General features: G+C 33.9%; 7 protein-coding genes across 8 annotated transcripts; 3 read left to right on the top strand and 4 right to left on the bottom strand.

Moving 5' to 3' along the window:
* Positions 1-20,475: 20,475 nt before the first annotated feature.
* LOC126778241 (zinc finger protein 148) lies at positions 20,476-21,441 on the top strand. The gene has a single exon (XM_050501728.1). The coding sequence runs from the start codon at positions 20,476-20,478 to the stop codon at positions 21,439-21,441; it is 966 nt and encodes a 321-aa protein (XP_050357685.1).
* An 11,103-nt stretch (positions 21,442-32,544) lies between these two features.
* Positions 32,545-34,231, bottom strand: LOC126778061 (uncharacterized). The gene is made up of 2 exons (XM_050501409.1): positions 34,222-34,231; positions 32,545-33,554 (listed from the first exon to the last, which is right to left on the bottom strand). Exons 1-2 carry the CDS (start codon positions 34,229-34,231, stop codon positions 32,545-32,547), a joined length of 1,020 nt encoding a protein of 339 aa, XP_050357366.1.
* Positions 34,232-34,327: 96 nt separating this feature from the next.
* Positions 34,328-37,506, top strand: LOC126778312 (uncharacterized). The gene is made up of 4 exons (XM_050501815.1): positions 34,328-34,425; positions 35,289-35,432; positions 36,157-36,310; positions 36,882-37,506. Exons 1-4 carry the CDS (start codon positions 34,330-34,332, stop codon positions 36,947-36,949), a joined length of 462 nt encoding a protein of 153 aa, XP_050357772.1. The 5' UTR covers positions 34,328-34,329; the 3' UTR covers positions 36,950-37,506.
* Positions 37,507-40,026: 2,520 nt separating this feature from the next.
* LOC126778136 (negative elongation factor A) lies at positions 40,027-49,307 on the bottom strand. The gene is made up of 11 exons (XM_050501544.1): positions 49,098-49,307; positions 47,798-48,052; positions 45,167-45,344; positions 44,722-44,874; positions 44,467-44,577; positions 43,992-44,146; positions 43,514-43,678; positions 43,097-43,156; positions 42,227-42,319; positions 42,006-42,105; positions 40,027-41,517 (listed from the first exon to the last, which is right to left on the bottom strand). The coding sequence occupies exons 1-11, from the start codon at positions 49,305-49,307 to the stop codon at positions 41,252-41,254; spliced, it is 1,746 nt and encodes a 581-aa protein (XP_050357501.1). The 3' UTR covers positions 40,027-41,251.
* Positions 49,308-50,046: 739 nt separating this feature from the next.
* LOC126778332 (uncharacterized) lies at positions 50,047-54,409 on the top strand. Its single transcript, XM_050501841.1, has 4 exons — positions 50,047-50,175; positions 50,266-50,984; positions 53,151-53,499; positions 54,261-54,409. The coding sequence occupies exons 1-4, from the start codon at positions 50,047-50,049 to the stop codon at positions 54,333-54,335; spliced, it is 1,272 nt and encodes a 423-aa protein (XP_050357798.1). The 3' UTR covers positions 54,336-54,409.
* Positions 54,410-56,683: 2,274 nt separating this feature from the next.
* On the bottom strand, positions 56,684-73,734 carry LOC126778089 (protein O-GlcNAcase). 2 transcript variants are annotated; one of them, XM_050501459.1, is made up of 22 exons: positions 73,476-73,734; positions 73,319-73,370; positions 72,792-73,020; positions 71,825-71,929; positions 71,563-71,725; positions 71,261-71,389; positions 70,836-70,979; positions 70,465-70,579; positions 69,998-70,083; positions 69,651-69,844; positions 69,196-69,580; positions 68,445-68,548; positions 68,038-68,126; positions 67,430-67,604; positions 67,028-67,214; positions 66,751-66,804; positions 66,493-66,683; positions 66,149-66,237; positions 61,091-61,224; positions 60,343-60,491; positions 59,678-59,843; positions 56,684-59,417 (listed from the first exon to the last, which is right to left on the bottom strand). In XM_050501459.1, the coding sequence occupies exons 1-22, from the start codon at positions 73,540-73,542 to the stop codon at positions 59,293-59,295; spliced, it is 3,132 nt and encodes a 1,043-aa protein (XP_050357416.1). In that variant the 5' UTR covers positions 73,543-73,734; the 3' UTR covers positions 56,684-59,292. The 2 variants fall into 2 exon arrangements, with proteins under 2 accessions (XP_050357416.1, XP_050357417.1); XM_050501460.1 differs by having other exon boundaries at positions 66,493-66,671.
* A 12,945-nt stretch (positions 73,735-86,679) lies between these two features.
* LOC126778183 (protein glass) lies at positions 86,680-105,601 on the bottom strand. Its single transcript, XM_050501637.1, has 10 exons — positions 105,445-105,601; positions 100,076-100,247; positions 98,670-98,869; positions 95,507-95,624; positions 93,656-93,790; positions 88,771-89,175; positions 88,386-88,603; positions 87,895-87,978; positions 87,377-87,481; positions 86,680-86,963 (listed from the first exon to the last, which is right to left on the bottom strand). The coding sequence occupies exons 2-10, from the start codon at positions 100,193-100,195 to the stop codon at positions 86,891-86,893; spliced, it is 1,458 nt and encodes a 485-aa protein (XP_050357594.1). The 5' UTR covers positions 100,196-100,247; positions 105,445-105,601; the 3' UTR covers positions 86,680-86,890.
* Between the last annotated feature and the right edge of the window lie 13,294 nt (positions 105,602-118,895).

The raw sequence follows: 118,895 nt of genomic DNA, 5'->3' as shown, positions 1-118,895 counted from the left end.
GACACGCATTGGAGCTGCATGGTTGTATAAACTCTAAATCTTGAAAGGAGGAAAGAAAGCTTGAACCTAGTAGTGGGACATCACCAAGCTATTATTTTTACTTACTTTTATTTCATGATCTATTTATATGTTTCTTACATGTACATAAAATTCATACATATTTTACCGGCAAGCAGGAATACTTAGTAGTTATTGTGTTCCGGTGTGAAGGCTGAGTGAGCCAGTGTAAATACAGGCACGAATGACATCTTAGATCTCAAGGTAACATATTGTCATTCACAATATTCCTTAAAGTGCCCAATGTCTATGGTGGTGACCACTTACCATCAGGTGGCCCATATGCAAGTATGCCTTCCTACGTCAAAAAAAAATATATAATATAACTATTTAGTAGAAAAAATACTTATTAATTCAGAAAATTTAAATACTTCTTACTTTACTTTTCTATTCTGATTGGAACATCACAAAATCAACCAATGCCATCTAGTGAGTAGTAGACCAAACTATAACATCGGAAGGAATCTAATTATAACTCAAAACTTGACAGACAGATGGCGCTGATCATTCTGCTTCCTACAATATTCAAATACACAGTAAAAATAAAACTGTATAGCAAATAGTATTTATGGGGATTCTTTTATTAAGACTTATATTTTAGGCCAGTAAAGTGCTTTCTATAGGGCTCTAGGTACTCCCCGTTGTCTCGTCTGTGTAGTATGTATAAATAAGCATATCTCTTCATCATGTCCATTCGTGGACTCGTCAATTACGATTTCCGAATGTTAAATTTTTTTTATTTTTTATTTTTAACGTCTTAATGTATTTAACATTATCATATATGTATATATATGTATGTATATATATATATATATATATACATATATGTATATATATGTATGTATATATATATATATATGTCTATCTTTTTAAACTTTTGTTATAAATATTAAATATTCAATCAATGCCAAGCTCCTTACCGTTTCTCCTCAAAAGGACATTTACAGCCTGTTACATACTTTACTTTATTAAATAATTTCAGTATTTGTTGCCAGAACGATTCAAGTTAATGCATTTAATTTGAAAAAAAACATCATTATTTTCTGAAGATTTAAGTATTATTATTATTACATAGGAGAATCTTAAATAAGTTAGTTAAAAATAAATTACATTTGTATTCAAATCTTTATTTTCTTCAATATTTTTCATTATATTAATTCTTCAAATTTGTATTTCACACAACAATATTTATTTCAATTTATTATAAAAGTCATACTGTGCTTTCAAAGTTGTAGTAGTAACAAGTTTTATCAAAGGTAAATAAAACCAGAATATTATTTTCAACTGCGCCCTAATTGGCTATTACGATATTCCGAAACACATCCTTTATTCTTTATAAAAGAATACTATTATGTTAAAATAAAAAAAACCTGAATATGGAGAATTTTTATTTCTGTTTTCCTTTGAAAATGCGTTCGTTCAGAATAAATAATAAGTAACAAGACTGTGCGATGGAACGCCTTCGCTTTTTTGAAATGAGCTACAATTAAAATTGTTTAGATATTATATTATGAAATACTGTTTATATATAATTATTGTCTATATTTATTTTATTTTCTACTACGAGTAGAGAAAATAAAAGAAACGATGAAATTAGTAAGCAATTTTAGTTGTTATATAAAAAAATGGAATGAAGATTAGATTTTTAATAATACTTTTCTTTTATAAAAAAAAACAATATAAAAAGTTTGTATTGGAAAATAAAAAAAAATAAAAGTACGTAATCATATAGTATCGAGGAGTACAATACATTCAGCCATATTTAGTATGGGGTGTTTATGGGTGTCAACTGAAAATCTACGTAATTCGATGGGTGTTCCGTAACAGATGCGGTTATGTTCGATTATTATTACTGTGTTTATTTTATTAGGGTTCTTTTTATTGTACTTTACCTTGGGTCGTATATTGATAGATAATATTACTTTATTTATCTAAGATAATTAATATCTTTATACAATACAAATCTTTAATCTACACTTACTTAAAAAAGTTTTCATCATTATAGTGTGACCCAATAATGTTTTAAAATCTAAACAATTCAAAAATCAATAATAATTAAGTATATCGACAAACATTACAATTGTACTCATGAGTACTGTTAGGATCATCGGAAATTTTATAAAAACTTCACACTTCGTTCCTGTCTGTTAAACACTCCTCAAACCAAACAAAACAATAACAAACATTAAGTAATCGGATTACGAACAAAAACCGTAAACATTCTAAATTCAAACCAAGTGTCAAACACTTAAAGACATAATGCTTCGAAATCCTAACCCAATTTAGCGACGCAACGCGAAAAAAATTACCCTTACAATTTCATTGTGTTCACACCATTTAATAGTATGCATTCTTTTGTTCCTTAATATATTGTATTAAGGTTAAATTTCCCTTGTAGTTCGATTGGGGTGAGAGTCTTTTGAAAACCGTTGACTTATGTCAATGAATATCTCTCATTGTTAAGGAAGCCACAATAGCTAATGCACTCATGATCTTTTCAACAATGTCATCTATACTAAGTACGCGATCGAACATTATATTCTGATTGAAAACAATATGTAGTACTTATTGAATATTGGAATAAGGATCATTTTTGTTTGCATATAAATTAGTGGTAGTAAATAGAGATTGTTTGTGTTGGAAGTAATTGAATATTTGACTTTTCTAAATCGTGTGACGGGGCGAGGCGGTGTGACGAATCTTTGGACATTTAATTTCGCACAGCTTGATGTTGAGAAAGCGGAGATATTTTTGCAATTGAATGATTTGCGAATTGAAACATTTACTTTTACGTACCAAAAGAATAAAATATTCTTTACTCAAGTAGGCTCTTAAAGACATTTTACTTGTCTCCCGTGTCAATTAAACTAAGAATCGATCGATAAATTTTAAGAAAGTCAAGAGTTTCTTATTTTTAATATTAATGTATTCTGTATAAAATAACTAATTTGATCTAGGAATTTGTTATTTATTACGCATAATTATTTAAAATATTGCATGTTTTTAAAATATTAAAGTAATAAGAAAATGTAAAGTACATAAAAACACATTAAAATAAAAATTTACATGACATACATAGCCTCACTTACAAGATTTTTTTTAAATAAAATTAAAAAAGCAAAAGTACAACATCGAAAGAGCTACAGATTTTCTAATATCCTAAAATACATTTATTTACAACTAACTGAGCAACATATATTTAATCTTTTTTTTTTTTTATTTTAACTTTAAATCTTTTTAACAAACAACGGTAAATTATTCTGTAACTCAACTTCCTCAAACCTTAAGCTTAAGGTATTTTATATTTAATCCTAGGTGCCGGTAGATTTATCTTATAATATCTGCTAGTGCCTACCGTTCACTGTACGTGCTGACATCGTATATAACCCCTAACCTGAATAAGGTGCTTTAAATATGGTTCCACAAGGAAATTACATATCAATTTGCGAACAGAAAAAAAAATGCAGTTTGATATTTTTTAACGAGATGAATCATAAGAGGTCTTACATTGCCAATATAAGGAAAACATCTATAAGGTTTTGTTGGTATAAAAGTTATTATATAAGTTATAAATTTTAACTTTTATTGATAAGAAAAATTAGCTATTAAATTAGTTTTTTTTTTTTTTTTTTATATCGCCGGGAGGGCAAATGACTCTACTCCACCTGATGGTAAGTGGTAGTAGAGTCCAAACGCGACGACGGCCAGTACAGACGGGAAAAACGTTCTGCACTAGCCGCCTTCGCCTTGCCGGCCCGCAAGATGCCTCTTCACGCCTCGTTTGAAGGAACCCGGGTTGTAAGAGGAGGGGAATACGTGAGCTGGTAAGGAATTCCATTTTTTGGAAGTGCGACAAAGAAAGGAGTTGCCAAATTTCTTTGTTCGCGATGGAATTGATGTCACAGTTAGGCGGTGACATCGAGAACCAGCCCGCGTGGACTTAAGAAGGAAGGGGGAAGCAGGAATTAGAGAGAATAATTCCTCAGAGCACTCGCCGTGATACAGTCGATAGAAAGCGCTCAGTGCTGCTATCTCACGACGCAATTGTAAAGGTTCAAGGGTGTTTGTGACCTTTACGTCGCCAATAATGCGTACGGCACGTCGCTGCAACCGGTCCAAGGCCTCAAGTAGGTACTTAGCGGAGCCATCCCAAAGGTGCGAGCAATATTCCACGCAAGACCGTACCTGTGTTTTGTACAGCAGGCACAGTTGTTGTGGCGTGAAAAAGCGCCGCACCTTGTTCAGAACTCCGAGTTTCCGTGAAGCTGTTTTTATAACAGCCTCGATGTAATCCCTTGGACTAAGGTCGCAGCGAACGTCAATCCCCAGCATGGCGATTTTGCTTTGCATCACCAGCGGAGTACCACAGAGGGAGGGAAGAGGGGAAAATGTTGACTTTTTCGCCGTGAGAGCGCATACCTGTGTTTTCTTGGCATTAAACTCAACAAGATTATCAGAGCCCCATTTGGCGATGAGATCTAACGTCCTATCGAGTTCAATGACAAGATTCTCCCGCCTCTCCTCAGTTTCCGCCCGCCCAGCCACTGCGCGTCCGTGGTATCCACCATGCACTGTACTATCATCTGCATAGCAATGTATGTTCCCAAGGGAGAGCATATCATTGATATGCAAAAGAAAGAGTGTGGGAGATAGCACAGATCCCTGGGGGACCCCAGCATTCACTACATAGAATTGTGAAGCGCAACCATCTACTAAAACACGAAGGCTACGCTTGTGTAGGAAGCTGGCAATCCAGGTGCATAGCTGAGCAGGCAGACCATATGCCGGTAGCTTGGAGAGAAGACTTCTGTGCCAGACCCTGTCGAAAGCCTTGGAGATATCGAGGCTGACAGCCAACGATTCTCCATGCTTGTCGATAGCTTCACCCCAGAGGTGTGTTACGTACGCTAGAAGATCACCTGTGGACCGTTTTGGTCGAAAACCGTACTGACGATCATTAATTAGACAGTGATCTTCTAGGTAATGGATCAGTTGGTTGTTTAAAATCCGTTCCATCACCTTACAAAGTACTGAGGTGATAGCTATTGGCCGATAATTTGCCGGGTCAGACCGATCCCCTTTTTTGGGAACCGCTTGCACATTAGCTCTTCTCCAAGCCTCCGGCACACTTCCCGAAGAGAGAGAAAGTTGGAACAGGCGCGTTAACACAGGAGACAGCTCCGCTGCGCACTTCTTCAGCACTATGGCTGGTATTCCATCGGGACCGCTAGCTTTCCGTACATCAAGTGATTGCAGCTCCGCACGCACATCACGTTGCCTGATTTTAATGTCAGGCATCGTATGGCCACATGCAGGTATTGTAGGTGGCAGTGCACTACAATCATCGATGACGGAATTGTCGGCAAAGAGTTTAGCCAGGAGATCAGCTTGCTCTTGCGGACTGTGAGCTAGCGATCCGTCCGGATTTCTGAGCGGTGGCAGCGAAGGTTGGCAGAAATTGTTTTGCACAGACTTGGTCAGACGCCAGAAGCTACGGGAGCCCCTAGGATGCGAAACAAGGTCATGACCAATCTGTACAATGCGCTGTGCATCCGCTCTCGTGTATGCCTTTCTACAGGACTTGGAATTTTTATTATAGTTTGCTTTCAGTGAGTCAATGTTAGATGCCCCGCTAATGCAGCCGTTGATCCACTTGCGATATGCCGCCTGCTTAGCTGATACAGCATCGGCACATTCACGAGTGAACCAACGGTTACGCGTACTCCTACTGACGAGATCTGAGCTAGGAATGTAGTATTCCATTCCCAGCATGATCTCGCCAGCAACAGCAGCGGCACTAGCTGTCGGGTCATTCCCACTGAAGCAACGTTCCTTCCAAGGGACCGACGCATAGTAATCGCGCATACCGTCCCAATCCGCCGACTTATAGTGCCAAACGCGACGTTTGCATACCGCTAGTGGCGGCAGCTTGGCCTGTGGCACTCTGGTAGAAATAAGGCTGTGATCCGAAGAGCCAAGAGGAGCCTGAACCACAACCTGATATTCCACCGGGTGAGAAGTCAGCAGAAGGTCCAGTAGAGAAGGTGCTTGCCCATCAATGTCTGGGATCCTGGTGGGCTGATCAACCAGTTGGGTCAAGTCATGTGTGAGAGCAAAAGCATGAGCAGTCCTTCCAGCATGGTCAGTTTTGAGGGATTTCAACCAGGATTCGTGGTGAGCATTAAAGTCCCCCAAAAACACCAATTCCGCGTTAGGAAATTGCTCTTGCGCAGCATCTGCCACCCGACTAAGATGGTCAAATAGTCGGCTTGTCTCCAAGTCACCATTGTGGGATCTGTAGAGGCACACGTAGACTCGGCTCTGACGAACCAGGTCCACACGTACCACCAACATGGAGAAGGAGGGGTCCTCCAAGCAGCGCAGTCGGTGACAGCAAACATCCGTCCTGACGAACAAGCATACTCCGGCTTTCGCTTTGAAGGATTCTTCAAGCGTGTAGCCGGGATAATTAAGGTAGCTGGTATCGGCAGGACGGAGTATTTGTGTCTCCGTGAGAAACAACATTGCTGGCCGTGCTGTCTCGAGATGGTGGTGGACAGCGTTGAGGTTAGTGTGGAGTCCTCGGATGTTAGAGAACTCGACCTCAAACAGCGAGGGTATGGTGGGGGTGAGCACCGCTGTACGACCGTTATTTCTTTTTTGTTGCGCCATTTGGGAGAAATTAAATGGAAAAGAGACGTGAAGCGAGCGATGTATTGCCACGATAGGGATGGGCAAAGTGTGGAGGCGTGTTTCCCCAAGTGGTTGCCAAAAGGAAAAATACACTGACCCGCCGGACGGAAGGGCCCCCGAACCCCCCCGGAAGTGGCCGCCGGGACCCCACCTACCGGTCACCAACCGGCACGACGGTCCACCCCGAGATTATGCGTGGCCTGGTGGGGCAGCCTCACGAGCTGGTTAGGCACGCTCGGGCCCCTGTACTATGCCACGGGCGGCCAGCGGAACAGCCGTTTCTTCGGGTCTCCCTGGCCGGCAGGTCAATACAGTTTCCCCCGGCATTGGTTCAACAGCCGTCTCCAACCGGACCAACACCCATCGCGGCAATACTCGCTCGGGCTCTGGCTGTACGCTGGCTGACCTCGAAACGCGGCTGCAAGCCACTTCACGAGTTTTTCACCATGCGTACGGTGGTAACAAGCCAGGCGGATGTTAGCATCCTACCACCAGGTGAGCAGATGGTCGCTCAGATATCCCTTAGTCGCCTCTTACGACACCCATGGGAAAGAGAGGGGCAGTGAAATGTATTCTTTCTCCGTCACTGCACGGATAAAATGAATAAGAAGTAAATGAATAAGAAAATACATTACAAATAAATAAATAAATACGAAAACTGTTAACTAAATGCAATTTCAACAATAATTGTATATTTAAATATTTTCGCTGAAAATAAAAATATTCGTTTTGCTGTAAAACTAAGATTAGTAAATATGAAGTGATTATATTTCGTAACTATTTTGTGAAATTTATTTTATATCTATGCAAGAATTGAAATTTATTTTGATACAAAAACCCCGATGTTTTGGCCCGTGTTTGAGTTTTTCATTGGTATATTGTGTGAAGCAGATGCGCAGAAATCACCTTTGTTTGTAACCACATGTGACAGCCGCCGAAGTATTATATGTAATTTATATATAAATCTTAGAAGAACCATATTGTTCTCGAAAAGGGTACATTTTTGGTATTTACTATACGTTTTTATTTATTTAAAAAGTTATGTATCCGTTACGAAATGCATTAAGATTAACCACCAGTAGTGCTATTTCTAGTTCTTATTTTTAAAAATTCACCGCGAACCACGTAGATTTTTTCACGTGACAATTCTATAGCGTTTAAAATATCGTTATGTCGATACTAACGAGTAATACAATATGTTAAGTTCCGCTGTATTATAAATTGTATTTGTCTACAATCAAGAAATAATTAACTTACTGATTTTGCATACATAAATGCTACATAATTTACAGTACACTGTATTCTGTGAGTATAAACTTAAAACTCAAGACGGAACATGATCGTGAAATGTCAGAAAGTGATGCTACGTTAATTATAATAATAACATTTAAAGGTTACACGCATGACAAAAGTATATCAACGTAAGCCGTTTTTAAACATTTTACGAATGAGATTCAAAGTTAGTTCTTACAGAATAACAATATTGCATTGGTCTGTATTAATTTGTATTGGAATATAACGCATCGTACCCGTACTGTCCTACAGTTACCGTGCTCGTATATATTATTGATGATATAATATAACAGAAAATAGAATGTAACAAATGATAGCCAACAATGGGGTGAAGTGGCGCGGAAAGTCAGTGAGGTTGACCGACGCCGACGCACGTGTTTCGCGGGGGATTGTGGATTTATTGCAGCCTGCGTTGATTCTAACATAAAAAAAAAATCAAACTTGATATAAACTGTAATAAAATTAATTTATTTGTAAAAAAAAAACTCTTAGGAGTTTATAAAAATGAAACATAATAGTCTTATATTGTCGTTGTACGGTAAGCATTTATAACGCCACGAGACATTTTCACTTTACATAATTACGCCCTATTCACTTTACATAATTAACTGTAAAAATTAAGTGTATTACATTAGTTACTTTATATTGTAAAAGTATGACAGCCTCGTTGGTCTAGTGGCTTGATGTCAGGTCGCAGACACGGAGGTCCTAGGTTATATAGGATATGGGTAGTTGGCTAATCTCTCTTGAGATTGGCCGCCGTGGCCGAAATCGGTCTGGAGGACATTATTATTGTTATTGTAAAATTAATTAGGATTGAATTCCATGCTTTTTTCGGTAGAATCTACATTCCGAATCGATAGTAGCTTTGAATTTAATATAATCTTGTAAAATAACCATTCAAAGGTCTTCTTGAATAATGTATATATTTATTTCGTTTGAAATAAAATAATGTTAAAGTTACAAATGGTTGACACAACTTACTACACTTGGTTCCATATATGAAATATATCTACTTGTGTAAGGTCGTAAGTAACAATTATGCTAATTACTCACACTTTTAGGCTCTCAATAGCCTAAAACTGCTATTTCTCTTTTAAAAATAATTAAAAAAAAAAAAAATAATTATAAATAAATGTATCAATCAAATTCTGCTATCCAGTACATTAGCTTGTCTTCAAGCCATTGTTCAAGTCAATCCATTGAAAATAAAGATTTCTAGCTCGAAAAAGAAAAAAGTCTTGTTATAAAGGTGTACGTGTAAATTACATTGCATTTTACATTCGAATTAATGTCTTGGCTTAGTGGATGGGCTCGGCTATTGGCCTGGTGTAAATGTAACATTAAGGTTTAACGCAAGTGAAACCGAATGGAACAACTTTTTTATGAGCCTACTTACCTTACTTCGCATTGATTGAATAAGGGTCTACATATATTGTTTATATCGTAACACATATAACTTTGTTGGTTTACGTAGCGCACGCTATTAAAGCCCAGACGCCATGTTTTTTCCGACATCTTCAACAATCATCGTCACCTTTTAGCCAATTTACATAAAACCTTAATATATTATAACCTTCCTTATAAGCCATGTCATTCTTTGCAAAAAAAACTGCATAGAAATCCGTTCAGTAGTTTTTGAGTTTATCGCATTCAGACAGACAATGAGACGCGGCGAGAGGACTTTGTTTAATAATATGTAGTGATTTTTATATTATATTTATATACATTTTATTACATATTTAATTATTTATTAAGCAGTTACACTATCAACTTGTCATAGTTTAGTTTAGTTATTAAGTAACATTGAAAAGTAAAACAAAGTCATACGTCTTTTAACGTGTAAACAACGTTGTAACTTTTGTACACAAAAGATCGATTACGTTTTTTAACTTTACTACTGGCTTGTGAAATATATCTATATTTTTATTTTCATCTTATAAAGGGTTGAAGCGATTTATCTCAATATGTCGCCCAAGCTTTTAAAGAGAGGAGCTTGCCACCAAACACACTATGATCGATCGGCTCTTTTTGCTAACTTTTTACTATGACTGACGTGATATAGGTACCTATTTAAATTAGTCTCATTATACTTCTAAACGTCAAAAGTATTATTGCAAAACATTTTATTTAAGCCCATTCGAAACAAAAAAATATAACTCGTGTTTCTTAATCCAATATCGGTGGTTTAAATACTTTCAAGAATCACTGAGATTTCTTAAGAGATCCTTAATTTGTTTATAATTTATCATGCTAAAAGTTTATCCGCCATATTGGTGTGGCATAGTGACATTGCTCCAAAATGGCGGAGTCCGAGACCTTTATTTTACCGCTGTTTTTATACTACTTAGATACCTAAAATATAGTTTCGCTTATTTAAATTTATCTTTTGTAGAACAACCAATTAATTAAGATTATTTCTATTAGAATCCACATTCCGAACCAGTGGTAGCGCTTGACGATTTAAAAGTACTTGTAAAAGTCTATTTGTACACATTATGTATTTTGACATACATTTTAATTACGATAATATGAAATAAGATTCTATTTTTTACATAGTATTGGTTATATGTTCTGTTATGTAAACATAACAATTATGTCTTGCCTAATTATTATATACATTTATTATATTTTCCTAGAGGAGAACAAATAAACTAACAGCGTTTAAAAAACTTACCAATACTGTATATTCAAAATAAAATTGATCAAACGCGGGCTTCCTTTATAGTTAATATATACCTCTATATAAAGCGAAATACCACTCATCTAGATCTCCTAAACTATGCGCCCGATTGACTTGAAATTTGTCACATGTACGCCTTCTGCGACGTAGACGCTCACTGAGAACGGATTTTACGTAAATCCTATCCAAAATACATTTATCTACTTGTGCAAAGCCGGGAATTAGCTAGTTACATTATAATACAAACTTATTTCATTTAAAGCAGATAGTTATAGATAGATATGGCAAGCACAAAAAAAAAACTGGAGTTCTGAATACATACGACACTTATACTTTTTATTTGTCGAATGTATTGAAAATAAAGTAATAACTGCATCAAGTAAGTGAACTGTAACAGAACTCTCAGCCCAACACATGTCATGACCACAATATATCTCAACCCTTGTCTCCCACTCACGCTTTGACTATTCCGCAATGAGTTGACATCTGTAAAGTTGCAAATCTAAAAGCAAACAAACACACAAAGATACCGCGCCCCGCCTACTCGGCGAGTTGAAAGTGTATAGAGTTACACAGTACTTAAAGTATCTTGATGCTTTGTATTTTATGAATTTATCTAATTTTTAAATCAAGAGCGAATCATGTTAAATTCGTTCTTGACTTCAAAATTCAAAGTTCGTTCCGTTTTCGTATTTATATCTAGTATTTCCAAATGTCTTATATGATGTATATTGTTGGTCTATGTTTAATATAAGAAAGAAATTATATTAAAAATAAATAATAAAATAAAAATAAATTGAAAAACACGAATTTTATAAGAAACACGGCATAAATTACATATAACTGTTTTATAAAATATAATAGAACTCGTTTTTACTTTGATCATAAGAGCTATTCCGTGAGAATGAACTCGAAAATCACTGCAGAATATGATCGTAAAATGACAATAAATTATATTGCATTGATTAATCATAGCACCTAGTAATATATGTATGTCCTAAGTGTATCCTACACGCATCAAAATAGCTTATAATTTTAAGTTAGTTGTCATAATTTCATGAGTGAGATTCGAAATGAGTTCTTAAAGAAAAACACTGCTGTTCTTTTTATGCATCTTAATAAGTTTTTTAAATATCTGAATATTTCTTATACCATTTTTAAATGTATTCGTCAAATTAGGTGTGTATAAAATGATTACGTATATTTTAACAATACACAGATAAAACAAATAAAATTTCGGTATTCTTTATTCAAAATAGCAGCATATCACTTACTTATTGTATTGTCAAAAGTATCAAGAAATATTTCACACTTGAGGTAAATCGGCTCCTAGTTACACGGCTTAATAAACACTTAACAATACAAAGTAAAAACTAAAAACGTTTTACGAAAATAAGCTTGTTAATGTACAAGGTTTTAATTTATGTGTTATTTACTACATTCCTTCTTAGTCTTAATAGTTTTAAATTATGCTCAGTTGATGCTTGCGTCACATAAATAAAATAAGTTTTTATTTTTATCTCTTATCGAATCATGAAGTAATTAAACTTAAAATTACTAAGAAACCGATCTTGGGTTCAGTTTTTTCCTTTAGAGCATACGTGGTCTATTTTTAAACGTTATCAATCATAAAATTTGGATTACAATATTTCAAAACAAATCGGTTTCTTGAGGACTAGAAAGCTATTCTTGTAGTACCTTTTTAAAGGTATTTTTTTAATAAATTTAAGAAATATCTCACCTTTAAGGAATGCAAGTATTCTTAATACATGTCTATAAATTGTGATATATTTTTGAAATATTTTCAAATACAATATGTTTACCAACTCGAAATAATAATAAACATTTTTATAAAGCCATAAACTTACGAGTTGTCGTCACCATCAATAAACTGATTCCATTCATATAACGTGCAAGCAAAATACATGAAACGTAAGACGGTTTTGAAGTGACCGCCTTTACGGTAGGCCGACAAAGGTGTCATAGAAAAGTGTAAATTAGATTGTCGGCCAGCGATTGATGTGGCGAATCTCTGTTGGACCGACAATGTTGTATTGTAGGCTTTACAGGTATGGTCATTTGAGATGAATGTGTCGCAAGAATTCTTTCATCTCTTGTTAGCAAGTCGATGTTAAGTTATTGTTTATTGCTTTAAAAAGTACTTAATAATACGATATACGTCAATCGTACGAGTTAATTTATTATGTTCAGTTTGTAGTGTTAGGGCCTATTGGGGTTGACAGCGGTACTAGGATTTATCTTTGATAATTAACAAACTATTTAAGGCTTATTACCGAATACAAGATTATATCACTACATATTATAAAACAAGGTCTGTCTGTCTGTCTGAGCACGATAAACTCAAAAACTCCCAAGCGGATTTTTATATTATTTTATAGTATTAATACGGATTTATAGTATTAGTACGGAGTAATTCGTGAGGAAGGTTAAGGTGAATAATTAATTAAAGTTTCGAGTCAATTGTCTGAAATTTGACGTTTATTGTTGCATTTGTCGGAAAAAAATATGCAAACTCAGAGATTTCCTGGCGCGTGCCGCGGAAACAATAGGGTCATGTGTATTACAATAAGTAATATATGTATACCCTTTATTCTAACGGAAACGCGAAACCAGTACGGATAGCTGGTAGACGATAGAAATAAGAAGTTAGTATTTGTTAATTTTCATACTTAATATATAAAGAAATATAGCGAAGTAACTATTGTTGAGTGTTCAAACGTATATAATTTTATACGTTCATAACATAAATATTATTTAAAAAAAAAAAATTTACTAAATTTCTCCTTCAAAATATCCCCGGTGGAGTTTCGGACTTCAATCTTGTAACATCTAGATTCAAAAGTATATGTTTGAGCTTAATAGGTTATATCTATATTTTCCGTACACAAAAAAATAACGCAATTTTTCACGTTTAACAGACATTTCTATACAGCCTAATAAAGAACCAGCCGGTTAATGTCCTACTACAAGGTGCAGTATCTCTCTTTGAGGAGAACGTTTGAACTTAATCCACTACGCTGCTCCAATGCGGGTTGGTTTCACATGTTGATGAATTTCAGTAAAATTAGAAACATGCAGGTTTTCCTTGATAAACACAAATTATAGGCACATGAAAATTCCGTGATGCTTGCCTGTGTTTGAATCAGCGATCTGCCGGTTTGAATGTGTTAAGATTCGCGAGTTCTAACCACTCGGTCATCTCGACTTCTTAATATATATACCTATTAATATTGTATTAATACGTCATTATAATACTGATAAATCTAGCTGTTACATTTTAAAGATATTGTATAATATATAATATTATATTTTTTTTTTAATTTATCATGTGTTATACGATCGTTATAAATATGTAAAATCAGTAAAAAGTAGTAAATTGTCTATGGTTTCATCTCATATTGGTTCATTCATGCATTCATTCATTTTGGTATTTGTTTAGTCAATATTGAACTTCACAAGCCTACGTTTGAATACGACTGGATATGTCTAGTGAAATATTAGATAAACAACATTAAAGACGTATAATTATAATTTAAAAAAATATGCAATCCTAAATTTCAGACTTAAATAAAACACCTTACCGAATATTTAAAAAAAAACTTGTCGTTTATGTTTTGAAATCGGCCAGTGGACTATATACAAGAGTCGACGTGAACCAGTGGCTATAAAATGCGAAACCTAACCAAAGGTAGCGTTTTAATCCAGGTAAAGATCGGTAAGGTTTCACTTCGTATTCGTAATTAATGTGTGTTCATAAATTATCTCGTGGTCGACAGTGAAGGAAACGAACATTTGCCTTATAAACTAAAAAAAAAAATGTTATCATTGTTAATGCTTTGGTACGTCGATTCGTATGTTTATGAGAACGAAAGCATTCTCAAACCTGTACATATAATAAATCTTTAACTAATCGTTGTTTGTACATGGAAGATATATGAGTAAAACTATTACCTTATACTACCTTTATCAACGAAATACCTACCTAACCTAAACCTACCTAACCTAATAACCTTTAACTTACAAAGTTATTTACAAACTGAAAATAAATACGCATGTATGTATGATAATTTTGAAACAACCTGCTTAACTACCCGTTGTATTAATATGTACAAAACCATAAAAAATACTAATTCAAGTATGTCGGAATAGATTTATGAGAATGATGTTTATCTCATGTATGATTCCAATTGTATGTTGCCCTATCTAGACCCGGGTGCGGCGAAAACCGAATAAATACTAGTATACCACGAAAATAAAACTAAAAATATTGTATATACTAAAATATTATAAATCTGCTTTTAGTAATTTTTTATGTTATATGCGAGTGAAACCGCTGGCACAGCTATTATTATAATAATATTATAGCAAAAATACCTACATGTTTAAATTATTTATGTAAATTCATTGTCGAAAGAGAGTTGTTGTTTCTTTCGGTAGATTTCCGAACGGGTGGTGGCTTTAAATTTAATTTGATCTTGTGAAATGACAATTCAAAAGATTTCAATAAACAGTCTACTTTATAAAAGTATTTGAACATTCTACCGCAATGTCTAAGCATCCCGCATTGAAGCTTGGAACAATACGCTTCAAGCCTCCTCAAGAGACTTTCCCCAGCAGTGGGCTATTTAAAGCCTGCTACTTCACTTTTATTTCATTATACAATACTTTACATTGACGGCTAATCGACAACACAAAAATAAAGCAAGTATAATATATTTAGTGTAACCACAGTTATATTCTGTAGGAACTCACTTCGTATTTCACTTGTGAAACCAATTTACGATGTTATGGTGATACGTTATCTTCGATACTGATCTTATTAAGAAATGTGTAAAAGGTGATGTCCTCTTGTTTTTACACTTAGTAGGCAAGCATTTGACCGTTGACGGCCAATCTCAAGAGAGATTAGCAAACTGTGCAGGCCATATTTCACAAGTGTGTTCACAAATTCTGATGCACTCACTATTCCTCACTCTAACAATCCGATGGGACGGCGATTCGACACGATTCTTGTAGTCTATGTATAAGAAACAACTGCATTTGTTTTTTTTTAAATCGGCCGCGAGTATGGATCCAGGTTATTTTATAACAAACTTAAACGTCGACTTGCTTTAAAAATTTCGTATTAATCATATATGTATTCTTTATGTTATTGTTGTTTATAATTTATTACGGAATTTACATCAAGTTTCATTTCAAATATAGAAATAATAATAATAGAATAGATTATCTGATGGATAGGTTATTTGAAACTCGAATCTGATATTATAATGTCATAAATAATAATATATAGGTTAAAATACTATTTTTACCGATGTCAAGTCGATTCTAGTCATATAGGACCGTCAAAAATTAAAAAAAAAAATCGACCAATTTATTTGATGAAATAAGAAAACTTCACATTAACTTTTCTAGTAATCGATAAATGTTAAAAATAATAATATTCGTAACCCCAATCTCGCATTCTCCCTATGAGGGGACAACGCCCCTCCCCATTGACCCCAAGTTAGTCCCCTAACCGAGGACGTGTTGCGGTGACATTAGTTTTTAAATCAATTAGGTTGCATGAGGTTCGTCGGAAAAGTATTTGTTTGAATTATAATAATTATATATAAAACATAAAAATATTATAACAACCATTTTTTATTGTATCATTAGCTTATCATTGAATTAATATTATATGAAAGAATAAAAACATTTATTAAACAGAGATGGCTATAATATGGATACTATTCACAAAATAATAATAAAGATAACTACATATAATAAAGACAAGTACTGCAATATATTATTTTTAATTTTTGTCTTCAAAAATTTCTACTTTAGCCTTATAAACTAAAAAAAATGTTATCATTGTTAATGTCATGGTAGGTCGTTTCGTAGCTTTACGAAAACGAAAGCTATTTCATTCACAAATACCATAATAATATCATACTTACTTTTACAAAGAGAATTACGTCAATGAATAAACTAAAATTCGTAAACAAGTTACTTAAAATGAGCTGTAAAAACGGCATGGCGTCAGTTTGTCTGACTTCGCATCAATGGACGGGCGATGGTACGCATACAATAAGTTGTCAGCCATTTTAAATTTATAGCGCATTTTGTTCTTAGCTCTACCACGATTGTGGTCAAATAAGGACCACACATAATATCGCGAATTATTGTATATAGGTTGTTTAAAAATACTGTGTTTATTTAGACATATATAAACAATCTTCAGCGTTCATTTAATTTTAAATTTCATTACAGAATTACAGATTATTATTGTCTTTCGTTTTTAACGTTTAGTAATAAATTCATATTTAGTTAATATTTCTCATTCGCTAGCAATATTATTGGTACTATTATTATAACTTTATATTTCATAAATGCTAGAGCTAATTTTAAAAAGAGTTTTGCATTAGGAACGTTTTAAGTTTGAATTTTTATTTTACTACCATTAACGCCTAAAGAGGATTCACTGAAATCTCCTACATCCTATATAAATACTATAGCGTTGAATCCCATTGATAAAAGTAAAACCATTCTGGGACAACCGTAGTAATTGAAAATACAATATGAATCGAAAAAGTGAACAAAACGACATCTTATAAAGTTGTCACGCTTTTAATAAATTCTACTAAATGATATTTTGAATTATACGCAGAGCATTATTGTTGAGATTTATATGATTTTTATATAGAAAACGGATAGAGAATTGTATTTCTATTATTAAATAGCATTAAAAGAAGGCTAAAGAATTTTGTATGAACTATGAGATTTTGTGGTTCGAACTTGGATGTACTTTTGATGTATTGATTAATTATTATAAGAAGGAAGGAAGATCTTTTCTACTAGATATTTACACTTAATTAAAAACTTGTTTTATCAAAGATCAGCTGATTTTATATTTCTTGTGCCCGTCAACGAGCTCAGTCTGTTAAAAAATAATCTTCTTTTGAACGAATTTTAATCACCGCGACCAAACTCGGAGACCATTTGCGCACGAGATTTTGTAGTGAACGAGTGTGTGCATAAACACAGATGCATTCTCAGAGGTTAATCTCTTGTTCTCATAGTCCGGCAATCTGACGCGACCGGACAAAAATCATGCACGGAATCAACATATTCGCGCGATTTTTATTCCCTGCTTTACTGGTGTGCGCCACCATTATCTACCGGTATCCAGCTTCGATCGGGTAAAATAAGGATTATATTAAACAACAAAAAAATGCTTAGGTTTATATAATATATACCTAGAATACATACCTTAAAGAGCGTTGGTTTCAATAAAGCTCGCAGCCGCTATGATTTTTTCAGATCATAATCATCATCGTATCATATTTCAGACCATTTTTCACATAAAATTATTAAATCATGTACCTACACTTTTTTCATAAAATTGAATACCTTATGAAATTTCGTTCGGTAGTTTTTTTTTTATAATATGCAGTGATTATTAATATATATTACTTTTTAAATCTTGGAATCGATAGCTCTACAAGTATATACTCGTACATATCGTATTTCCTGAGCGAAAACCAAATAAAATATTTTTTCAAGTCATTAATATTAAAAGTATTTTATGTGAAGTAATTATTCGTAATTATATGTCACTATTATTATCAACGATATATTTATCTATCCTTGTCATTATATTATATATGATTATTTATCCTTATCAACGAACTCTTACAGGCGAAGGACATGATGAGCAAACTAATTATGTTTTAATTTCTAATAAGTTAGTTTAGTTTTAGTTCTTTCTGTAAAGTGATATTATGGAATATAATTACTATTAAAGTATTTTTTTAATAAACAAAAATAGCTAAGCCTAATTGGAAGGATGAATATATATGTTAAACATTTACGGCTTAAAGAGGCAGCAGTGGAATAATAGCTAAAGATGTCAGGATTGGATCTGCGACTTTCACATAACTCGCCCGTAAGTCATTAAACTATTGACGCTTATTGAACCTTACTGTAGTATATTTAAGCGAATACTTCTCCGTCTTTTTTATTTACAAATAAGTTTAGAAATCTTTCTTTTTTGACGTATTAGTAGAAAACTGTGATCGTAAAATTACACAAACCGAAAAGAAAATGTGTAGTGTAGCAGTGTAAATTTAAGGTATGGCCTCTTTTAAAAAGATACAAAACAAGTAAAATATTATTTCTATTTTTTGTACAGACATGTTAGAAATTGTAGGATAACGGCATATCGATCACTCAAATCAAACAGCCTTGTGATATCAAGGCGTGTGCGAAATCTCCAAATAAAGCAACATCTTCAAAGAATGATTTTTAATAACGTCGGGTTCTAGGCGATGGGATTCAATATTCAGTAATCAATCAAATTTTTTATCGATAAGACTACTAATATTGTTTTTAGACGAAACTTGAAAATTTTCTTGATCCACACTTTTTAGATTTTTATTCCGATAAACTTAGACCAAGAATAGTTTTAAAACGTCAATGACGGTTTGCATTTGTAACATATCAAAGGTATTTAAATAAGGCTAATTTTAAGTAAGGCTTTGAAATAATTAAAAAAAAAACGATTGACTAAACCTTTACTTTTTTTTAATGCATTCCATTTTAGGTCTATTTTTAGTATATTAAATACCTCTTGTATTTAATATATATTACCAAAAATCGTGATAAATATTAAATTATAATAAATAAAAATTAAGGATTTTTTATACAAAATAATTTAATTTCGAATGATTCTTGTCAAAATCTACAAAATAGCGGCAATCTATCAATCGCGACACTGAATTTGACAGATCGCGCCAATTCCACAATTCGTTCAAAAATTGCCCAAAAAGATCAAAAGCGTTGCAATCAAGACTATTGTATTTGAATAGGAGCACGACTTGTTTAGATTGATCCTTTCGATCAATTTTATAGATGACGGGATTCTACTTTTTATGTCCAGGAAATGTTTGATTTTTGTCACACAATAGAATACTTATATTTCGAATACACGACTAAAAACGGGAAAAACAGTCACACAGTTCAATATATTTTAAAGACATTTAATATATTTTTAATAAATATCAATCTAATGTTCCGTTTAATACTTTTTAATTAAAAAAAATATATTAATTTAAATGCAAACTATTAATCAGTCAACAACATTTACTAAGCATTTGGCTTTGTGAAATGAAATCGTTAAGTGTACCACAAAGTAAAGGCACATTCTATCAAAGCGCACCCATATGCATCTCAATTGTTCTCCTTGCGTGTATATAACATATAAATCGTCGAGAACCGCAACAATTGGCGAAACCATTAAAACAAACAAGCTAGCAGCTGCAAGGGCCGCGACCACTCAAGCATAACGCTCTGCCCCCGAGCCCGCCTCCGGACGACGCACAAAAATCAACATAAATAACATTACACACCCCTATCTCAAAGACTATGACACCTTTTTCAGATTAAATAGCTTAACTTATATTCGAGTAAATTACAAAAATCAACCCTATAGTAGATGTTTAAGGTTCTTTATAATTTAAATTAATAATGTACATATATGAAAAGAACCGAGACGAAATTCAAGTGTGCAACAATTGAAAAATATTTCGTCTCTTTCGTCCATTCAATGGCATTGGTATCCCTCTACTTTTGGGCGATTTTATTAAATTTATTGTTAAAGGAATGTATATAAAACTTGTTGAAATGAGAAAGGGTCCCAGTCGATTACAACGATCGTGTGTGAAATCATCTTTATACTTTACCTGAAAATGTTATCTGTACAAAAAAAATATTCAAGGCTTTTCAGGCCGTGGGATGTGAGTGATAATAAAAATACTGAAAACCCTACAAAAAGTGAAAAAAATGTTACGAGAGACGCGGAACTAAAAAAAATAAAAGAAGAAAAGCGGGAAAGTCGCTTAAGAAAAATTCGCGGAGCTTTCAAAAAGAATGATACTAATAATTACCAAGATGCGACTGTATCTACTACGACCTTTGATAATGAAGACGATAAGAAACTCGACATGAACCGTATTCATGAACCTCTTGATGTTACCGATTCCCCAGTTGCAAGTTTAAGTTTATGCTGTGACAGATTGCTACAAGATCCAGAGAAAGTAAAAAGCGAAGTACGCGAAAATATTGTCAAAACACCCGTTGAAGATTTACAAACTCAAAACATATTTGCACCGAGCATTGTGCCGCCAAATATCTACAGCCAAGGCTATATACCCGAGTACTTACCCGCAGATATTGCACAAACGTTAGGAATACCGCCAACTGATCCTCTCCTCTTAGAGTCTTTAGCTCAAGGATATGCAATGGAATTTGAATATGCAAGAATACTACAGCAAGAAAACGAAGCTAAGCTATTAAATGCGAGAAAGCAAAGACCAAAAAAATATAAATGCCCACATTGCAACGTCGGTTTTTCTAATAACGGCCAGCTGAAAGGTCATATACGAATCCATACCGGTGAGAGACCATTTAAATGCGACGAGAAGAACTGTGGTAAGACCTTCACGAGGAACGAAGAGTTGACGAGGCATAGGCGGATACATTCAGGAGTTCGTCCCTATCCTTGTCCGACTTGCGGAAAAAAGTTTGGCAGACGAGATCATCTAAAGAAACATACGAGAACACATTACCTCCATGCTGAAAGAATGATGCCTGTTTTCGTCCCTTTATCTGCAGTTCCTCATGTTAATGGTTTTCCTTATTTGTACGGCTATTAGTTACCTAATACATAATAACATGACAGAAATGTATTTATTAATTTAGTCAACATTTTTGGTCATAATACGTTTTTGTTTTCAATTTGCGATTTATGTTTTTGTCGTGTATAATTTTGTATAAATCGGATCGTGATAAATGACATGTAGTTTTAAGAAAATTTGTATGTAAATAGGATTGTGTGCAAAGAGTATTATTATAAGTGAAAATAATAATAAATAAATATATTTTTATAAGTATAAAGTGTATTTCCATTTTTTCATATAAAATCTTATAATATGTTTATTACACAAAAACCTCATTATTTCTCATAGATTTAGAAAAATTTCGATTTCCGCTCAAAGTGTTCTTAGTAAAAAATAGGCATTGCACACTTGTATCCCAACTGAGCAAATAATAACATTATTAAAATAATTACTATATATATATATATAGTAATTATTATATATATATATATATATTTATATACATTTTTCTTTTTTTTTATACAATTCTTGTCAGGTTTTTCTTAGAAATCATTGACAGAGACACTTAATTAAGAAAATCGACAGTTTTCATTTTTTCAGTTTTGAGTTTATTTAGTAAAAAAAAAGTAACACACTGCTATTATCTTGTCTATGGCTAAGGCTTTCTTGAGACAAAAGTTAGAGTTTATTCCAGCTGCTCCAATGCGGTATACGTATGTAGTCGATTTTCATTCGACACGTGCAGGTTTCCTCATGACTTTTCCAACTTCATTTCAACATCAACGCCGAGCGCGAGACGTAATAAATATAGGTAATTATAAATACCACTCGTATTTTATAGAACCCGTGAACTTAGGCTCAGGTTCACATATGTCAGCTATTGTACTTATTTATTTTGTGTAGCATAATATATTGTGGTGGTAGGGCTTTGTGCAAGGCCGCCTGGGTATGTACCACCCACTCATGGGGTATTAATACCGTTAGATAGCAATACTGTGAATTATTATGTTCCGGTTTAAGGGTGAGTAAGCCAGTGTAACTAAAGGCACAAGGGACATAAGATCTTAGTTCCCAAGGTTGGTGGCGCATTGGTGATGTGAGGAACAGTTAATTTTTATTTTATTTTATTTTTATTATATTTGGGAAACAAACACCACATACATTATACAACCAGTTAACTCGATCACACACCAATCAAGTTTCCACTTAAAACTAATTCATGTATGTAAACAGTAAACAAGCAATTTTGTAAATTATAAATAATAATAATTAAGATTTAAACAGTTAACAACAATATTTAATTTAATATTCCTTACAGCGATAATATTTATGGGCGGCGGTGACCACTTACAATCAGGTGCTCGTCCGTCAATGTATTTTGTATAAAAAATCAATTTTTTTGTTTAGAATTTATTGAAGATCTTTAGTGTTATCAATAATAAAAAAAAGTTCGATATATGAAAATGAATATGAAAAATAATTTTATGAATTTCCTCAAATTCACAAAAAATTATTAATTATGACCACGAAACACTAGTAATTAAAAAAGTTTCTTATGAAATGTAACATGTTTAATACAATCTTTTCGTACTTGACCAGTCATTGACTTGGGTCAAGAAGCCTCATTCTCTGGGTCATAACTCTATAAAAACTTCACTCGTGAAAAATGGCGGCAAAGTTTTTAAAGAAATCCTACTTTAAGATTAAAACGTTTTTGCTATGACGTAACTATGTTAAAGTTCATTTTTAGTTAAGTTTTTTTTTTAATAATTAAGTTCACAGTTCTTTCCGTTTCACATTTTAATATAATTTAACTAAAACGGCTCACTTGCTTATAACAAACGGAATTTATTTTTAAAATATAATAAAGCATATTTGCTGCTTTGTAGATAAAGTTTTCTATCATGTAATTAACATTTGCTACGTGTTTAATATTAAGCAAATAATTGTATTGAATTTAATTTCTTTGTATATATTTTTATTCTTGTGCCCTTAAAATAATACGGTTTTAATAAATCTAGCAACTAGTTTGTTTTGTAATAATATTAATGAATGGATTAAATGTTCGCAATCTTACTAATATTATAAATATGAAAGTTTGTGTGTATCACACGTAATTTAAGTTTTTACTTATACCTAACGATTTTATTCCATTTAAGGGCGTTCGTATCAATTCATTCGATTACTAAACTTAAAAATTGATACGTATAAAATGAAACGTCCAAAGAATCATTATATTTTTATAAAGAAATTACTTTAAAGGCTCTTTGTATAACATCGATACATCATTCGCCTTATAGAATTGAAAAAAAAATTACGCAAGCGAAATTTTATTGAAGTACGGACTTCCGGTGTCCTGAATGGGCACAGATAAACAATTGTATGTAGTTAAATATTTTGACTCTGTGTCATTGTGTCGAACACTTGCGATTTAAAAAGAATTTTAAGAATTGTATAAGGCGTAACAAAGTATAATAAGTTAACATAAAACGGTTGTATAATTAATCATGTATATTTAGTTGGTGACAAATTGATAGAAGTGATCTAAAATTGTTATTCAAATTTACTTATCACATTTCTTAATTAGAAAAAATCAAAAGAATATTTTTGGATATTGAATGAACTCTATCATTTGATCCAAATTTTATGATTCAATGAACAGTTTGTATACATGTATTACAACTGTTTAAATTTTTTATAACTTTTCACTTTTTGTCACAAATAAATTTATAAAACAAACGAAAACATTTCAGAAAGATTATTGTTACTGTTTTTTATATAAAAAATAGGAGGTAGACTTACGATTAAAGACTTAATTTCCCATTCTAAGCCCACCTAAACCCCTAAGACATGATATCAAACAGATAATAAATAACATTAAAAGGCAAATTTGACCGTTTCCCACGTCCATTAAACGATGTGATTCAAGAAAAAATTCGGAAGTCCGTTGTAACGCTTCGCAGCGTGACTCCGCAATTTGTGTCAATTTACGATTTCTTAGTTTACACTGAGGTTGTCGTTACCATCAGCTTGACGTCTTTATAATCTTATATAATATAATTTCTGGATAATATATCTAATGGTACAAAAAAAAACCTCACAGTTTAAATAATAAAAAAAAGAATACACATTTAAGTAGGTAATAAAATTTTGTTGTTTTGCGAAAACTTAGAAACTTGAGAACTTGTTCGTTTATTAAAAATTTCAGTTATGATTTTTCTCGGTATTTTTTTTATTTTGACACCAATATAAATAAAGGAATAAATATATATGTCGGTGTAGATTTTTTTTTGTTTCTTTTAATAAAACTATTTTAGTTATTATGTTTGTGTGATTAAAAATGTGCGTTTGTATTATTTTTTAAAAAAAGATAAAATTCACGCTTGTGACGTCAATAGTCTAAATTAAAAGCGGGTAAAACTGCGAAGCACAGTTACGTATATAATAATAATATAATGTACTAAAACCTTCTTTGAAACGCACTGTTACTTCTGGTACTGGTTTAGTAATTTATACGGTTAGCCATTCAAATTCCTCTCTTCCTTAATAATTAGTATAGTAGTAAATATAATCATTATACGCCATAATTGTATCTAAAATCGCAGGTTTAAATCTAGGCTCACCATTTAACAGTTCGGAAATAAACACCGCAGGATTTTCTTTTTTTTTTTTTACTATTTTACAATTATAATTTTTTTAATCTTCTCTCCAGTTAGCTGTTTCTTAAGTTTTGTCGCCGTGGCCGAGATTGGTGAGGCAAAGAACATCGTTTTATACTTTCTCATACCTTTATATATAGCCTTTAAAAGCGTGGAAAAGGCCAAGACGGAAGATGGAAGACTGCAGTCAGCAAAATATCCCTTCTTACAATGTAGTATAAAATACAAACAATTATTTTTTTTATATTAGAACCTGTAATTTGAATACCAGTTCTCATTATATATCCTCGCTATGCCATTGTATGTTTTAATAAGCTACGTAAATCGCTTCATTCGAATCGACAACGGAAAATATAGTATATAATAAATATTAACCATTTCTTACATACGCTACAAACCTTGGGAACTAAGATCCTCCATTTGCCTGTAGTTACAGTGGCTCATTCGCCTTTCAATCGGAGCAATACTAACTATTGCTGTTCGGCGGTAGAATATGCGTAGCGGTACCTACCCAACAAGCATTTCACAAAGACTTACCACCAAGTAAATTTACCGATTCAAATGTACATGTTACACAATTAAAGAAAACAATGGTTACTATAATTAATAATTGTTCTTTTACCTTCCATTTGAAAACCATTGTACTAGAAGACAATAGCCTGTCGAGTCAAGAAGGATTTTTCGTATTGAAATGATTATTAGAATCAATTTACCGATGGTAGGCTTTGTTTACAACCGTCTCTAGTTTAGTATCAACATCCTGACATCCTTTATTATACCGCCATCCTTCAATTCGTTTTTGAAAGGTAAAAGTGTCAGTGTAATTATTGTGATATCATAGACACGCTGTGGTTTAAGAACTTCTATTTCTTACACTGCCAGAATCTATGGGCGGTAACCGCTTACCATCATGGGCGTTTTTTGTCTGCATTTCTAGTTACAATATAATTATAAGATTTCATTTAGTTAAGAATAACACATAAAATTAAAAAACACGATATTTTTTTATTCCAGTCTTTTTTATTCGCAACCTGAAAATATCAGTGTATTAAAATATCCATAAACTTTGTTATAAATTCAAAATCTTTTTTTTTTAACTTTGTTTAAAATACACAAACTAGTAAAAGGGTGTAACTGAGTTAGCAACTAAAAAATATAAAGTTTTTGTCACAAAAAACTCATGGGAAACTTGAAAATCCATGTATTGTATCATAACCCGCCTACGAATCCTACAAATTTGCCGAATAGATAATTTATAGCGCATATCGGATTTATTGGTTTGTTATTCGGATAAAACATATTTCGGACCGACGATACCTAAGCAGGTGAGTCGCGGGATTGAATGATTTTTTTTTTGTAACAATATTAATGATACAGAGTAAACATTTATTGTTTGCTATAGACAAATTCAATTTTTTTTTTATTATAAATTTGTGTGTCCATAAGTTTATAATAAAAAAAAAAATTTTTTGTCTGCGATAAAGTATTAAATTATTTATTTATTTGATATTGCTCACACGGTGCGAAAGAAAATATGATATCACTACATATTATAAAACAAGGCCTCCGCTGCGTGTCTGTCTGAACGCGACAATCTCAAAAACTACAGAAAGGTTTTATTAAGGTTTTCACGAATGATTTATGAGTAGTGAGGTTTATTTGTAGAATTCATTAATTTTTTTTTAAATTGACTGAAATATGACGATGTTTGTTAAAGATGTCGGAAAAAGTCATGCAAGTTTTACTGGCTTGCGTAGCGTGAACCAAAAGATTTATAGTATTATGTGATACAATATACGTTTGTAGAAACGTTTTATGGCCCCCATTCTACCCGTGCGTAGACGGGGCGGGTAGCTAGTTGTGTATATTAATATATACTTGTATAGCAATATATTTAGTTTATGCCACCGCTCTTTCTCTAGGGATCTCCTTACATGTTAGACATGATATAATTAAATATACTTAATATATAATGAGTAACTACCTATTGTAAGGTTTTACTAATTTTTAGTAATTATTTTGAGAATTTTGGAAGATCATGGTAATATTTATAATTAAATTAATACTGGTTGGAAATTATGGAACAAAAAAATACGCGATATAGATAAATTGAAAATTGAATTGTTGGTTGGTAGTCATGGAGATGAGAGAATGGTTAGTTAAAAGAATGTAAAAGAATTGAAAAATACTGATTAGTGTTATATTGTAATGCAAGTTTCGTATAAAAGAAAATAAAGTATTCAAGGCTAACAAGAAGAAGAGTTACTGAGCCATTCTTACACTATAATAAAGTTAAACTATATAATTTTATTTTGCAGTTCTATATTTCAACATTAATACAATTAAACTTTACAAATAAAGTCTATGGTCTCATGACCATAAATTAACCTTTACAAATAGTCAGTAGCCATGGGAACTAGCGTCAGGTGGGTCATCACGCCTACGCTTTTATTTTTTTTTATTACCTGGCCACTGTACAGCTTCTCGCTATAGGGTGACCATAATTAATTATATTTTATATAAATAAGCAAGTCACACTCGAAATCTGGACGAATTAGTTGATTGTGAAAATAATATTAAATTACTAAAACAAAATTTATGTCGAGTTAAATGGACTAAAATGTTTATGTCCTGCTGACTATTGCTCAATTTATTTCTATTATTATAGATTAATCAAGTATATTGTAATTTTATATTTTAGTTTAATATATTTAAAACATTGCTTCTTTATTTTTATATACCTAATAGTTTATTTATTGACTTTCTGAGACTGTCTACAAGATTCAACGCTACTTGATTTCGAAATAAATATATGCCATTACATCAAAATACAAATCTAATTCTAATGTCAAGTTTTTTTCTATAAATTAAATATAATGAAGCCCTTTCCTGGAAACATAAGGTTTATGTCCACCTTAATCTAAATGGAGTCCTAAGGATTGCGTTTACAATACAAATAGTTCTCTTTACTGCGGTCATTACGTCAAAGTGCTCATTCATGACTCGAAAACGTAAAAAAAAGTTACAATTTTATTCTCACGGAGTGCTTTAAGTAGAATTTTGCACAGATTCGATATGGCACAGGTTATATTAAAACAGGTATGAAATGCGCGCTCTTTTTGACGTATGACATTGACAGTTATATGAAAGAGCGCGTTTTTTTATTTTACGCCTAAAAAGTGATCGATTTGATTCGATATTTGTGTTTGTTTAGTCGACCTTTTGGTTTTGCCACTTGTATGTGTAACTTTTAAAAAGATCCCACGCAGTATTATTCAAGAGTTTGTTTGTGACCTTGATTCAATCGAATAGTTCCATATATATTGAAAATGTCCCACTGCTGGGCTAAGGTCTCCTCTCCCTTTTTGAGAAGAAGGTTTGAGCTTATTCCACCAGGTTGCTCCAATGCAGGTTGGTGAAATACACGTATGGCAGAATTTCGATGAAATTAGACACATGCAGGTTTCCTCACGATGTTTTCCTTCACCGAAAAGCACGAGATGAATTATAAACAGAAATTAAGCACATAAAAATTCAGAGGTGCTTGCCCGGGTTTTGAACCCACGTTCATTGGTTAAAATTCACGCGTTCTTACCACTGGGCCATCTCGACTTAGTATAGTATCTGTATTTTACGAAAAGAACTATAAAATAATTAAAAAGTTTATATGCTTGTAACACTCTAACGCTCTAGTGTCGGATACGGATGTAGTAATAGTTTTTCAAACATTTAATATATAAAACTGTTCATAAAATGTCGTTTTTTCATCTACTATTTGAATAATTTTCAAGATTATTTAAATTATACAATTGACGCTGATTCGTGAACTCGTAAGCACGGGAATCCATGGCCGGCGTTATACTTCAGGAAACGTTAAAATAAGTGGACTTCAACGTTGAATTTTGTTACTATTTTAATTACAGGCACTTCTATTTCTTATGCAACGACAGATTACACTAGTAATTACCGATTTAGAGCAATTGGGTTTGCGAATGATCACTGCGTACCATATCTGTCAACCAGTCCATGATTGACATGACGTTCGCCCGTCGTGACAAACGCAACTACATTCGGTTTTATCCGCCCTAATAAACTAAACAGAACAATTTATCAACGAAAAAAAAACATAATAAATTATAACTCAAACATAACTGATTTTCATTATTTAATAATGTCACGCGCTGTTATATATATATGAGTATAATTCATGGGTTTTTGATATTTTTTGTTATATAATGTTGACATGATTCGATTAAGTTCCACGACTTCTTAGCACTGGACCATCCGATGTCTCCGCTCTATAACATATTGAATGTTACACACAATTGCTTGGTCTTAAAAGTAAAGTAAAGTAAATTTTATAATGAATCTCTACCAAAATAAATAATAATACTACTCATACTATTAGTCAAACCACAAAATCTGAAAACGTTACATTAAATCTAAATCTTCGTTACGTTGAAATTAGTTGACGACCCCCATTCGGCTGCTTAAACACTAGTGTCGCCGTGGGACTCGTTGAATAAATGTGTCGAGGTACAAGTTTCCAATATAAATTCACGTAAATATTATCTGTATATTGTGCCATAATATATATACATTATTATAAAATGTATAAATAATATAAATGTATATATTATATATATACATTATTAATAAGATTAGATTTTTATTAATGTGACTAATTGTTACTAACCAGCCGATCCGCGCAGTTTCACCCGCGTTAAGCGTTACTGCTGCGGTCCCGTGGATCGTAGTGTAATGGTTGCCAAATCCCAAAATACGCCACTGTCGATATGGCAACCTTACTCTATTCAATTCAACCACATTTTGTTGCAAAACGATTTAGATTCAAAACTTCAGTGGAGCCATCATTTGTCAACCTTACAGCAGGAGACTGCGCAGTAAGTAATACGATTTAAGGAAAGTTACGCAATTAGATAAAGTTGATGGGGTGAGAACAGGTAATTTAAGTGTTTTTTGAAATATGATGTCCGACCGCATATTTATATTAAATGATGTCATTGAAAGTGTTTTATTAAATACGTACAATTTGTGTAAGGAATATGTCAAATGTATAAAAAGTACTAAATTGTCTATGATCTCATCCTAATCTTAATCAATCCTAACTTTGATCCAAACAGGTCAGGTCAGAATCAAATCAACATAGTTAAATAATCACGACAAAGTACATATAGCGACAATAATACAATTTCCATGTAAGAAGAGAATATCATTATGTAAGTAAAGGCAATACGTGGCATATATGTATGTGTTTTATACGCGAAATAAAAAAAAAAACAAAACTTGAAACATCTATTATACTAATGACTTAAATAACGCAGCATATATACGTGGTTTAAATAATATTTCATATTCTGCAATTAGCTAATTAATTGTTTTTGCAAATGCTAAACTTCTCAGCCCCATCCGCGAATAGAAAAAAACAAAATGGCGACCACCCATCGCGCGCCATTTGTCATCACGCTAATGATCACATGCATTATTGTCACTATTGAATCTGTGGCCACAAATCGATTTATTAACATTTCATTGGCTAAATTCTTAGGGATGGCTTTACACATTTTGTTACTTCTGATTTAAATATGGAATACAATTCTACTATTGTATTGGGCAATAATAATTCTGCAAGTTTTGAAAAACCGATTTAACTTTGAACCGATCATTGATAGCAATGGTTAGAATTATATATTTCACATATTAACATTCACATTTAATTTAAATAAAGAGTAACTCAGAATCTAGCTGGTTTCCGGATGAATCTACATTCTTAACCGTTGGAAACTTTACAAAATTTTTCAAGACAATTTTTTTTTCACAAATTTCTACCACCTATTAATTTTACAATTAATCTTGTAACTTTTCAAATGTTTTTGTATAAAACAATAAATAATTTGCTTTTTGCAATTATTTTTCGGTCAAAGTTTACAATCTCAAATACTAGCATGCTACGAAGGTGATACTATACTTCTTAAAAATGTATGCAAACGCAAACGCAAGAGCTCTTTTAACCTCACTCTTATAATCTGATAAAACGGCAATTTAACACGACAGAGGAGTGATTCGCAAATCTAACAATTTACGTACTATAGTTACGGGAACAACATCGCCAACTTTCTAACTGTGAACGTGTAGTAAATTCTATTGACGTGATTCGAACCCGGCCATCAAGATCTGTAGCCACTAGACACAGTTAACGGCCAACCAATAAATAAATATACAAACCAAGCATTTGAAACAACATAACAGCGTGAAGCTCGTTAATTCGTGATGATTTAATATTACCATTTCAGAATTCACATCAATCACGTATATTTTAAATTAAACATCACACCAGACAACATTGAACTATAAATCAAGCGACAACAATAGACGATGCGCTCAACGTCATTGTTGCAAATATTTTGGACCCCTCGTTGCACAATAGATGTAGCATTTCCGCGGTTACGTTAGTTTGGACTTCATGGGAGTTATACTTTATATAATAATCAGTAAAAGTCTGTGAATGTCCCACAGCTTGGCTAAGGCTTCCTCTCCTTTTTGAGAAGTTTTGGAGCTTATTCTACAACACTACTCCAATGCGGGTTGATGGAATACACATGTGGCAGATATTTCCTACACCATCAAGCACGAGATGAATTATAAACACAAATTATGCACATGAAAATTCAATGGTGCTTGTCCGGGCTTGAACCCACGATCATCGGTTAAGATTCACGCGTTCTAGCCACGTTGTGAAATGTGCAATTATATATCAATCTCAATTTATATTTTATTGCGTCTGGAGGATGGCTTATTAGCCAATGGTTCGTCTATTGTGTAAGGACTAATATTATTAATCCTAAGCATTTTCTGTGTTTTAACGAAATATATACGTTCTGTATTAAAATGGAGAATATACCATTTTTGTAATTTACGTTCTATTAAAAACCTAAAAATAGTGTAATTTATTTTTTGATAAATCGAATACTTTTTGTTATATTTCATTTTTTAGTTAGGCGTTCAACACATTGTATTCCGCCGTTACTGTGATGTCACTTCACAACGGCGACAAGTTGTTAAAAATGTCGAGACAATCGAAAACAGTGATTTTTTTTAAATAAAAACCAATTACTCGTACATCCAAAAAGTTGTTTTTGTTTCATTTGTACCTACACTAAAACATAAAACTGAAATATAAAAATGCACTTATCATAGTTAAACTTATATCTTTTTTACTATAACATTATATTAAATATGGAATAAGGCCTTTTCCTAGCAGTAGAACATTTAAATATTTTTTTTTACTTTAATTTAAACTTTGATATGAAAATCCGAATTGTCTTCTGTGCAAAGTATGGAATCCTTCAATTACTTTTTATCGTATTGTATACAAAAAAAACAAAACATTTTTAACAATTATAATATGCATTATATGTAATAATAGAACAATTTTAACTTAATTTCGTTTTAAGATTAATCAAAACTCATCTCTAGCATTATCATTTAACTTCTTATCGTAATCTTCTAAAATTGTTTTCACTTCTGTCAAATTAAATCCAAGCTTAAATAATAACGCCGTAGTATCGGTGTTTGTAAAATAACTTTTTAACCCTTCAAACACTTTATAAGCTTTTTTAAGAGTTTTTCTATTATAAATTTTCAAACAAAAAGGTTTTATATTCTTCATCAGGTTAATTATTATTTTAGGAACCTGCTCATTCCTATTATCAGTTAAAGGCAAAATTAATTCAAATATGTTTAAAATACCATTACAAACGGTTTGTGTCGACATTCTTTCAACGAGACCAATTTTTTCATACAGGTTTCTCTTATTAAAGATATCTTTATTCTTCAGAGAATTATCAGCTCGTACTGTTAAATGTTCTTCTAAGATTTTATTAAAAAGATCAAGCAAAGTATAAATAACAGTTGAATCTAATTTTGATATTTGATCGTAAAATGGTTCAAGACCTTTCAATTTCATAACACGCGCTTGAACTCTTGGATTATTTGGTAACCAAACGTATAGTATATCCAATGCATGAGTTTTCAGAGCTAAATTGTCATCGTGTTCAAAGATATCTAGAAGTTTGTCAACAATACTGATTGGAATAAGTGCAGTGGTCGTAGAAGGTGCGACATTAAACAACGTTTTTATTATGATCAAAAGTTGCTTCGTTACTCGTTCACTACTGACACCTACTATTGGAGTTATTACTCTCTGTACACCTTTGATGTTGAAAAATTTGTAAACATTTTTCGGTATTTTTAAAAAATCTATCAATTCTTCCAATTTTTTAACCGTTTCATCGTACTTTAGTTCAGCGTTTGTATTATCTTTGCTTCCTTCTAGAGATGTTTCCCCTGGGGCTGTTAATAATTCAATCTTTTCTACAATATATTCGATATCCCTACCTTCAGTAAAACTTACATTATCTTGAGCTAGTATATTATTTTGTTTTATTTTAGCTCTAACTGTTTGCTTGTCTGAAAAAAACCACAAATCAAGTTATAGAAGTATAATTATAATTTTGGTAATTATTTTATTTCGATCGTCTGTTTAGAAAAGAATAATATACCTTTAAAAGACTCATCAGCAGAACATGTAATAACTAAAATAATCAATAAGATATAGACTCGCATTTTTAATATTTATTTTATTACCAAAATAATATATTCTTAAAAGAGGCGTATGTAAGTCCAGATTTTCGAAAAAACTTTATACGATATTTAGGGAAGTCAATCAATGACAACTAACGAATATAAAAATGAAAAAAAAATCGTTTTCTTCAGCCAGATTTTACAAATCTATACCAGAGTAAAGAACTGAGGAGTGCTTATTTATTAAAATGAACCTATTTTCATGAATGGTTTCAAAACGTGATATTCCTTTTAACTTAGTGTTTAAATGATTTATGCTACTAATATTCATGATAATTAGTGAGTTGATCTACTTAATCTTTACTAAAGAGATCTGACTGGTTCGAAGTGACTCTATTAATCTATTGAATTATTCAAATACGAAACTTTTATTCGTTAATACAATTTCTAAGCAAATAAACTTTAAAATAAGCCAATTATAATATATTATAAAATGGAAATATTTTTATAAGTATGCAGTCATTGCATACTTATGTTGATGCTTCTTGCTTACATAGGTACATACTTTTTGATTGAAACCTCGTGCGTGAAAAGATTATCAAAATACATGAATAATGTCACAGTGTTTAACTTCAAATTCGTAGTCGTAAAGGTAGTTGTTATGGATACCTTAAAGATCTTGACGCGATGTGAAGACGATACGAGCCCATGTTTATCTCAAAGAAGCACTGCAACTCTTATATCCATCATATGTTTGGTATGCATTTAAAGTATATTGTGTAAGACTTTGCAAGTTATTCCATGTTTTGTAAGAGCTATATTCACTGTTAATCTGATAAAGTTATCGGAAGGTTTTAGTAAGTTTTTCATTTAATACTCCAATAAAATGGCAAATGTCAATGGAGTTTTTCGCTCACAGTTAATTGGCAAATCACTGAAGAACGTACACTTATGTTGTCGTAATTTTTTCTCAAAAATACTTTGCATTGGCACAATATAAAGCGTTCTTGTTTCAGTTTGAAAACAATTAACAAATACCTAACATTTACGAAAAATAGTCATTTTATTTACTTGAACTTAACGTTATTCATAATTGTTTATATCAATTACTTCATATTAATGAGGACTCCAAAGTCTGATGTCACAGAAAATATGTCTTCCTTAACCAAGATTTTGGCAACGGCTGCACTTTTTAAGGAAAAATAATATCGGCGTGGGACTTATTTATAGGGCCACAATCGTACATAAGGGTTCGTAAGCACAAGTACACTCTCTCTCATAATCCGATGTGACAGTAAATTTAAAAAGACATTGGAATTTATATTATTTTATGTTGTTTTATTTTATTTATATTACATTTTATTTATTTTAAATATTTCTGTAACGCTGTTGATTACAAGTAAAAATAAATAAAAAAATCAATACCCAAACCATGCCCACATTCCATCTCCGGGTGGCTCCGCTGAATTCCTTGACAAAAAAATCATATTATAATAATGTCTAAGGCTATCCTTTTTAATACCAAACAATGTAAAGAACCACATATGTATGTATGTGTAGGTGTGTCTATATTTTTTTATTTTTTTAATTCCCAACAAACAAATTTTTTAATTTTTTCAGATATCATGCATCCTCGATTTAGCGTTTAGTGATAAAACTTTGGAAGTATGCTGCGAGATGAAAGATCACTTGGAATCGTTGAAATATGTCTTGTCTACACTGTTTAAGATAGCAAACATGCTGCTTCTATTAGGTTCTGTTTTTGTAAGTTATTTTAATATGACCTAATAATATTACTAAGATTAACGCAAACATTGGTACATACAGACAGACAGGACGAGGGACTTTAATTTATAAAATCCAAGATCATCCCAATGTCGTCCGGATAGAACTAGGGCCAACGTATAACGTTAATATTGTACCTATTACATGTAAGTAACTAATGGTTACGCGGCACACGTCCATAAAGTTCCCAGTCGGCATGATTTTTTCCAATATTTATAGCTATATTTAGAAAAATCTTAATCCTTAATGAATATACACCTAAATTGTCCTCGTGAATCACTCCGTTCATGATAATTTGATAAAAAATATTTAAAAAAAAAATCGTTAGTTTTTGAATTAATCTGAACGCGAACAATTGCATTCAAACGCAGCGACTTTTTTTCATGATATGTTTACTGGTGGTAGAGCTTTGTGCAAGCTCGTCTGGGTAGGTACCACCCACTCATCAGATATCCTACCGCAAAACAGCAATACTTGGTATTGTTGTTTTCCGGTTTGAAGGGTGAGTGAGCCAGTGTATTCACAGGTACAAGGGACATAACATCTTAGTTCCCAAGGTTGGTGGCGCATTGATGTAAGCGATTGTTAACATTTCTTACAATGCCAATGTCTATGGGCGTTGGTGATCACTTACCATCAGGTGGCCCACATGCTCATTATTCCTATTCTATAAAAAAAAAGTTTATTTCCGTAAACGTTTCAGGAGAGTTCGTTATTGCTACAAATCTATTTATGGTACTTACTCGGGTATATAATCGTCAGCTTCGTGGTTGTGATCGTAGATTTGTGTTTCCGTATCAAGAACGAAGGACGTTGGACGTTTGTGACTTTTGTACCAGATGTCATATTTTTATTTGGTAAGTATAACACTTGAAATTATAATCATTATGAGTTTCAAACTTAACTGAATGAAAATGGTTATCGCAACTGTCTGTTTAAATAAAAATATACTATAGTCTAGTGGCTTGATATAAGGCCGCAGACCCGGAGGTCCTGGGTTCAATTCCCAGGTCCGGCCAATAAAAAGTTATTGGGTTTTTCTGTCAGAAAATTCTCAGTAGCAGCCCGGAGTCTGGAAATTTGAAGGATGTACACTCCCGTGCCTCGGAAAGCACGTGTATAGTCTCAATATTACAATCGAGTAGTACGGAGTACTATATCAAAAGTTATAAATTCATTACACTTTACTCTACTCGCAGCATCGTAACTTCATCTCGATTGATTTGATCAACGCCTTATATTACTTGACATACTGTTTAAATAGGCATAATTATCATTTGGGCTGTATTTTCAAATTTCGAGTCACCATAACTATAACGAATATTATTTATTCGGTTGAAGTGTTTGTGGTGAATTCGCGATGGTTAAAATTTCTTACCATGCCAATGTCTATGTGCGTTGGTGACTACTTACCATCTTTATTTACAGTTATATTCCGATGCCTGCCACTTGTGGACCAATACAAGAAACATCTTGAAGAACTTAAAACTACATGAAGGGCCATTTAAACTGTAATTATTATAAAAAAAATGTATTTTTCTTATGAACATAAAAAGGTATATCCAAAATAAAATCACAAGTTGTTTTCAAACTCATTTTTCGTTTAATATTTTTGTACTATCTACTATATACATGTGAATATTAAATATCTAGAAAAACGTATAACAAACGTAAATCTAACGTGGAACTAAATATAAAACATCTTCGCCAAATCGGACTTATTATTTAAAAAAAAAAAAAAAACTTAAAATAGGCATCCAATATATGAAGCCATTAATAATATATTAAAAATTAGAATTACACATTATATACAATTACGCAAAATATGCTCATGAAATAAACAAGTAGCAAAAGATTAACCAATACATGTTTTGTCTCGCTCTTGCTTACACAACAATATATACAAGAAAAGGACAAAACATGCTCTAGTATCCGATTACTACCATTTATTGAGAGAATTGTAAAATTCAGCATTTTATTATGACTAATTTCAGTATATTTTTTTGTATAACAAAGACAGACCAATTTAAATGTTATATTATACTCAACATATATATAACAACCCACAAAAACAAACATTAATAATAACACACCATGTATTCAGTGACTATTTTAACATGCTGTATAATTCATTGAGTATAACACGACATTCAATGACAAATCATAGATAACACTATCCTCATGGTACCAATCACATTATAGCTACTCTTTAATATCCCGGAAACAGAGAGTATTGGAAATGGCATTTGACAAGGCAACAACAAGAAACAAAAAACTCGAGTGACCATAATTTATCTGTAATTGACATTTTTTTTTATAGAATAGGAAGGCGGACGAGCATATGGGCCACCTGATGGTAAGTGGTCAACAACGCCCATAGACATTGGCATTGTAAAAAATGTCAACCATCGCTTACATAGCCAATGCCACCTGCCCCTGTGCCTGTAATTACATTGGCTCACTAACCCTTCAAACCGGAACACAACAATACCAAGTACTGCTGTTTTGCGGTAGAATATCTGATGAGTGGGTGGTACCTACCCAGACGAGCTTGCACAAAGCCCTACCACCAGTCAACCACATGAATTTATTATAACAAAACAATGTAGCGCGTATAGCTTTCACGTGAAAGAATTATAGTGCTTCGATGATTTACACACAGACAATTAGATAGATAATAAAAAAAAATTGTATAGATTAATATTATGAAATAAAATAGAACATTGTTTATACAGTAACAGCCTGTTAATGTCCCACTGCTGGGCTAAGGCCTCCTCTCCCTTTTGAGGAGAAGGTTTGGAGCTTATTCCACCACGCTGCTCCAATGCGGGTTGGTAGAATACACATGTGGCAGAATTACAATGAAATTAGACACATGCAGGTTTCCTCAAGATGTCACCGTCATGCATGAGATGAATTATAAAAACAAATTAAGCGCATGAAAATTTAGTGGCGCTTGCCCGGTTTGAACCCACGATCATCGGTTAAGATTCACGCGTTCTAACCACTAGGCCATCTCGGCTTGTATATGTAAGCCCTTAATGCATAATCTGGATTCTGTCTGTTAATTATCTACTTTGTACTCCCCTCCATAGATGTATTAGTGCCATTTCCACTACTCTTCCATATATAACCATCATAGTTTACTTTTATTCAATAACAGTAACTGAATCAGGTGGTCACCATGGATTTTACACTTTGACTATAAAAATTAATCAATGCTTATTCTATCAACAGTTCGAATACAAAACGTATAAAACTATTGTTGCTTATTGATCCTTTAAAAATTCTGTTTAATCATAAATTATGTTAACACGCCATGTCAGAATATCAAACATATTATTTATATAATAATTATACTTGATTCTCTCATACAAATTGCTTAAAAGTAACATTTTTTTATAAGACGTTAGTTTCATAAAAATCTTATTATACTATAATTGGATAAAATTATTGTATAATTAGTGTTTGAATCAAATTTAGTGTTAAATTTAAGCTAAAAAGTTTATTTTTAAAAGTCAACTTGAACCACAGTAATGGATAATTAACTCAAGACGCAACTAAAAAACTAAAATTTAAGGAAGTTAGATGTTTTTTATACTCTTATGACATTAACAGAAATAAGTTTAAATGAATTCAGAATGTTTTTTTTTTTTTTTACTTTAGGTATTTTTCATAGACAATTTATGTTTTGTAGGCAATTTGAAACCAAATAGATAGAAAAAATAGTCGCATTGAAATAGTATTTAGTTTTTTTTTTTTTTTTAAATAAGTTTTTTAATAAAGAACGATATTAATTGTATAGGATTTTAATTCATTAATGTGAGTGTAATGCCTGAATTTCACTTATTACTGATAATAATTTAATTTACTACATTTAAATTATATATAAACGTAACAGTAACCGACGTACTAAATCCAAGGTTGCGTCGTTTCTTAGAAATGTATGAAACGATTGGCAAGCAGGTTTAGTATAAAACTATACTTTGTCTCTTTTTTTAATGTAAAATTTCTGATGAGCGGACGAATCAGAATGTATTATTTCGGTATAAAGTTATTTTTGAACGAGGCGATAACAGAACAAGCATTACCATAGAAGCTTGGCTTTTAAAAAAGTTCTCAAGTACAATCATATAAATGTTTGACGTGGCACGTTAATAATTATCAATTTCACATATTTTTGTTCAATTATTTGTTTCCGTGAAAAATACTTTTTAAATAAGAATGAACGTAGATTGATTCTTTCTCATTTCCTTCGTTAGTTATATTAATTGACCAAACAATTAGTAATCCAGCTTGGGCAGAGTTTATAGAAAATTAAGATTTTAGAGCTTTTGTTAAACTCGACATATTCACGAGTATATGTATCGGATTTTTGTTAAGTTATGTTTGCGCACACTTGTCCATTATAATATATCCAGTGCAGTAGATTTGTGGAGTACATCACTAATATATTATATCATCAAAGATATTTATGAGTTCTATATAAAAATTCTAAACGATTTTACTTCGGTTTACTTAATTTCATCCAATTACTAAATTTTGTAAGTATATCATTCAGACCTTTGGCAGATTTGAACGAATATAAAACGTTAGAACAATTTTTGTTTGTGTTTCTTTTTTTTTTTTTTTCGATAAAGAATGTTACGTGATACAGATAATAAAATATTTTAGGCCTCGTATATTGTATACTGCCTTCGTATCGATCATATTATATCGTGGACTGCACAAGAATATATGCACTAAGAATTTACTTTTATTTATTAATATATTTCTAAAAGAAATAGGAACAAAATCGGTAAGATATTTCTTTTTTTTAATTTAAAAAAAGTTATTTTTCGTACCTTTTACAAAAAAAATTAAAGTCCGATTCGTTTAGCAAACACGAGGTTTGCGTTAAAAGAAAAACATGGAGAAGATGTTGCTTAGATTTAAATTTGTCGATAATTATTGTTATTATTTGAATATCAAACAAACCCTAAGATTGACTATATAAAAATAAACATTCTTTTCGGAAATAATGTATTGCATTTCGTTTCAATTTCAACTTAAGTATTAAACATTCGTACATTTTGTATATCCCTAGTTTGTAAATATCGTGTTATTTTATATGACGCTAATTACAAGGCTCTTTAGGCATAAGTTAAAGCGTTTCATTATTTAATGTTAAGCTATTAAAAATGAATTTAGCAAGGCGTTAACAAATGCGTCTCGTTGGATATCTAGTCCATAGTAAAATGTGTACGAACGACACATGTGAAAACGCCTTTATATATTTCAAGCTATTCAAAACTAAGCAACTATAATAATTATACGTTTATAATTTTGAAAATCATTTTGGCACAAACTATACTGAAATAATGCCAAGAATAGTCATCCTTGAGATCAACAAAACTTCACATATTAATCTAATTTAAAAAATACAAAAACAACTAAACTAACATATACAAGTATTTCGGGCACAGATTATATCGATTCACAATACAGATAAAAAAAAAACACGTAACGTTTTTTTTTTATTATCGTAAAACGAAATAATCTGAAACCTTATTACAAAATTAAACTAAATTCACGTCCAGTTTTCATTTTAAAAATCACCTGGCATTCGAAATCATTAAAATTACTTCAACATTTACACATCGATAACTAATATCGCTGTGCTGAACATGTCCGGAACCGATCGGAAGGCCACAATGGAGGACCTTGTTACTCAATTGTATTAAAATCCTTTTATACATTCAACGTTAACACTTTACTATATCACATTGCAAGAAAAACGAAGTGGGACCTGACAAATCTTAACTGACACTCTGGTTGGCAATGGAAACAACCGGTTGCTGATTGTTGGCTGCTATCACTGTAGAGCCGGGAGGGATTTTCTGAGGAACCATACCATCTATGTGTCTGTATTTTTTGAGTCTCGTCCACTGTCCGTTGTTGTAGTTCATTTGGAAATGCATCTCGGAGAGCATAGTTAGGTACGTGTCGTCTGACTGTAGAACATTCTCGATGTTTTCCGAGAGTTTTATCGTTACTATGTTGCCGAGATTCGGACAGGGGTTGTCTGGAAGTAATAAAATCATTAAGTTATTAATCCTGTAAAATATATCCGGTCAAGTTACTGAGATACCCACACGTGGTGGAGCTTAATACTGAATTATATATTTCTGTTTATGAATCAAAAGTATATTTCTGATATTATACCGAATTTATTGAGTATTTTTACGGGAAACATTAAAAATGATTGTATTTTTTAGCGTACGGATTTAATCTAAATCGATATACGATGCATTAGCTAGATACAATTCATTTCGATCATCATGCTAATCATGGAGTGAATGTGAAAGCTCTCGCGTGTTCACAACTGTCACTTAGAATGCGGACGTGAGCGAGCTTGACGCGCGTGCGCAACGTGTGTAACTTATTTCAAAACTGTTTTGGGTTTTAATGAGAGCTTGTGGAGATAGTCGAGAACAGGAGCAATCTCACAATTTATTAACAATATTATTTATGTAGTCGTATTTACAAACGAACATGTATTTAACTCATTACCTCTGGAGCCAGCCATGAAACCGAGAATAAGCGCCTTTTCAGGTCTCGTGACACGATTGGCGTTCCGGAACATGTCCTGGGCCTCCATCATTTGCTCACGCTGAAAATAACAAGCGATTTTAGTTTGGGCTTAAATATGTTGTATTCGCCACTAGTATTGTGTGCGTGTGTGTGAGTGTGCGTGTGTGTGCGTGTGTATGTACGAGTGTGTGCGCGCTGACCGTGAGCGACAGCCCGCGGCGCGGCAGCAGCGGGGCGGGCGCGGGCGCGGCGGGCGCGGGCGGCGCGGGCGGCGCGGGCGCGGCCGTCGACACCTGCGGGCGGCACACGGCTTAGTTACACACTGTGAGAATTTGCAGGCCTACTCGGCGTGTATGACGCTTCCTTTGGAATGCTTTTACGGGTGCACTTATTGCGATAAAAAAATTAGCTTTAAGTATGGACTTAGTGTTTGTATTAAAAGAGACCTAACAATCATTTCTAGATATTAAAAATCTATAACTTAGTAAATAGCTAATACATAGCAACTCTATCTATCTAAAGATTATGTATATAAGTTCAAATAGGAGTTGCGTTATAACTTTTTATAATTAAACAAATACATCAAATCGTTAAATCAGTTTATCTGATTGTTGGAGTAATTAAATACAATATATCAATGATATATTATTTGCAATATCCATGCAAACTTAATATTATTAACCATTTTTTTCTTTATCAATTTTAAAAATGGAATATGTATCCGTTTTATTAAATGGCCGAGATGGCCCAGTGGTAAGAACGCGTGAATCTTAACCGATGATCGTGGGTTCGAACCTGGACAAGAACCACTAAATATAATAATTTGTTATTATAATTCAATTAATTGAAGGAAAACATCGTGAGGAAACCTGCATGTGTCGAATTTCACTGAAATTCTGCCACATGTGTACTTCACCAACCCGCATTGGAGCAGCGTGGTGGAACAAGCTCCAAACCATCCTCAAAAAGGGAGAGGAGGCCTTAGCCCAGCAGTGGGACATTCACAGGCTGTTACTGTTACTACTTTTACTGTTTATTATTAATTTATATTAAATACTTGAACAACTCACGGGGTGTGCTATTTGATGTGGTATACTTTGTGGTGTCTGCTGTACAACTTGTTGCGACATCTGAAACGATACATTTGTATTATTTTATAATTATAGAAATATTTATACGATTAGACCATTTCATTGTAAATTGTCATATTCATTGACAGTGTCCGATGTATTAGTTGTGTTTTTTAAAAATACCGTAATTTTCAGTAATTATTTTTAACTTTGTAATTCATTCCATTCTTAACGGAAATACACAAATGACAAATGACGGGGGAATAGGTTTCACTTTGGTTGGACTTGGACTGAATTATCTATGTCAACAAAAACATCTTACGTTTTAATTATTTACTGGTCGAAACATCACTGGACTAATAAGATAAATCTTTAAAATCCGCGACTAAGACTTTGTGAAGCTTGAGTAATACGAACCGGCTTGATATTCTGCAGCAGCACCGCCTTCCCGCCCTGCTGCAGCAGCACTGCCGACGTGTTGAGCAAGCCCTGCGCCGCAAGCAGCACAGGCTTGCCACCCGCCTGGCCCGCCAGCAGCAGCTTGGGCTGCTGGCCGAGCACGATTGGCTTCGCGCCCGAGCCCTGTGTGCAGCGAGCTTTTAATTTTCGATTGCGACATGTCTATTGTACACGCCGACACGTGACGTTTAACGACGTAGAAAATGCGAAATGTAATATTAAAATAAAACTTATTTCATAAAATATTTTTTTAAGAAATATTTAGCAAATATATATTAGTCTTTATATGAATAAGGCCAACTGGCACACGTAGGAAACACGTTGTTTGTTTAGTAAATTAGAATTAATTCAAGTAAATATGCAATAAGCATGAAACACTGAGTTGCTCGCTACAAAAGTATGTTCTAAGGCAATATGATATGAGCGTCGCGCGCACCTGCTGCACGAGCAGCGGCGCGGCGGGCGGCGCGGGCGCGAGCGGCCCCTCTCCCTCCGCACTCTCCGCGCTCTCCGCGCCCTCCACGCTGTCCGCACTCTCCGCGCCCTCCGGGCCCTCCGCGCCGTCCGCCTCGCTCGCGGGCTCGTTGCTGGCTGTCGGGGAGATGATTTCATTAGTACCGATGCATTTCGAAATTTGTATCGGTTTATTATTTTGCAATTACACTGTCGTTCAAACCTTAACACAACAATATTAAATAAAGCCGTTTAGCGGTAGAATAACTGATTAGCAGGTGGTGCTTATCCACGGGGTTTCGTGAACCTCGGCCACTAGTAAAATGATTGAAATTATTAACAGATGCCACATTAATTTTAATCTATTTAGCAATTTTCAATAATGTCCGTGTAACCGTGTACACGTACTGTAACCGATGCAAGTTACAATGTTTATCTAGTGGTGACGTGTGACTCACGTGGTGGGTCGTCCGCTTTGGGCATCTGGAAGTTGTTGAGTCCCTTAGCGTAGTCAGGCGGCGGAGACGCGGGCGCCGCCGGGGGAGCTTTCTTCGAACCCTCCTCCATTTCTAAAATGATAATGAAATATTGTGTCTACAACTTAAAAATACTTTTTACTATCATTATGTTATAGCTCTCCTTATTTCTCATAGTGTGGAGTTTCGGTATCTGTTTAATCGAATACAGAGCGGGTACGTGTCGGGCGGACTCACCGAGCTTCCTGCGCTTCTTGATCTGCGCGTGCGTGGCGGGCTGCTCCGTGATGTCGAGCAGCTTGATGCCGGAGCGCGGCGGGGGGCGCACGGCGGGGGGGGCGCGGGCGCCCGTGCGCGCCGCCCAGCGGGACGGCAGGCCCTTCAGCGGCGCTGGGGGCGGCCGGCGAGTCAGTCACGATAGCGAATCATACAGACATTTTCTTGGCAGTACTTTGAATTATTATTATATCGTATAAACAATTATACAGATGTTTAGGGATACATAAGAAAGGTTAAATTACGCAAAAAAAAATACGGGGACTATATTATATTTCTGAAGCGGTCCTGATGCGGGTCTGAGGTATTCAGAAAAGAGAGATACAGCAGGCCGACATGGTATACATACATATTACTTATTAATGTAATATATTATTGTATCCAAACAGTGAAGAAGTGAGCTCACTTGTGTCCGTCATCTTCCTGGGCATCCCCCGGCTGCGCACGGGCACGGTGGGCGCCTGCGCTTTCTTCTGATTGGCTTGCACCTCGGCCGCCTTGCTGAGCAGCTCCGTGCGCAGCGCGACCGACTTAGGTTTACGTTTCAACGTGAAGTGCTTCACTGGGTTGGGTTGTTGTCCCACCTGGAATTTTAAGATTGAACACCTCACTCCTGATTCCTAACGAATATTTATTTGAAAAACAGATTTCAATTAAACAAATATATAAATACTATTGTAGTATCTTAAGATAGTAAAATTAAAAAATAATATCATAGCTCTTAATCGTGTTAGACGTCATTAGTATATTATTTTTAATCAATTTTGAATACAATTACAATATACATGCACGTCATAATGTATTATACGACAAATCAACAAGACCTGTTCTTAAAAGACTTGTTCTTAACACTTATTCTTAAAAGAAATAAAGTGGTAAACAAAAGTAAGATAATAATAAATAATGTCCTCCAGACCGATTTCGGCCACTGCAGCCAATCTCAAGAGCGATTAGCCAACTACGCAGGGGATATTATAGTGCACAAGTGTGTGCGCAAACACAGGTGCACTCTCTATTCCTTAACTCTCATAATCCGATGGGACGGCAATCCGACACGACCGGAAAAAGTTCAGGCGCAGGACCAACGGCTTTACGTGCTTTCCGAGGCACTGGACTGTACACACTTTTAACTTCCAGACTCCGGGTTGCTACTGAGAATTTTTTGACAAAAAAAAACCCAATAACTTTTTATTGGCCTTGGTGATAAATTAAAATTATATATTCAAATGAATTTGAGAGCGATACTATTGGCATCAACACACGCCGTTACGCTTTGTGCGGTAAATCTTAACCCGGACCCTATGGCAAGACATTTACGGACTCGGGGCGTCACGGTAGCATGCGCAAGAAATCCCGTAACGTCACCTAAAAGACGGAGAGGTTTCAAAGTGGGTATTCTAGCACACTCGATGCCACTGAGCACCATATACATCACGCTTCATGTGGGGAGCAAGCGTTTTTCAGCGAGTACAATAATAAAAAGTGTATTTACAGGTCATATACATTTTTTTTTTAAATAATGTGAAATTTAAAACGAGTTGAACGTGACGATACCTAGATTTATTTGTTATTTAAACAAATCGAAATACATATTTTTATACAAATCGACATTTACAAGTACTTATGAATCGTCAATCGCTACCACCCGCTCCGATTCTATAAAGATTCTAACGAGAATCAGCAAGAAATTCAATGGAATTACGACTCTGCGTAATAAATAGCTATGAAATACTTTTAAATTTATTTTATACAAAGTTTCTGTACATCTGTTATAGTTCAGGCTGTGTTCGCTGCTAATGCACCTGGATTGACTGGATTTTATTTCAAACTATATCGGCACATTGATCGATATCTCAAATAACAAATAATATGCAACATATTAACATACTATATAGCTTATGTCCTTACTAAAAGTAAAAACTAAAATAATATGAATATTCCATATCAATCAGAAGAGCAGTTTTTACATGAATCAGTAGAAAACAAACAAACAAAACTAACCTAATATAATATATAAAAATTATTACATATATTTGTTTATATTATTAATACTTTAAAAGTCCTACTTAATTTGATTCTTTATTCAATTGGCTTTATTCAATATATCAATAATTTGAAATTAAATTATGTACCTAATTATTCATACTAACTAAGCCAGTTGGCGTGGTTGGTGGATGCTTGCCTTTCACGCCGAAGGTTGTGGGTTCGATTCCCACCCAGGACATATATTTGTGTGCATGAAAATGTCTGTCTGTCCTTAGTCTGGGTGTAATTGTCTATATAAAAAAGTAGTAAAGTAAAGTAACAGCCCGTAAATGTCCCACTGCTGGGCTAAGGCCTCCTCTCCCTATTTGAGGAGAAAGTTTGGAGCTTATTCCACCACGCTGCTCCAATGCGGGTTGGTGGAATACACATGTGGCAGAATTTCGATGAAATTAGACACATGCAGGTTTCCTCACGATGTTTTCCTTCACCGAAAAGCACGAGATGAATTATAAACAGAAATTAAGCACATGAAAATTCAGAGGTGCTTGCCCGGGTTTGAACCCACGTTCATCGGTTAAGATTCACGCGTTCTTACCACTGGGCCATCTCAACTTAATTGTCTATATAAGTATGTAAAAGAAAAATAGTATATGTAGTATATCAGTTGTCTGGTTTCCTTAGTACAAGCTCTGACAAGCTTAATTTGGGATCAGATGGCCGTGTGTTAAAAATGTCCCAGGATATTATTATTATATTTTATGTATATATAATATTTCCCATTTTGAATAATCTCTAAAAATATGAAACAAAAAAAATTATGAAATTCGATAGACTAGACAAAACAATATTATACCTTATAATTTTGTTTTTTGTAATATGCCTAACAACAGCCGGTGCACACACAACACGTGCAGAATGAAGGAAATAGAATAGCCGACTATTTAATAACTTACACTTGTAATTATTATATTCATTTAACACTCATCCCCAAAATCACTTAATATTTTATCTTATTTCAATTTAATTGAATTAAATATAGACATTTACTAACCACAGAAACTAAGGCATTTTTATTTAAATAAAGGCACTCAAGTGGTAACAGTCCAAGGTCTGAATGTTTAGCTAAGGCCCTTCTCAGCTCTCCGATCATATCACTGAAGATAGGCCTCGTCTCGTCAAACTCTGCTATCTCTGTATTAAGGGTCCCAGCCGAAGGGAATGTTTTGAGGACTTCTGCCAGCATCGCCACCCAGAGATCTGAGTCCACTGCAGCAACCTCAATAATCTCTTCGAGCTCATTTTTCCACTGAAACAAGTTATATATAAGCTTTAGGAGTGTTATTTTTAAATATGTTTATAACTGTTATTATAAAACTGTTGATAAATCTATTTTATTTAAGCAGAGATGGCCAGAATGCATGAATCTTTATCTCAATGATTGTGAAATTAAGCCCGGGCAAGCACCGCTGAATTTTCATGTGCTTAATTTGTTATTATAATTCATCTCGTGCTCTACGGTGAAGGAAAACATAGTGAGGAAACCTGCATGTGTCGAATTTCACTCAAATTCTGCCATATGTGTATACCACCAACCCGCATTGGAGCAGTGTGGTGGAATAAGCTGCAAACCTTTTTATAAAGGAGAGGAGGCCTTAGCTCAGCAGTGGGACATTCACAGGCTGTTACTGATAAATCTATTTTATTTACATATTGTTAGCCAAACAGTAAATTGAATGGGAAGTTTCTTTTTTAATACAAATTTTAAAAAAAAGTTTTTAATTAATTCCAGTTAAAATTAGTTAAATATTTAATACTTATGACTAGTAAGTTTATTTTATTGAAATTTAACAATACATAAAGAAGTAAAACGGGAATTTAAAAGGCTTAATAATACAAACATCTGCAATAACATAACCTATTGCAATATGATCATCGAAAAATGAAAAGTATTTTAAAATCTGTTAAGTATTAAACTTTTTGAAAAAGAGGGAATATTAAAATATTTTTTTAAGCAAATTATTCAGTGTTTTGTTTATAACAACAAAAACACGTACATGGTTAATGTATTGTTGATGAATAACATGCGAATTAATTATTTATATTTAGCAATTGTTAATTGTGATGATCAAATATTTTTTCAAACATATCAAATTTTATTTTGTTTTTTTTTTTTAACACCGTAATACGACAATTTTTCAATAATCTTGACAATTATTTTATGACAACAAATACTAATATATAAATTTGAATGCATATATCTCTTTTTAACCCGTTACATATCATTCGGATGTGAAAGAGATGACGTATATTATACAGTTACGCAAAACCATAGAACATAAGAGAAAAGTTACCTCTTCAACATTTCTGCGCGGGATATGAAAGAAACTTAGCAATAATTTAAGTTTCACTTGTGTTTGCAAATCTGGAAAACAATCCTTGATATTTTTCAAAACTTCGGCGTTTAATTGTGTACAAATTGAACCGGTTGTCCAAGAATCGTTCGAAATTCCGAGTTTATTGTGGAGCCACAACGATGTGTCACTATCCCGAACGTTCGCCATCTTGCAACTGAGATAGTGACGTATCCGTTTGCTAAGCAAGAAGCGTGCTTTTCGACCAAATTGATTTCAGTATATTTTGTATTGAAATAAATATATTTTCTTTTTAATAATTATTGTGTAACATTTTTAGATTTATCTTGTATGGTTTTATTAATATTAAACAAATAGATAACAAAAAAATATTTAAACTTTATGATTCAGCAATATTAAGTAATTAATTTACTGTTTTTTTAAAAAGCTTATTATTGTTTTTATTTATATACACATGAGTTATTACTTCTTACGTCTTTTCATTTTAAGTTATTAATTAAAAGTTTATATATTATAAATTGTGGACTAAGACATCACTAAAAAAGTCTATGAATAGACAAGAAATAAAAGAAATTTCTTTTTTAGATGTTGCCATATAACTAATCAAATCAAATTTCTCACATATATTTTTACTTAAGAAAACTAGATAAATAATATATAAAAATAATTATAGAACTAGTTAAATTAGTTACTAAGTTTTTATTAATTCTCTTTTTTAACCTGTATCATACACAATTATCATATTATTTTCTCTTATTGTGTGTATTTGTGTATCAGTTTTATTAAGTATTGTCTATGTACTCACAAGTGACAAGTTGAAGAAAAGACAACTAACGCGCTATCATTCAAATTTGAATTTTATTGATTAAACAAACGTCACGTTTGAACATAGTCGATTAGTAATTAATTATTAACAATTTACACAAAAATGTCTGATATTTATGAAACTTCAATGCAATTAAATATGTATGAAGAAGATTCTAATGAAGACACCACTCTAAATCTTTCATCGCAGGGCTTGGTGAAGATTCCGAAAATCAATAACCATTTTTTATGCGTATGTAATTTTTGACAACTTAATTTTTACGCCAATATATAATAATGTAAATAATATATTTAACAAGATAAAACATTTATAATGTTTCAGATGTTATATTTACAAAATAACAAGTTAAAAATTCTGTCTGATGATTTTTTTCCGTCTTTGCCAAACTTAATGTGGCTTGACTTGAGAGATAACGAACTAACTGATATCCCTAAATCATTAAAAAACCATAGATCACTAAGTCATCTGCTTCTACAAAACAATAAAATCACATCTCTACCGAACGAATTAGGTACTGTCCTAACTTTGAGAGTGCTTCAATTGAGCGGAAATCCTATTATAAATCCGCCAAAAAATATATTAGACGCAGGCACTGTTAAAATTATGGCGTATCTTTACGATAAATTTATCGATGAAAAATTCGAAGCTGAGAATTCTCAATCTGAAAATGTAGGTTCCAGTGTCGACTGCGTAGATAAATTTATCCGTGGAGCTCGCAGTTACAACTCCGTGTTAGACGGAGACAAACTTCAATCACATAAAACTTTATCCGTGCAATTTAATGAAAAAGATACAAATTGTGATGACGAAGACGAAGAAGGAAATTATTCAAAGATAAAAGGAAAATGTCCTAGACTACCAAGAAGTCGCACTAAAACATTACCGCAACATTGTCAAAGTGCTAAATATCTTAAACCAGTTTTTACCGACTCTAAAAAAGTACAGGATGAAAAAATTAAAAAGACTTTCTTGATGGATATGGCTTTGAAGAAGCAAAAAGATCTTATTGAAAAGAGAGATAAAATTTTACAAGGCAAGAGGTTAGTTCAAATAAAATCAAATTGACTGACGATATCTATATAAAAAATTATTAGTATTTTAATAATGATTGAATATGACGTTTGTGTGTTTGGATGTTACTTCTATTAACATTATTAATTTGGCATATAATTGGAATGTAACATGAAATACGCTCAAACCAATAAAAAAGGCACATGTGCCCTGTAAACAAATATATTCAATGAAATGAAATTAAGTACCGTTTACATGAATGCGTACGTACTACGTTGTATCACATACCATGCGTCTGTGTGCAGTAAAAAATGTTGCCAGCAAAAACTGATTGACCTCATTTCTTCATTTAAAAAAAATAATATTTAAACGACAAATAAATATAAATAAAACTTTAATGATTTTAACATAACGTGAAACAAGCGAAATACGGTAACTTAAAATAAATATTGGTAAGGTATATAACAGGAAAAACTTTACCTTACAAAACTTTTTAAAATTTTGCTTCCTTTAACTCACTGCCTTGAGGGAACGCGTCTAACTTTTTTATTTGTCTGACTAAAATACTGAGTTTTTCTGGGGGTATCTAATTTAAGCCTACGACGTGGGCCTACCTAGCTTTCCTCTGGTTCGAATCCCGTGATCAGGTATTAACATATACAGGGTTACAGGGTAATATGTCACGATCCTTTTAAAGGGTTATAGTTCAGGACAATAGCTATCAAATGACCCCCAAAATGCTTATGCAAAAGTGTATCGTTTTCGAGTTATTAATTTTTTAATATTTTTTTTATTTAAAGGATGTTTAAGATTCTAAAATTCAATAAAAAAAAATCAACGTATTTTCCCTATTTTTTTTTGTATTTCTTGCTAGGGTACATCCTAGTTAATAATAACCAGTTATAAAACAAAAACAATCTTCAAGCATTTTTAAATTACAGATCCAAAACTGTACAACTTTTCGATTTTTAATTTTGATTCTTTAAGTTACTCGCAATTTTTTTGTAAAAATCACTATGGCTCTTATCGTGCGGATCATTTTAAAAACATCTGCGTTTCCTTAGCTATCCATCGGTACATAAAAAGTACAGTAACAATCATAAACTCAGGAGAAAATTAGATAACAAAGAGACCAGGTAGGAAATTCTAAGAAATGCTATTGTTAAGAAATTAAATCTGGATCAAAGACAAAAGGACCTCAATGCAAAGTAGTTAAAGATTATTTTAATAGGGGTAATAGGTAAAAAAGGAGAGATAAACCAGAGCTGTCATTGCAATTTTGAATTTAAATCAAAAACAAAATACTTAATCTTTTTAGTTACTCCATACTTTCGAAATTACACTGTTTATTATTCATAATTCGTGTTCAAAATGAGATCCCCTATTTCGTATACAAATACGCATTCTTTTTCTTAATTCACTTTTTACTACAACACTACTCAAGCTATGTCGAATAGAATTTGCAGCATTCATTATTCTTGTTTTGAGTTCTTCAATTGTTTGTACTGGTGAAACATCATAAACCAGGCTTTTCATAAAATAGCATTTCTTAGAATTTCCTACCTGGTCTCTTTGTTATCTAATTTTCTCCTGAGTTTATGATTGTTACTGTACTTTTTATGTACCGATGGATAGCTAAGGAAACGCAGATGTTTTTAAAATGATCCGCACGATAAGAGCCATAGTGATTTTTACAAAAAAATTGCGAGTAACTTAAAGAATCAAAATTAAAAATCGAAAAGTTGTACAGTTTTGGATCTGTAATTTAAAAATGCTTGAAGATTGTTTTTGTTTTATAACTGGTTATTATTAACTAGGATGTACCCTAGCAAGAAATACAAAAAAAAAATAGGGAAAATACGTTGATTTTTTTTTATTGAATTTTAGAATCTTAAACATCCTTTAAATAAAAAAAATATTAAAAAATTAATAACTCGAAAACGATACACTTTTGCATAAGCATTTTGGGGGTCATTTGATAGCTATTGTCCTGAACTATAACCCTTTAAAAGGATCGTGACATATTACCCTGTAACCCTGTATATATTTAGTTTAATAGCAATGCCCTTTTCTAAGGAATTACTATGTTATATGTGGAGAAAACAACATAAAGGAGCCCCTCACTAACCGGCCCGTTTGCTTTATTGACGCTTCTGTGTAATATATTTAACAATCACGTTTAAAAATTTACACAGGAACATCGAGCTACTTCGGAATTGGCGAAGGGAATATAAAAAAAAAAAAATCACACTCACTTTAGGAAATAATTCGTTTAAAATGATTCCTACGAGCTTTCCATATGACACTAATCCGGAATACATGACGCTACTTGGTCGAGAAGATATCGAAAAAGATTTACCCGATAAATATAAACGAAGGTTATATAGAAAGTGTAAACCTACAGTCCCTAGGAAGAACAACAACGACGTTCATTTGGCTTTGAAGATAAAACAATTGTTTGAGAATTTGGAAGCTATTGATTTGAATAGAGAAACGATGACTCCGAGGACAGAGCAGAAAGTGCTTCTGGGAGAAATACAAAAGGTAAGGTCATGTATGGCCACCACCATAGATATTGGTGTTGAAATATAAACGATTCCATATATCGCCAATAAGGCACCAACTTTTGTTCCCTCCCGATTTCAACGGCGTCCTAACCCGAGGTCCGGTCTCACAGGAGGCACCCTAAGGACGTCCGTCTCTCTTGAGCCCCTCGTGTGGCTTGTAACATCTGGCTGAGTTTAACTCGCCCATCCCGCCCGGTGACGCTGTAGAAGCCAATAGGGCCAACAGCAGTACACAGTCCGAAAAAAAAACTTTGGAAACTAAGATGTAATGTCCCTTGTACCTACACTAGCCGACCCTTAAAATCGGAACACAATAATACTATATTATTGTTTAGCGGAAGAATTCCTCTCTAGCTTTGTTTTGCCTGCACATCTATTTAAATGATAACATAAGTTTTGTTAATTTAAATATTGTTATCATGATTCGAGCTAAAATAAATTTCTTAAAACTTAAGTGTTTACGATAGTCTGTAAATGTCTCTCGACTTAAATAGCTTTAGACCTTATTCCACCACTGCTCTCCAATTCGGATTGCAGAATTTAATGCGATATCTGCTGATTTCTTCAAGCTGTTTTCCTTCAACGAGCGCAAAATTAAAATCGAAAGTTAATTTTCCCGGTTAACTAAGTCGTGCTTTCTCGAGGGCCTAAAACCACTATGTGCGATTCGCAAGGCTCTTTTGCTAGTGAACAAATGAAAAATAATCAGTTGAATAATATACCCATTTCATACTTCAGATATCGGAAATTAAACAAAAATTAATGGAACTGTCAACGACAAACACAAGATCAGTTGCTGAACAAAATGTATGACGGTAAGAATATTCTAGTCAATTTTTTGTAACCCGTTTTCTTATATTAAAAATAAAACATTTTTTTTTTCCTTTAATAAACTTTAATTTTGATTCATCACCAAGATGACCGGCACCATAAAGTATTTAAAAATTATATAAAATATATTGTTTAAGTAAACAACAAAATGAATTTTAAAAGTCTTCGAGTGGTGGTTAAATTATACATGCGTCATCATATACTGTATATAGTACTTTAATACATAAACAAAATACTGTTCGACATAGAAACAGTCAAAAAGTTGATCATAGACAAACATAAAGCTAAATAAAACATGAAGTAATGATGTCCTGATCACTTTCGGCTCTCTGCAATCATATCTAAGTGCAAGTAAATTTGCGCGAACACTCTTTGTATTAAGCTTATAAATAGTAATTATCTTTTGCCATATTCAATAAAAATAATATAATTTTATTATTCAAATTAAAAATAAATTAGTAACGAATAATTTATATTGTTATTAATACAGACTTTGTTTGTCTATGATTAACTACATCCTTATGGCGGTACTTCACTTTGGGTAGAATGTCTGATTAAGGCAAATAGCAAATACTCGTTCACGTGCATTTTTTTTTGTTCGGTTACACAACAAAGGAGCAAAATAATTTGCGTTGACCGTCTACACTAGATATGCCCAATAGCATTACACTTTTATTGCGATATTTCAGCATATTTGAGTTACTTGCCAAGCAAAGAAATGCCCCTTAAATGTTTTCACAAAACAATATTATAATTATTGACTGTGATTAATTATTTATATAATGATAACTGAAGACTTGTGTAAAAATAACATTGATTATAATTCCTTAAAAGCAAAACTATTCAAATATATATCAAATTTAACATATCTATAGTCAAATTTAACTAAACGTGATTACAAATTATAACTTGAATATATATTAATTAAAATTAATAAATCACAATATAAAAAATGTTAGGGTTGTATCTCAATAATGCCATTCATCTACATCAAGCTTGTGTTAGTGCCTTGGAATGCTAAAAAGCTTTAAAAAATTAAGCGTTACAAAATTTTAATTCCGTACAAATATTAACGTTTTACAATCTAGTGTAAGAAGATTCTAGTGTAAAATGGTAGAGTCATAAGAAATACAATAAAACATGACTTTGAAATAATTAGTACAAATAATATCTTAAGTGTAATATTTCAGATGTTTTTAAATTCCATAAATTTATAAAAGTAAACGATTCGAACGCAAAAACAATTTAAGTCAATGGCATTCCATCTCTAAATACAGTACAGTAACAGTTAATGTTGCACTACTGGGCTAAGGCATCCTCTCCCTTTTTGAGGAGAAGGTTAAGAGCTTTTTCCACCACGCTGCTCCAATGCGGGTTGGTAGAATACACATGTGGCAGAGTTTCAATTAAATTAGACACATGCAGGTCTAAATACGGTGTTATTACAAAACACTTAATCTGCATTAAACAGAAATAATGAGAACGATAAACAAAAAATTTGAATATAAAAATGAAACGTTTCTTCAAAAAATACATACACAAGCAGAAATATGTTATATTTTAATGTTCACAGATGTAGTTTGTTTATTTTTAAAACTATATATGTCTAATATTTTTAGTGGTGGTAGTTTATTTTTACTGGTGGTAGAGCTTTGTGCAAGCTCGTCTGGGTAGGTACCACCCACTCATCAGATATTCTACCGCAAAACAGCAATACTTGATATTGTTGTGTTCCGGTTTGAAGGGTGAGTGAGCCAGTGTAATTACAGGCACAAGGGACATAAAATCTTAGTTCCCGAGGTTGGTGGCGCATTGGATATGTAAGCGATGGTTGACATTTCTTACAATGCCAATGTCTAAGAGCGTTGGTGACCACTTACCATCAGGTGGCCCATATGCTCGTCCGCCTTCCTATTCTATAAAAAAAAAAAAAAAAGTGTTATTACTATGTTTAGAGATAAAATACCAATAACATGAAGCTTAACAGATTAAAAATTGACCTGTGAATATTTAAGCAATTCCTAAGTAATTATTAAGTAGCTTATTTATAATTAATTTTAATTATTAGCAATAAGATCACTAGATACGCTAGTTAAATTTTCGCCTAAATATACTTTAGAGTAAATTTTGTCATAATGTAGCATTATTACAGTTAGATAATACATATTTGCATTTATTATGTGTGTCTGATGTTTCGTTTTCATTTGTTTAATTTAACTATAATCATAGTTTTTAATACATTATTAACAGAATTTATGAAGTGAAGCCGTATCGTAAACCATTTGAAATATCTTATCTCAACACAGTTGCTTGTATTCTCGAATAAAAAAAAAAAAAAAAAAAGGAAAAAAATTCTCATCAACAATAAAATTGAAATACATAATATCGTTTGTATTTAATTCATTCATTCTATACTAAATGTTTATAATTTTGCCAACAATCCAGGACCAAGACGATATAAAGATAAACTATAATGTAAAATATTCATCATTCCGAATTACACGCGTAAAACACTTCAGTCAGACGTTTATTTGATTAACTCTCGAGATAATATCACTCAGCTTTCAAAACGTCATTTTAACTCAGTCTTTGCTCATCCTTGACTAGGCTCAGTTGTCCAAATACACCCATTTGCTTAATCTACGCAATGATTCTCACTAACATAATTTTACATTAAATGAAAATGCAATCAAGATTACAATATATATTATTATTTTATATACTCGCGAAAATATTTTTATTTGGAACTTAAAAAAATATTTTATATTTGTTACTTCTATCAATATTATTATTTTATCTGTGAAAAAAAATTACTTCTGTCCCATCGCTGAGAGGATGCGTCCTGACATATCCATGATCGAATGGACTTAGAAATTTTGAAGTAACGAATAATTTACTGGTGGTAGAGCTTTGTGCAAGCTCGTCTGGGTAGGTACCACCCACTCATCAGATATTCTACCGCAAAACAGCAGTACTGGGTATTGTTGTGTTGCGGTTTGAAGGGTGAATGAGCCAGTGTAATTACAGGCACAAGGGACATAACATCATAGTTCCCAAGGTTGGTGGAGCATTGGTGATGTAAGCGATGGGTAACATTTCTTACAATGCCAATGTCTATGAGCGTTGGTGACCACTTACCATCTAGTGGCCCATATGCTCGCCTTTCTATTCTATAAAAAAAAGATACAGTAAAAATATTATTTGCCATTATAAGTAAGGCCGTTTATCAATAATAATGATTGACATAAGCCAATTTATAATACAGTTTTTAATTCTGTGCTTAATTTAATTTAAATACAATACATTTTAAATTAATTCAACTGTACATACTGTGTATTATACAATTCAATTACATTTTTAACTTAATTAGGTTGTCCATGAAGTATCCTCGAAGTCTTCTTGACCTATATTCTTTTTAAGAAAAGATGAAGTATAAGTCTACAATATCGCTGGTCATCTACAACTGACATATGTCAGAACCGCATTCTCTGATCGGCCTAAATTCAAATTATAATTTATTTGAAAAAAAAAAAGTGTTAGTGACAGAAGATTAAAAAGATATTATTATATATTTTTTTTAATTTTGTTTAACTCGCTTCTATTTATAATCTGTTTTTATACCAATAAAATAATTGTTGCTTCGTAATGATACCTACATGGTTTAGGAAAACCAAGCTGTATCAATGACGGTATGCAATAAAGATTGCCATCTATAAAATTATTTAAATAAAATTGATTAGTCTCAAAATTTTTGCAAAGATAACATAATACATTGATTTCTTAGTTGTTTAAACTTAAGTCAATAATATTTACATAATAAGAAAGCAACTTATAAAATGTTTAGTACTAGGTTTTTAATCATTTAATCTTTTTGATTTTAGAGTTCAAATAAAATTATAGTATTTATATAGTCTATTCCAATCGAAGGAGTGGATAAACAACCTCGACCTTAAAGTGACATGACAATAGAGTTATAACGAATGAAGGTAAAAAGTACTAGTAGTAACTCATTCGAGTTGTTAAATTTTAACGAATGATACATTTTTTTTTCATCATTATTACTAAAATAGTAAAAATAAGTAATATTGCATAGCTGATTAAAAATCGCATGTAATATGTACATCAAAGGTTTGTTTATCTATACTTCTGTCATTGGAGTAAACGAAGGAAGGCTACGCTCTTACTAATAATGTCTAAAGTCTAAGTAAAGGAAGAAAATATTTATATTTCTATGTTGATAATAATATTCAAATTAGTTTCCTAATACCATCAAATAATGTTAGTCCTTTCTAAACAGATGTTATAAAATCATACACATATTTTTTGTCGATATGTTAAATTTAAGTTTTTAATATGAAATTTGTTTTAACTTATCTAAACAAATATATTGAACCGTCCCATATTACAGGTAAGGCTCCTTATTATTGATGATTTTGAGGTGTTTAAAGTGGTCAATCATATCCAATTTTTAGTGTTTGGATTTGGTTTTTCGGTCTTTTATAATTACTGTGCAAACAAAGGACTACATATACAAAGGGTGCCATTGGCAGCTTGGGTGCTAGTGTTGATTTTAAGATAAAAATTATAAAAGGGAAGAAGGAACTGTAGCTACATCTTAGCTTATCAAAATTACGGACATTTAGTTGCACAATAAATTTTTATTCTTATATATAATAATACTCGCATAATCAATTCAGTTATATCAAGTGTTCGTTGTTTTAATGATAGTTTTACAAAAGTAAAACACTCCAAAGATTTAAAGGCAGTGTATTGGAAAATTAAATTGTGCAACTAAACATATTCAACAAATACTTTAAATAAGTCAATGCGGCAGATGAAGTCGTTTCTTGCGCTTATACCTACTTAAGGAAAGTGACAATTTCCTTCCATTGATCAAATTAAGATACCGCTAGTTCGGTATCCGATATTGTCGTTGGCGCTAGAAAGCACGCGCGAGGAACACCCGGCCGTTGCCCCGGGACATTTCCACGAAGCCCAGCTTGCCGTAGAACTGCTGGAGATAGTGATCGGTTGCGTTTATACACGCGTGGACGCCGTTAACACCTGTAGAGAATTTATGTACTATTATATGCGTGTGTAGTAAATTATTTTACTCGTGTTCTTTTATCGAGTTCCAATTTGCGTTAAATATCGATTTTACATAATACACCTGACACAGATGGGCATAATATTGGTGGATAATTTTTGTACCGGCCGACGCTCGGTACGGTCGTATCGGGAAACGAGCGTATAATCAATAAATATTTAGGGTTATTTGATACAAAAAATTTTTTTTTAATAAAGGTGTAGCGGCTCGCACTGACCGTGCGCCCGCAGCGCGGCGAGCAGGCACGTGAGCAGGCGCGCGGCGGCGTGCGGGTCGGCGCGCGCGCGCAGCACGCAGCACGTGAGCAGCGCGGGGTGCGCCGCCGACACGCTCTCCGGCGCGCGCTCCTGCGCGCTGAACTCGTGGAAGTGCCGCACGCACTCCTGCAACACACGCGCACGTTAGACTAGCTGCTCGAGCTGCCAGCACTCCACCGATTATTACGAAAAAGAATTATTGTTTTTTTGCGATAAATAATTATGACAATATTACTGGTGGTAGGGCTCTGTGCAAGCTCGTCTGGGTAGGTACCACCCACTCATCAGATATTCTACCGCAAAACAGCAGTACTGGGTATTGTTGTGTTCCGGTTTGAAGGGTGAGTGAGCCAGTGTAATTACAGGCACAAGGGATATAAAATCTTAGTTCCCAAGGTTGGTGGCGCATTGGCTATGTAAGCGATGGTTGACATTTCTTACGATGCCATTGTCTAAGGGCGTTTGGTGACCACTTACCATCGGGTGGCCCATATGCTCGTCCGCCTATTCTATAAAAAAACAAAAAAAAAAAAAATTAAAAAACTATACTATACCAAACGCTTTAGGTATATAATTGCAGCATAAAATAATAAAATTTGGAAGTGTTATATTGTATACTAAATACCTTCGCAGCGGGACTCAAGTCGTTCCTCTCCAGCAGTTCCATAGGATACTTTATACACATTTCCGGTATCCACGCTACTTCCTGCTTCTTGTAAAACTCTTTGCTATTTAGTGCCGCACATGCATAGCCGACGATTTCTGGTTTAATATCTGTAATGAACACTAATCTTTGTAATCTCTAAATGATTGGAAATAATTCAGTATAATTATTTATTAACAAAAAACGTTTTGTTTCTTTAGACAATAAATAAATACAGTAACATAGTATTTAAGTATCTAGCATTATTAAAATACAGTAATATACTATGTATGTATATACAGGAAAAATATTTTGTTTTAATAATTAAGATACTATTATAAACTTCATAATAGGCAATTTGTATCAGGTAAAATTGATTAAGCATAAAATTTAATAAAAATAAACGAAAAGAGACATTGCAACATATGCCGGTTTAGCAAGAATTGCATATGAATGAACCAAAGTCCAGCAGACAATACAAACACTCTTCGCTAATTGCATACATGTTCCTGATTTACATGTATATTTACTATAATGTTAATATTGATCGTTACTAAATTTTAACTTACTATCGATCGTTTATTTTGATATAAATACTTAAATATTACAAGGCATAAATAAAATTCAGATTATATAAGATTTTCTACTAAAACATGCAATTTTATGTAAATATTATGTTATTACTAAATGCAATATGATAATATATATTAAAAATAAATTAAGATCTTACTATTTATCTTGACATCCAACTTCTCCGCGTCGGGGTCATCTCCATCCACTTCCGAACTGTCCCCTTCCATATAGCCGTCATCTTCTATAACCATGCATAGCTCCGGTGTCAACGTTAGGAATGGTGCTACCAATCTAAAAAATAATACTTCAGAGCTAGTTTCTTTCGTTGAATTGTAACATATTTTCTATATATGAAGAAAAATCCGGAAAACTTTATATGTTTATAGGCATTAGTGCAAGTTGATCTTTTGTTTTTATTAAGGAGACAGGTGGTATATGGTGACCACCCGATGGAAGGTGTACGACTTTCGCTATTAGTAGGGGTAGGATTTGTCAATCGTGTCATAGTATATATTGTCTCTAATATGTGAAATTAATTAATTTACCCTTACGATTGTTTGGCAGTAGAATAAATAAATATATATATATATATATGAATAAACCAGTGTAATACATATTGTTAATTGTTATAGGTTTAATATCTATAAGATATTTGACGAGCCGGTTGGCGTGGTTGGTAGATACTTGCGTTTCACGCCGAAGGTTGTGGGTTCGATTCCCACCCAGGACAGACTTTGCGTGCATGAATATGTCTGTGAGTCTGGGTGTTAATTATGTATGTAAGTATGTATTTACAAAAGAAAAATAGTTTATGTAGTATTTTCACGACTCAACATCGAGGTAAGTACCAACCATCTTATAGGGGGCATAGTAGAGGTCGAGTATTAAACAACGCACGCCAACATTACACGCCAAATAGTTCATTTAGGCCGATGCCGAATCAAACATCTAGTTTATACCACCGAGGAAACAATAGAGGATCCACAAGTAATTCTCGAGGACGCGGACATAATTTTGAACGTGCAGTATCGCGAGGTAGAAATAATAACGGTAGAAAACAGCATGGGTATCTTATGAATCAATCCCAAAACGATATACAGGTTACTACTTCGGAAAATAACCAAAACTTAGAGTTTTTTCGATCCTAACTTTATTCTAGCATGCAATACATATAATAATTTCGTAGAGTTTACAATATTAGGTACCAAATATAGAATGCTAGTTGACACGGGCGCCTCGATGTCAGTGATTAAATACGATGTAATAAGAGATAGGAATATTCCAATACATCCAAAACGCGTAGCCGTAAATGGTATTGGTGGCACCTCGTACACCGAGGGCTATGTTTACATACCGTTTACCTTATGTGGAATAGAATTCAAACATAAGTTTTATGTCTTAAAGAATTTGCCTTGTATTCAAGATGGTTTAATCGGACAAGAATTTTTAACTAATTATAATTGTGTATTAAATTACGAAAATAATACATTTACTTTAAATAGCTTCGACAAACCAATTACGCTCTCCTTAGGTTTAGGAAAATTAGGTAAAAATACATTTATAAAGGTACCTCCGAGGTGTGAAAAGTTTTTTCAAGTTGATTCTTATTTGAATGAATCGTGTGTTATATTTCCCAGAGAATTGTGTGAAGGTGTATTTATCGCTGGAAGTATCTGTCAACCGAAAGAGGGAAAAATATTTATTCAAATTTTAAATACTCGCGAAACAGAAATTAATCTTAGTTATTTTAGGCCTGAAATTGATTTGTTATCGAATTATAATATTTGTTCGTTTAACAAAGAAAATTTGGACGGAAAAAGAGTTCGGAAATTATTATCATTAATTAAATTGAATCATTTGAACAAAGAAGAAAGCATTAGTATACAAAGTATTTGCGCGAAATATGCTGACGTATTTTTCTTGCCAGGAGACAAGTTAGGTACGTGTAATCTTTACGAACAAAATATACAACTAAAAGCTAATACGAATCCGGTCTATACTAAACAATATAGATTACCGTTTTCTCAACGTGATGAAATAGAAAAACAAGTTCAAAAAATGTTGGCCAATGATATTATCGAACCCGCTAACAGCGAATGGTCTAGCCCAGTACTATTAGTACCTAAAAAATCAGAAGATAATAATAAAAGCTGGCGTTTAGTGATAGATTTTCGGAAATTAAATGATTGTATAATGCATGACAAATTTCCCCTTCCGAATATAAGTGATATATTAGACTCACTTTCAGGAGCTATTTATTTTTCTCAATTAGATTTAACACAAGCTTATTATCAAACGAAGCTAAATGCTGACAGTAGGAAATATACCGCATTCACAACACCGTCTGGCCAGTATCAAATGACCCGTATGCCTATGGGTTTGAAAACCAGTCCTGGTTCATTTTCACGCTTAATGACAGTAGCAATGTCGGGACTTAATTACGATAAATGTTTTGTATATTTGGATAATTTAATTTGTTTCGGAAGAAATTTAGATAGTCATAATAAAAATTTGTTAGATATTTTAACAAGGCTTAGAAAAGTTAATTTAAAATTAAATCCTGATAAGTGCGATTTTCTTCGAAAAGAAATTTTATACCTCGGACACGTGGTATCAGCGGACGGTATTAAACCAGATCCAGAAAAAATTAAGGCGTTAATTAATTATCCGGTTCCTAAAAACGTAGACGAGCTCAAACGATTTGTAGCCTTTGCGAACTATTATCGAAAGTTTATTCCGAATTTCGCCCAAATCTGTATTCCATTAAATGATTTATGTCGTAAAAATGTAATATTTAATTGGAATAAAAACTGTCAAAAATCATTTAGTACTTTAAAAGAAATGTTAATGAGCCCTCCAATATTACAATATCCTATTTTCGATTATAATAACACATTTATACTACAGACAGATGCCTCAGGGTATGCAATAGGTTCGATTTTATGTAATGCTGATCGTAGACCAATAGCTTACGCCAGTCGTAGTTTAAATAAAGCTGAACGTAGGTATCCAACGATTGAGAAAGAGCTTTTAGCGATTGTTTGGTCTGTTAAATATTTTAGACCGTATCTCTATGGACGAAAGTTCATTATAGAAACGGATCATAGACCCTTAATATTTTTATACAATATGACAGATCCTTCCAGTAGATTGTTAAAATTTCGGCTAATACTTGAAGAGTATGATTTTAAGGTTACTTATGTGAAAGGGTGTGATAATGTAGCTGCAGATGCATTGTCACGCATAGAAATTAGTAGTGAAGAATTAAAGGCGATGAATGATCATATTTTGTCAGTACTTACAAGGGCACAAAAGAAGAAGCTTGATGAAAAACCTTGTAATTCTACTTCGGTTTCTAATATTTCTTCTGACGATTGGACTGATCACCCAAGAGTTGTAGAGATGTTAAAACTACCGAAGTATTACACGGAGTTGGTATTTGTGAATGAAGAAGAATGGAGAAAGTTTAAAAAATGCGTATCATTAGAGCGTGGTGATTATGCATACTCGTCGTCAAATCGTACAATTTTTGTGAAACTGTTTACCCAATCCCAGTGTACACGAGCTGTCTCTGTGAGGGAAATGGAATCATTTTGTATCGATTTAAAAATAAATACGTTATATGTAATAAAAGATGAGAATAATTTTCAAATAATTAAAGAGCTAGCTCAGGTTATTAATAAAATGCGTAAGTGGTCCGGACCCCGTTTATGCGTAATTAAAGGAGTTACAAAAATTATAGACGACGATACGAAAAGAGTTATATTAAACGATTATCATATCCTGCCCACTAGCGGACACGCAGGAATAAGACGTATGTTAAATAACATTCGTAAAAAATATTTTTGGCCAGGATTAGAGCATGATGTTAAGCTTTTTGTAAAAAAATGTAGTAAATGTCAACGTTATAAATATTTAAATACCATAAAAGAACCTATGACCATAACGGACTGTGGAAATTCAGCTTTTGATAAGATTTATTTAGATTTGGTAGGTCCATTGACAAGAGATAATAATTATAATTACATTTTAACGCTCCAATGCGACCTCACCAAATATGTCGAGGCATATCCGATAGCAGGTAAGGATGCGCGCACAGTAGCTACAACTCTAGTAAATAATTTTATACTTAGATATGGCATCCCTCGGCAGATCGTGACCGATAGAGGAACTGAATTTATAAATTCTACAATGGAAGAGGTTTGTAAAATTTTAAATATAAGTCAATTACAGTCTACAGCCTTCCACCATCAGACCTTAGGATCACTTGAAAATAGTCATAAACATTTAACATTTTATTTAAGAATGCAAGTTAACAGTCATAGTCAGGAATGGAGTTCATGGATTCCTTACTGGTGTTTTTCGTATAACACTTCTGTACACTCGAGTACAAAATTTACTCCATACGAATTAGTGTTTGGCAAACAATGTAACTTACCAAGTAATCTTAGGTCGACAATAGATCCAATTTACAATTTTGATGATTATGCAATAGAACTAAAATACCGGTTACAAAAGTCACAGAATGATGCTAAAACAAACCTCATAAATTGTAAAACTTTAAGAAAAATAAAATATGATAGAAGTATAAACCCAGTGGAGTATAAACAAGGAGACTTAGTATTGGTTAAAAATGAAAATATTAGCAAACTTGATCCATTATATTTAGGTCCATATACAGTTGTTAAAGATTTATCACCGAATGTTGTAATTTTAGTCAATGGTAAAGAAAAAACTGTTCATAAAAATAGGACAAGACTTTATGTTGAATGATCATTAAACATATTGTTTATTAAGACTTGTGATTATGACTGTACCTATTATGATATTTGATATTAAATTTCAGCACTGCATTATTATACCTTTGTTTACATATTTGTTTTATTTTGTTTAATTATTATTATATTCAATTTTATTTTACTTTTTCATATTGTATTTTGATTAAAAAAAATGTTAATGTATCCAACATTTTTTTTTGTTTGGTAGGGCATGTAGTGTAGTATATAAGCAGCTGACACATGGTATTGAGGAGCAGTAATAAATTTATCTTCAAACCTTAAACATCTACTTTATTTACCTAGTCCCGTCCTTACAGTTGTCTGATTTCCATAGCACAAGCTCTGCTTAATTTGGGATCAGATGGCCGTGTGTAAATAATGTCCCAGGATATTAAAAAATATATATATTTAATATATAAAATAAATTATGATCTTACCTATCAGCTGGTAGAGTTTGAAGATCGATCGGGAATAAATCACTGCAGTCTGATCCATCTCGACAAGTTTTATGACATATTGTGCATACCTGTAACGGAATTATTCATTTAAAGATATCATACATTGATTTTTATTATCAAATAAGTTAAAATAAATAATACAATAGTAAGTGAACAAGGCCAACAAGAAACTTGTGAATAATCATTAAGTCCTTTAAAAATAAATTACAGTTGAAACTTCAATATATTTCTTTATTGTCATTGACTTCAAATGTAAGACAAAAAAACCGTAATTGAAATGAAAAAAAAATAACAACGTGACGTGTAAAAAAAGTTTCACTTACCGCCTCTTCATCAGCGGCCATAAACGGTCTCACGGTGAGCGGTAGACCCGTAGGCGCGCAGTGAGGTCTCAGAGAGTCCCCAGCGCATTCCACTGGTAACAGTCGTCTAAGGTCCGCAGTGAGGCCCCCGCGGAAGACCCAAGGTTCCTGGGCCCCACTCTCGAAAGCTTCACGCCAACCTTTTGAGAACCCTTAAAAAGTTGCGTGAATAAAATTTGTCGTCGACAACTCATTATAATTAAATAGAATGTTACTTACACGTATAGCTGCCTTGAGAGTTTGTTGCGATGTTGGGAGGGAATTTTCCAAGCTCTAAAAAGACATAAAATAATTAAAGCCATCATCCCGCACCGGACTAAACCTTCATCTCTATAAGAGGCCTTGCCACTTTACAGATCTCAATTTGTCCTCATAACAGAATTGCCTCTATGAACTAATTCGACAGAATGCACGGGTTAAATATCGCAAGCGTCTACTATTTAATTATTTTCAGCTCTAATTTTCCGATCAATTGAATTGAAACGAAAACGGGTACCGAGCCAGCGCAGGAAGGCGTGCAGCAGCGCCAGCACGGCGCACAGGTCCCACAGGTAGGGCCGCAGCTCGGCGTGCAGCTCGCGGTTGCGCGCCGCGCCCACCCGCCGCGCCACGCGCCGCACGCGCGCCGCCCACCACGCCCAGCGCCGCCGCCGCCGCCGCCACTCGCCCGTCGCCGCGCCGCCCTGCACACGGGACGCCGCTACAGCCGCTACAGCCGCTACAGCCGCTCCAGCCGCGGCGCCGGCGCACGGCCGACGTCGGGGCGGCGGGGGCTGTGATCCAGCACGCAGTGGTCACATGTGATCGTTATATTTGCGCCTTCTATGATAATTTATGACAGGGCCCCGAGTCCAAAAAAATAATTACAATAGTACATAAAATATTATCATTGGCGTACCTCGGTCTTATTCTTCGGCAGTATGCTAGCGGCGTGCGCCGTGAGCCAGTGGTAGTCGTGCATTAGCCTCAAGCCTCGGGAGCCGTGCTCGAAGGGCAGGTAGAATAGATCGCACAGAAGCATTAAGTCGTCTGCTGTTAACGCGTTTTCCTCTAAAGGTGCATCCTCACATAATCTGTAAGGATCAAAATCAGTGTTTGTATTTTGACTACTCATCAGATATTCTACCGCAAAACTGCAGTACTTGATATTGTTGTGTTCCGGTTTGAAGGGTGAATGGAGCCAGTGTAATTACAGGCACAAGGGATATAACATCTTAGTTCCCAAGGTTGATGGCGCATTGGCGATGTAAGCGATGGTTGACATTTCTTACAATGCCAATGTCTAAGAGCGTTTGGTGACCACTTACCATCAGGTGGCCCATATGCTCGTCCGCCGACTATTCTATATAAAAAAAATATTTTGACTAATTTTTATTTAACTAAGTTTTTTTTTGTTAATTAAAAACTTGATATAACTGTTCTATCTACCTAGACCGTTATATAATATAACGATTGTTTCAGTAATTAGGTTCATTAGTAAAAATTAAATTGCTGCAAAATACTCACTCATCTGAAACTTCAGCTGTTTCAGCGGGCTCCACCATCATATCAGCACTCAATGGACTGCTACTTGGTTCCACTTGCATGGAGCAATTCTGAAATATTATTATTTTTTGTCATCAATAATTCAAATATAATTAATTTCGTTTTAAATGCGTATATATATATGTATATGTATCATGAAATATTTTACTACCTAAGAGCAGTATAATTCAATTCATTATCTTGATGATTTCAATTTTTTTTTATGTGCAATTAATTATAAGTAGAATTTCATAGTCATTACAATTATAAGTACAATGTTTTAAAAATTTATAACAAATATTCGTGTATTCTGATTTAAAATCAACGAACGGTAATTCCCCATGCTATCTCATTATTAACGTGGTATAGCATTAGTATTCGATCGCGACCTCACTGAGCTGGTCGTTCATGACGACGTCGGTGTCGCCGGCGGGCGGGTCCACGTCCAGCGGCTCGGCGCCCGCGCGCGACGGGCTCAGCGTTTGGGGCGTGTCTGCGGGATGTACATTGCTTTAGCTCAAACATGTGCTACTTAAACAAGCCATTGCTGTACAGCAGTGGTTCTCAAACATTTTGATATTTTGTTACACGAAACATTTCGGTACATCGTGAGCTTTGCAGCAGACAGAATGTTCGGAAAAAAGACAAAACTGCATTTTCTTTTGATAGTTTTTAATTGAGTACATAATGAAAACTTCCACCTGCCTTCATGAAGGTTATTTTGCGCGGAACACAGGTTGAAAATCACTGCTTTTGATAAGAATACTCGTAAAGATAATAAAAAATACTCGTTACGTGTAATAATTATAGTAATTTTTATGAATTACTGTGCTTAATCTGTTTTTATAATTCATCTCATGCTTGACGGTGAAATCACATCGTAAAACATCCTAAGCAAAGCTGCATGTGTCTAATTTCATTGAAATTCTGTCACATGTGTATTCTACCAATCCGCATTGGAGCAGCGTGGTGGAATAAGCTCCAAACCTTCTCCTCAAAAGGGAGAGGCCTTAGCCCAGCAGCGGGACATTAACAGGCTGTTAGTGTTACTATATATAAACTACTTTTAATTAGTGATTATAATATAAATTTGACTTTGCCATTAATAAATTAAAAATATAAACCAAACAAATAGCGAACCTCCAATGCTCATATCACCATTCTGCTGCAGTTCTATCGTCGGCTCCACGTCGTCGACGATAATTGTGTCATCGTCCTTATCTTTCTTCATCTCCTCGATAAAGCTGGTCGTCTCCAGCACGCTATCGTTCGACACCGATTCGTTCAAGTCAAGTCTATCAGCCATAGTTTGATCGGTCTCGATTTTATCGTGTTCGATCGTTTTCAAGCCCATAATCGGGACCGGTAGAGTCGATACTGGTATTTCTGTTGGTAACGATATATTGGAACTGGCGATCGGTATTATTGGGTTTGGTATCGACTCGTTTAGAATTACTTTCGTCGGTGAAACTAACGAATTCATCACCGAATTCGGTATAGGATTGAACGTTTCTATAGGCGACACCTGAAACAAAACATTTTATTAATATTGTTTATTAGTAATTTTTTATCTGTGTGCGGGGGTGGCGACTTACGCCGGTGGAGATTATGGGACGGTCGGGCGTGGCAGAACAGACGTCGGCGAGTGCCTGCAGCTGGCTGGTGTTGACGGTGGGGATGTTAGACAGGTCGGAGATGCTGGTGGTGGTGGTGCTGCTGGTGGTGCCCGTAACCAACGACATACAGGTGTTCACGGAAGGTAAAATCGGAATTATTGGCACTGGCGGCACTGAAATAATAAAAATCATTTTTATCATTTCTATTTTGTTATTAAATCTGAACATAACATAAAAGCTAAAGCAAATTAGATTTAAAGCTTCAAGTAGATTAATTACTTCAATATTATTTAAAAATAAATTATCATCTTACAAAATATACATACTTATTACAGGTGGTTGCGGTTTGATGACTGGATCCTGTGCGGTTTTAGGTATGGAAAATTCAGGCAACCATTCATTGATTGCTAGCCTGTAAATAAATTTTTGGCTTCATAAAAGAACGTATAGATTTTCAGCTGTTGATATCGCTCGAGCACACATTTATCAACATACATACAAGTATGAAGAACTGCCCGCTAGTAAACTTTATGTTTACGAGGTAATTGTAAACTGATTTTTATTTTGTTAATGATTTGATATTGACCAAACTAATCATTTTAAGGCTATCGTCGTAAAATAGAATATACATACCATGTCTTTGGTAAACACAAAGAATAAGGTAGATGTACTTGATTCCTTGTAAAACACCAAATGCAACACTAACTGGGTGAATAAAAATAGCCTTAAATTGCAATGGTTTGATTCTATATACGTCTGCGACGGATAATATTTGTGATAAGTATGTATTTACCGGAGCGCTTGTCGATGATGATAAACATGTTTGCCAAGGGTCAGAGGCATTTCATCTTCACACACGCCTTGTTCACTTTCCCTCTCCAACTTAATATCCCAAGATACCGCTTCCACTGTAAATATAAAATAACAAATGTAAATGGAGTAAGAGAAAACGCAAAATATTATTACATGTGTTTTTAGAAAGTCAACAGAAAAGTACAGATGATATTTTTAACTGGCAGAATAATTTTACATCTAAATTTATTTTAAAAATGAAAACTATGCAACGAATTTGGTCTTTAGTCATTGCGAGTTGATTATCTTTTCTAAAAATTGTAATCTAATTTTTAATTATAATAAAAAATATTATCATATAATAAAACATACTATGAGCGGGCGCATCAAGGCTACATCGGGCCCAATGAGCCAGGGTCCAAATTGGTATCATATTGGCGTTGTATTCACAATTCGGATTAGATAGAACACCACGAAGCAATGGAATCAATTCTGGTGATCGTCCACAGTACGGTCCTGGTAAAAAAAAATCATCAAATAAAAAAAGCAAATAATAACAATATTAATTGTATGCCACAGAAGGATAAATTAATTAAATTTAAAATAAGATGCCGAATACGCTTATTGTGCATCTTATCTCTAAGTAGCAAAATCTTACAGAAATTAGGGATTTAACACAAAGTTACAAAGTCAAATAGAGAAGAGAACATTTTATATTCAAAATTCATACAAAATAAAAGTTACTTGTTAAATGAAATGAAGGAATGACATCAATTTTAATTTTTCTTTTTTTTTACCCAAGAAAATCCTTTTCTGATCATAGTCGTTAGCATGCAGGTTGTCCCAAATGACGGGTGGTCGTCTAAGCACCTGTGTTATTTCTTCAATACATTCCGTTGTCAGAGTTTTTGATATCACTTTGGGACCTGAAATAATTAATTTTTTTATGGTAAAAAGGTATTGTGGCAGCAAATTAAAGTCCCATTGTCAGACGGACATTTTTTTCTATTTAACATAATACAAGATTTTGTTCTATGGCATAGAAGTTTGCAAATAATGCTATGCAGTAAACTTTCAAGACTACAATGTGTATACATACCAGTCCACATAATGTCAATCTCCTGAGAAAGTTTAGTGCCTAGGGTGTTGAGATATTCTGAGCTGTTGACTGTTGGAACAGCTCGAGTTGAACAGTACTGTGTGGGACACAGAAGGAATCTTGGACAGCCGAGATGCTGGTAAATTTCATTGGTAACTGACACCTATTGAACAAAACAAGTTTTTTTGAATATGATAATAAATAATAAATCTTGATTTAAAGATACTATCATTATTTTGTAAAAGGTGAATAAGTATATTACCTGCGCATGAGCAAAGCTTTGAAATATTTGTTTGTCAGCTTCACTCATTTCCGGTTCAATGTCATCAAAGAGAAGGGAAAAACATGTACAACCAAACTGAGAGACCTGCAAGTATAATATTTCATTATAAATACCATAATATGACGCTTTTAAACCTTAACTAGATTAAACTGAGACAAGATGAGTGACGAGAGAGCAAATTCTGTCTGATGCAGTCTTTGCAAAAAACATAGAACCAGAGGCATAATGTAAAAAAAATATATTAAATTCTCGATAGTACTTATGTCATTTTTCTTTTTCTGTATAATAATTTTATAAATGGCTATATCATTATTTGAAATGCTTTTTAATTACAAATGTATTCCTATTTTTTTTTCTTTTGTACCTGTGCAAGCCATGGAAAGGATATTTTGTAGGTGATGCTTTTTTTAATAAAATAATTTTATTGAAATAAAATAAACTTTATGAATGAGTTGATATATTTTTGGATCTAACAATCTTGCCACATTATACTATTTACTACTTTTATTATTAAACAATAACTAAATGTTTATATGTATATCTTTGCAAACATAAATTGTATAAAAAAAGAATGCTCTTTCCTTCCATACAACCGTAACCGTACCGTAACAGCCTGTGAATGGAATGGCATTGGAAGGAAGCCAATGCCTTCCATACAAATTGCATACTAATTTATTTTAGGGTTATATCTATAAAATTTTATGGGGTTAAAAGGTAAGGTTTATAATTAATACAGAAAATTTATTATTCAGAAACTGATAAGGTCCCACTGGATATCACCATGCAGGGATCCCTTAAGAAATCTAGGATCACAACATTGAAGCCATACTAATAGATTGAAATGTAAATATGAAAGATTGCTTCTTTCTTTATGATTATCTATCGATAACTTTCTTTCCAATATATAAATTCAATATAATGTATTTGCAAAAAACTTAATACATACTTGTTCCAATTTCCTCTTCAAGGTTGTAATCTCTTTCTGACTGCTATATGTTATATCCAGTCCCGGTGACAGAGCATAGCAAAATGTTATTCCATGGGACTTGGCTTCAGAGATCAGAGATGTCAAATGTTCAGCCTCTTCTACTGTGTAAAGTTCTCGCCAATATGCACGATGCTTATAATCATCTTTTGGAGCATATACATACATATCTAGGCCCCATTTCTTGAGTCTAAGAAATGAAGAGGAAATATGAAATTATATATGTAACCATAAATATCATTAGCAATGTGTAAAATATTTTTAATTGATTAATAAATTTTGTTCATTCTTAACAAATCACATATTAAATTATTCTATTATTTGCTCTTGTGATTTAATTGTTAAATAAAATGTATAAGAAAAAGAAAACTGTTTTGGTGACAATTTTTTTTTTTTAATTATCAAAATCAATCTAATAACAATCTGATAAGAATTTAAAATCATTAATTAAATCATTGAAATGCTATAGAGTTAAAATAGGTACTCACTTCTGGAACAGGTCTTTTCTCTGCTCCGTGGTCCACGGTCGACCGTAAAAGCCTGCAATAGATCTCCGGTCATTCAATTTGACTAACACAGTTATGCATGATTTTACCATAAAAAACATATGATGTCTCAAGTATTAGGATCTAAAATTTAACATACCTTCAACAACACCGCAAATGAAATCTTTACGTTTAGAATTTAGTTCGTCGGGAGAGCTTTCAGACATTTTAGTAAAGTTTTCTGCACAAAGCAAAAGATATAAAAAAAAATGTAATATCTTTGCTATTTTAAGAGAAGAACAAATAACAGTTACGTCGTATTTGAAATAGCCAGGAATTAAGTAAACAATAATAATTCTTAAATGCCGGTTGTGTGTTGACCCGATTAAGGTGTAAATTAGAGAAATATGACGCGCAATGGAAATAATAGGTACGGACTACAAAGAAATCAAATATGATGTGTCAAACGAATGTCATGCTACCAATTTAAAAGTTATATTTTTGTCTATGAGTTACCACAGATTCGCAAAATTATAAAGGAACATAGACATAAGCACAGGTTGTGACCAGGACTTAAAAATTATGACCATAATAATATGGTTTGGCTATGGCTTATTGTTCATTATTTTTTAATTTGCTCATTTGTGTTTAAATATTTAATTTATCATTGAGAAAGAAAAAGGCAAAAATAGACCGAGGAATTTTAGTAATATTAATTTGACTGACCCTTATTCGAAGTTTATTAAATGAAATAGGCACTTGGTTTTCCGCTTCTCATTTTGACTTAATTTCTTCCTTTTATCTCTCCTTCTTTTTTACGTCACTTCCACTTAGCAGTATTGGCGATCTTTGGGATATCGCCGATTATGATATTCATTGGCCTTTTTTATTCCTGCCGAGTCGGACGCGTCCAAGTTGCTATTCCGACTTTTATTAAATAATTTGTAAGTTCGAGCTTAACACTAAGCTAGAAGATTGTTTATGTGAGTACCCATTATTTCTTAAAATATTTATATTTTTGACTTTACAATTATTTGATTTGGTAGCTTTGCTAAGCTTTTAAGCCGTAGCATTTAGAAACGTTATAATTTGCAAACTACCACCATAATTTTTATTAACGTTTTACGTTCGTTAAATTTTTTTTATACTTTTATTTGAATATTATCATACTACCCACATATTTAAAATATCGATTTTTATATTAAAATTAAACAGATTGTCAGTATACACAGTGTGTATATTTTCAAAGGATTTTGGTTTTATTATTTTAAAATTAAGTTTTTTAACTTTAGTATGGATAATATCGTGCTCACTGAAGCTCCTGGCCCTCATACACGTCGAATAAACAGCGAGAAGGTTCGCCGAGTTCAGGTTCGAGTAGTAGTTCATCGATTAACAGTAGCTCGTTATCGAGTGCTCGAAGTCGTAAACATCGTAAAAAAAAGCGGCAAACGGTTGACACGTATGAACAAAAAACTGGCTGAAGAAGTCCGTTGGTGGGGTTGGTTGTGAGTACAAATTTTAATAACGATGACGTCATGTCACTTATGGCAAGTGAAAGTAACCGTTTATTTGAAGAGGTTCTTGATGACAAATCTGAAAAATCGTGTGATTACAATTTTACCCATTCTTTTGAAACAAAATTAAAAGAACCGTTGATTCGTAAAACGTAGGTTGTCTTTTTACAAATGCTTACTGACCATCAACATAAACAATAATCAAAAATAACTGGTCTGATGTCAGATACGCGGAAGCTCAATAACTGTACAATTTCTTGCCGGGTATTACTGACCTTGAAGCTAATGACGAAATAAATGCATACGAAACCCCACGGCATCTTACTTATGCTGACAAGACTTTTGAAGCCTTAACTATGTGCGTCTTTAAGCAAATGGAAGCTTTACAAAATGGTTTACGTGACCTACTTGCCGGGGCGACAAACTGCGATCCTTTGATCTATGACGAATTACTTCAAAAGGTGAGCACATTGTGCTCTTCCGGCAACTTTCACAAAAGTTCGTCAAATCTGTTACAAATTATTTGTGGTCATCGTGCTGAAGTAATACAAATGAGACGCGTAGCGATCCTAAAACACGTGAAGGATGCTACCATCAAATCTAATCTCAGCAGAGTGCCACCGTCATCTACCAACTTTTTTAATCAAGAATAGTTTACTGCAATTTTAGAACGAGCTGGTGGTGTAAAGAAATGCTTTCTGCCTCGTAGGCAGAACTAAAAAAGTCACACGACCTCGGATTTCATTCCACGAAATAAACCCGCACAGGGCTTTTTACGTGTGTATAACCGCAATTACCTACATAATTTTTACTTTCATAATAACCCACCGCCGCAAGGTGGTTGTTATCCAGGCAATATGTCTCAATTAAATTCGGTCGCACCGAATAATCGTTATTTTCAAAGTAACTTTAAGGGAAATTCCTTTCACCAGAAATCGAAACAGCTCGGTCAAAATAACGCTAGACGAAAACGAATCTTGTCACCGTCCTCTCAAAATAGAGATACCAGTGGAAAAGTCTAAGAGCTCCAGCTTTCATTCTAAAAAGAATATCAGGGTATCGCTTACCCTTCAGCCGAAGTCCACCTCTTGCATATCCCAGTGCCATCGAAACAAAATTACATGTGGCAGTCTACCAATATGACAATAATTATGATAAATGTTCAGCGTATACTAGATTTCCTGCAGCCAAAAGATTAGTTGTACAAATTAGACCTGTCGCAGGCCTACTTCCATATACCCATATCTCGCAGCCACAGACGATTCCTGCGTCTCTATTATCGCAACGAACTCCTGGAGATGACCTGTTTACCTTTCGATCTGAGTACGGCTCCACAAACGTTTGCGGAAATATCGAATTGGATAGCTCAGTTTCTCAGGGAGAAAAGCATAAGAATTATCGTCTTCTTAGACGATTTTTTGATAGTCAATCAGAACAAACACATTCTGCATGGCCATGTAAGAATAGTGAGTTCTTTTGGAAAAACTCGATAACATTTTCTTATATAAGTTATTGAACGGAACAATCGACTGTAGTTACCTCCTTTCTAAAATTATGATTCGTGCTCCTAACCTTTTTAGGTTAGACCATCAGACCTAGTTTAACCACTAGACCATCTGTGTATCCCCTTTGCTGAAAAACTTACTCATTCCCGTCAGGGGCGCTACTCTCCAATAAACAGGCTAATCATCGATTTTAATAATATTTACAAAATGCTCAATAATATGATTAACAATAAGAAAGTGTCTAATGAAGCTCTTATAATTAATATTTTTAATGACAATTTGAATCTATTTCGTAAAAAAATATCTTTTTTTTTCCTCAATAATAATGTATAAATTTTTGTTTATAACATCTTTTTCTTTATGTATAAATGTACCTCTTACTTTTGTTGCTTTTAATCAATAATTAATATTCAAAAATTTTAAATGTTCTCAGATATTTATATTTTATTCATTTTATACCAATCAAATGATAATTTTAAAATAATTTAATTGTTAATGTCTGTCCTATTTGTTATAAATATTTTGATTTTTAAAATTATTTTTTTTTTGTTAACTCGAAATGTTGACATATTTTGCAACACCTATAATTTAGGAGACACTTGATTTGTATAACGTCATGTTTAGACTCAATTGTATTTATTAGTGTACTTCTTGTTGGTGTTAATATTAAAATAAATAAATAAATAAAAACTAGGAAAAATAATAAATTACGAAAAATCGTCCAGGAATCCAGAAAAAAGCTTAGTATTTCTGGGGGTACTCTGGAATCCTTGGAGAAACAGGAAAAGCCTGCCAGCAAACAAATTCCCTGCCATTTTATCAGCATTAAGCCAAATGTTGTCAGAATAACGAACAAATCACAAAGACCTTCAGTCTTATCGGAATTTTCAATTTCGCCAGTTTTGTTGTACCGAGGGGCAGGCTAAATTATTGCGAGCTTCTAAGATTCTTGAACCGTATTCTTAAAATGCATCCCAAGATGGTTCACGTTATCCCACCAGCTGCGTCGGACGATCTGCTGTGGTGGCTTCAAAATTGCAGGCGGACGACACCTATACACCTCGAACCTTCCTCTTATTTACTCACTACCGATGCCTCCGACATTGCTTGGGGAGCTCGCCTAAACAACATGTCACTCACCGGTCCATGGCTAGAAGTGGAGCGAAATCTCCACTGCTACCTAAAAGAAATGTTGGTAATACTCAAAGTATTGCAAGATCAATGTCAATTATTGAAACGCAGAACCGTTCTAATTCAGTCCAACAACGACTCAATGATAGCGCATCTTCGACACGAGGGAGGGACAAAATCATTGTCTCTAATGAATTTAACATATCAGATTTTTCAAATTTTAGATCTTCATCAAATACGAGTGAAGGTATTTCACACTCCCGGAATCTACAACAGTCATGCCGACCGCTGAGTGGCACCTGACACGGGATTGCACGAACAGGATTTTTTCCAAATTCCATTGATAAACCTGTTCGCCTCAAGTCGATCTCATGTGGTGAAGAATTACGTATCGTTGGACCAAAATGACGAACAAGCATTGTTTCACGACTTGTTCTCCAAATCTTGGACGTTTAGCCTAGCTTAGCTTTTTGCACCACCATTTCTGATGCCGAAGGTACTTTGTCATCTCAATCGGTTTCATGGAGTCTGTCTTCTAGTAGTTCCACGATGGAACTGAATATTTTGATGTCCTGATATCAAGGCGCGTGCGCTAGGTAACTCATTCACCATTCATTGCCTAAACGAAATTCTCGTAGACATGACCACGGGATTGCCTCCGCCAAAAGTATTCGAAATGACTAGAGGTCTGGAAATGTGGGGTTGGTCTAGGACATTGAAAGGATGGAATACTAACCGGTTAAAACTGTCAACACGTAAAGTTTACAGTATTGCATGGAAAAGATGGATTGCGTGGTGTATATCATACAAAATAAATCAATCTAGACCAAGAGCTAGCGATTTTACTAGGTTTTTATCAGACCTCCATTTAGTTTATAAATTATCGTATAGTTCTGTATTGTTGCACAAATCAGTGATTTCTACCTTGTGCGATCCAGATTTGTCTGGTCAGCTTGGCTCCCATGTACCAATTAAACACATTTTGAAATCAATAGCTTTACGTAATCCTATTAGACATGTAAAGGACTCAGTTTGGTATATTGATGACAGTCTCTCATTTGGAGAGCTATAGTATAGATAAAATTAATGTCTTCCAAGTGCAAAGGCATACAGCTGCACTTCTACTACTTTATTCGGGAAAACGAATCCATGACTTAACGCTGCTTTAGATTGATTCGGATAGCTGCATTTTCGCAGATGACTCGGTAATATTTTGGCCAGTATTTGGTTCAAAAACAGACTCTATTGACTACAGGCAGTTAGGTTGGAAGTTTTTAGCTAATCATGAAAAGAAGAAATTAGACCCCTTTCGTTGGATTAAATTAACGAAGTCTCTTCTTGAAGGTCAAAAGAAAATTAGCTAAATCATTAAAGAGGAGATCCTAAACTTGCATCGCGAATATTGATGGCTTGTTGGATCAAGTCTTTGTTGGTGGATGCTGATATATTAGCTACTTCCGGTAGTATTAGAACTGCTGTTGCCTCTAAAAATTGGCATAACAATCGATCGCTTGACGAAATTCTGGCCAGAGGAAACTGGCGTTCTCAAAATGCTTTTACAAAGTATTAATTGAGATAAATTAAGTCGACTCATAATACAGCATCTGTTGCACAATTTTTTGAGCCAGTTTTTTGGTATTTAAGATTATATAATCTTAAATTATTTATATTTAAGGTAAGTAAATTAATAAGCGTTTTATTTCAGGTAAAACACTGCTAATAAATTGTAACAAGTGTCGTCACAAAGAAGTCTATCACTCTTCGATCACTAATAAAAACTAGATACACAATCAGCATCAAAACGTCCTCACCAAATGAGCACCCATTTGAACACTTGGGTGCTCTTTTAATGTAGTACCATTCGGACGCGCCAACAGTAAACATGTCTCAGTGCTCGTTCAAACATGCAGAAATCACACGTCTAGGACGCTGAAAAACGATGTAGTTTCATATTTTCGGTAAGTATTAATAATACCATTATATAATTGTTGTCACTGTATTGTAAATACTGGTTTTTCGTCAGGAAATCTTCGAAAAACATTTTTAAAAACTAAATCGTAATAAAAACCACGAGATATAAAGCGTGACAATTGTAAAGACTGTTGATAAACGTTTTATTCATACTATCGCGTACCCACTTGAATTGTTCGGGTTACATAGATTGTTTCTAAATCTAAATCTACGACCGTCAAATATCTACGAGTTATTTTGGACGAAAAACTTAGTTGGCGCTCTCATGTAAACATCACAACTGCGCGCACCAGTAAACTTATTTGGGTTTTCAAGAAGTTGAAGCACGTTGCTGATTTAGATCTTCTGCGCACAATATATTATGCACTAGGTTAATCAGTCATTGGATATTGTATAAAAGCTTGGGGTGGTTCTTGTAAAACCTTTATAATAGACTTGGAAAGAGCGCATAGATCTATCTTAAAAGTCATGACCTCTAGCCCATACAGATTTTCTACACCTAAGTTGTATGAAAAATATCAACTCCTAACGGTTAGGCAACTATACGTCTATCAATCATATAGAATATATATTCTTAGCAACACGACACTAACAAACTTAATCGCAATGGATTACAAAAATAACACAGTATGACACCAATCGACCGAACACACGATAGCAAAAAGAGACCTGTCTACCGTCCACCCTCCTTTAAATACACTTCCTCCCACTACTACCCTCCTATATTCCTACACGGCCTTTCCTGACAGAAGACCGTCCCCGGGCTTCTTTATTTTCAACTGTCACGATCCGTTTCCACGATTGGGACGGAGAGCAGGGGATTTTCTTCGTTCACAGTGGAGGCAGCTAGTTCTGAGAATCTCTGTATTCCTGAGGGTCCTTGTTGCGGCTCGATCTCTTCCACAGGCTGTACAACACCGGGACGCAAGTCGACACCGGCAGTTAATTCCTCTTCTTCAGTATCTGCGTCTGTAACATGAAAATAAAACCACAGATTTTTCTGCATATTGCGAATCAATAATGCTGTCGACGCTGATAGCTATCATAAGCTAAGCTCTCTTTTTATTTTACATGAAACCTGCTACAAGACAACTGACCCACAAAATCAAGTTGTCGAACACACAAGGATAGCATGTCTGATGCTCTCTAAGATATATTCAAAACGAAGCAACTCAATTACCTGGGATAATGAATCCGATGCACTCCAAGATATCAATTATCCCAGGCCAAAGTCACTCCTGTGATAACGCGTCCGATGCACTCCAAGACAACAGTTATCACAGGCCCACAATTATCCGCGGGATAACCACAGTCCGATGTACTCCAAGACAACTGGCTATCCCCGCCCAACCTCCCGAGGATAACCACAGTCCGATGCACTCCAAGACAAATGGTTATCCTCAGCTCAGGGATCCTACTGTAGCGTGTCCATTCAAAACGAAGCAACTCAATTACCTGGGATAATGAATCCGATGCACTCCAAGATATCAATTATCCCAGGCCAAAGTTACTTCTTTGATAACGCGTCCGATGCACTCCAAGACAACAGTTATCACAGGCCCACAATTATCCGCGGGATAACCACAGTCCCATGCACTCTAAGACAACTGGTTATCCCCGCCCAGCCTCCCGAGGATAACCACAGTCCGATGCACTCCAAGACAAATGGTTATCCTCAGCTCAGGAATCCTACAGTAGCGTGTCCGATACACTCCAAGACAAACGCTCACCGTATCAACTTGTTAAATTTGCCTTACTTTAGCCCCGAGGGTATAAGATAGTATTCCAATCATAACATCAAAGAAAGCAGCACAAACATCAGGGGTCCATTCTCCACGCTACGGAACAATATATTCCGCAGCCGCGTGAGTCGACTTGCCATACGAGCCAGCCAGCAGCGCAGCACGTAACGACCATCGGGAAGCGCCTTGACCACATGATAGGGCCCACGCATGCCTGAATTAAGCTTGCCAGTAGAGTGTGCCTGTTAAATAACAAATAAAAATGAATGAATATCAAATGTTGAATGACGCTCCCGGTTTGCATTAATAGTGTATTCAGTCTGTGCTGATTCCTTTCTAGATGCTCTAATGCCCGTTGCCTTTGCACCTCACGCACAGCTTCGAAGTGGTCGACACGTAACTAATCGTATTCGCTCGGCTGTACCTGACCTTCACTGATAGTGCAACCTAAGAGTTCTATATTAATAGCTAAAAAGGCACTTCTTTAAATTAATAGAAAAACCCACACATCTATCAGTCTTGAGCGACTTTGAACACAATATCAACGCATTCGTTAGCAGTTGCTAATTAAAATTATTTACCAAAAGTGACTTGACATACCGTTAACAATAAAGACAGACTAATAGGGCCAGTACAGTCTTTTCCTTATACTCTTTTATTATTATTATTTGGATAACCAACAAAAGAAAACATTATTACATTCATTTCATTATCAAACTATTAACAATAACTTAAATGTCCTTTTAATTATAGGCTATCACATCATGCAAAATATAATAATTGTAGTTAGTATATCAAGATTTAAATTAAAAAACAATAATAAATTCAATAAAACATTACATAATAATCAATAACATTGACATAACTAATAACATTATTACAGAAAATACAATTTAACATTTCAATATAACACAAAGTTTTAAAATATCACAAAATTAAATTTAAAATAACATTTTATTTTATTATAGTTATTTTTAAAAAAAATGCATTATGTGTAATACTAAAATTAATCAAGAAGAAAATATATATTATATGCACACACATGAATATTCATAAATGTCTATAAAAAATATCATTAATTAATTCATGACAAACAGATCCAAGTTTAATTTAAATTATAATCGAAAAGCGCCGAACACGCTTCAGAACACAATTGCCAATGTGAGACCAACTCTCGTTATCACTCCATTTACTTTAAACTTTAGCACGATCTGCCTCCTAGCACCAAATATCAATGTCGAAATTAGAAATATAAAAATATTGGTTGGATCTCACCGTAGTATTCATAGATCGTATCGCATCAATGATACGATCGGCAGCACCAGCATCGCGGTTCGTGGCAGAGCTCACAGCCTTGGCGAAGACAATGCCGCAGAATCCTGATGCTCCACCATAGTCACAAGCACTACCCGCGGTCGCGGTAGCGTCCCTCGTGGAGGTGAACGGTTTATCCTTTCAATGACGTTAATCGACTTCTGGAACGAGAGCCATGGTAAGCGATTGTTATTAGACAAGTTTCTTAGCTATTATTGCAGAAGATCATTGTTAATTAATAATCCAAAGCAGGGTAGATAAATAAAGAAATTATCGCAATGTAGGTACAAGCTAACTTGTGAAGTTACTAAGAAACTTATGATGTACAACACATAGTAAGACACAGTTTCGGTTTTAAACAAATTGGAACGTACTCACCAGATTTTTTCATTGTATAATACGTTACCACAAATTATTATCACTTCTTGTCGTCATTTCTTACATGTCGTTTGTCATTTGTCATTTGTCTTGTAAATGCTAAGCGATACAGACGCGAATCGAACTGGGCAATATGGACCAGCACATATGACATAGCGATTTCTTCGTGACTTAATCCTTCCATCTAGTCAACAGTGACGTCATCACACGGCTTGCATATGCCGCATGGGAGATTTGTGACAGCCACGACAAGACACTGCCCTTCAGTGCCTTACTGAGAGCTATGATGAGCGATACACCTTCCAGTGGACGTTCATTAACGCAAATATCAATCGTAGCACACCAAGCACGTGGATCAGCATCTGGTTGCTCTGTTTCTCTGCTGAATCGCGAACATTGAGCGCCAATGGAATTCAGATCCCACTTCTGATCTTAGCAACACGACACCAACAAACTTAATCGCAATGGATTACAAAAATAACACAGTATGACACCAATCGACCGAACACACGATAGCAAAAAGAGACCTGTCTACCGTCCACCCTCCTTTAAATACACTTCAACATATATATCCAACAACATAGAATCATCCCTATCATGCCGACGAATACAGTAAACAACGTGTCATTAAAAATGAATGTCCACCTGTTATATGTCGAACAGTTTCAGCCAGATGACAACATGATTTTAAAGCAGTTTATTTGTATAACAAAATAAATTAAATAAAAAATATTATTATGTAATCGTGAAGCTAAAGTAATTATTAAAAATTGGCTACTAGGACTAGATTATGAACGAACTGAACTGTTGTTGTTATAATATTTTGTGAAACAAATTACACATACACACACACACACACACACACACACTGCACACAAATCTTCTGACACTCCCTTCTAGTATACAGTAAGAATATTAATTTATCATTTATTTTTTATTTACATAGAACGATATGTCACTAAAATATGAGAGAGGACACTGATTTCTGTAATACAGTTCTTTGAGCCTAGCACAGAAATCAGGGACTTCATTATAATTTGTTACTTTTTATGTGAATAAAGATTATTATTATTATTATGTTTCAACAACAATGGAACACATTTGGTGGAGACGCTGTTGTTAATTTTTTTTTGTTTGTATACCGATTATTCCGTGATTAATGGACATGTTTGAATCATTCAAATTTATTTTTGAAAGATTATAATAGCTTTGAAATTAGACGTATATGAATAAAACCGATTAAAGCCAAGTTCTTGTTTTTACTAGACCATCTAAAGGCTTGGCATCGACTCCAAAGCGAAAATTAAAGAGTTATTGCAACATTTTTACTTAGTCAGTTTTGTTTCTTGATATTTTTTTTACTACATGTCATTTAATTGATGATGAGAGATTTTATAATGGTTTTTAGGTTTCCTCTGGATCCTGTGCGGTGAGTGGCGAATGGATATCTGTTATAATAGCACGTCAAAGATCCGAAGAATTCTTTTAGCCGACCCAACGAAGCGTTGTATGTTCGAAGCATTTTTTAGAAAGTGATACATATTTATCACTTTCACACTATATTTTGATTTATTATTTATTTATTATGATATCAAAACCAACAAGAAGTTTTTTTTATATGCATATGCATGCAAATGACTACTCCACCTGATGGTAAGTGGTAGTAGAGTCCAAAAGCGACGACGGCCAGTACAGTCGGGAAGAATGTTCTGTACTAGCCGTCCCCGCCTTGCCGGCCCGCAAGATGCCTCTTCACGCCTCGTTTGAAGGAACCCGGGTTGTAAAAAGTACACCAATAAATACAATTGAGTCTAAACATGACGTTATACAAATCAAGTATCTCCTAAATTATAGGTGTTGCAAAATATGTCAACATTCCGAGTTAACAAAAAAATAATAATTTTAAAAATCAAAATATTTATAACAAATAGAAGACATTAATATTTAAATTAAAAAAAAAATTAAATTAAATTAAAAATTAAATTTAAAAAGTTATCACTTGATTGGTATAAAATGAATAAAATATAAATATATGAGAACATTTAAAATTTTTGAATATCAATTATTTGATTAAAAGCGAACAAAAGTAAGAGGTACATTTATACTTAAAGAAAAAGATGTTTAAAACAAAAATTTATACATTATTATTGAGGAAAAAAAAATATTTTTTTTACGAAACTAATTCAAATTGTCATTAAAAATATCAATTATAAGAGCTTCGTTTGACACTTTCTTATTGTTAATCATATTATTGAGCATTTTGTAGATATTATTATTTTGATGATTAATTATGTAAATAAATAATTATGTCTATATTTATCTTAGTTTCATTGATTATTAATGTCCTTCACTGTTAATAATAAATTATGCTTATAACACAAAACACCTTTGACTTAATTACAAAAAAAAAAATGCATTTCATATTTGAGTATGAAAATAAATATATTGAACAGTTCCGCTCCGTTTTTTTACCGTTTTTTAAATTCTACTTTAAGTTAACCACTTGAATTTGTAATGTATTTAGACCAGCTATTGTCGGTCGAAAAGGTGTGTGTGTAAATATGTGTATGAGTTGTGAATACAACTTTAAGTGATTATCTTAAGATTGAATTTGCATTAATGTGTTTTTGTTTCAACTACATAAACACATAAGGGACAAATTTAAAATGATTTTTGTACGGGACTGTGTATCTAGTTCTTGTTCTTGTGTTTTTTTTTTTTTTTTTAATAAAATAATAGATTTATTAGATTTTGAGGTTCAGAAATGTCATTTTATTTTTTGATAAGCTATAATCATGTAAAAAAAGTAACAGCCTGTAAATGTCCCACTGCTGGGCTAAGGCCTCCTCTCCCTATTTGAGGAGAAGGTTTGGAGCTTATTCCACCACGCTGCTCCAATGCGGGTTGGTGGAATACACATGTGGCAGAATTTCGATGAAATTAGACACATGCAGGTTTCCTCACGATGTTTTCCTTCACCGAAAAGCACGAGATGAATTATAAACAGAAATTAAGCACATGAAAATTCAGAGGTGCTTGCCCGGGTTTGAACCCACGTTCATCGGTTAAGATTCACGCGTTCTTACCACTGGGCCATCTCGACTTCATCATGTGTAAGATTATAATATGCAAAAAATACTTGAATATTAGATTTGAATAAAATTAATTTTAAACGAAGTGCCGTGATGGCTTATTGAATTGAATATGTCGAACTTAGTACGATTGTAAGCTCAAAACCGGACAAATACTACTGGATTTATAATTATTATGGAAAGCTTCTACTGCTTTTGTCTAGCAGTCTAGCTGTATGATATTTACGGGCGTTATTGAAAATAAAAGTTAAATTGATTATAGAAATGCATTTTATTTACAAATAAACACAGTTTATTTCATTAATTTTACATCAAATTATTTATAATTGTGATACTATAATAACATTGATTATTTTTGCATATAATTTTAAATTTCACAGATATTTTAGCCTTAAATATTATTGATATAATCTGGAAAATTACTTACAAACCCTGAATCGGTGCGCTAAAATTCAAACTTTTAAGTGACTAGAATATTGTAATAAATACACTTAAAGCTAAGTATTTACATTGTATTTAAATTATATACAATTTTTCAGCTAATAAAGCAACTGGGCTACGCTTAATAAATTGAATTAAAAGAAAAATTGTTATATATTTTGCCAGTGTCAACTATAAAAATTACAGAATCTTTTTATTGACATTGAAAATGATATAGAAATAAGTGGGATAGATACATATTTTATCCTTTACAATAAGCTATGTTAATATATTATAGCATGCTGCGTATTGCCATACTATAATAAATGTATAAAGTCAATTGATAGTCCTAAAACATTTTCGTATTTAACCGCTTAAATTACGATAAACCAGTTTTTATATCGCTGTATGAAGGTTTTCGTGACATAGGTTCCTTCCAAAATTCTTCCACAGTTTCATAACAAGTATTTGCTTAAAACCGCGGTAGAGTGTAATGCTACATGTGTCAGCCGAGCATTCCGCCAGACATGTTGCCGTGTACACGCATGTGCCTATTCAAGTTACCAGATTGTGAAAATCTGAAAAAAAAAAAACTATGTAATATTGATTAAAGTACAACTCCATAAGTCCACCCGGGTAAGGCACTCGTACAACCCTCTTTATCAATTTATAAGTACTTATTCAAATATCAATTCTCTGTATTACAAATTTTTGACCTTTTACCAGAAACGTCATTTGTTTGACTGGCTTCGCATTGTAAATGAAAATAAATTTTTAATGAAACAATAATTAAAGTCTGAAGATACAATTAATTAATGTTATAATTTAAAAAATTATAAAAATTTATCAAGCTAAGTTAGTAAGCTAAGACTTTGAAAGTCAAATGAAGTTTTAAGTTATCTGCTTAATTTGTTTTCTATAAAATAAGTTAAAATTTGTAAAACTTTGTTTATTATCAAAAAAAAAATTGTTAAAATTTATTTAAACAAACCTGAGTAGACATAATTTACACTGATAAGGTTTTTCACCCGAATGTATTCTCAAATGTTTAGTTAATGTCGAACTGTCTGAAAACGCCTTTTTGCAAGAGCGACATCTGTGAAAATAAAAAAGATATTGAATTAAGCCATACACGACATTTCCTATTAATGGTGTTAATTTATGTGTATTATTGACGCAGCAGTACATTGCTAACTACATACATATACATCAACTAACTATGATAAGGTTTAATTTTTTAAGCAACGGAGCACTAAAAATCTTTTGTCACTCCAAGTATAAAACCTGAAACGAATACCTACCTACTTATATTTATATTATACTTACTCATTGTTTTACTTCGACGAGGTCGAATCTCAATTCGTTTTGTGCTCGGCGACAAAAGAAAATATCCAGAGAAAACCTTTACATATCGTATGAAAACCAGACAATCAGCTTGTAAGGAACAACGTGGGGAGAACGCTTGCCTAGCTTTGGTAGATTTGCTTTACTGCAGATTAAGGTACTTACTGATATGGTCGTTCTCCTGAATGTGTTCTCATATGCGTCGTAACACTTGAACTTTGACTAAATCGCCTGTCACATATCGGGCACCTGTAAATATGATAGTTAAAGATATTGAGTCTCGTCAACTGCTCCACCTCCACCTATTCCACCGTCCATCCACGACACCGTTTGTCCACACATTGCACAATGATTCGTATTCAAATTACAGAAAATTCTACTGTAACCTCTTCGTCACCCCCTTTTCACCATTCACCTCTTTATGTGGTAATAAAACACTTTTTTAAGAATTCATAGATTTTGACACCAGGATTTAATAGCATCGACAACAATGGTCAATAACATTTTAAGAAATTTCATATGTAAAGTATTTTATATGATTTAAACATTAATCAATGGTTTATTTAAATAAATTTACTCATGTTCATATATGTATCATATATTTGAATGAATATATTCGTACAATTACTAAATATTATTTTAAATTAAGCAATCACCTAAACGGTTTCTGGCCTGTATGTGTACGAACATGAGCAGTCAGATTAGCTGCTTGCGAGAAACTCTTATTGCAGTCTCCGCATCTGTAAGGTCGTTCGCCTGAGTGCGTACGCAGATGAGTCTTAAGGGTGCTCGGCCTTGCGTATGTTTTACCACATATTCTGCACAAATTCGGCTTTTGCTCGTCGTCCTCCGAACATCCACTTAGAGCACCAACCTATGCCAAACATAAATAATATGATCGAACAGAGTAAATGACAAATTACTTTAATTTTTCGAAAACACACACCAATAATATCAGATATTAAACATAAAAAGTAAAAAATCGTTAATTAAAAAAGGACCTAAATAATGTACTTATACCTAATCTACAATTCGACTCACCTGAACTTTACCCGACGCGTTAACACACGTTGTGTATCCATAATCTTGATGCACAGGTCCTTGATGATTCAATATATAACCATTATTATTATTCATCTGCTCTTTCGGACTTTCTTGCATGTACATCTTCGACGGCGACCGTTTCAAGACTTGCCCCATATTCTTTTGATTTGAGAAATTTGGCTTTTGTTGGAAGAGATAATTTGGATTTGGCTTTTGGGCGTTTTGTAACTGTAATGGCTTGAATGTGGATGTCGCCGTTATTAATGGGTCTGATTGGTTTGGTGTTCTAAAGTCTGCTGTGAATGAGTACGTGGCGGACGGGTAGGAAGTGGGGATGACATTTTGTGTTTGGGGATAGACGACATTCACGGATGGGGCAGCGGTATTCTGATTCCATTGCACCTGTTAACAAGGTATGTTTTGTTAAATAAGTGAACAGTCAGTTGTCTCAAACACAACTATTATATATTATCAAATACAACTACGTTATTTAAAAATATGAAAGCAACCGCTAATCGCTTGTAAATTATCTACTTATACAAGTATATACTCGTATGTACTAATGGTATTTAAACATCTCATCAAGGGCATGATGAATGAAATACTTTTGAAGCAATCAAATTTTTCAAATGCAAGAAATGGAATGAATGTTTATTGAGTTCTTCACTTACATATATCAACTGTAGGAAGCATCAAAAATTAAACACAAGTAGGTACATTATTTTTTATATACTACAGCTTACATTACGAAGGTAAACAAACCAAAGGACAGGAAATATTATATTATACATATATGCAATACAATGAGCTAAACAGTTCGTTTTAAGTATGCATATCTTCCTAAAGACACAATTTCGGTATCGAAATATATAATTCACCGGAGTATTACGAGTATATACTAATGCCCCGCTCTTAGGCAAACCCCTCCTCTCGTTATAGGAAGAGAATTCGCCGTTCTAGTGCAGTGGATGAATAATATTATACAACTCAGTTATATAGATTTCTTCATGATATTTTACAACACTTCTGAACTCGAAATGCCCACTTTTTTACCTACGACATGAGATGTAAAGATGCGAAATGTGAGCAAATTTATAAAAATGGAAGGGTTTTCAGGTATACTAGTTTTCGCCGTAGGCTTCACTAGGGTTTTTTTTTTATTTCAGTCTCAATTAGAGTTTAAGAAGTAAGAATTTTGGTATAAATATGGCTTTTGTGCACTATTTATGTTTTAGCTTTAATTATATTTTCTTGTGTGCGAGCGATATTATAATATTTATGTACCAACTATCAGATTTTATATCATCGATTCTATAACCATTTTAAAATTGATAAAATAATTGAAAATGATGAAAAACTGGTATATTAACTATGGAACAGTAAATATGATCATGGAAGATGTGATGGCACATTGGGTAAAACGAGTACAGTGATGCTTGTTGTCCAGTTCAAAACTGGACAAGCACTACTGAAGTGCAGATGTGTAATATCAATCAGTGATATACTTTAATATATATTCTATTCTAGTTAATGCTAGAATAGAAGTGATGGGATATGCACCAAACTGTCTCCTCAAAACAAAGGATTTTTCCCAGCAGCCACTCACAAGCCATTACTTTATTTTATTTAATAAGATCACTATTATATTCGCTTGTTTTCTTGATGAATGTATAAAACTCGTGATAGAGAATATTGTTTTTGTGAATGAAATTGTAAAATATTAATCATGTGTGTATTATTTGACATGTTAATTTAAACAGTGCAATGCAAACTTATACTTTTGGCATCACTCTCTGCCACTTTAGTCACAATTGTCTTGGTTATTAAAAAAAAAACATTTATTACATTAATTAAATCCTTACAAACTAGATCTTAACCGATGATCGTGGGTTCAAACCCGGGCAAGCACCACTGAATTTTCATGTGCTTAATTTGTGTTTATAATTCATCTCGTGCTTGACGGTGAAGGAAGACATCGTGAGGAAACCTGCATGTGTCTAATTTCATTGAAATTCTGTCACATGTGTATTCTACCAACCCGCATTGGAGCAGCGTGGTAGAATAAGCTCCAAACCTTCTCCTCAAAAGGGAGAGGAGGCCTTAGCCCAGCAGTGGGACATTAACAGGCTGTTACTGTTACTGTTCACTCGAGAGTTGAGCTGGTGTTTGGTATATAAGAAGTAACCTATTTACTTCCTTGGGATTCAAGCTTGCTTTATTAATACAATTCACCAAAATTTATTAAATCAGGTTAGAGCTATAGCTGTGAAGGCGTAACAGACGGTCAGAGTTACTTTCTTATTTACAATAATATTATAGATAGATACACTAATTGTATCTAAATGTGGAATTTAGATTTATTTCAAAATATACAGTACAGTACAGTAACAGCCTGTTAATGTCCCACTGCTGGGCTAAGGCCTCCTCTCCCTTTTAAGGAGAAGGTTTGGAGCTTATTCCACCACGCTGCTCCAATGCGGGTTGGTAGAATACACATGTGGCAGAATTTCAATGAAATTAGACACATGCAGGTTTCCTCACGATGTTTTCCTTCACCGTCAAGCACGAGATGAATTATAAACACAAATTAAGCACATGAAAATTCAGTGGTGCTTGCCCGGGTTTGAACCCACGATCATCGGTTAAGATTCACGCGTTTTAACCACTAGGCCATCTCGGCTTTCAAAATATATTAGGTAGGTAAATGTTTATGCGATTCGTAAATTTTTTTTTTTTATAGAATAGGAAGGTGGACGAGCATATGGGCCACCTGATGGTAAGTGGTCACCAAACGCCCTTAGACATTGGCATTGTAAGAAATGTCAACCATCGCTTATAGCCAATGCGCCACCAACCTTGGGAACTAAGATTTTATGTCCCTTGTGCCTGTAATTACACTGGCTCACTCACCCTTCAAACCGGAACACAACAATATCAAGTATTGCTGTTTTGCGGTAGAATATCTGATACCTACCTACCCAGACGAGCTTGCACAAAGCCCTACCACCAGTGTATTTGTATGACGCATATTTTATCAACAAATGTATGTACAGTAGATTAAGATGTACGGCCCATTAGAATATAATGTTTCAGAGGTCTATTAAAGGCTATATATAATACAGGTAAACAGTTCAGGTATTTTCCATGAGGGTTCGAGGCAAGGTCGTTACACTATGACCGTCGATAGCAGAGCACATTAATTATCAATACGGGTCTTTTTTTTTTTTTCGTGGGGAAATCCTCATGGATACCCTCCATATCTGATGATACATGGAGGGTTATGTTGGATTCTTACCGACTAAAACCACCACGGTTCCAGCGATCCACACTTGGCGAAGTTGCGGGTACGCTTGCGCATTCTTCCGCGCCTCCACCTGTGGCTGTTCTTTTTGTCGAACCCTTCGACGTTAAATACCCCTGTTGGGATGTGCCGGTTATGCTCACATATTTATCGACCTGGGGGACCTATGGAGGTAAATAGTTGGCGTTGCGATGCCGTCTGTGTGTTCTCCTTCAGCGCATCGGGTCTGCGAGTGCATCTTTCTCCCTTTCTCTCTCCGCCGCCTCCTTTTGCTTCATGACACCATCGCAAAAGTTTATCATCGCCTTCCAGGACTTTTCGCTCTATAGCATGGACTTTACCATGTAAATGTACTGGTAGCGTTCCCTTCCAGCGATTTTCCACAAATATCTCCCGAAAAATCCGTGTCCTGAGAGAATCTGCACTAAATGGAAAGTCAGTGGAGAACGTTGCCTTTTACACCATTTGAGCAGGATCGGTCGAATCGCCTCTATTGTAGCGTAGCCTGCAGTGGGCTCCGCCAGTCTCTCTTCCCACTTTCGAATAAGTATCGAAAGTTTATTGGCCCTCCATTCCTTTTCCTCTACTGCGCTGTAAAGACCATTACGTCTACGGCATTCAGACCGTCGGTAATACGTCTCGGCTAGAACTTCCGCCTCCAAATCCCAAGGTGGAGAACCAGCGAAAACGCATGCTGCCTCAAAGGATATTGTTCGGTATCCTCTGATGGTTCTCGTAGCCATGATTCGCTGTGGTCGCCTTATCAGTGATTTGCTCTTGTTTTTAAGAGCGTTGACCCAAATGGGAGCCCCGTACAGTACCATCGATTTGATCACCGCGGTATAGAGGCGACGGCATCCATCGTTTGGACCAGCGACATTTGGGAGCAGGCGTCCAAGTGCATTTGCTGTGGCCACCAGTCTAGGACACAATTGTCGGAAGTGATCCAGGAATTGCCATCGACTATCAAGAACGAGGCCTAAATAGCGCCTTTCGGAGGCTTTCGTCGGGGACGATGGAAGCAGATCGCTCTGGATTTGTAGAGAGCTACCTCTAGTCCTATATTTCAAATTCTCTCTACCACCTGAGACACTCCGGCAGTAGCAAGAATAGCGGCCGTTCTAAAGTCGCCTCCTCGGGCTATCACGAAGGTATTGTCTGCATAGCAAACCAGGTTTACACCTTGTGTCAAGTCGCCTCTCAAAACCCAATCGTATCCAAGGTTCCATAGAAGTGGGCCAAGAACAGAGCTCTTAGGGACATTACAAGATAGCTTACGTCGACTCCATCCTCCTTGTCCTTTATACGACACTGTTCGATCTGTGAGGTAGGAGTAAATCAAACGGCGTAGATAGAAAGGTACTCGGTGATACCTTAACGCTTCTCTAACACCAGCCCATGGCAAGGTATCAACACGGGTCTATTCGAACCAGGCTAACTTAATACGTGTCCAACCTTTATATAGCAACTTAACTAGACTGGACTGCATGAAAATAGTATGAAGTATGATCGTCGTGTTTTATTTCAATTGCCTTTGCAATTTGATATTTTGAAACGCTATTACAGTATTTTTATACTTACTTGAGAACACAACTGGTCCGCTGGACAGCCATGCATAGTCATGTTCATAGAAACATTGACACTCATGGTGGGAAAAAGGGGGGTACCACTGTAGTGCTCATAGTACGGGTACCCTCCACCACTGTTTACCACCATCTAGAAACAGATTGACATTATAGTTTCCATGATAAAACTAAAATTAAACTTTAATTTCTCAATCAAATGAATTTACCACAAGAAACAGATACTGAAATACACATACAAATACTAAAGACTCGAAAGTAATTTTAATGAAAAATAAAACTGCGACTTAAAAAAATATTTTTAAAAATGAGCTTTACCCAGCTAGGATTTTTTCCTAGCTGGAAATAGCTGGTACATTTAGAAAAAAAAGCACGACTCTTCATTGGTCTTGATAGTGATCTAACATATAATTGTATGAAGAAGAGATAAACGACAATAGATCGTGAATTTTCGAAATTTTGTACATTGTTTTGATAAATATTTAGGTACTTGAACTCCAGGTCTCACGGATAACATTCATCACAGATAATTAATTATTTAGACGCTATTATATATAATATTTCTTGAAAGTCTAAAATTGATTTTATGGAAAATCGACAGGATAATTACGTGAAGCGAAAATATTAAATTAATTACTGTTTCATAAAATTGTTTTATTTAGAAATAACAAAAGTATCGTGCGTTGAATCATCGTTTGCACATTTTTGTTTTTGGACGAAATTCGTCATATTTTTTTCTTCCACATCTTGCAATTTCAAATTATAGGTATATTTAATTTCTTAGATAAGAAATTAAGATTAGGAAGTCTCTCTCTAAAGTATATTTCGATGTTCACTTACTAATAAATTAAATAGGTAGTCCGATAACTTCGTGCCGATTTTCTGTAGATATCGTAAACAGGTCTAATTAATGATATCAAATGACATGCATTTATATTCTCTTTGGCTTTAGGTAAGACGTTATTTACACTTTTTATTAGCTTTGAGAAATGACAAAAAGAATACTTTCACTTAAATAAATTATTTTGCAAAAAAGTAAAATCAAAACTTAGGTATATAACAGTGTCGCTACACCTCTTTATAGAATAAATTTTATAAAACCCCAATTGTATGATACCTCTTTATAAAGAGGGGATATTTTGAGTTATTAAAAGCACCAGTCTTCATTTTTTTAATTTTATAATTAGATAATGATCGCTATTCTTTCTTTGATAAAAAAGAATCATAAATGCCTCATTTAATAAAATTTACGCCATTGTTTGATAAATAAAAAAAAAAAACAATGCAATATTAAAAAAATTCAATTATTTCTACAGACATTTGTAGAATTTAAAGAATAACGCCGCTTACAAAAGAATCATACTTTAAAAAATGTTTTAATTAGGTACCTACTTATTGAAAAATATTTGTTATAAATAACTATAAATAATTGTTAATTAGAAGTTCCTATTTCCAACTGCAACGTAAAACAATTTTCGATTTTGGGCATTGTTTCAACCACATTAATAATTTTCCGTTTGATAAATCTCATATCTAAATATAATATGAAACCTTCCAAAAATCAAAAGTTGATTTTAGCTGCAATGTAATATGAAGCTAATTGTGTAGACAGTAAGGACGAAAATTGAAAACGCATATTACCATTGTAATCAACTCTCCGTAACGCACCAAATACTCATGTAGGTATTCCTATAGAAATGCCATTAATCCTCTATATTAATTACAAGAATTCCATAACCGCCCCTTTGCATTTTCCTATTCACCCTTGTCTACCCAGGCAAAGGAAACAATCAAATATGTACTTATCTCGCTTGCTTGGGTGAGATATTTAGGAGAGTGAAAGAGATACCTGTGGGTGAACGGTGTCTGCCGCGCAGTCGCCATGGACGACGGCGTGTTTTAAGGAGAGGAGGACGTCCGCCGCTTCCCCACCTCCCCGTTCCCTGCATTCTCCCCCGTTATTCCTGCTGTAAGAATATTTCACTAAAGCTTTCAGAAGGGAGCCATTTTAGTTTAATTATTAACTCAACGACTTCCTCGTATTTATAACTGGTTTCATGTATGTTCGTGTTTATTCGATTTGGAAATTCACATGAATGATCGAATTTATGGTCTAAATCCGTTAATATATAATTTATTCATATACAATTGTTGAATGATACGACATAATAATTGTATCCGTAACTGCTATGTAGGTATATGCACCTTTCAGTTTATTTTTAAATCATCCACAGGCAACTAATATAAGACATTAATTAAGTAGAGAAGGAAGAAAATCACCTCAAGGCCTACTCCAACCGCAAAAGGAATAAACCCAACTATAAGCAACTTTGACACCGATGTAATTGGTCACCGATATCAATTAACGCGATATCATTGGTCGAAATCTTGAATAATCTGAAGATTACAAAATAAAACTATTGACATTTTATCTATGCCATTGTTTATGTAAATATATATTACAAATATATATTTATAATCAAATGATTTTGTAATCATTCATCAATCTACAGCAGTATTTTGAAAACTTATTAATATTATATCTTTGAATCAATCAGAAGACGGCTTTCATCTCAAACGAATACATAAAAAAATCAAGACTTTTCCAGTGGATGCTACTGCTAATGTAAAATATCAAAATAATTGATCATTATTTAAAGAATTTATAATTATGGAAAGCTATAAACAAATTTAGAGTAAAGTAAATAAAATATTCATTAATAAACTTATAGATTTATAATTGTATATGTACAGTTTCATCACGCGTTTTTGCTTGTATGTGAAATGAAGGGGAGCAGGGGAGTGTTAGGTAGCCTATATATATGTTTCTTTAACCCTCACAACATGAATGCAAAACTTCATAATGCAAACTTTGTAATTAAGACGAGAAATCGTAAACAAACAAAATCAATATATAGGTACTTTATTCAAGTAGTCTCTTGCAAGCAGTTTCATATGATAGGTTAAATTTAATTTCAAGCTACTAAGCAAAAGTTAATAAACAATCTCAGTTTCGCATTTATAATATAAGTTAGTATTGTGTATTATTATAATAATATATAGTATAAATGCCACGCAAAAACAATGGACTAGTGATCGGCGACGGAGAGAGATAATTACGGCATAAAAGAGCCCCACGCCAAAAAAACATTATAAAATCGGCGGACTGGCAATTGGATCCCGTGAAGGTAAGTGGTCACCACAGCACATAGACATTGGTGCTACAAGAAATATTAACCATTCCGTACATCACCAATGTGCCACCAACCTTGTGAATGTCTCACTCACCCTTCAAACCTAGATTATATGTGTGGGTTGTACATATCGAAACAAAGGAGACACATATGCACATAGCCCTACCACCAATAATCTCATAATTATAATATTATTAATTAGATTGAATCAGTTAATAAATAATAAAATTGCTTTCCTAATGTGCTATTTATTTACAGATAGGCATGCGATCGAGATAAATACTATTTTTGTAGATATTTTTGAGTTTTAGGAAAGCCTTGTAGTTTGACGGAATAGCTCCGTACCGGATGAATTAATCTATGGACTAGTAAATATATGTTTGTAATAACTATAGATCAAAAATAATGCAAAATAAGTATGAATTATTTTATTAATTTTACATTATTCTCAATGGGCACCCCGCGTCCTTCGGTTGCATTTTTACGAATTTTCATCGGCGAATTGATATAAGGTATCTTTAAGACAACCCTAATTAACACGCTACGCGAGTCCTAGCGTTACTTTAGACATTAAAAAGTTATTTTGTATTTCATCGCAATTCTAGATAGACAGTATATAATTACCATTTTCCAGCCTCGAGGCAACTATTGGAGACATCCAGCTTCAATTTTGTCTTCAAATGTAATTTTTAAACTTTATTAATAACGTCAAAAGCAATGATTTTTCGTCGGCATCCATATTGCTATTGATGCAAATGATTCGAAAAAACACGAGTGAATTAAAGCGTCTGGCTTATTGAAATGCGAAATGTAACGCTAGTGTAAGCCCGTATGCCAAAACGAATGTAAAACGCGGTCAAAAGTCCTAGTTATAGACTAATAGTATAATAAACGGTAACGGAGTCTTGCTTTAGATCCGAGCAATCGTTAAGAAGATTATTACCGCCCGCTTTGCACGACTCAAATTAATACGGAGTCTAAATCAACGGCTCGTCATCAAACAAAACAATACATTCAAAATTCTAGTTTTCTAAGCAATTTCCACCAAGGCAAACTTACAATTTATTACCATATTGTATTTTACTAGTTTAATTTTATTTACCCTGTGCACTTTTCTATATCCCAGACAACGTGTGTTTAAAATTTTTATAATGATTACTTTAACCGAAGTTATGTAGTTAAGCGTAACAAACAAACTCACTTTCACATTTTTTATAATCGTTCTAAGTGGATTACATTTGCCACTTAAAAAATTTAGAACTTAAAAAATAACATGAATCAGTTGATGATTGCTCGCCGGTCTAGTTGCTAGTTTATAAAGCCCCCGATTCCGAGGTATTGGGTTCCCGGGTCAATAAAAAAGTTATTATTATGTCTAAAAAATCTTAGTAGCAGCCTGGAGCCTAGAAATTTGTAGAGTATACACTCCCGTGCCTCGGAAAGAACGTTAAGCCGTTGGTCCTGGCGCATTCCTGTTGCATCGGGTTGCCGTCTCATCGGATTAAGTGAGTGAAGGAATAGAGTACAGTCGTGTCAAAGCTTGTGCACTATAATACTCTCTCTGTAATACTGTCTCTCATGGAGAACAGTATCATTATCGTCATAAATATTCGATAAAATCTCTGTTAATGGTTTAAGACGGCGTTGGCGTGGCGACGTTGATTTTAATGCAGGAAATTTTGAAAATAATACAAATATACTATTGAATTCGACTTGCACATATTGCAAAATTAATCTTGCACAATATTGATTCAAAAGCCTACTTCAATAAAATACATTTTGATTTTTAATCTAGTCAAATTTGTACTTAATACTCACTTATAACCAGAGCATGGTGAAAAGGGGAAGAGTGAAGGCAGCGGATCCAGTTCAAGGGGAGGTAGGGAGAAGGAGCCCATGTCCTCAGCGGGCCAATTCGGTTCGCTCACATCGCCAAGCCCAACGTCGCACGGGGCGATAGAATCGCTCAGTGCGTTGAGATCGTCTCCATTATCTGGACAGCAGTTCTCGGTTTCTTGCTGTAAGAATGACGAAAATTATAAAAAATATAATTACAAAATAAATATGAACTAAAACAAGAACGATTTAAGATTATTATCTTAAAGAGGTACATATATTTGTTCGTGTGGTTGCTTCCCACATTTGCGGTGAAAGAGATTTCATGGTCTTTAATGCATCGCTGAGTATAAGTGTCCCTGAAGGTTGAACTCCATCCGTCGGCCAGTATAATTGAACGTTAGTTGATGATATAATAAAAAATACTAAGAATTTTAAGCCTGTATGTCGCAGAGAGTGAATGCCAATTTTCTCATACCATGATTTGAAGTATCCAATTAATAAATAATATTTGCAATGCTACATTTAGGCGACAACTAATTCTCTAACACTGGGACTTCCACAATATATTTTAATAAATAAGAAAAAAATACCGTTCTAAAAGAATAAAAAAAATTAAAATTCGCAATGAATTTTTTAAAAACATTTTAAATTTGTTATTGTATTTAATTTAATAAATAATTGAGAATCTTATTTTTTTCCAAGAACAAAATATTTTCGAGTACCAATTTCGTTTTTGTCCTAGGGTCTGTAAGCTTTTAATCTCGGGCCCTATTTGCTTTCAAAGACGATAATTAAAGCTGGCTTTTCTAACTTAACGCAATATATCAGATTAAAAATAGCTACTATAAAAATCACGCCCACGTTACATGAACAATGCTAAAGCATTTTCCCTTTGAAACGTACCTCCGATTCCTTGGTTAAAAATGAACCAGTTCAGAGGAGTGGAGACAAAAAGACGACGTGTTTCATTTTTGGAAAATAAAAAAAACTTTAATGTACCAATTACATGTTTATTATACTCTATTGGAATTAATGCTTTAGTAGAGAGAAATTTAAATAATATTTAAAAAAAATATATACATACATCATACGAAACCCCGTTTAGACATAACACTAATCTATATTAAATCCTTTTTACGAATTAATAGCCAATATATAAATTAAATGAAATCACTGTTACTAGTAGGTGTAGCTTTCGTTACTCATGTAATACTCTACTTCATACGGGAAGATTAAATAATTTATGGAGTGGACGCGTCAAAATGAGCCGGCCTCGGCCTTCATGAAACACGTTAAGCACATCTCGGCAAATATCGAAAGTAAAATTGAAATTGTTTCGCTAAAGTAGTACAACTTTAGCTAAATCGAGGTGTGGATCTATTTACCTGGCAGCAGTCCTCTGGCAGCTCTCTAAGCTGGTCGCAAGAGCAGGGCTGCAGTGGGTCGCAACAGAGCCCGTGGCAGCAGCCCAGGAACTGCGGATTGTTGGGTACGTAGCAATCCATCGCGCACCGCGCCGCGCAGGGGCGGATCACAGCTTCCGACGTTTAGCCATCCCTGAAAGATGTGGCCACACCTTTTAGATATACATATTTATAACTTTATATTTCTCTAACAACGACGTATTGTTTCTCCAGTGAAATATGTTGATGTATTTACATTTTTGTACTTATGTTGTGTCGGTTATAGGTCGGATAGACTATTTGTTTTTACCGTATATTAATGAAAATATATGACAAGCGAACATTGTAAGCATTTGTAACTTGTAATAGTTACTATAGATAGAAACGAAATTCGTCATGATTTTAATGTAAGTATGATAAAAAATATGTGTATTTATTATAATAAAATCCCAGTTTTACAATTAGGTAGACATTTTTAGTTTAGACTAACGTAGAGCTGTACCTAAAGTTAACATTTCAGGTTTTTTTATCATATTGAAACACAAAAATTGCAATATTATATGTATTAAAGCATTCGGGCGTACAACATCACATGCTCATAAAACACGAGTGTTTTTTTTTTATTTTTAATTATATTTAATAAACCTGACCCTCTGCGCAAATATTCTATTTATATTATTCAAACTGTAATAATAGCTAAAGCGAAACCGAATTTTATTCAATTACAAATCACGCAATTGTTAGTGACCTAAACAACAAATTGATTATTGCCTAATGTTTAAGTTTTATAGCGAATTATTCTGAGAATAACGATTTAACGAAGTTTCAAGCAAGTAAATTGTTAAGAATTTAGAATACTTATCATTTCTTATTAACAATAATCAAATTATAAATAATTGCGCATAGAGCAAGATGCTAAAATTTTTGTACATCACAATGTCGCTATCTAACTTTTTCCATTTACGTTCATTTGAAAAAAATGATAATACATCATATGCTAACCATTGATTTTTTCATAAAATCATAATCATAAATTAAATTTCATAAAAACTGTGAAATTCTAAAAGTACTATTTTCGTATCAATTGATATTATTTATGTTTTTGTATTTTTTTCTTCCTTTAGCTTTTTAATTGTACTTATTAGTTATAAATGAATAATTTTTTATTTTGTCTATTCTTTTTCTAATACCAATATTTCAAGGAAATAGATAAGCATTGCATTGTTAAAAAAATATTAGTGCAAGCAGCAACTACATATTCTACCGCCAAGCAGCAATACCTAGTATTGTTGTTTCGGTTTGAAGGGTGAGTGAGCCAGTGTAACTACAGGCACAAGGGACATAACATCTACGTTCCCAAGGTTGGTGACGCATTGGAGATTTAAGGGATGGTTAATACTTCTTATAATCATAATAATGTCCTCCAGGCCGATTTCGGCCACGGTGGCTAATCTTAAGAGAGATTAGGCATCTGCGCTGGACATATTATAGTGCACAATTGTCTGCGCAAACACAGGCGCACTATCTATTCCTTAATTCTCATAATCCGGTGGGACGGCAATTTAACACGACCGGAAAGAGTTCAGGCACAGGATCAACGGCTTCATCATAGCAGAGTCGCTGGAACAACTCACCGAAATGCTGCGTAGCCTAGGCGAGTCTTCCCGGTGTGTCGGTCTCGGTATAAACTTGGACAAGACCAAGGTCATGTTCAATAGGCATGTCGTGCCGGGACCGATATACGTCGAGGGGAAACCTCTCGAAGTTGTTAGTGAATATACCTACCTAGGACAGATAATACAAGTCGGTAGGAACAACTTCGAGAAGGAAGCCGATCGAAGAATTCGCTTGGGATGGGCAGCATTTGGCAACCTTCGTCAAGTCCTCAAGTTGTCTATACCGCAATGTTTGAAGACGAAAGTCTTCAACCAATGCGTCTTACTTGCCATGACATACGGTGCCGAAACGTGGACACTAACTGCGGGACTAGTCCACAAATTCAAAGTCGCTCAGCGTGCTATGGAGCGAGCTATGCTCGGAGTATCTTTGAAGGATAAGATCAGAAATGAGATTATCCGGAAAAGAACCGGAGTCACCGACATAGCTTGCAAAATTAGCAGGCTGAAGTGGCAGTGGGCTGGTCACGTATGTCGTAGGACCGATGGCCGTTGGAGCAGACGAGTCCTAGAGTGGAGACCGCGAATCGGCAAGCGCAGCGTAGGGCGCCCTCCAGCCAGGTGGACCGACGACCTTAAGAAGGTGGCGGGCACCAACTGGACGCGGAAGGCGGAGGACAGGGAGCTTTGGCGCACCTTGGGAGAGGCCTATGTTCAGCAGTGGACAACGATTGGCTGTTGATTGATTGATTGATTGATTGATCAACGGCTTTACGTGCTTTTCGAGGCACAGGAGTGTACACACTTCCAACTTCCAGACTCCGGGCTGCTACTGAGAATTTTCTGACAGAAAAACCCAATAACTTTTGATTGGCCGGACCTGGGAATTGAACCCACGACCTCCGGGGTCTGGGGTCTTACATCTAGCCACTATACCAATGAAGCAATAAGCATATTTCTTATAATGCCACAATGTCTTTGATGATGACTTTTGCCTAATCGTAAAATTTTACAAAGTTGTCTTAGTTTGCTAAAAAGAATGACCCTATAAATAGGTCGAGTGGATATTATAATTGAGGATTAAGTAAAAACCTCACCCTATAATCAACATTTCGCAAAATCCTGTCCGCCATTAACAATGTGTGCGGTGTGTTCATATAATCTGTCAGTCAGTACATTGCTCTTTTTATATATGTACTGTATATAAACTAAAGCCGAGATGGCCCTGTGGTAAGAACGCGTGAATCTTAACCGATGATCGTGGGTTCAAACCCGGGCAAGCACCACTGAATTTTCATGTGCTTAATTTGTGATTATAATTCATCTCGTGCTTTACGGTGAAGGAAAACATCGTGAGGAAACCTGCATGTGTCTAATTTCACTGAAGTTCTGCCACATGTGAATTCTACCAACCCGCATTGGAGCAGCGTGGTGGAATAAGCTCTAAACCTTCTCCTCAAAAAGAGGAGAGGAGGCCTTTAGCCCAGCAGTGGGACATTCACAGGCTGTTACGGTTTACGGTATATAAACTTATATATATATTAATCCATTGATTGAATTATCAAAAATTCAAATACACCATTTAATTAGAAAATAAAGACATAAACAATCATGATTAAAATATTATTAATTTTTTTATTTGGAAAAAAAAACATTATAAAATAATATACTTATATTAAGATATTTAGGACGCGGAGGCGAATATTAACATACTTTATATCCGTTCGAACAAGTAACATTAATGGTTTTATTATACTTAAAGTCAAGGATAATAATATATATTACATTTTTTTATTAAGTTAAAAAGATTATCTTTTGTAATGCCTATCATAATAATTCGATTCGACGATATGTTGAAGAGGAAACCGCATCAAAATCCGTTTAGCGGTTTAAGTGTGAAGTCCAGTCATGGAGAAATCCTAAAAAAATTGAGTTTTTAAACTTATCTTTAACTAAATACGTTTTATAAATATCTTTAATGTACCAATTTAGAGTTGTATCGTGTTTTTTTTCATGCTGTCATTTATGGTATTGGCTCAAAAAAAAAATCTATTAACAGAAATCCGTAGAGTTATTCTGTAAAAATAATTTCAAAACTCACCGCAGAACACTATACAAACCCTCACTGGTGGTAGGGCTTTGTGCAATCTCGTCTGGGTAGGTACCACCCACTCATCAGATATTCTACCGCAAAACAGCAGTACTTGGTATTGCTGTGTTCCGGTTTGAAGGGTGAGTGAGCCAGTGTAATTAGGCTCAAGGGACATAAAATCTTAGTTCCCAAGGTTGGTGGCGCATTGGAAATGTAAGCGATGGTTGACATTTCTTACAATGCCAATGTCTAAGGGCGTTGTTGACCACTTACCATCAGGTGGTCCATATGCTCGTCCGCCTTCCTATTCCTATTCTATAAAATCACTATATAATGATAATAATTATTATAATATTTAAAGGATAAGTATATCTATCAAAATAGCGTACAGAGTGCAATACGAAGTGAGCTCTAACTGAATACCTATACTGCCGAACAAAACTATTGACCGGGTTTTGAAAAACAAATGCATATTTTTTACGTAGTTAAACAACGTAGAAAATCAAAATAATTTATCTTTTAGTCGTGATTTTTATTACGTTTGTAAAGAGTCCCTCCATTTTTGCGCGATTTAGATGTTTTTTTTGTAATTGGTGGATGGTTTGCATACTTTCTTTTAACTATAGAGACGAGATTATAATGCAGGATTTACTTGTAACTTACAATATTAATTTCTTTGTTATATTTTATAATTACTTATTTCAAAGGGTATATCAGTATATTATTATAAAATCTTTTTAGTTCAAATTATTTGAAATTTCTTTATGTACCGTGTAAAATTTTAACATTTGCTGTAAGCTTGAAGTCCGCCCTTAAATTATAAAATCAATATAATGTTAAAAAAATCGTATGACTTCAAATAATACCATAAATATTTAATCTAATCAAGGTTTGCAAGAAATAAGTATGGAGATTTCATATTTGTTATTGTTTTTGCAATCAATTTCGACCCATATTTAATTCAATTGCAATCCACTTTTCGCGATGAAAATGCCTTTTCGCGAAAATATAATTTGTTTTGAAATTGATGTTACTAATGAATTATATATTTGTTTTGAAATTGATAAGTTACTAATAATTTTAAATTAAATTCTCATTTATTATTGTTAATTATGTCTATACTAATTATAACTTACGTCGCACAAGTTAAATTCGCCTTGCAAACCTCTCATAGGCGTTAATAATTAAAGTATATTTTGATGATTTACTAAAACTAATCTACATAACAAAAACGCATAATATAAAGAACTTTTGCTACGGCAATAAAACTGACTTATGTACCTTAAATAAATTTATATATTTTATAATAATCACGTTTAGATTCTTATTGTCAACTTATTTTTTTAAACTGCAATGTTACTTTTTAAACAACGCAATTGTCTTTATAATAAGCGTATTTTATTATTAGTGTCTGAAAAAAATTTTGGGCACCTTGTTATTGTCGTCCTATATGGCTTTCCAATTTTAAAAATGTAACATTCTATTTTTGAAGATCATAACGTTAATAATATTGTCAGGTTTAATTGGCATGCACGCTGAAAATATTTACTGTCACTTATTGATTTTTTATACACGTGAGAACATATATCCTCTTTAGATCACACTTATTTTTAGCTTTAAGGTGTTAAAAGAAAATATCTTACCTTTTCCGAAAAACAATCCAAAATAATCCAAGTGTTTTCAATAGTATATATGTTAAAACACATCACAAAATCACAGTAACACAAAATAACTCTTCGCACTAATTAAATTAAACGTATCGGTCAAAGCATGCGCCATGGCAACACTCGAGCGCTCTGTTTAAAAAAGTTAGCATATTTCGATAGGACGAACCCTTACAGGCTAATGTTGGTGACTAAATGACTATCTCCTGTTAAGTGCAGTCGCCACCCGCCCCTACGTTAATTGGCTGTTTGTATCAAACTATCCAACCCCTCTGAAAAAAAAACATGACATATTGCGCGCGGGAAAGTCACTGTCAACGGGTATCGGGTTAACATGGCGAGTTGAGGAAGCTATTGTTTTTGTGGTGAGGAACATTTAGTGTGATCTTATTTAGATAACTAATTGATTGATCTATTTTGTAGTGGTTTCACATATTTAATTCTCGTTTATTCAAGTGGTTTAATTGTGGTGTGTGTTAATTAAGTAGGCATATTAGGTTATATAATTTAATTTGAATCAAAAGCAGGCTACTTGTAAAAAAAGTTAGATATATATGTAGCTACATGGAGTACATGTTAGTTAGGAGTGTAAAATAATATTTGCGTAAATTTGCTATATTTCTCAACCGATGTTTTTATAAAACTATTTAATGTCTTTGACCACGGTGTGATTATCTTTTATCGATTTGTAACCCTTATTAAAATTAAACATTATAATTAATTCCTCTTTAGGAAAATGGCGGGTGGTCAATGGAAGAGGCTAATAGGCGAAGTCTCGATTTTTTTTTTATAAACTTAATTAACCATATACTAAATAATATGTATTGCGTATCGAGTACTTACATAATTGGTGGTGGGGCTTTGTGCAAGCCCGTCTGGGTAGGTTCTCATTAGATATACTACCGCCAAACTTAGTATCTGGGTAGGGGGTACCTGTCCCCTTTGCCTGGATAGGTACAACCTACTCATTATATTGTTCTACCGCCAAGGAGCAACGCTTAGTATTGATGTGTTCCGGTTTGAAGGGTGAGAGATTCAGTATAACTACAGGCATAAGGGCATAACATCTTTGTTCCCAAGGGTGGTGGCGCATTGGTGATGTATGGATCGGTTAATATTTCTTATAGCGTTAATTTTTATAGGCGGTGGTAACCACTAATGTCCAGGTGGCCCATTTGCCCTCTGCTCACCTATTTTATATATGATTTTTTTTATTAAGTAATAGTTTAATTTCACACCTTAAAATAATCGTTACTAATAAATTCATGAATTCAATATAATTTCATATCTCTTATTTTTTTATTCATTTACGAACTTATTTTATTCAATGTAAGCAGCATTACATATACCTACTTATTGATAAAAACATTTTTAAAAAGATTTTATATACGAAATATATTGTATATGCGGTTGACCGTTGAGGATTTCCTTCGTCTTGAGTCAATCAGGTTTTATCATAAAAATGAATCGTCATCAGAACGAACTGAACCATCGTGTCTTTCAACTCTGACGAAAAAGATGAAGTGCTTCTAATTCAGCTTGCAAGATTTGACCTAAACAAACGAAAAAACAAACATTGCAAGTTAAATAACAATAAGTCTGTGAAAACTATCACCGTTTCGGAAAAGATAAACCCTTGAGAAAAACATGCAAAAGAAATCCACCAAAAAAAATTGCCAAATTGTTATTACAATTTTCAATATATTAACGCATCCTGCGATAATTTCATTAAGTATTTAATAAAAAAGATAAATTAAAAAAAAACGCAAGCATTCTAATCAAAATAATTTCATAAAAACATGATTACAATTATATTAACCTGTTTTGATTTAACTTCATATTAATAAATGTTAATTTTATTTTTCTGACGCATCGTTTTGACAGAACCATCTCGGTGAACGGGTATTGTACGAATATCGATTTCGTCATGATAGGCCACCCAGGTAGCTCAGGCCATGCGGACAGCCTCCGTCACACCATATGACGAAAAATCCGTTCCCATGAGATCATGTCGTCACAGGTTGCGGAAACTATAGCTGAATAAATCTCAATTTTGTAAATTAATCGTTAATTTTCTTATAGTAGATAACCATAAAAATACAAAATTAAGGGCACAGATGCTTAATCTGTGTGAATTAAATATGTATAAAAAAAGTAAGATCTTTTTTTGTGTTAACTAACTGAAAAAATTACTAAACCAATGTACACATCACTTATAACAGAAAATACAGTGCGCTTCGGAGAAGGCTTTAGTAAAAGTATATACTCATTTAAAAGATAAATAAAATAACCTGATTAAGTTCTTATTTTTTACGATAATTATCTTAATTACATTTTTTAGTCCTCGAAATAAGCGTAAAGCTGATGTTAGGAGAGGGGACGACAATAGACTGCGACTTTTACATCGCTAGGCGGCTCGTACTCCATGCTATACATATATGCTACAAATAGTCCATATTAAGTAGATCATATTAATATGGTAATTGTGATATAATATTTGAATATTTATCCCTCAATCACTAGACGGTTGAACAAAAGAAAGAAGGCATAACTATGTCTATAATAAAAAAAAATATTTTTTTTACATCCAGCGAAACGGATCGCAGCTCACAGAGAAGTAGTATATATTTATATAATAGTATTAAAAAAAAACAATCCCATACGTAATTAGAATTAATTACGAAAAATCGACACATTCTTTATGGAAACAAATATATAAAATCTATTTTATTAATTGCCTTTTCCCGTACAATTGTAGGTCCGATCCTCTGAGCTCAATATTGTACAGAGTAATATACAAACTTCGTTGCTATATACATATTACATTGAGAAATATATATTTATTTTATTTACTAAGCTCTATATTTGTATTTATTTTACTCCGTACTTATTTATTGGTTCTTTCTTTAAAAATTATTTGAATACCCAATCAATTTCGATGTTTGACATGTGACACAATTTTTTAATAAAAAAAATATCATAAGACAGTAGTATTAAATTACATAATAGATAAGCTTTTAATTTCTGATTGATGGTTGAAAAGCTGTAAAGGAGAACACATTTCAGATCTAGGCCTAGGTAGGTTTAAAGAATTGTTCACACTTTGACTTGGTCCTCTTCTACACACGTTCTTACCTTATTTCAGCTTCCCCGGGTTCGAAAACATTTAATTCAATACGTTTAATATTACTTTTGTTATATATGCATAAAGGTATGCAGTATGCACTGTTATTTTTACCGTGTATTTGGGCGGATAATAAATATATATAAAATCAAAGCAAATATTAAACATGTTATTTTTACCTTGTATCCAATTATCACACTGTAATTATTATAATATGTATTACTAAAAATAAGAATGTAAGAATAAAATTGTTTTTTTAACTTTTTACAGTTTAAAGAGATCGGTAGAATTATTATTATTTTTAATTTTATTTGTCTATCATAATTAATACGTTACTTCACGAAAAAAGCAATATTTTAAGCTTACGTGGCCTAGTTGATGATAGGGCTTTATGCAAGCCTACCTGGATAGGTACCACCTACTCATCAAATATTTTGCCGCCAAACAGCAATATTTAGTGTTTTACACTTTCACTATTTTGAATCATCATTCATTCGGTTTACAAAATATATTAAATGTGAAAATAACGCCGGTTCGGAAAAAAACCCACAAAAAACTCAATTGACTGTTTATATCAGTACAAAAAAAAGGTGCAGCTTTCCGTCCTTGTGATTTGGATAATTAAGGTTGTATCGGTAAATAATTATAAACACTAAAAAATGTATATTCAAAGCTTTACTACGAAGAAATTGCTCAATTTAATAAAAAAAAGTAAGCTAAGAAGCCTACAAACGTCGGACGCTGCTGATATACAAAAACTATTCGAGAAACTTTTTCAATCTAAATATATTTTTGCACAATATTATACAGCTGTACACTTTTTCAATATAGTTTTTATGTTTTATAGTTAAGGTTTATTTTTGTTTGAATAAATTGCTAAAAATGTGTCAAGAAAGCGTGTGAATTTTTAGTATGAGTGCGCGCCCGGCGTTCCTTGCGACCATTCGGCTCATTGAACAGCGATGCCTGAGCCCTGGTGGTCTGAACCTCACACGAAGTTACTGGGACCTGTGAAAAAAAAAATCTAATGTTACATAGACTTAAAGTTAGTTTTATTAAGTTTTATGTTAATAACCCTTTTTTTAATTATTTCGTGCAAAGAAAGTAGCACTATGTATAATGGGCCCAAAAAAACATATCGACTTTATGCACTGCATACATGCTATCTTTCTGACTGCATACATATGTTCATATAAATTGTATACAAGTACAAATAAAGTTAGATTTTATACCTACATACATACAAAGTAGGCAGAGAACATTGTCTTATGAAACTTGCTCGTTTTTTATAGAAAAATGTGTCGAATCTGCTTGCTTGCTGCTCTGTGTGTGCTTACACCTCGAATAATAGGAGTTTTAGGCAATACAGGAAAATCTACTAACAAATGCTTAATAAAGTTGCAGTTCGGTCGAAGATGGATCAGAACAGAATCGGGAACGTATCATAACCGTTATAAATTAGTAGAATTGGTTTCTGGGGACCAATAATATAATAGGGAATAAGTACTGGTACTTATTTATTCCTCATCACCATTTTGTGCTATGATACAATAAATATTCGAAGTTAGTGTAAAACGAAAGTAGGTTAGTTGGCTTATCTTTCTTACAAGCAGAAGCTGATTTACGTGATTTTTTCGCATAATGATAAAAATTATGAGTTTGATAATTACAAAAACAAAAATTTCCCAAACAAATCTTTCTAAATTTTCAAAAAAAGACTTGCATATTCTATTCTAACCACAAAAGAAGTAAACAATTACTAGTAGTAAACAACTTTGACATTGAATTGGCGTGATATTATTGGCTGATATCTTGAGTAATCTTCGATTTACATTATGGATTCGCGAATAGCCTTGAATGTCTGCGAAGCTATCGAAACTTTGGAAGTAAAATTATAATAAGTTGAATAGTGTTGTTATAGCAGTGTGTCTTTAGTGCATGTTATAGCAGAGCTATTAAGCAAATCGCATGGAGTATGTAAAACAAAGGTTGGTATGTTTTTACTCCTTCGTTATATGTAATATTTCTACTCCCAGTGGTACCTTCTAATTATTAATATTATACTAAAACAAATTCCCTCATTAAGCTCGTCTGATCGGTTGTGACGTCCCATCCTCTATCCGGTTACGGTCACCCGACACTTCCGTTTCCGAACGATCGACTTTCCGACAGGTGACCGATCGATTGCTGTTCGGAAGGTATGTGTAGAGTGCCTAAGTCTTATAAATAATTTATGTATAATTAATCTATGTGTTAGGAATGTGTATTACAGCTACCGGCTATAATAATATATGTCTTTAATTACAATTTATTACAATCATTGCTACAAATTAAAATTATTGAACTTAAATTTAAAATAGTAGACAAAACAAACTAAGATTATAATCTAGTTGGTTTATTAAAGTTTATGCTGTGACGTCACTTCTAAATGTGTATTATGAGTGATGTACCGTTAAACACGAGCTGACTATATTGTTATCTTCTGAGTATAATAACTTCTTTCTTTATTTTGTTTTTTTATTCTTTTATCTTCTAATTTAGATTACTAAAATTGGTAAGGTAACGTGTGTATTTATCAATCTAAATAAATATATATATTTATTTATTTATTTCACTGCCTCCGTTCACATGCCCAATTAATTATAAAAACGTAATAATTATCTATGGTATATAAATACTCGTACTATCTTAGTATATGTATGATAAAACAGTATCCATATATTTAACAGCAGAGTAGTTGATTTTGACGAGCCGGTTGGCGTGGTTGGTAGACACTTGCCTTTCACGCCGAAGGTTGTGGGTTCGATTCCCACCCAGGACAGACATTTGTGTGCATGAACATGTCTGTTTGTCCTGAGTCTGGGTGTTATTATCTATATAAGTATGTATTTACAAAAGAAAAGTAGTATATGTAGTATATCAGTTGTCTGGTTTCCATAGTACAAACTCTGCTTAGTTTGGGATCAGATGGCCGTGTGTGAATAATGTCCCAGGATATTATTATTATTATTATTAATATTATAGTTGGGATTTATGCGGACGCCCGTTTAATGTTATATACAGAAATATAGAGTAAAAAGTAATTAATACATTATCGAGACTGGAAGCTGAATATTATAATAATACTCTATGTATTATAATAATACCTATAAAGTTATCTTACGTAAGGGTAAAAATAATGTTAGATTTTTTTTCGTTTTAATTTTATATCGTTTACTTAATAATATATACGATTCGATAATGAGACAGTGTTTTGTTTTAGTTTTTTACTGAACATAGAAACATTTTCAAAGACAAAAACATTAAAAAAAAATACCTAACTCCTGACACCCCACCTCACGCAGTCGAAGCCGTGGACTTGTTATGTATATTTTGATTTTGAATATCACAATAAACTCACACAACTTCTGGATTAATAAAACTAATCTCAACGCAAAGAGATCATTCAACAGTCGAAATTGGTAAGTATTGTTATGATGTTAATAATGTACACTTTACACCTGTGTTTGCCCATGGGCTAAAATCATGGAGGGTAGTTGAATGGCGTTCTAACAGGTAGTGTCTATGATGTTGGCTTTGGGATGATCAGACAACTCAATGCAGTCATTGGTGTGTGTTATTTTAGGGTGCTTTTGTAATTATACTTAGTATAGTTTTTGTATTCGCATACTTTTGAAAACGAAATAAATTTACAAAATATTTAAATTTTATTAAAAACACTTACTTGTTTTGTTTAAAATTATATTTTATTCTCCTTTTCTATTTTTAAATTAAAATGATAATTAAAATTGCTAGAAAAAAGAAAGTTATATCATATTTTTCCATACATTGTTGTTACTCTGAAATTCGGTAACATTTTTTTTATATGTAATCACTATTTTCTCCACCTACAAAAAAAACATAGAACCCAACTAATTTTAGAGTTCTACCCAGCATTACTAATAATTTATTTAGAATACGATTTAATCGTGGTTTTCTGAAATTTAATAGCACGCTGCTACCGTTAGCAAAAACATTTTCAAAACGACTGATTCCCATCGAAAACAATAACATTTAAGTCAACCGTAAAGCGATACGACTCAATCGGAAATGTAAATAAAAGATAATGTGTGTAATTCAATATTTTATTGCGGATTCTCCACTTATCTCTTCGATTCTTACGATTGATGTACATTTAATCGGTAAAAGGAGGGCGCGTGCCTGGCGCGTGTCTTGACAGATTGCCACCAAGCCGCCATTTTTCTTTTTTTTTTATAATCCGGAACGTGCGGTCTGCATGTATTATCTTTTAATAATTATAATTTTAACGTTGTATAATCCGGTAAAGTAGACGATTAAGTTATTATTGAAATATTTAAAAGCGTTGAAATTATATATTTGAGCCGTTATTCGTTCATATTTAGGGTGCTCAATTTTACGCAGTCAGTAATACGCAATTACTGACTATGTCATTACGTCATTTCTAAGTAATATTATTTTCGAAAAAAGAAATGAGGAATAAAAATATTACTTATTTTACTCTGGATAAAAAACCAAAAAAGTTTTAAAATTGTAACTGCCTCATTTGTTAAGGGGCTAGATATAATTCAATTTAGTAATCAAGATTAAAATTAGGGGTTATTCTGTCGAAAAATCTCAGCAGTTACCTCACGACAGGAGTTGGCAGCGTTCCCGTGCCACTGCAACCGTTGAACCAAGCACATGAAACCGTTGGTGCTGCGTCTGTAATCTTTCCGGTTGATCCGCCCTTCCATTTAATTATGACACTGAGGAAATAGGGAGAGCACTTGTGTTTGTGAATATACTTGTGCATTTAGTGCCTCTATGTATATAATAATGTCGATTTCGGCCACGGCGGCCAATCTCAAGAGAGATTAGCACACTGCGCAGGACATATTACAGTGCACGAGTGTGTGCACAAACACAGATTCACTCTTTATCCGTAGCCGAAACCTGTCTGTATGTAAAAAAATATTTTTTTTTAAACGCACATGCTCAATAATATTTTATAATTTAAAATTAGCGCAATATGAGAGCTACATATTATGTAAAATTTTGGACTTTTATCTTGCAATTAACAGTTATAAATTGAAAAAAAATTAAGCCATTGCCACCGCGACTGAACACTTTTCGGTCGTGTCTACACTATATTGCTATCTGTGTTATTGTAGACTGAAATGTTTATAATAAACTCGGTATCACTCAATCAATCGTTTAATGAATAGAAAATTATACGTAAAATTTAAGAAAGAGACTAAACAAATCGAAAATGTATCATTGAGGGATTACGCTGTCGTGTATAAATAAATATTACTTGTTTAATATCAGAAGAAAGAAATTTTATCTTCATAAATATTGTATAATAAGAAGCCACGTAAGCGTATTATAATAAAGCAGCTTGTTATCAATAAAATTCGATGTTAACTTTAAGAAACCATTTAAACTCTTATAGTTGCCATGCATCTTAAATTTAATCACTAGATTATAATTTTATAGAAACAAACTTCTAAGCATTTTCATGTGGCTTCCGAATCAAATGTTTTCACCCTACATGACAAAATTAAGGTTGCAAGTATATGGAACTTTTGCTCTAAAAATAATTACTTATTTTATATTAGCGCAGGAGTTTCATGCCGGTTCAAATATGAACCGGTCGTAACGATACAAAAATATTTGTAAATGCTTATTTCAAAAGAAAATTTTGACTTTTCTATCTCGAGTTTTTATTTTCTCTATTATTCTAAATTTTAGGTTAAAAACAAAAATAATTCATATTTAAATAATTATTAGCCCAATCTTTGGAATAATTTTTGGAGTAACGCAAGACAAATATTTTTGAAAGTTTAGAGATTTTTGTTTAGTATACGTGTTTATTTTAATGATATAAAACTACGGTTTTGATTTGGTTCTGATTTCATTAAAAAATGCACAAATTAAAGTTAGCCGCGGAAAACTCCGTTATGAATCAGACTACCCATTTGCTGTTGCAACGGGTTACGGAGCAAGAGCCATCTCATTATTTACCGTCTTGCAAATACAGACATAACTGGATACATTTAGCAAACGACCAGAAAAATGTTTGCTAAGACTATTTGGTATTAGAACCATTGACCTAAAGCTAGACGATAGCTCGGGCAATGACCGTTGAGTCATCACGGAGAATAAATCTCGAAGTAATACCTACTCTTAACTCAAGTATACGTTATTAAGACTATTCTCAAATTTTAACACAACATGCAACATGCATACAGGGATATTTTTTAATGTTATATGGGGCAAACGAGCAGGAGGCTCACCTGATGGAAAATGACTACCACCGCCCGTGGACATCCTAATACCCGAGGGCTTGGTGCGTTGTCGGCCTTTAATTATAGATATTGTAAAAAAACTAAACACTCGCCATTTTTTTTTCAAAAGCTTATTTAAATATAATTTGTCGATGATTAAATTTTAAGCTTAAACTGAATTTCATGCAAGCCATACCATATTATATTATTATGCTGAAGGCTACAGAAGTTAAACAACGCGAGCTTACAAAGTGTACCTCCAACAAAGCTCACAATAAGTCGACTTTTAATTTTCCTCCGTACAAAAGAAGCCATACCAGAAGCCGTATAAAGTCGAATCGATTCGAAATGGACTTCACTTTTTGGACTTGTTTGTATTTCGTTTTCGTTTATTATATTGTATTTCTTTATAAACTTGCTTTTAAGTTATTTTTTTATGCTATAGCAGCTCAAGTTTTCTGATATTTTTGAAAATAAATTTTCTCTACCTCTAAAATAAATTCACTGTTCTTATTATAAATAATAATTATTATATATATTAAATAATAATCATTGGTTCTCTGTGTCAAGGTGTGTCTGTGTCTCTATATCAAACAATACTGTAATTACGCTAGTTCATTGATTTTTTTGGACGTTTTGAATAATCATCATATAATAGGAGGCGAGGTTGGCCAGGATGAAAGACATGTTACTAACCAAAGATAGCAAGTTCAACATTGCCGGAACCACATGTAAAGTCGACACTATGAAATATATACCTACATATATTAAATAATTATGTGAATATAATGCATTCATTATAATCTATTTACTTTTAACAGCTTCACGTACTTATTATATACTTATTTATACTATCACGTACATATTGAGCTTATCACTGCATGTTCACACGTAATAAAAGGTATTTCCTTAATGTTTAGTTTAAAAGAGACGATGAAAAATATGTAAAAATATACGGCCCTAGCTGTTTTGTCTCTTTCTGTCATTATTGATTGGACATCCGAACGAAGAAGACACAGCATTATTTAACTAATCAGTCGCTAAGCAATAATGCTAGTTTATTAGTAAGGCCTATAGTCTATCTCAATATCATTAGGTACATTCATGTAGACATAGGTAGTTAAGTTTTTTAAATTTTTTTTTCTTAATTTCTTACATGTAGGTACGTTAAGTTTATTAATTCACAGCAATTAATTAAAGAATTATTTATAAGTAAGTGATGATGATGATGTCCTCCTGACCGATTTCAGCCACGGAGGTTAATCTCAAGGGAGATTACTACGCAGGACATAATATAGCGTACAATTGTGTGCAAACGCAGGTGCACTCTGTTCCCGCACTCTCTAATGCTATGGGATAGTAAATAGTAAACGACCGGAAAGAGTCCAGGCGCAGAACCAACGGCTTTACGTGCTTTTCGAGGCACCAGAGTGTACTCCTAACTTTCAGACTCCGGGCTGCTAGTAAAAAATGTTCAACAACTTTTTATCAGCGCGACCTGGACCGCGATTTCCGGATAATCTCATTTCTGATCTTATCCTTCAAAGATACTCCGAGCATAGCTCGCTCCATAGCACGCTGAGCGACTTTGAATTTGTGGACTAGTCCCGCAGTTAGTGTCCACGTTTCGGCACCGTATGTCATGGCAGGTAAGTCGCAGTGGTTGAAGACTTTCGTCTTCAAACATTGCGGTATAGACGACTTGAGGACTTGACGAAGGTTGCCAAATGCTGCCCATCCCAAACGAATTCTTCGATCGGCTTCCTTCTCGAAGTTGTTCCTACCGACTTGTATTATCTGTCCTAGGTAGGTATATTCACTAACAACTTCGAGAGGTTTCCCCTCGACGTATATCGGTCCCGGCACGACATGCCTATTGAACATGACCTTGGTCTTGTCCAAGTTCATACCGAGACCGACACACCGGGAAGACTCGCCTAGGCTACGCAGCATTTCAGTGAGTTGTTCCAGCGACTCTGCTATGATGACGATATCGTCGGCAAATCGAAGGTGTGAGATGTACTCGCCGTTTACATTGACTCCATACTCAGTCCAATCCAGCGTCTTGAAAACGTCTTCCAACGCGTTGGTGAACAGTTACGGGGATATTACATCCCCCTGTCTCACCCCTCTGTGCAGTTGAATCGCCTTCGTCTTACAGTCCTGGATGCGGACAGTCATTGTAGCGGCGTTGTACAGACATCTCAGTACTTCAAAATATCTCCAGTCGATATGACATCTCTGCAATGAGTCGAGCACTGCCCAGGTTTCGATGGAGTCGATGGCTTTCTCGTAGTCCACAAATGCCATACACAGCGGCTGATTGTACTCTTCGGTCTTCTGCACAATCTGCCGAACAGTATGGATGTGGTCCACGGTTCTGTAGCCTGATCGAAAGCCGGCTTGCTCTGGGGGCTGGAACTCGTCAAGTCGTCTGGCGAGACGGTTCGTGACGACTCTTGAGAACAGCTTATACACGTGTAACACGACTCAGGAGGGAGATTGGTCTGTAGTTTTTCAAGAGGGTTTTATCACCTTTCTTGAAAACAGTACCACCTCACTCCCGCTCCACGTTTCCGGGGTCTTGCCATGTTGGATGACGGAATTAAAGAGGCTTGCTAGCTCTTTCAGGACCGGAGTCCCGCCTGCCTTAAGCAACTCTGTTGTGATTCTATCATCTCCCGGGGCTTTGTTGTTTTTAAGCTGTTCTAGAGCCGCCCTAATCTCGCCTTGGTCAACGACCGGGAGCTCCTCGGAGAAATGGCGCATAAGAGGGGCGCGCTGGTCATCAATACTGATTCCCACGGGTTTATCCGATCTTGAAGGGAACAACTGCCCATAAAACCTCTCTACTTCTCCGACAATCTCAACCCTAGAGGTAACGACCCCACCATTTTCAGTTTTAAGTTTTTTCAGACGCGGCCTCCCAAACTTGCGAGCGAACACTTTCGATCCCCGATTTTGCTCAATCGCAGCCTTGATGGCACGGGTATTGGAGCGTCGGAGATCGCGTCGCGTCAGCGTTTTTATTATTCGGTTTAAGGCCTTATCTGACAAAAACTATGGTAGTTCTCGTCGTTTTCTCATGAGCTCGAGTGTCTCAGCAGAGAGTTTTGGTGCGTTGTCTCTTCTCTGTGGCGGAAAACACTTGCGGGATGTGTTTTGTTTTTTTTTTTTGACCAGCGTGTCAGTTTTCTCATCAATGCTGCTTACGGTTTCCAACGCGGTGAATTGATTTTGAAGTTCCATTTGGAACTTTTCGGAGCCTTGAGCAGCTTGGAGCATGGTAGGTCGGAGAGTAGACCTCATCATTCTCGATCTTTCGGCTTTGAAGTCGATATTTAGAGTGCCTCGAACCAAGCGGTGATCACTTCCGGTATTAAACCTGTTGATCACTGTAACATCTCTAAAGATGTGTCTTTTATTCGAAATGATAAAGTCTATCTCGTTCCTTGTCACGTTATCGGGGCTTCGCCAGGTCCACCTCCTCTGAGGCTTCTTTTGAAAGAAAGAATTCATCAAAAAGAGCCCCTGCGCTTCGAGAAAGTTTACCAGCATTTGCCCCCTGTGATTTCTGCAGCCCAAGCCGTAAGGTCCGACTTTCGATTCACCGCTATCTTGTACTCCCACTTTAGCATTAAAGTCTCCCATAACAACATTGTAGTGGGCCTTCGTGTGTCGTTGAGGGCCTTTGCGATGTCCTCGTATATCGCTTCGACCACATCATCAGAGTATGTCGAAGTTGGCGCATATACCTGTACGACCTTCAGGGAGTACCTGAGGAAGTTGTTTATTGGGGGGGGGGAGACACTGCTGCCCATCCCCCCTTTTCCCCGTCCCTCAGTCGCCTCTTACAACACCCACTATTCTAAGCCGGTACTCCACGGCTTAAAAAAAAACTGAATACTGCAACATTATTAAAGATTACCTTAAGAATTACCTTAAGCAGGATATAAAATGAAAATAGCAAAACTAAATAATATAATAAGTAAGTGTATATATTTTTATCCCATAATATT

The sequence above is a fragment of the Nymphalis io genome, chromosome 25 (assembly GCF_905147045.1).
Source record: "Nymphalis io chromosome 25, ilAglIoxx1.1, whole genome shotgun sequence".
NCBI classification, from domain to species: domain Eukaryota; kingdom Metazoa; phylum Arthropoda; class Insecta; order Lepidoptera; family Nymphalidae; genus Nymphalis; species Nymphalis io.
This window is presented reverse-complemented; position numbering and strand designations above follow the sequence as displayed.

Coding starts and splice junctions, on each gene's coding strand:
- LOC126778183 (XM_050501637.1), bottom strand. CDS start 100,195: ATGGATTGCTACGTACCCAACAATCCGCAGTTCCTGGGCTGCTGCCAC. Junction 95,625..98,669: donor TCACCATGCTCTGGTTATAA/GTGAGTATTAAG, acceptor ATATTCTTACAG/CAGGAATAACGGGGGAGAAT. Junction 87,482..87,894: donor TCAGGAGAACGACCATATCA/GTAAGTACCTTA, acceptor TTATTTTCACAG/ATGTCGCTCTTGCAAAAAGG.
- LOC126778136 (XM_050501544.1), bottom strand. CDS start 49,307: ATGGCGAACGTTCGGGATAGTGACACATCGTTGTGGCTCCACAATAAA. Junction 48,053..49,097: donor CGCGCAGAAATGTTGAAGAG/GTAACTTTTCTC, acceptor AACTTGTTTCAG/TGGAAAAATGAGCTCGAAGA. Junction 44,147..44,466: donor CAAAGCGGACGACCCACCAC/GTGAGTCACACG, acceptor TCTCCCCGACAG/CCAGCAACGAGCCCGCGAGC.
- LOC126778241 (XM_050501728.1), top strand. CDS start 20,476: ATGTTATCTGTACAAAAAAAATATTCAAGGCTTTTCAGGCCGTGGGAT.
- LOC126778089 (XM_050501459.1), bottom strand. CDS start 73,542: ATGTCTGAAAGCTCTCCCGACGAACTAAATTCTAAACGTAAAGATTTC. Junction 73,021..73,318: donor AGAAAAGACCTGTTCCAGAA/GTGAGTACCTAT, acceptor TTCATTTCTTAG/ACTCAAGAAATGGGGCCTAG. Junction 67,605..68,037: donor ACAGCTGAAGTTTCAGATGA/GTGAGTATTTTG, acceptor TGATCCTTACAG/ATTATGTGAGGATGCACCTT.
- LOC126778312 (XM_050501815.1), top strand. CDS start 34,330: ATGGATACCTTAAAGATCTTGACGCGATGTGAAGACGATACGAGCCCA. Junction 34,426..35,288: donor TTATATCCATCATATGTTTG/GTATGCATTTAA, acceptor TAATTTTTTCAG/ATATCATGCATCCTCGATTT. Junction 36,311..36,881: donor AGATGTCATATTTTTATTTG/GTAAGTATAACA, acceptor CTTTATTTACAG/TTATATTCCGATGCCTGCCA.
- LOC126778332 (XM_050501841.1), top strand. CDS start 50,047: ATGTCTGATATTTATGAAACTTCAATGCAATTAAATATGTATGAAGAA. Junction 50,176..50,265: donor TCAATAACCATTTTTTATGC/GTATGTAATTTT, acceptor ATAATGTTTCAG/ATGTTATATTTACAAAATAA. Junction 50,985..53,150: donor AAAATTTTACAAGGCAAGAG/GTTAGTTCAAAT, acceptor AAATTTACACAG/GAACATCGAGCTACTTCGGA.